Source organism: Pinus tabuliformis, chromosome 2_1, assembly GCF_031772625.1.
Source record: "Pinus tabuliformis cultivar Carrire ecotype Pingquan chromosome 2_1, CPIR1, whole genome shotgun sequence".
Taxonomy (NCBI): Eukaryota; Viridiplantae; Streptophyta; class Pinopsida; order Pinales; family Pinaceae; genus Pinus; species Pinus tabuliformis.
The window spans coordinates 473,916,035-474,060,213 of record NC_142299.1 but is presented as its reverse complement, the minus strand read 5'-3'; positions in this window follow the sequence as shown (position 1 = coordinate 474,060,213).

Genomic DNA, 144,179 nt, shown 5'->3' with positions numbered 1-144,179 from the left:
AATTTGAAGAATTCTGTAAGAAGTGTGGTATAGGACAATAGAATACTACTCCATACACACATGAGCAAAATGGAGTTGCAGAAAGAATGAACAAGACGTTGATGGAAAGGGCAAGAAGCATGCTCAGTGGTGCTGGGTTAGGACAGGAATTCTAGGCAGAGGCAATGGGGATAGCATGTTACCTGGTGTTGTGGCCACCAAAAACCCCCCTCTTTGTTTAGTATTAGCAATAACACTAAGCAAATGGGGACCCTTAATAAAAAATTGAAAAACATTTTATAAAACTTTTTGTATTATACTCCTTAAAAATATGTCGCATCGCACGAAGAAGATAACATTTCTTTACGAGCGTAATAAAAAACTGTGGAAAAAGCGACGCGAAATTTATCGCATCGCATGCATTAAGAAGCGCCCTTAAATGAAGATCTTAAGAAATCTCCGATGGCCGATATGCGACGTCGCATATCACAATATCACATAAGCAGCACACAATGATTTAACGACTCATCGTGATCCACGATCTGCGATAAACGCGATCCGCGATCTGCGATAGCCTGATCTGAAAAAATTTGTGATGACACATCTAGGTAATGCGATGACGCAATGCTGCTATCGCCCATCACAAATTTCCTCGGCTCAACATTCAAGAAAAGCTGTCTACAAACCAAAATTAGGCGCGCGCCTTAAAGGAAATTAGTGAACATATGCTAAAGTGTCAGTGAAAGACAGTTGTGTGTTTTTCAAAGAGACAGTTCACGATGGGTGTCATGATTTTATACATTCATAGAGGTTAGAGCTTTCGTATCAGTATTTATTATCATTACTCTTTTCCTTTGCGTGAACTACAGGAATGAAAAACAAGAAACAATATGAAGCAATGAGCAGGACACATCTAAGGAAAAGGGGAAAGCGTCAATGCTCGGAGAACAGAGAAGAGATGCCTTCATAAACGGATGCCACATGCAACAGAACCACAGATTCCAGAGTTTCACGTGACAGATGCTGAGGTCAATAGCTGATTCAACATTCAGGGTCAGAAAGCTCACAAAAGCAGCATGTTTACGAAAAATCCTGAAACTTCTACCCGGTGAAGGAAAAAGCGCTAAAAGCGGAAAACGCACCAGAAAAGACCGGATCAAAAAACAGAGGCAGTTTTCGAGGCGCGATCGCTAAGAAAATTGTTCAGAAAGCAAAGTCCCTAACTTGCTTAGTCATTCGCAAGTCCGGAAACCGAAATAGCAAAAGCAGAAGTAGTTTGAGAGAAATTTGGGTTGTTGCCAAGTATATACGCAGTAAATTTGCCCAACCAAAAGATGATTCTCAAAAATATCTTCTAATGTACTAAAAAGTGGTGCCAGCGCTTGCCATTTCTATTTGCGTAACTCAAACAAAAGCAAAAGTCAACCAGCCGACTCTTCCCAGGCGAATGTTGAATGCTCGCAACATTAAGGAGCAAATGCAGAAATAATTAGGAATTAGATTCAGTTTTTAGAAATAGTTTTGCTTTAGAAGAAGGGCAGTCATTTAAATTGTATCCTAAATTTATGTAATTAAGTTATTTAGTTAGCAGTATTTAAACCCTTCTCATGCATTTGGAGAAGGGTCCAGAAATTTGTCAAAAACTTGTCCTCAGAACATGCACTTTTGCACCCTCGAAGGGGGTTTTGATGAATGGATGGATCGAGGTTTATTAATGTTTGCATTTGATGTCTACTACTGATGTTGCACTAATCAAAATCTAAATACCATTCTGAGAGTAAATCGCCCTCATCAACTCCCCCGACTTCCCCAGTACGCTTAAATCCAGAGTCAGAAGTCGCTTGAGTACTAACCGCTGCTACACAACCTAATATTTCAGACCAATCTACCATTGAACCCCCTGAATTTCAAACTCTGATTCACAAACTCCAGGGATTTTCCATTTCTACTCAGAGGTCTGATAAATCTCAAAGCAGCGTGACTTCGCAGTACAACCCTGCTCATCCCCTGACCAGATTAAAGAGTGAAAAATTTGGCATCCAGCCAACTGAATTCCCTCTCCCCACTAGGAAAAGAACAAGGAAAACACCACAAGAGTCTGACAGTGAGACTCTTTCATGTACATCCTCCATTTCAACTCCCTCACCGCGAAGTTAGCCACCCACATCTTCATACCAAACCATCATCCATCTGCTTACTGGAACTCCCACAACCCCTCTTCAACCATCTACGATCATAGTGTCCTCATCTTCCCAGCCACACAGATCATCTTCTGCACTTTCATTCACTAGCAACTCAACGATGGCCCAGTCTCAATGGAACAATCCTGGGGCAGTTTTAATGCCTCCACCCTTGAGTCAAATACTAGCCCATCCTGAGAAATGGCTACCCAAATTCAATCCAGAAGCAGGCATGCTAGCAAAAGAGCACATAAACAATTTCATGCTTTTTGTCAATCTCAACGGAGTTACTAACGAAGATGTTGTTGTTTGGCTTTTTCCCTATACAATGCAAGGAACAGCCGGGTCATGGTACTTTTCATTACCCTCCGGGTCTATCACAAGTTGGGACATTTTCCAAAGTCAATTCCTTACCAAATTTGGTGATGAAAGATCAACAGCAACGTTAATCAATGACCTATCCAATCTTAAAGCCGAGGCTAGAGAACCCATCAAAGATTTCAATTTACGGTTCAATAAGATCCTCAACAAAATTCCCACTGCTTCCCAACCCAGCGAAGAAGTACGATGTGAATGGTATATTGCAGCCTTACCATCAAACTTAGCAATCTTCGTGGATAGGGAAAATAAAACAACCTTAGTTGAAAACTTGACAAAGGCAATAGCAGTAGAGAAACGCGTAATAGCCCTGGAAAAGAGATCTGCGATAGAGGAACGCAAGTCTAAAAAAGTCACCTTCAAGGAAGACTCCAAGAAGAAACAAACGAAAGACCCTTTCGATTTGGAAGGATTGCAAAAAGTATTAAAGACCATGTCCAATGAGATGATTGACATAAAAAAACAAGTAGCAGAAACTTCTTCAAAAAAGCCCTACAGAGCTTTTAAAAGAGGTCCTTCAATGGATGTGAAACCACCCAATGCTATTTCAAATGTCGAATCCAAAGAAGAGGAAGAAGAAGAGAGTACCACTGAAGGGCAGACTGATGACGAAGAAGTTGTGGAATTACAAGGAATGTGGGGTTTCATCCTCCCACAAGAAGAAGATCAAGAAGCATTTCCGGTTAGCACACGAAGCAAAAATCAACTTGATCCTCCCCAAAATACCCCTAAGCAGAAGGGCGCAAGCCCTGCAGCAAAAGATAAAGTCACAACAAAAAAAATGACCACTAAAGCGACTCAACCTAGCCTGGTCCAATCAGATCAAACAACTCCATCAAAAACACTAATAGTGTCGGATGAAATGGAATACAATATTATTGACGACATGAAAAAGACTAGGGCCAATATTACCCTTTACGAATTGAGCAAATTGAAACATCAACAAAAGATAATGATGAAAGAATTACATGTTGTGCCTATCACATCTTTGCCTACAGCTGTAGCTTCCCACAACATGGGAAGACCTCCAACCAACACGATCAATAAGATTGATCCAAATGACATCGCCTTGATTGGAGGAAGATCAAGGTCTCACACTCCCCCTTTCCTTCTCACTTATGAAATTTTCAATAAAAATGTGCACAATTGTTTGGTAGATTCTGGTGCTTCAACGAATATTTTACCCAGATCAATATGTGCCAAGTTAAATGTTCAACCACAAAAATCCGCAGTGCGCATAGTTCAGCTTGATCGATCTCAAGTCGAAGTGATTGGTGAACTTAATCAAGTAACCATAAGATTGTCATCCAACCCAAAGGTATGTCAGGTTATTGACATTCTAGTGGCTGATATCCTAGAATTATATGGCTTGATTCTTAGCAGGGATTGGTCCGAGAAACTCCATGGATACTTTTCAACCGACTGGTGACACATGTGGTTACCCTACAATGGTAAACCGAATCAAATAAAGGTTGAACGAGAGTTACACCAGAAGTACATAGTAACGGAATTGGAGGGAGAAAATGAAGCAGTAGCGTATAACAGTAGTATCATAGGAAATTACTCGGTAGATTCTTTTCTCGGCAATTTCAATGCTCATACATCACCTTACTTAGAAAATTTAGTTTTGTCCCAAGTCGAAATTTTTTCCCAAACTGATAATTCAAAGTGTGTTAATTTTGTAGATAAACCTGTAAATGCATCTTTGTTTTGGAAATTATATTTTGATGGCTCTAAATCTAACGAAGGAGAAGGAGCAGGATGTGTTCTGATTAGTCCAGAAGGAAATAAGACCATGCTTACGTGCAGACTCGAATTTGATTGCACAAACAATACAACAGAATATGAAGCCTTGGTGCAAGGCCTATACAAAGCAATCGGGTTGAATGTCAAGTATCTTCAAGTCTTCGGAGACTCTGAGATTGTCGTCAAACAGGTACGTAATACTATTCATTGCCTATCAAGTCATTTAAAACACTATCAATCTTTAGTACAAGATCTGACTGAGCATTTCATAGCATTCAATATTTCGTCAATCCCGAGACTCCAAAACGCAAGTGCAGACCTTTTGGCTAACGTAGCCTCTAGGCTTATTCCCTCCGAAGAGTTTAGTCCAGATAGATTCTCAATAGAATTAATCTTTAGACCATCCATCCCTGACAACATTACAAATTGGAGAGTATTCAACAACGATCCTGATATTGTAAATTTCCTCACTTCCGAAGGATCCTACTCCAATCAGATAATTGACGAAGACCATCACGATCGACAAATACAACAAAATGGCACTGATAATGCTATACCTAAATCGGTGGTTAAGTTAGAAGACTTATACGATTTGAAAAATCGGTTTAAAAGGTCTGCCAATTCAAAGCTCTACAGTTCAACTCTGAACTATGAATTAGTAAACCTAGGAACCGATGATAAACCACAAAACATTAATCTAGGCATCGGCTTAGCCCCTAAAGAAAAACTAGCGTATATTCGTATTTTGAGACAATATAAAAATGTCTTTGCCTGGAATTACGATGAGATGAAGACGTACGACACTTCTATCATTCAGCACACTATTCCTATGATTGACAACGAAAAACTTGTCCAACAGAAACTGAGAAAGATCCACCCCAATTTAGAAAATCAGATAAAAACCGAGCTAAATAAGTTATTAAAAGCCAGAATAATTTTCCCCGTCAGACATTCCAAATGGGTCTCCAATATGGTACCGGTTAGAAAGAAAAACGGAGATATTAGAATCTGCATCAATTTTCGGAATCTCAACAAAGTCTGTCAAAAAGACAATTTTCCTCTCCCACCTATGGAGCAGATATTACAGGCAGTAGCAGGCTCAGAACTGATGTCTTTCTTGGATGGATTTTCAGGATATAATCAAGTGCTGGTACATCCCGATGATCAGTTGAAAACCACATTCAGAACTAAATGGGGCACATACGCATATCAGAAGATGCCATTTGGTTTGATCAATGCCGGTGCTACATTTCAGAGAGCCATGGACATCGCATTCAAGGGTTTAGTCAATAAATCCGTAGTAATTTATTTGGATGATATAACAATGTACTCCAAGAAGCGAAGCGACCATCTCAGAGACTTAAAACAGATCTTTCAATGATGTTTAAGGTATGGGATTTCACTTAACCCAAAGAAATCTTTTTTCGCATTAAGTGAAGGAAAACTTATAGGATTCATAGTGTTAAAATTTGGTATTCACATTGAGCCTAAGAGAATCAAAGAAATTTCTGAAATATCCCTACCTCATAATAAAAAAGCCATGAAATCTTTCTTTGGTCAAATCAATTTTGTAAAGAGATTTGTCCTAGATTTTTCACGAATTGTGTCTCCTTTGCAAACCATGATTAAAAAGAATTCAAATTTTAAATGGGGTCAAGATGAACATGAAGCATTCAACCTGATCAAACAAGCTATCATTAATGCTCCATCTTTAGCAACCCCGAATTTTTCAGAATCTTTTATCTTATACACATTTGCCTCAGAGAAATCATATGCTGCGATTCTAACTCAAGCAAATCAAGAAAAAGCGGAAACTCCAATCACATTTTTTAGCTCAAATTTACAAGGTGCTGAACTCAACTATTAAGACGTGGAGAAACAGGCATATGCTGTTTTCAAAGCGGTCAAATATTTCAGACCTTTCTTACTTAAAACCCATACTAAGGTCATAGTACCGTTTCCAGCGGTAAGAAATCTTCTAGTACAGAAGGATGTGGGTGAGAAAAGAGCAAATTGGATCACTGCTTTACAGGAATACGACCTTGATATCAAGCCAACAAACATTGTAAGAGATCAAGGCTTCTGCAAAATGTTGGTCGGAGCATCGCAGATTTCTGAAAATTCATCTGAACAGGTACAACTGTATGAGGTAAGCCTAAATGATGCAGAATCATTATATGCTGACATCATTTATTATATTAAGAATGGATATGCTCCATCACACCTAGATCACACTAAGAAAAGAGCTCTGAGATTGAAAGCTAAACAATATCAGCTCATAAATGATGTTCTTTTTAGAAAGAATTATGATTCTGTTCTTCTTAGATGTCTTGAGAAAACTGAAGCTGAAAAAGTTTTGCAGGAACTCCACGACAGACCAGCAGGCGGACACTATGCTGGAGATGCTACTGCACATAAGATCTTACGTGCAGGATATTACTGGCCTACGCTGTTCAAAGACTCACACAGTTACGTAAGGAAATGTCAAGTCTGCCAAACAACTGCTGGAAGACAAAAGAAGCCGTCCCTGCCATTACAGCCGGTAAACATCGAGCAACCATTCAGTCAGTGGGACATAATAGGTGAGATCATTCCTCACTCTTCTAAGCAGCATAGATACATCCTCAAGGCAACAAATTATTTTACTAAATGGGTAGAAGCAGTTCCTCTCAAGACAGCTAATTCTGAAAATATTATTGAATTCATAGATCAATTTATAATCACTAGGTTTGGATTGCCAACGGCTTTAATGTTTGATAATGCATCATACTTTTCTGGAAATGCAATGATTGAGTTTGCACTTAAAAGAGGGTTCAAACTGAAATATTCAGCCAACTATTATCCGCAAGGTAATGGGTTAGCTGAGTCAACAAATAAAAACCTAATCAGGATTATTAAAAGAACAGTTGACCAGAACCAAAAGAATTGGCACAAAGTTTTGGTAAATGCTTTATGAGCAGATAGAATAACGAAGAAATCTTCAATCGGCACTTCTCCCTTTAATTTAGTTTATGGGAAGGAAGTGGTTCTTCCAACTCGCTTAGTCATCCCCTCTTTGTCTTTAGTACAATACATCAATGAAGTATCTACTTCCTCCATACAACTAAGACAAATGGAAATAATTAAATTAGAAGAACAACGAGAACAAGCTAAGAAAACCCATGCTCATCACTAAGCGCTAATAAAATCCTCTTTTGATTCAAGCATAATGACTAGAAATTTTTTTCAGGTGGGAGATTTAGTTTTGAAATGGGATAAGGCTCATGAAGAAAAGGGCAAACATACGAAATTTCAAAAGATGTTGCTTGGTCCTTTTTAAATTGTTGAAGTCATAGGTCCATCAACGTTTGTGTTGCAGGATTTAGCAGGTAGAAGGGATTCTTTGCATGTTAATGGACATATCCTTAAAATATATTTTCCATAGAAGATTATTCTTCTATTTTGTAGAATAGCTTTAGTTTTTCTTTTCTTTTTCATAATAAAACCAGTTGTAAATGGTTACTACAGGTATTCACGGAAAAGACACCAATTCTCTTTTAGATTTTGAGCTTTCGCTTGTATAAGTAGCAAAAAATTTTGAAAATCTGATTTTTATTATTGACAGATACAGTTAAAAACTTTAGCCTAGATATGATACTAGTGTCAACTTCAAAAAATTTGATGAAAGCAACCTTTAGCGAAGGAATTGTTTTATATCAGCACAATGAAAGGTATCAATAGCAAAATAAGGCTTCTCTGTAAAACTGTTGTTTTCAAACTCTATTATTGTCATCCAGAGCTTTCTTAAGGAAAAACAATGACTTCCTCCCCGCTAAAGAAAATCGCAGCATTCAGAGGAACAATCCGAGAAACACTATATCTCAAAGAATAAGAGGTCTCATCACGAGTCGGCTTATCATGATCACAGATATTATAACCTGCTGACTTTTCCAACACTGTCCACCAAAAAAGGGCAACGACTCAAGATTATTGCAATCAAAAGACAAGGGGTCTCATCACGAGCCAGCTTGTTCAGCAAAAGTGTAAATCAAGTGAATGATTGTGTCATAATTTTGGCTACCAAACCAAGACATTGTTCTTTGAGAATAAAAAAGCAAAAAGTGTCGATGTGGATTTTTCTTCGAAGGTTGTAGATAGCCTTAAGCAGTATAAAGGATCATTGCTGGGTAACAGGTAACCCTGTCGAGGCTATGGACGCCTGCTGGCAGCAGAGGCTCTACCTACAACAAATGAGCATATTTTAAAGCCAGCACACAGAGAAGACTTTATTTTATCTTTAAAAAGACCAAGTAGTGGCTGATATAAGTACAAGGACAAGCATGAGGAAGCAAACAATTAGAATAGAAAGAGGTTGAAACAAAATATCATTGATAGGATAAGGCATAATGTACTCTATCTGTCCATAACGAAGCTTAGATTTATGAAAATTTTTCTGTTTTGAAAGTTTTTACAAAAAAAAAAAAAAAATTCAATAGAAAAGCAGAGATAACTGGCTCTTCCAAGTGAATCGCCATTGTTGTGGGCACCAACAACCCCCCTCTTTGTTTAGTATTAGCAATAACACTAAGCAAATGGGGACCCTTACTAAAAAATTCAAAAACATTTTATAAAACTTTTTGTATTATACTCCTTAAAAATATGTCGCATCGCGCGAAGAAGATAAACATTTCTTTACGAGCGTAATAAAAAACTGCAGAAAAAGCGACGCGAAATCTATCGCATTGCATGCATTAAGAAGCACTCTTAAATGAAGATCTTAAGAAATCTCCGACGGCCGATATGCGATGTCGCATATCGCAATATCGCATAAGCAGCACACAATGATTTAATGACTCGTCGCGATCCGCGATCTGCGATAGCCTGATCTGAAAAAATTTGTGATGACACATCTAGGTAATGCGATGACGCGATGCTGCTATCGTCCATCGCAAATTTCCTTGGCTCAACATTCAAGAAAAGCTGTCTACAAACCAAAATTAGGCGCGCGCCTTAAAGGAAATTAATGAACATATGCCAAAGTGTCAGTGAAGGACAGTTGTGTGTTTTTCGAAGACAGTTCACGATGGGTGTCATGATTTTATACATTCATAGAGGTTAGAGCTTTCGTATTAGTATTTATTATCATTACTCTTTTCCTTCGCGTGAACTGCAGGAATGAAAAATAGGAAACAATATGAAGTAATGAGCAGGAAACATCTAAGGAAAAGGGGAAAGCGTCAATGCTCGGAGAACAGAGAAGAGATGCCTTCATAAATGGATGCCGCATGCAACAGAACCACAGATTCTAGAGTGTCACTCGACAGATGCTGAGGTCAATAGGCGATTCAACATTTAGGGTCAGAAAGCTCACAAAAGCAGCATGTTTACGAAAAATCCTGAAACTTCTACCCGGTGAAGGAAAAAGCGCTAAAAGAGGAAAACACACCAGAAAAGCCCGGATCAAAAAACAGAGGCAGTTTTCGATGCGCGATTAGCGCCTAGCGCTAATCGTGCATCGCTAAGAAAATTGTTCAGAAAGAAAAGTCCCTAACTTGCTTAGTCATTCGCAAGTCCGGAAACCGAAATAGCAAAAGCAGAAGCAGTTTGAGAGAAATTTGGGTTGTTGCCAAGTATATACGCAGTAAATTTGCCCAACCAGAAGATGATTCTCAAAAATATCTTCTAGTGTACTAAAAAGTGGTGCCAGCGCTTGCCATTTCTATTTGCGTAACTCAAACAAAAGCAGAAGGCAACCAGCCGACTCTTCCCAGGCGAATGTTGAATGCTCGCAACATTAAGGAGCAAATGCATAAATAATTAGGAATTAGATTTAGTTTTTAGAAATAGTTTTGCTTTAGAAGAAGGGCGGTCATTTAAACCGTATCCTAAATTTATGTAATTAAGTTATTTAGTTAGCAGTATTTAAACCCTTCTCATGCATTTGGAGAAGGGTCCAGAAATTTGTCAAAAACTTGTCCTCAGAACATGCACATTTGCACCCTCGGAGGGGGTTTTGATGAATGGATGGATCGAGGTTTATTAATGTTTGCATTTGATGTCTGCTACTGATGTTGCACTTTTGTACTCTTAGTAGATGTTAGAACAAGTAGAGATAAATCATTTTTGCTTGAAGCTTATGAGTAGGACCAGTCATAAATGGTACTTTTATCGCTTGACCATTTCTGCTTATATTCTTAAAGTGATATACAGTTTGTAGTTGTTTATATGTTATTGCATGAATGTGTGAGTTACCATTTGGCACTTTTGTACGGTGGAGCCATTTATTTATGTCTGATATATGAATAACTTATTATGCGATATGCTGTTCACAACTGTTTTGCCTAACTTTTTATGCAAAGTGGTTTATCTTAATTGATTTCCCTTCTTATGATAGCTGAATGATCTTTATTACCAGTTATTGTATGAAATCTTTTTAGATCGCATAATAGAAGAAATACATCCCGGGTTAGCATAGATTAGATGTGCTGTTTTTCATTAGATTACAATATCATAAAGTTAGTTTAAAAGTTTGAATTAGATTAGCTTTAGGTATATTTAGATCAGCAACATCCAATTCTGCACACACACCCTTAGATTGGGAAACTGGTCCCATTATCCCCAGTCGGAGCTGCTATACCAAACAGATAAGGAGCTGCCAACCAAGGTCTGGACCGGGTGGGTATCCCCCTTGTTGTCGACCCGATTTTCAGGGCTTCAACACCTGGTCAACAGATCACCTTCATCAGCGTTGGAGGATAAGAATCCACAAGAGGTATGGACTGGTAAGAAACCATCTCTTTCACATCTAAGGGTATTTGGATGTGATGCATATGTACATGTTCGAAAGGAGAAAAGAACCAAGTTGGATAGTAAATATGAAAAGTGCATCTTTATTGGGTATAAGGATGGTTTAAAGGGTTATAAGATTTGGAACCCAGTAACAAGGAAGGTTGTGTACAACCGAGATGTGTTGTTGAGAGAGTGAAAGATGTTATTAACATGAAGTCTAACCAAAGGAAACTGAGAAGATAGAATTTGAGCTTAATGAGGAAGAATTAGGCTCTACAGCAGAGGAGGAATCATAATATGAAGAGCCACAAACTATGGGTGTGAGAAGACCAGTTCAAGAAAGAAGGAAGCTAGAAATGTATAGTCCATCTGCTTTCTGTTCAAATTTTGCTTTATCTGTTACTGATGATGATCCTAGAACTGTGAAGGAAGCAGTCTATTCAGAGGATGGAAAACTCTGGAAAGAGTCCATGGTTGATGAAATGGCATCTTTAAAAAAAAATGAGGCTTTGGATCTAGTGGAGTTACCAGCTCGAAGGAAACCCATTGGCAGCAAATGGGTGTTCAAGAAGAAGACAAATGCAGAAGGAAAGGTGGAGAAATACAAAGCTCAGTTCGTAGCAAAAGGTTATTCCCATGTGCTGGGAATTGATTTTGGTGATATTTTTTCTCCTATTGCCAAGATAGCTTCTATTAGATTACTTTTATTTGTTGCTACAACTTTTGATTTTTAGGTAGAACAGATGGATGTGAAGACAACATTTCTTCACGGGGATCTGTAAGAGGAGATCTACATGAAGCAATCTGAAGGCTTTGCGGTGAAGGGTAAGAAAGAACTGGTATGCACGTTAAAGAAGTCTCTCTATGGGTTAAAACAGTCACCAAGGATGTGGTATCAGAAATTTGATACATTTATATGGGGACTTGGCTTCACGAGAAGTAAAGCATATCACTATGTGTATTTTAAATTAATTGGTGATCGTGTTATTTATCTAGTCTTGTATGTGGATGATATGTTGCTGGTTGGAAATGACAAAGAAATTATCCAGGATTTGAAGACCTAATTGTCCTCCAAATTCGACATGAAAGATCTTAGTGCTACAAACTATATTTTGGGGATGGAAATTAAAAGAGATCGGGCAAAGAGGAAGCTCTGGTTAAACCAGAGGAAGTATGTCGAGACAATATTGTAGAGGTTTAATATGCAAGATAGTAAACGGTGAAGGTTCCTATTCCTATTGGTGTAAGGTTATCTACTGAATAGTGTCCAAAGACACAAGAAGAGGAAGAGGACATGTCCCGTGTCCTATATGCAAGTGCAGTTGGTAGCCTAATGTATACGATGCTCTGTATTAGACCAGACATTTCACATGCAGTGGGAGTATTGAGCAGGTTTATGCCAAAACCAGGGAAGGAGCATTGGACAACAATGAAGCCGGTTTTCAGGTATTTGCGTGGCACTAGTGATTATGGCTTGTGCTACCATGGAAGACCAGGATTGGATAGAGTGTTGGATATTATTGGCTTTGTTGATGCAGACTGGTTTGGAGATCTGGATCAGAGAAGATCTAAAGTGGGTATGTGTTTAACCTATTTGGAGGTGCAGTCAGTTGTATGAGTAAGAAACAATCTGTAATAGCATTATCAACTACAGATGCTGAATACATGGCAGCCACTCATGTAATCAAGGAAGCAGTTTGGTTATAGAGATTGTGTTCAAGTATGGGGTTAGTACAGGGAGCTATAAGGATAGATTGTGACAGCCAAAGTGCAATTTTCTTGGCAAATAACCCTACTTATCATTCAAAGGCAAAGCACATTGATGCTCAGTATCACTTTGTGAGGGATATGATAGAAGACAAAAAGGTGATGTTGGTAAAGGTGGAAACTTTGAAGAATACTGCAGATGCGTTGACAAAATCTGTGAGCTCTAAGAATTTCTCTTGGTGTAGAGAAACAATGGGCGTTATAGGGCTGGAAAATTGACTAAGCTCTCCTATGGCCCCCTGTGGAAAGAAAACAACAAGTGGGAGAATGTTGGGTTGTGTTATATTATTTCCACGACTAGCCCAGCTAGTTAACCGGGGGGTTAGAGGGGGGGCAGAGCCCCCCCTTCGTTGTGCTGATTGCACAGCGGGGGTAGCAACCCCCCCTGCCCCCCTTCGTTGCACTAATTGCACAGCAGGGGTAGCAACCCCCCCCCCCCCGCCCCCCTTCGTTGCGCTGATTGCACAGCGGGGGTAGCAACCCCCCCTGCCCCCCTTCGTTGCACTGATTGCACAGCGGGGGTAGCAACCCCCCTGTCTAGGGGGTTTTAGGGGGGCAGGTAGCCCCCCTCTACAGGTTCGCCCAAGAATTTTTTTTTTGGACCCTATATTAAGTTGGGCGGACCTACCTATGGTTCTGTGCATGGTTTTCGCACATGGTTTTGGACACAATGGTTTTTGGTCCATGGTTTTTCACGCGATGGTTTTCAGTCCATGGTATTGGATTCTTCAGCATGTATAAATATGTATTGTAACATTGAAAGGAACATAATGAAAAATCAAGCTAGTAGTCCCGATTTTGGGATCCAGGGGAAAAACTCTGTGTATATGTGTTAGGCTCTCGCATTGTTTATTTTCTATGTTTTAGAATTCGTATGTAGGTAATTTCTGTACGGGGTTAAAACCTAAAAGGTGCGATGGCATGGCATCACGGATCTTGTTGTTTCTAGAAACATCTTGCTCTATGATGAAACAAAAATCAACTCCAGCAATAATTAAGACATTCATTGCAAAGCAAGAGAGCACTACGAAAGAAATTTTAACATAGACCAAAAATCACTAGGCTAAAGTGGAAGAATTCGTTGAGGAAAAAAAATTAAGAGAAGAAACAGACTCTCTCGAGAAGAAGGCAACGACTTCCACAAATGCAATTGAGCACAATAATTGGGAAAGAAGATCCTTGGAGCAGTTGAGGCATATCACTGGACAATTGAGGAAGATCACTCCACCGAAAATGAAGGAGATTGTTAAGGAATAATCACTGAGCAGCAAGAAGGGTAAATTCCAGGAAAGAGAACTAGCATAGCATCTGCGCCAAAACAAGAAACCATGAAACCCATTGTTGTGTGAGAAATAGAGTATTTCTTTTTATTCATCCTTTCTTAATCCCATGCATGAGGATCAATTTCTGCTGCAAAGTGAATGTAATTGAGTAGCATCACTATTATTTCACCGATTTACTTGAATGTTATAATACAAGTTCAGTGATAAAATCCTCATGTGGAATTGTTTGGCTTCTGTTTAGAGATGTACATTGATTGTGATTGACACCATCCACTGAGATGGGTAGTAAATTTTGTTTCTTATCTACCTATAGCATATTAGTATGCATTTGTGAAGGTTTTTCATTTTCCAGCACCCATCGATTAGTATTAAAGCAGGAAGAACCTGCAGTGAGGCAAATCCAACAAAGGAGGGAGAAAAAATTTTAGGTGTTTCTTGTCTGTCAGGAAAAACCCAACAACACTAGGGTTTGTAGGGTTTCTCTGATTGGGGAATGGGAGGGTTTAAGTTTATTGTATGTTTGCTTCTTCTGATTGATCTGTGTTCCTCCGTATTGGTTGAATAACAAACCCTTGTTTTAACTTATCACAATGGTCCCCTACTCACCAGTAGTCCTACTGTGGATGTTCATCTAATTTGGTATGACATATTTAGCCCTGCTCAGCATTCCATTGTGGCAGATTTTGTTTAGTCCTTGGAAGCCAGCAAGATCCTAGAGCCCTCTTTGTACAACTAGTGGAAAACCACTCAGAGATACCATGGTCAGTCCAACAAGGCCATCGCCATGGCAAATACAAGGCTAGGAAAGCAGAAGTTGGATGTTGGTTATTCCCTCGACATATCTCTGAAGCAGAGCCAAATTATAGCTCTAGTGGAAGGGGCAATTGATTCCAAAGCTCTGTTGGAGAATGGAAATGTCGTGTATTTGGTACTCATGTCTGATGATGTTTCTATAGAGGGCTTTTGTATTCTCCACAACTGCAATTGAGCACAATCATTGGGCAAGAAGATCCTTGGACCAATTGAGGCATATCATTGGGCAATTGAGGAAGATCACTCCACTGAAAATGAAAGAGATTGTTAAGGAATAATGACTGAGTAGCAAGAAGGGTAAACTCCTAGAAAGAGAACTAGCATTGAATCTTTGCCTAAACAAGAAACCGTGCAACCCATTGTTCTGTGAGAAACATAGTATTTCTTTTTATTTATCCTTTCACAATCCCGTGCACGAGGATCAATTTCTACTATAGAGTGAATGTAATTGAGTAGCATCACTATTATTTCACTAATTTACTTGAATGTTATAATACAAGTTTAATGATAAAATCGTCATGTGGAATTGTTTTGCCTCTGTTTAGCGAAGTACATTGATTGTGATTGACACCATCCACTGAGATGGGTAGTAAATTTTATTTCTTATCTACCTACAGTAGATTGTTGTGCATTTGTTCAGGTTTTTCATTTTCCAGCACCCATCAATTGGTATTAAAGTAGGAAGAACCTACAGTGAGGCAAATCTAACTAAGCCGATTTTTGTCTCCCTCCTTTGTTGCAAATCCAACAAAGGAGATTCAGGGGAGAGAAGAAACTCTAGGATGAGAACTGGAAAGATGATGTCCAGAAGCTAGTTGCAAAAATAGAAAAGGCATGATATGTGGAGGAGTGGAAGTGAATTGGAGAAGCATATATCGAAGAAATGCAAACATTACGAAGATGTTGAGAACAATTACTACAACACTGAAACCATAAAAATAGCCCAACTGAGAAAAATTATAGCCAAAGTAAATGATGGAAGTGAACATGAAGGGAAACAAGGAACCCTGAGAGAAGAACTAGAGGACTCTCTTTTAAAATAAAAATGTGATAGAAAACTTCAGGCTGCTAACTCCGTTGTCTATCTAGTGAAAGATCAACTGTTTATATAGATATTCTGGAAAGGCCCATCTATGTATATATATTCCATTGCGAGAGAGCTTAAAGACTAGAAATTAGAAGCTGGACATAAGAATGTCAATTGGAGCCCTATGAAGTTGGTGGGTTAATTTAGCAGCCTTCATCAAAAAATTTCTTCCACATTACAGGTCAGCACAATGGAAGGTGGAATAAAACAAAAATAACCCAAGACATATGAGGATCATTATTTGAAGGAACGATTATCTACTAACACTATGGGATCATTAGTTATGGATCTAGTGATCAGTAGAAAATCTATGTTCTAACCAATTTTACAACTCTCTTTCACTTTCTTTTTCTTGTCCATAAGTTTGTGCACAACACCACCAAGGCACTTCTTCAGATTATTCACCAAGTATTAAGTATTTTTTTTTGTATCGTCAAAAGAGCTATCATGTCTTGTTCAAATCATAGACTTGACAAACAATAATGTGAAGACAAGAAGTGCATCATGTTGTTTTGTCTGTACCTATCATCCAGGAACAACTACAGGTTTGGGAGGAAGATTTATAAAAAAAAAAGGCAGTGGAATTACTCACTATCCTTTGCAAAAATTAATCTTCAATTTAGCAACTGCTTAGATCCAATATAATAAAGGCCATCAATTATACTCATGAAGATATTATATTTTAGGGACAGGTCTGGGAGGAAGATTTATATAAAAAAAAAAGGCAGTGAAATTACACACTATCCTTTGCAAAAATTAATCTTCAATTTAGCAACTTCTTAGCTCTAATATAGTAAAGGCCATCAATTATACTCATGAAGAGATTATATTTCAGGTATGCTTATGGACAGTAATACATTTAGCAACTTCTTAGCTCCCATATAGTAAAGGCCATCAATTATACTCATGAAGAGATTATATTTTAGGTATGCTTATGGACAATAAGACAATATGCCTGCATACCCTTATGTGTGGTCTATTGTCAAACAAATTTCTTAGTAAAAGTGGATCCTGTGGTCAAGTGAAATAGTGCTAATGTCAATGATGAAGCAAGTGATCGAGTAAAATAGGAATTGAACTGTGATTGATCTTTGGTTATATGGTCGTGATATTACTTCCCTCTTCTACAACTTATTTTTGAACAATTCCAGATAGATAAGTATTCCTAAATGTATATATGAATTGTATTGAATTATTACTAATTTTTTATGGTTTATTTCATTGCTCAATTAATTTTTAAGTTGCCCTGCTTGTGTTAGCCACATTTGTGATTGATGAATTCATGATTAATGGAATGATTGTGTGTATTTAGGTTGCATAAATCTATAGTTTCATGCCTGTTAATAGTAAATAGTTAATAACAGAAACTATTCAGTTCAGTTACTTCGTAAATTTGTGTGAATTTGGGTTTAGTTTTTGTGTAAATTTGGGTGGTAAACTGAAGTACCACATCCTCAAAGTGCATAGAAGTTATTGGGTCTATTACATGCATGGACCAATACCATGTAGCTATGTTTTACATGCAGGCCCTAAAAATCTAGCTCCTATAAAATAGGAGAACTACCCACAACGAAACCCGACATGCACCTATAAATGGAACCAACATGATGGAATATGGCACATACAAATCTAGGGGTTGAAATTCCCTTAATGCACATTAGACGTCCAATGATCCAAACGACATCTGAATGCATTCACCAATTTTAAGAGCTTTAGTAGGAAGGCATGACATATGTAGAGCATCTAGCTCGGTGGGCCTAAGAGTTTGTGAGAAAGAGTGAGTAGATCGCAGAGTATTGGCTTATTTCAGTCTTTACAGAAAATTTAAGTAATTTTTAGTTATGAATCATATAAGTTGTAAAGTAACTAATTTTCATAATTTAATGGTTTATTTCAGTCTTTACAGAAAATTTAAGTAATTTTTAGTTATGAATCATACAAGTTTTAAAATAAATTCTACTAATTTTCATAATTTAAGGGCAGTTTCACTAATCTAGAAAATAGAGAATGAATAAAAAAAATAGGAGCTTATTGATGATGACATCACCACAGGGGTTCTAGAGCTTCATTTTTATTCCATTGGAGTCTAGTGAGGTTAGCCCGGGTGACCACAATGTTAGAAATTTTGAACATCTAAGCCTCTCATTTGGGTCTTCTGCCCCTACTTCTTTTTTATAACAAATGGCTTCCCAAAGTCATCAAATGCCAATGCCATCCCTGCAAATAGTAAAAAAGTGAGGCATAGAGATTAAAGCATAAACTTAAAAGCAAGGATGAAAAAAATAGTGAATTTTGAACTAGAGATCTGAGGTGTGTGTACTCCTCCATGTGTGGAAGAAGATTAAAAGTGGGGTGGAAATGCAGCAAGGTTAGAAATGAAACATACCTGGGCGCCATTAATGCATTGAAGATCCAATGGTGGGGTTCGATATCAGTCTGCTACTGGTAAAACCTTAATTCACAACTCTCTTCAATCTCGTTCTGTGAAAAGTGAAAATATGCTACTCGTAAACTTAAAAGCAAGGATGAAAAAAATAGTGAATTTTGAGCCAAAGATCTAAGGTGTGTACTCCTTTGTGTGTGGAATAAGACTAAAGTGGGATGGAAATGCAGTCAAGTTAGAAATGAAACATGAGTTGGCATTATGATACAAGTATTGTCCTTGATGGCAACTCACTCAGATGAAAGATCACAGTGCAGCATGTCAACAGCAAAGAATTACAGATCAAACTACAAAGAATGAAGAAAGAGAGGTATATGCAGGTTCACCTTGTCCAAGCTGTGTACGCACACAGGTTTACTGAACAAAAGGATCATATACATACACACACACTTTCACAGAAATAAAAGCGCATATATCTTGGAAAAACAAGGTTTTTGGTCCAAGGTATTTGACCCAAGGTAATTGGTCAAGGTATTTGGTCCAAGGTATTGGTCCTAAGCATTTTTGGTCCATGGTATTGAGAAAGGCCTTAAAATATATAAGGAGGAGAAGATCATTAGGCCAAGGTAAGAAAGTATTTTGAATATTTTATGAGGTGTTGCATCATATATGCAGGTTAATGAGCTTTTGATGGTTTTCTTGATCTGATCTAAGTATTCTCATTATGTGGTTTGATCTTGAACAGTCTAGATTTGAATACTGACGCATTTTTTTATTCTGTAAATGTGATAATCTGGGTATGACTGAAGTCTGGAATAGTTGTGATGTTTTAGTTAGCATTTACAGATCTGTACGCAGGTTCGCTTTAGTAAAAGAGCGTATGCACACTGGTTTAGCATATCAAAGTAGTGTATACATCATAAATTGGAATCTGTAGATATGTACACTAGTTCCCTTCAGTAAAAGTGCATATACATGCTGGTACAACACATGGAAGTAGCATGTACCTTATGAAGCATGATGTTTAAAGTTTCAATAGTCTCTATTTGCTGTTGCAGAGTTCCGGGTTCTGTTCTGATGACCGTATTATGGTAATAGTGTTCTGAATGATCAAATTGATTGATTGTGATTTGCTTCAATGATGATGGGTTGTCAGTGATTGATTGATTCAGTTGTGGTTGATTCAGAAAGTGATGATTGAGTTTCAGTTATTGGTTGATGAAAATGTATTTGATGGTTGTATTGCAGTTATAATGTTTTTGATGGGTCCAATATGAAAATTGGATGAAATGTGGCCTTTAGATTGTGGTGTTGTGTTCCAGGAGTATCTAGTCTGAAAATTCATGAAATGTGGTCCCCAGTAGTAGAGTGGAATTTTCTGTAGGCTGGCACCTATGTACTAGTAAACATATTGCCTACTACAAGAGCTAGGGGGTTTTAGCTCCCTTCCAGTAGTAGCTGGAGAACGAGAGAAAGTTGTAGCCTTCTGCAGGTGGGTGCCTTCGTACTGGTATGAATCTGCACCAGTACAAGATTGTAAACATATTTTCTTATTATTAAAAAAAGATAGAGACGATAGCAGAAGGTGGTTTTTACCCACATTGGGTGTCCACCTTATATCTTGGTGTTCATGTGTGTTGCTTATGTGTGATGCTTTATTCTGCTTTTACTGCACTGTATAATAAGTCTCTGATATATTGGTTAAATCCCGATACATGATAAATTGTCTAAATCAAAAGTTCTTTGCATATACACTGGTTGCTTTAAGTACAGTTGCGTGTACATGCTAGTTCACTTAGTTGAAGTAGCGTATATAAATTGTTTGGGAAATAAAATTATTGATCTGATAATAATGATTCACCCCCCTCTCAGTATTATTTCCAACAATTGGTATTAGAGCAGGTCCTTCAGAAGAAGCTTGATCGCTTGAAGGGAGCTCCATCATCATGAGTAATGAAGAAAGCATGGGATCCATCTGACCACCAATCTTTGATGGGAGAAATTTTTTTTATTGGAAAATAAGAACCACAACCTATCTACAATCACTTGGAATGGATTTCTGGGAAATTGTGGAAGGAGGATATACATTTCCAACAACAATTCCTACAGATACGGCAAGTAAAAAGCAATATGAAACCAATGCCAAAACTGTCAATACTTTATTGGGAAGTCTGTCACAATCAGAGTTTGTCAAAGTCATGTAGCTCAAATCAGCCAAAGAAATATGGGACAAAATCGTTTTGAGCTACGAAGGAGACTCTCAGGTAAAACCTTCTAAGCTTCAAACTCTCAGAATTCAATATGAAACTCTTAAAATGCACAATGATGAAAGTATAGCTAGTTACTTCTTACACATAGATGAGTTTGTTAATTGTATGAAGAATATGGGTGAAGAAATAAAGGAAGTTACCTTAGTTGAGAAAGTTTTGAGATCCTTGTCTGCTAAATTTGAATCAAAAGTGTCTACCATAAAAGAAAAACAGAATCTGCAGACTATCACTATGACACAACTTCATAGAATCTTAACTGCCTTTGAGATGAGAAAAGGAGGACCATTAGATATGAGAGAAGTTGCATTTAAAGCTTCAGCAAAAGGAAAGGAAGAACACAATGAATCAGGACATATTTCAGAAGAAGAAGATGAGGTAAACTTTGTCAAGAAGCTTCAACGAGTTTCTGGAAGATTTAGAGGTAAGCTACCCTTCAAATGCTTTGCCTGTGGCAGAGTCGATCATTATGCTGCCAAATTTCCTCATAAAGATAAATATGAAAAAGGGAAGGAATATGAAAAATGGAATAGAAAACAAGTTGTAAATAAAAGGAGTTACTATACTCATGAAGATAGCAATGGTTTATCAAATAGTGATGAAGATGAAAATAGTAATGACTATAGACTTCTAATGGCTTATGACGATGATAATTTTTGGGATGCTTTAGAAGAGGATGAACTTCATGAAGAAATATCTAAACTCAAAATCTGTTTAGAAGAAAAGAATATGATTATAGATACCTTGACATACCAACTTGCTGAAAAATAAAAACACAATGAAAAACTAGAATGTGAAGTTGTGGGTCTAAAAAAGGATCTTGAGAAAACAAAATCTCTCAATCTTAGATTTGCTAAAGGATCAGAAAATTTAAATGAAATTATCAAAGTACAGCGTTCTCCTCTGATAAAGATAGGTCTTGGATATACTGAAGAAGCATCTCAATCACAGAAGCCGTCAACCTCCACTAAAAGCTATCTTGATGCAACAAAGACCAGTGAACAGTACGACAAATGATAGCAAAGGAATAAAGAATATCACCAGGTAAATCAAACTCAATTTACTCCAAGGATGAATAGAAGCCACAACCAACCTTAGGTAAATCATACTCAATTTTCTCCAAAGATGAATATCAATAGAAACTACAATCACCAGGTCAATAGATTCGATAGTCGCAGGAACTTCTTTAATGGGCAATGCTTTTCATGTCATAATTTTGGACACAAAGCTTCTCAATGTGTTGCTTACAAAACCATCATGACTAGAGAAGCATGAAATCAAAATAATGTAATAGGGGTAAAGAAAAGTTCCTATAATAACTTTTCTCTTCTTGAAATTGAAATATAATGCTCGATCTGTAACAAATTTGGTCATGAAGAATCTGAATGCAGGAGAAAATTTCGGCAAACATCTCAAAAGGAGCAAACTCCGTTAAATCCCAAGATATGGAGAAGGAAAGAATATCAAACAGAAAGATGTGCTATAGCCTTGTATGCAGAAGGACAAGAAAATTAGTGGTACATCGACAGTGGATGCTCAAAACACATGATAGGTGACAAATAAAAACTTCACCCATATAATGCCTTATAAAAGGAAAAGAATGTCTCATTTGAAAACGAAACTCCTGCTATCATAAAAGGTAAAGGCTATGTTTTCTTGAAAGAAAAGGTTAAAGATGGAAATGTTATGTATGTAGACGGTGTTATTCTCCTATACCAATAGGTGTCATAATTCATGATTGACTTGATGAGCTCTATAATATGTTTATACCTTTTCTTATGCAAAGGATTTCCATATTTTCAAAAAATCCAAAAATTTAAAAAATGTAAAGAGGGTATACCCTAAAATAAAAATCAAATGGTAAAAAGAATAAAATGGTCAAAAAAGTAAAAGAAATGAACCTCAAACAAAGAAAGACCAGGAAAGTGTGCAAGTCTAAATGCCACTACTATTTCATTTTCTGTAAAAAGCAATTGTGTGTAGCTTGTTAAATTTATGCCACAATTGATGAAGAGTCAAACTGTTTAAACTTGGCTTATTCATCTTTCAATTTCATGTCTTAGAGATAGAGAATAAATATCTGACCAAACAGTGTAATCTTGGCAGATGAGTAGATAGGTAGAGTAAATAAAAAGGAGCTCAACAGTGTAATCTGAGCCCTTGGATGTAATAAGTGCAGATTTAGGTAGGCTTGCTATGTAAAGAAAAGAAAAGTTGATAAGGGTTTTCCAGTCTAAGTGCACCCAAATAAAGAAGAAAAAATGTCAGGCTAAAGTAGGTAGGGTAGGTAGATGGTGTTACAGAATGATACTTGTGATGAAAAATGCTTCTAAATGTGTCGATCTTTACTTTTATCACCAGTGCCAGGCATACATTACACTTGATGCAGTTCAAGCAAGGCAAGGTTAAATAACTGACTTCCATTCACATTTTTCCCTAAGATTTCGCTAATTCCCCCTAAAGTATTAAGGTCTCTGAAAGTCAAAGGGGCTTAGAGCATTTCTCTGACTTCTGGAGGGACCAGACCCTCGACCCAATGATCTAAAAGCCTAAGTACTCATAAATCATCCATCCATAATTTATTCCATTTCATAAAGTTTGCCTAAGTGAAAAACCTATTTTACTTGGGAAATGCATAATATCACTTGAAAAACCCCTTTTCCCACTTTAGCCTAAGTTTTGATGTAAACTTTTAAACATTTAACTTGGCACTTTTTATTTCACAAGTCATATTAACTTTTAACCCCTATTACATAAATCCCAGATAAACATTTACCCTTCCCCTAATATGTAATTATATTTAAAAAACCCGACATTTTATATAATTCCCGCCCCTAGTTGAATACAACCTTAATCATTGTTTAATGAAGGATTAAAAAGTTAATCTGTAATTCATTAAAGCCTTAACTCCCCGCTGCATCGTATGGGATTAATTGACCATTTTGGTTAATTAATAACCGTCCCCCGACCAATAGAAACACCCCCAATACGATTAAAACGTTGTTTATTATGCCGGGTCCGCTGCATTAAATCCCCACCATATCCAACACCCGTCAGCCATCCGATCATCGCCTTTTCATCCAACGGTTGATGGCGATATCGCGACCCCCTAGTGATCGCACTTTAACTCGTGATCACCAGGTAGTTTTCTGTCGTACCGCTGCCACACGTCGCGCTGCCAACATGCTCGCTCGCCCTCCGCCCTATACCACTTGACTCCAAAAGTGGTGCAATGCAACGTGCTTACCACCTTCCGCATAACGACAAAACGTCCCATCACGCTTACGTCATCCGCCAATAAATTCCAAAAAGTCCCGTTAACCTGAATTTCATTAAATACAACGATAAAATGTCATTTTCATTGTAATGCTCTGCAAACTATACTCCCATGAAAATAACGTCTAGTCGACTGTTCGAGCATTCAACCCACCACTTGGCCAAGAAACTCCGGCATCGCACTCTACTGCCTATCATTCAACCTACAATTACACAGTTTACCTCCTTAAACTAGGTATTTACCCAATTTACTCTGCAAACCTGTAATTTCGGTTTTTACTTAAAATTCTACCTGAGAAAGCCAAGATTCAAGTTAAAGACAGTCTGTAATTACCATAAAAGACCCCAAAACTGCTATTTGGTCCATTTTTTCCACAGAAAGCCTGAATTCCAGTTTGAATACACAAGAACCAAACATGGAAACCCCTATGGCCCTAAATATCGTGCCTATGAATGCACCCCATAAAGACTTAGATTATCTACCCCTGGCCGACAAATATTTTCAAATAAAAGATTTATCTGGTGATAGGAACCATCTTCAGGCCTTCTGCCAAGTCAGGGATAGCTATCTAAACAAGTCTGATATTTTTGGATTATGGGAATCTAACCTTCCCATGTATTTCCTTCCCTCAGTCCATGTTTTCTTAGACATCATTCATCAATGCTGTGCCAACTATGACCCTGTCCATAGAGCAGTTATGTCCCCATTACAAACTGTTCTTTTTCCCGTAATTGCTAAGTCCATTAATGAAATGATACAGTTCAACTCCACTCAGCCCCTTGCTCCTCTTTCCATGGGGTATCTACTTGAAAAAGCTTCTCAATTACCCAAGTCAGAGATAACTCGCATTTCTCAGATGTTCATGAAACCAAAGTACCAGCCTCAAGGCCCACCTCCCTATCTGCAGACCTGTTTCACTGAAACTGGAAAACTCATTGTTGACATGATATCCTTGATCATGGGATTTAAATCCAGTGAATTTTTTGATGATATCACCCTAGTTCTATTGTCAATGTTTACTCCAGGACAGCCCCCTGCTGTCAGATATGACTATGCCACTTTCATTGCCAACAAAATCCATGATCAATTCATGAATTTGGATAGGGAAGGAGTTTTCAAATACACATATTTTATATACCATCTTTTGTTATATCATCAGCCAGACAGCTTTCCTTTCCCCATCAGAAAATTGGACTCAAAAGGAAATCGAAGGTCTGTGATCTTTTGGAGTTCAATCTTCCATAATACCTATGAGTTCCCTTATACCTATAATGAATTCATTAACTTATTTGTGCATCCAACATCCACTCCGTTGATAGGAGCTCCCCCTCCTAGAATCACTGGTGACATGAAGAAGATTCTCCAACTCTCCAAGCAATACAGGATAGGTGACTGGTACCTGTACCAAAATCACACAGAAATCAGAATGTATGGATGTGAACTTTTCCCTTTCAAGTAGCCTAAATATGTGCCCATGAGATTATTTGCACTAGAGTATTTCATATGGATCATCAATGCAGACTTAGTCCATTTTTGTAATGCAAAGAGGAAGGCTCAGCTAAGAATCAAAAACCAGTGAGGCCCTTTTGTCATCAATTCTAGGGATGCATGGCAAGAAGCTAAAAATACTTTAGAAGACCACGTTAGATTGAAGAAGAGTTTTTGGTGGGTTCCATATGACCCAAATAGTTTCATATGTGATAGAAGGACAAAAAACAGGCTATCAGTTTATATACATCATAGGATCCGAGAAATTGAACAATTTGCAAATCAGGATGAATGGGTAGAAGGGACCCTAATAGAAGAGATTAGTGAGCAGGAAAAGATGGAAAATGCTATGAAAGATCTTGAAAAAACCCTTGACCTGGACTCTTTTGGACAGGTATCATTCAAGCTGCCTCAAAGATCAGAAATTGGTACATCCTCTACCGGAACTTCTTAGTAGCCTGCATAGGAAACCAGCATACCTGTTACAGGAACTTCCAAAGGCAAAGAAGTAGAGACCACAAAGTAGCCTACAATGATAGATCAACCTGGGATAGAACAGAGTCAAGTACAAATTCCTCCAGCCCAAACTAAAGCAACAGAAATTCCAGCATTACAAACTCCTCTAAATGAGGAAAGAAACATAAAGAGGGACAGAGAAACCACCACACCAATCAGTGGACCTACAGAACAACCTGGAGCAAAGAGACAAAGACTGAATCCTCTTTTAGAAGAGGAAATCATTGAAGAAACTACAGATAGCTTGAGAGCTGAGAGAACAACTAGTCAGCAAACTCCCCCACTGGGAGGAACATCCACTAGCTCACAAAGGCAAGAGCTAGAAACACAGCACAGTGTAGAAGTATCATCCACCAGGCCACAAAGAAAACAAGCCTCAGACATTAAGAAGACATTCACAGAGATAAAAGCCAGAAATGATCCTGTGAGACTTCAAATTTACGGTCAGTATTTGAAAATGGCCCCCACAAACCAGCAGAGATTAATGTCAGCCTATGACATTAAAGAAGGCAAAATGTTAATGAGTTACTTTAAGACGAAGGTACAACAACCCCAGTCAGCAGCAGAATATATCAGAACAAACTTGCAGGTTCTAGCAAAAAATATTCATCCTATGGACCAAATTGAACTTCACAAACAGGCTGGGGAAATGGTCTATTCCACACTGGCCGACAGAGCAATGCTGGCCCACAAATTACAAAATTCCTTAGACAATACAACAACTCAATTACATTTGGAGAAAGCCTCGTCTCTGGCCAAGGATAACATAATCAAATCACTAGAAGAAATCATTATTGGATTGGGACATGATCCCAAAGATGCTAAAGGTATAAAGGCACTAATCAAGAAGAATGAAGAGGACATTGTTGCCCTGAGGAAACAACTGAAGCTACCTCCTTCAACGCATCCACAGAGTGTAGAAGTTATACAACAGAAATCTGAAGAGGAGATGATGGACCTGCTCATGAAACTTAATGAAAGATTGAATGATACAGAGCAGGCATTAGAAAAATCACTGAAGGAAAAGTAGGGAGAGTCGACCTCTCAGCCTCCTGAGGTAATCCCCATAGTCTCAACTACAGTCCCCTCCACACTTGGAACAACATTAGCTCCAAATGTCCCAGCAGCCACAGCAGAGGTAATCACAGGTACATCAACAACAGGAACAACACCAGGCAGTAGTACTAATATGAGCACAGAAGAATTGATAAAGGCCATGGAAGAATTGAGATTACAAGTTACAAAGTTGAAACAGGTGAAAGAGCAATTGGCTAAGGCAGAGAGAAATTATGATATCTCCAAGATAAGTGTTGTGGAAAAAACTAGGGAGATTAAAGCCTTAGAAAGTAAAGTCAAAACATTAGAACAAGAGCTCACTTTTGATAAGCCCTTGGCAAAGATCAGGAAAATCCTTTGGGCTAATATCATTCAGTCTATAAATGAAATATGGCCATCTATCCAAGTGATCTATGAGCAGATCGACTTAGTAAAAACAACCCATGGAGCAATTCAGCAAACAAGAGCACAGTTAGGTAAAATGCCAGAGGAAGCCAATCGGCTTATACATTTTTTGAATAACAGAAACAAAGAACAACTGGAAGAACTTGGCATCTCAGACAGGATAGACACCATTTTGGAAATCAAAAGAGTTCTAACCAAGAGAACTTTGATGCAGAACTTAGAGAGAAGGTGCCAAGATATGCAAGTGGAAATCAATTCTTTTATGGAGAAGTTCACAGTTTTGCAGAGTAAAGGGCTACCAAGTCCTTTGGTCATTAATGATAGATTAATGAAACACATTGATTATGTAGATAAATTGAATAAGTATGCTAGCAATCAAGCTAGCTCATCATCAAGTGCATCAGGAGTGAAAGCACTTCCCACAGGCCGAGTTCTCTATGACAGCTTAGAGAACTTATTCTACATTGAGCATGAGGTAAAGCACCTATTCACCATCCAGCCTAACTTCTTCAGATATACAGAGACTGATGAAACTCTCAGGAAACTTCAGAAGCACAAATTGCCAGAGCAGAAATGGTGGGAAGATATGTTAGAAATTTTGTAAATTTATCTTTGGTAAAATGTAAATTTTGGGCTATTTACCATGATGAGATAAACAGAGATGAATGAGGGTCAAACAGGTCGAAGTGTATCAGAGCAGATAAAGAGTATCAGTCAAAACAGGGTAGCCAGCACGAAGTTACCATACAAGATAGCAGCAAGCCAAATTCTAGGGCCTGCCTCCAGCACACTCAGCAATAAAAGGAACAACACAACATCAGTTCACCTTTCTCCTATCTTCGAGACTAGTTGTCTCTATTTTCTTGTAAAATATGATTAGTCATCACTAGAATATATCTCACTCTGTTATGAGATATTTTGTATAAATACCCCCTCAATTGGAGTATTGAGGGTGGATTCATATACATTGTTGTAATATTGGTTTTTTGGAATAAAGTGCTGATTGGATCAAAATTTCGTGTGGCTTGCTGGATAAAGAATTGAAGCAAAGGACTTTTCACAGATATCTTGAATCAAACACCGGATCAATAAGTCATCTATACCTTGTGTTTTAAAGTTTTCTTTGTTTCTTATATCATCTATGTTCATATCTGAATGATAAATAAAAATGAGTAATTCGGAATATGCTTGATTGCACTCTGTCTTCAAAAGTTATCATTCTTTATGTTTTCATCTGAAGTAGAATAAACAGTGAAATCTTGACTGCTCCTGTTTTCTATTTCTTTCACTTTGACTATTACTTAAAGAATACTTAATTGCTCTTTAGTAGTAATCAATTCAATTCTCTTTTTCAAATAGGTTGAAGGATTCTTAACTACTCTTCACCCATTTGAAACCATTCCATTTACTCTAAGTCTCTATTTGTTCTTTGTTTGACCATCTTGCTCTGTAAAACCATCCTTTATTAAGAAACCAAGTCCAGTTAAGCCATATTCCTTGACTCCATTAGCCTAATGGCCTAAACTAGCCAGTCCTACCCCTCTGCTATTGAATCTCACCACAAAAACTTAAACAAACTCCTAAACTTCACAACTAGCCTAATATCTTTAAAAAACAAAGCTAAAACTTAAAGAGAGAGCCCTCTCTGGATGCAGATTGGCTAGAATCTGTATCTAAAAGATTGGTTTGTGGTTACCTCAACCTCCTTTCCCCTTCTTACAACTTCTGGGAAAACCTGAGTGATAAAATAGTGGCGAATCCACTGGGGACCTGAATTATTTGTTTGTTACTATCGTCTACATTCTAAGCTATAGATGAGGCCTGAAGTTAGCCAGGTAGCCTTTGAAATTCTTTTGCTTTGCAATTGCAAAAGTAAATGAATGCTGCTTCAGTCTATCTTCGGTCTAGCTTATAGAGTAGACATTTGGTTTCAAATTCTCGATCAGTCCCTATTTTCAAATAAGTCCTTAAGAAATTTCAAAACCCACATCTGAAACCTCTTAAAGAAACTGTTGAAGTTGTATTGTCCAACCTGTTTAGAGAAAAACCCAAAAAATATACCTAGAAACATGGCTTCAGAAAGGACTCATTACACCAGATCTAACCCTGATCCAAATCCACCACCTGTGTTTGAAAATCCTAATCTGATTCCTAGGATTCTTAGGAGGCAAGAGAGCCAGGACAGTTCTGCTAGTTCTCGGCCTCTATACAGATCAAGATCTTGTCCTGTGAAGTGGATTTACCTTGAGGACGAACCTTTTGATGAGTGGTTTGAAACCCATTTATTTGTAACCTTTTCAGAATCTGGGTTAGCCAACACAGTTCATGATCCAGTATTTATTGAAAATTTACAACTTGAAGTTGTTACTTCACACCTTGACAGACATTTGCATAACTCCATTCAATCAGAGCTTACCTCTGAAGGAACACCAAACCTTTCTGTGATCACTACTACTCCTCCAAGTCCATCATCAACACCTCAGACTTCCCAACCTCAAGCTACCCCTTCCACTCCTCCATCCACAACCCATATTCCCATTGTTATCCCAACCACACCAGTTGTTACATCTACTCCTGCAACCATGGCAAACAGATACACTCCCCTGAACTTACCTGCTAACTTGGGTGCTATGCCCCAAGACTATCAGAGTAAGATTACCCCTTTTGATGGCTCTGGCACTTATACAGCTCAATAGCATACCAAGAAAATGACCGATTATTTTGAAATATATGAGGTTGATGCTGATGATGTTAGAATGAGAGTATTTGTCCAAAGTTTGACTGGAGAAGTTAGAACATGGTTTAGGGCCCTCCCTGCAAACAGTATCAATGACCTACAAGCTCTTTACCAGACATTCTTGAATAGATGGGAAAAGAAGAAAGATCCTCTCCACATTTTATCAGAATATGAAAGCCTGAAAAGAGGCACCCAAGAAACTGTCCAAGATTACTGTACCAGGTTCAATAATGTTTACAATGCTATTCCTCAAAATTTAAGACCTCCTCCAGATTTGGCCTTAATCAAGTTCCCTGATGGATTTGATTCTGATATGGCATACCAACTTAGGGAAAGAGCTCCTCGAACCTTAGAAGAGATGCAAAGTATAGCTGTCAGTGTTGAAGCCAACCTGATATCTAAATGAGCTAGAGCCAGAGCTGAAAGGAGGATACCTTTCAAAGAGGAACCTTCTGCCCTTGAATAGAAATTAGATGCTATTATTAAAGGAATGGATAGGCTTGGTGATAGAGTAGAAACAATTGAGAGAAAATCCCCTTGGGATGGTCAACCAAGCAATACTGGGAGAAATCCAAATTTCAAGAAGAATCAAAACCCTAATACTGGAAAGACTGGGCCTGACCAAAACATTAGGCCCCCATTCTAGGAAAATTATGCTGAAGCCTCAACTTCTGATGAACCAACAGAAGACACTCAAATTAACTTGATGGGACTCAACAATGAACAACAAGTTTTCTTGACCCAAGAGGATCAAGAAGCTCACATGCTTAAACAATTCCATACTCAGTCAGGTGAATCATTTGACTTTAGGGAGGGATATGATACAACCATTTATGAAGTCCACAAGCAATACAATCTGAGGAGCAGAAGAATAGATGTTCCTGAAACCAACAAACAGAAAGATACCAAACAGCCCAACAAAGGTAAGATCAATACTACTCCTGTACATATTCTTTCCAGAACAAACCCTAACCCAAATAACCCAATCATTGAAGATGTATCCGATAATCAACCACATCATAGACAATCTTCCACTTCTATTCCTCCCAAAGGAAATGTAGAAGAACCTCCAGAAATTGATTTGGAAACAACTTCAGCCCATAACCCCACTCCTGAAAAGGAGAGAAACACAGATAATACAGAAAAAGAGAATCCCACTGTCTGAAATACAAGAACTCAAACTGAAAAACCTTTTAATCTTACGACTGAGGTAGGCAAATTAAAGATAGTTGTTCCATTGTCAGAATTAGCTAAACATGATGTCTACAAAGGTCAAATCAGCAGATCACTCCAAATTTCTGTGAATGAAGATTCAGTAAATGTTTTTGATGACCAGCCTGAATTGATTTTTGGCCCTAAGGTAAATGGAAAATCAGTAGATGGAGGTGTTCCTCCTTTCTATGTAAGTCTGAACATACATGATAAAATACTTCATAATGCCATGTTTGATTCTGGTGCTTCTCATAACTTAATGCCTAAATCTGTAATGGAGAAACTAGACCTAGACATTACCAGGCCATACAAAGACCTATTTTCTTTTGATTCAAGCCAGGTCAGATGTCTAGGATTGATCAAAGATTTATGTGTATCACTAGTTCAATACCCTGCCAAAACCATCTTAATGGACATAGTAGTAGCTGATATTCCACCAAAGTATGGCATGTTATTATCTAGGTCTTGGGGTGCAAAGCTTCAAGGATCTCTACAATTGGACATGTCCTACGCTACTATTTTAGTATTTGGTCAACCTAAGAAACTGTACAGAGAAACTTTAATGAAGTATGTGGTAAGTAGCCAAGAGAAACCTCAGAATTTCCCTATCTACTCAATTCACTCTGACATGGATTCTTTCATTCTCTACAATGCTGAAATTGATCCTCCAACTGAAGTAAAAGTTTTAGCAGTTGAACAAGAAGAAATTACAAATGAAAAGTCTAGTGTTCAAATTCAAGAAATTTCTGAGAACAATGATACATCAGATACTCAAGAGAAACCAGATGAAACTAAAGAACCAGATCTTCCTATTAAACAAATCCCTGAGACTCCTGATACTAACTATGAACATGAGATCCTTTGGTACTTAGAATTTGATGGTTCAGTTAATAAATTAGGAGCAGGAGCAGGAATTTGGGTGCATAATCTTGAAAATGATCATGCTGAAGGTCATGCCTATAGATTAAACTTTAGATGCACTAATAATATGGCTGAATATGAGGCTCTGTTGCTAGGTCTTAAACTGGTCAAAAGTTTAGGGGAAATTAGGGTATCAGTCCTGGGAGATTCTGATTTAATCATTCAACAGATAAAAGGGAAATTTCTCACAAATGATCCCAGATTAAGATCTTACAGAGGAACAGTGATTGAGATTCTCAATACATTTCTAGAAACTCAGCTTGCCAAAATCCCAAGAAAACATAATTTGCATGCTCATAGTTTGGCAATGTTTGCCAGCACTTGTAAATTACCATTTGAGCCCAATCATCAGTTCACAGCTGAGATTAGACACAGGCCAGCCATACCTGACAATGTAAAGAACTGGCAAGTGTTTGACAATGATATTCAGATTAACAATTTATTTTCTAGCACTAATATAGATATAGATACTGTTAGTGAGTTTAATCAAACAGATCAAATAGAAACAAACATTTCAACAGAAAATGCAACTCAAATGCTTCACCCAACAAAATTTACCAGTAAAGAAATGGACATTAATGAAATTATTGAAGGAGAATCTGAAGTTATTAATTTGAAAGATAATCAGTTGCCTAAAGGATTAACTCCTTTAGAAGATCTCTTTGATTTTAATGATATTCCAAAGAAACCCAAGATGCAACCTCTAAAAGCAGACATTGAAGACTATAACTTGGGAACTGAAGAAAATCCTAAAATGATAAAATTATCCAAATCTTTGCCCCCTTAACAAAAACTCAAATATGTTGAATTAATGAAAGAATTTCAAGATGTTTTTGCCTGGAGCTATGAAGACCTAAAATCTTATGATACCTCCATAATTCAACATACAATCCCTTTGAAAGAAAATCAAAAACCATTCAAACAAAAGCTTAGAAGAATTAATCCTGTACTGCTTCCCTTAATTGAAAAAGAAATCAAACGAATGTATGAATCAGGGATAATTGCTCCTATCAGGTTTTCTGAGTGGGTGTCTAATTTAGTACCTACTAGGAAGAAAACTAGAGAAATCAGATTATGTGTTGACTTAAGGAATGTAAACAAGGTTTCTTTAAAGGACAATTACCCTTTACCTAAGATGGATCACATTTTACAAAGGGTAGTAGGTGCCTCTAGGATTTCACTTTTGGATGGGTTCTCAGGCTACAACCAGATTCTGGTTCATCCTGATGACCAGGAAAAAACTGCTTTTACAACACCATGGGGAACATTCAAGTATGTTAAAATGCCATTTGGACTTAAGAATGCAGGGGCAACTTTTCAACGAGCAATGGACATAGCTTTTGCAAAAGAAATTCATGATTTCTTGGTTATATATCTAGATGACCTGACTGTTTTTTCCAAATCAGATCAGCAACATTTAGATCATCTAAAACAAGTGTTTTTAAAATGCAGGCAATATGGCATTTCCCTAAATCCTAAAAAGTCCCTGTTTGGTCTAGAAGAAGGCAAACTCTTGGGCCATATCATCTCCAAAGATGGCATCAGAATTGATCCTGCTAGGGTAGAAGCCATTCTGCAAATACCCCACCCCAGAAATGTCAAAGAACTTCAAGCTTTCCTAGGAAAGATTAACTTTTTAAGAAGGTTTATATCTAACTTAGCTGAATTAATTAGATTGCTTAATGATATGTTGAAAAAGGATGCAAAAGTTAAATGGACAGTAGAAGCCAAACAAGCATTTGAAGAAATTAAAATGGCTTTGACTAGAACACCGGTCCTGACAAGTCCAAAGTTTGATAGAGACTTCATAATATTTTCATTTGCATCAGAACACACCATTGTTACTGTTTTACTACAAAAAGATGATCAAGGATGTGAGAAACCCATAGCCTTTTTTAGTAAAGCACTTAGGGATGCACCATTAAAGTACAAAATCATGGAAAAACAAGCTTATTCACTTGTGAAAGCTATTAAAGACTTTAGAGTCTACATTTTGTACTCCCATGTAATAGCCTATGTACCAAATGTTGTTGTCAAAGACATCTTGACCCAAGATGGAATTGAAGGCAAGAGAGGTAAATGGATTGCTACTATATTGGAGTATGACATTGAAATAAAACCCACAAAGCTTATAAAAGGACAGGGATTGGCCAAACTCATGACTGAAACAAATTGCCAAGCCCTTGATATTAATGAACTGGATAATGAACAGGAGATGGCGACTCCACAAATCAGCCAGGCCTTCTTAGATTCACAGTGGTATGCTGATATAATTTATGTATTATTAAACCTGCAAGCTCCTCCAGGGTTATCCAGAACAAAGAAAAGGTTTTTAAAGATGAAAGCTTCAAAATTTTGTATTTTAGATAATGCTCTCTTTTGGAAAAATCATGAAGGTATTCTATTAAATTGTTTAGTAAAAGAAGAAGCTGACAAGGTTCTCAAAGAATTTCATGCAGGGGACTGTGGTGGACACCTTTACTGGAAATCAACTGCAGACAAAATCCTCAGAGCTGGATTTTACTGGCCAACCTTGTTCGCTGATGTAAAGAAATTTGTCACTGCTTGCCACAAATGTCAAATTTTTGAAGGCAAGAGGAAACTGTTACCCTTACCCCTGAGACCAATTTCCACTGAAAAGCCCTTCCAACAATGGGGTCTGGACTTCATTGGAGAAATCCACCCTCCCTCTTCTGGCCAACATAAATGGATTCTAACTGCCACAGATTATTTCACCAAATGGATAGAAGCCATTCCTTCTAGACAAGCCAATGACACAGTCATTATAGGATTCTTAGAAACCAACATACTGTCTAGATTTGGCTGTCCTGAAAAGATCATCACTGATAATGTTGTTGCCTTCAAATCCAAGAAAATGATAAGTTTTTGTAACAAATACCATATCACTTTAGGCCATTCCACAACCTATTACCCTCAAGGTAATGGTCTAGTTGAGTCTTCCAATAAAAGCCTAATTAATATCATTAAGAAATTATTGGAAGAGAACAAGAAAAATTGGCACAAGAAACTTACTAATGCATTATGGGCAGACAGACTCACTACAAAGAAATCTATTGGAACTAGTCCTTATGAATTAGTCTATGGTATCGAGGCAGTGTTTCCTTCATCTTTAGGAGTTTCAGTGATGAAACTACTTCAAGAAGCTCAAGTGGAGCCCAATGATATTCAAAGGAGAATTAACCAAACCATCCATTTGCAGTAGACTAGAGAAGAAGTGTATCAAAGATCCCAAGTAGTACAAGAGAAACTTAAGAAAATTTTTGATAAGAGAACCAAGGTAGAAGATTTCTACCTTGGAGACAAAGTTTTAAGCTGGGATTCCGGAATGGAAGATAAGGGAAAACATGGGAAGTTTGACTTCCTATGGAATGGACCTTTTATTATCCAGGCCTTACAAGGGAACAATACTTACTTTCTGAAGAACCTGGATGGTACAGAAACAGAAGAAGGGCCAGTTAATGGTCGGATGCTGAAACATTATTTTGATCCAACTTTTTGATGTATTCTTACTCTAACATGTATATACTATATCCTTGGTAATGTCATAGTTTGGATTGGATAGTAACTTGTTGAAGTTGAAACCTGAAGAGCAGGCCCTAAGCTTCACAAGTGTTACTGTCATACATACAATAAAGCAACCAATAGAAGGAGATTTCATAACACAGTCAAACTCATTCAGAAAGCCATCTGACCTGCTGTTCTTGACTTTTCACCAGGAAAAGCCATCCCCAAGTGGAGCTAGTGTTGTGCTCCTATACCAATAGGTGTCATATTTCATGATTGACTTGATGAGCTCTGTAATATGTTCATACCTTTTCTTGTTGCAAAGGTTTTTCATATTTTCAAAAAATCAAAAAAATTAAAAAATTTAAATAGGGTATACCCTAAAAGAAAAATCAAAGGGTAAAAAGAATAAAATGGCCAAAAAAGTAAAAGAAATGAACCCCAAATAAAGAAAGACCAGGAAAGTGTGTAAGTCTAAATGCCACTACTATTTCATTTTCTGTAATAAGCAATTGTGTGCAGCTTGTTAAACTTATGCCAAAATTGATGAAGAGTCAAACTGTTTAAACTTGGCTTATTCATCTTTCAATTTCATGTCTTAGAGATAGAGAATAAATATCTGACCAAACAGTGTAATCTTGGCAGATGAGTAGATAAGTAGAGTAAATAAAAAGGAGCTCAACAGTGTAATCTGAGCCCTTGGATGTAATAAGTGCAGACTTAGGTAGGCTTGCTATGTAAAGAAAAGAAAAGTTGATAAGGGTTTGCCAGTCTAAGTGCACCCAAATAAAGTAGAAAAAATGTCAGCCTAAAGTAGGTAGGGTAGGTAGATGGTGTTGTAGAAAGATACTTTTGATAAAAAAAATTCTTCTAAATGTGTCGATCTTTACTTTTATCACCAGTGCCAGGCATACATTACACTCGATGCAGTTCAAGCAAGGCAAGATTAAATAACTGACTTCCATTCACATTTTCCCTAAAGATTTCACTAATTCCCTCTAAAGTATTAAGGTCTTTGAAAGTCAAAGGGGCTCAGACCATTTCTCTGACTTCTGGAGGGACCGAACCCTCGGCCCAGTGATCTAAAAGCCTAAGTACTCATAAATCATCCATCCATCATTCATTCCATTTCATAAAGTTTTCCTAAGTGAAAAACCTCTTTTACTTAGTAAATGCATAATATCACTTGAAAAACCCCTTTTCCCACTTTAGCCTAAGTTTTGATGTAAAATTTTAAACATTTAACTTGGTGCTTTTTATTTCACAAGTCATATTAAATTTTAACCCCTATTATATAAATCCCGGATAAACATTTACCCTTCCCCTAATATGTAATTATATGTAGAAAACCCTACATTTTATATAATTCCCGCCCCGGGTTGAATACAGCGTTAATCGTCGTTTAATGAAGGATTAACAAGTTAATTCGTAATTCGTTAAAGCCTTAACTCCTCGCTGCATCATATAGGATTAATTGACCATTTGGGTTAATTAATAACTGTCCCCGACCAATAGAAATGACCCCGATACGATTAAAACGTTGTTTATTATGCCGGGTCCACTGCATTAAATCCCCGCCATATCCAACGCCCATCAGCCGTATGATCATCGCCTTTTTATCCAATGGTTGACGGCGATATCGCGACCGCCCTGGTGACCACACTTTAACTTGTGATCACCAGGCGGTTTTCCGCCGTAGCGCTGCCAACATGCTCGCTCGCCCTCCGCCCTATACCACTTGACTCCAAAAGCGATGTGATGAAAACCACTTACCACCCTTTGCGTAATGACAAAACGTCCCATCATGCTTATGTCATCCACCCAATAAATGCCAAAAAGTCCCGCCAACCTGAATTTCGTTAAATACAACGATAAAATGTCATTTTCATTGTAATGCTCTACAAACTGTACTCCCATGAAAAATAACATCCAGTCGACTATTCGAGCATTCAGTCCCCCACCCGGTCAAGAAACTCCAGCATCGCGATCCGCAGCCCGTCATTCAACCTGCAATTACACAGTTTACCTCCTTAAACCAGGTATTTACTTATTTACTCTGCAAACCTGTAATTTCGGTTTTTACTGAAAATTCTACCTGAGAAAGCCAAGATTCAAGTTAAAGACAGTCTGTAATTACCATAAAAGACCCCAAAACTACTATTTGGTCCATTTTTTCCACAGAAAGCCTGAATTCCAGTTTGAATACACAAGAACCAAACATGGAAACCCCCATAGCCCTGAATGTCGCGCCCATGAATGCACCCCATAAAGACTTAGATTATCTACCCCTAGCTGACAAAGATTTTCAAATAAAAGATTTATCTGGTGACAGGAACCATCTTCAGGCCTTCTGCCAAGTCAGGGATAGCTATCTAAACAAGTCTGATATTTTTGGATTATGGGAATCTAACCTTCCCATGTATTTCCTTCCCTCAGTCCATGTTTTCCCAGACATCATTCATCAATGCTGTGCCAACTATGACCCTGTCCATAGAGCAGTTATGTCCCCATTCCAAACTGTTCTTTTTCCCATAACTGCTAAGTCCATTAATGAAATGATACAGTTCAACTCCACTCAGCCCCTTGCTCCTCTTTCCATGGGGTATCTACTTGAAAAAGCTTCTCAATTGCCCAAGTCAGAGATAACCCGCATTGCTCAGATGTTCATGAAACCAAAGTACCAGCCTCAAGGCCCACCTCCCTATCTGCAGACCTGTTTCACTGAAACTGGAAAACTCATTGTTGACATGATATCCCTGATCATGGGATTTAAATCCAGTGAATTTGTTGATGATATCACCCTAGTTCTATTGTCAATGTTTACTCCAGGACAACCCCCTGTTGTCAGATATGACTATGCCACTTTCATTGCCAACAAAATCCATGATCAATTCATGAATTTGGATAGGGAAGGAGTTTTCAAATACACATCTTTTATATACCATCTTTTGTTATATCATCAGCCAGACAGCTTTCCTTTCCCCATCAGGAAATTGGACTCAAAAGGAAATCGAAGGTTTGTGATCTTTTGGAGTTCAATCTTCCATAATACCTATGAGTCCCCTTATACCTATAATGAATTCATTGACTTATTTGTACATCCAGCATCCACTCTGTTGATAGGAGCTCCCCCTCCTAGAATCACTGGTGACATGAAGAAGATTCTCCAACTCTCCAAGTAGTACAGGATAGGTGACTGGTACCTGTACCAAAATCACACAGAAATCAGAATGTATGGGTGTGAACTTTGCCCTTTCAAGTTGCCTAAATATGTGCCCATGAGATTATTTGCACTAGAGTATTTCAGATAGATCATCAATGCAGACTTAGTCCATTTTTGTAATGCAAAGAAGAAGGCTCAGCTAAGAATCAAAAACCAGTTAGGCCCTTTTGTCATCAATTCTAGGGATGCATGGCAAGAAGCTGAAAAGATTTTAGAAGACCACCTTAGATTGAAGAAGAGTTTTTGGTGGGTGCCATATGACCCAAATAGTTTCATATGTGACAAAAGGACAAAAAACAGGCTATCAGTTTATATACATCATAGGATCCCAGAAATTGAACAATTTGCAAATCAATATGAATGAGTAGAAGAGACCCTAATAGAAGAGATTAGTGAGCATGAAAAGATGGAAAATGCTATGAAAGATCTTGAAAAAACCCTTGACCTGGATTCTTTTGGACATGTATCATTCAAGTTGCCTCAAAGATCAGAAATTGGCACATCCTCTGCTGGAACTTCTCAACAGCCTGCATAGGAAACCAGCATACCTGTTACAGGAACTTCCAAAGGCAAAGAAGTAGAGACCACAGAGCATCCTACAATGACAGATCAGCCTGGGATAGAACAGAGTCAAGTACAAATTCCTCTAGCCCAAACTAAAGCAACAGAAATTCCAGCATTGAAAACTCCTCTAAATGAAGAAAGAAACAAAAAGAGGGACATAGAAACCACCACACCAATCAGTGGACCCGCAGAACAACCTGGAGCAAAGAGACAAAGACTAAATCATCTTTCACAAGAGGAAATCAATGAAGAAACTACAGATATCTTGAGAGCTGAGAGAACAACTAGTCAGCAAACTCCCCCACTGGGAGGAACATCCACTAGCTCACAAAGGCAAGAGCTAGAAACACATCACAGTGTAGAAGTATCATCCACTAGGCCACAAAGCAAACAAGCCTCAGACATTAAGAGGACATTCACAGAGATAAAATACAGAAATGATCCTCTGAGACTTCAAATTTACGGTCAGTATCTGAAAATGGCCCCCACAAACCAGCAGAGATTAATGTCAACCTATGACATTAAAGAAGGAAAAATGTTAATGAGTTACTTTAAGCTGAAGGTACAGCAACCCCAGTCAGCAGCAGACTATATCAGAACAAACTTGGAGGTCCTAGCTAAAGATATTCATCCTATGGACCAAATTGAAATTCACAAATAGACTGGGGAAATGGTCTATTCCACACTGGCCGACAAAGAAATGTTGGCCCACAAATTACAAAATTTCTTGGACAATACAACAGCTCAATTACATTTGGAGAAAGCCTCTTCTCTGGCCAAGGATAACATAATAAAATCACTAGAAGAAATCATTATTGGATTGGGACATGATCCCAAAGATGTTAAAGGTATAAAAGCACTGATCAAGAAGAAAGAAGAGGACATTGCTACCCTGAGGAAACAACTGAAGCTACCTCCTTCAATGCATCCACAGACTGCAAAAGTTATACAACAGAAATCTGAAGAGGAGATGATGGACCTGCTCATGAAACTTAATGAAAGATTGAATGATACAGAACAGTAATTAGAAAAATCACTTAAGGAAAATCAGGGAGAGTCAACCTCTCAGCCTCCTGAGGTAATCCCCATAGTCTCAACTGCAGTCCCCTCCACACTTGGAACAACATTAGCTCCAAATGTCCCAGCAGCCATAGCAGAGGTAATCACAGGTACATCAACAACAGGAACAACACCAGGCAGCAGTACTAATATGAGCACAGAAGAATTGATAAAGGCCATGGAAGAATTGAGATTACAAGTTACAGAGTTGAAACAGGTGAAAGAGCAATTGGCTAAGGCAGAGAGAAATTATGATATCTCCAAGATAAGTGTTGTGGAAAAAACTAGGGAGATTAAAGCCTTAGAAAGTAAAGTGAAAACATTAGAACAAGAGCTCACTTTTGATAAGCCCTTGGCAGAGATTAGGAAAATCCTTTGGGCTAATATCATTCAGTCTATAAATGAAATATGGCCATCTATCCAAGTGATCTATGAGCAGATCAACTTAGTAAAAACAGCCCATGGAGCAATTCAGCAAACAAGAGCACAGTTAGGTAAAATGCCAGAGGAAGCCAATCGGCTTATACATTTTTTGAATAACAGAAACAGAGAACAGCTGGAAGAACTTGGCATCTCAGACAGGACAGACACCATTTTGGAAATCAAAAGAGTTCTAACCAAGAGAACTTTAATGCAAAACTTAGAGAGAAGGTGCCAAGATATGCAAGTGGAAATCAATTCTTTTATGGAGAAGTTCACAGTTTTGCAGAGTAAAGGGCTACCAAGTCCTTTGGTCATTAATGATAAATTAATGAAACACATTGATTATGTAGATAAATTGAATAAGTATGCTAGCAATCAAGCTAGTTTATCATCAAGTGCATCAGGAGTGAAAGCACTCCCCACAGGCCAAGTTCTCTATGATAGCTTAGAGAACTTATTCTACATTGAGCATGAGGTAAAGCACCTATTCACCATCTAACCTAACTTCTTCAGATATACAGAGACTAATGAAACTCTCAGGAAACTTCAGAAGCACAAATTTCCAAAGCAGAAATGGTGGGAAGATATGTTAGAAATTTTGTAAATTTATCTTTGGTAAAATCTAAATTTTGGGCTATTTACCATGATAAGATAAACAGAGATGAATGAGGGTCAAGCAGGTCGAAGTGTATTAGAGAAGATAAAGAGTATCAGTCAAAATAGGGCAGCCAGCACGAAGTTACCATACAAGACAGCAGCAAGCCAAATTCTAGGGCCTGCCTCCAGCACACTCAACAATAAAAGGAACAACACAACATCAGTTCACCTTTCTCCTATCTTCGAGACTAGTTGTCTCTATTTTCTTGTAAAATATGATTAGTCATCACTAGAATATATCTCACTCTATTATGAGATATTTTGTGTAAAATATTTTGTATAAATACCCCCTCAATTGGAGTATTGAGGGTGGATTCATATACATTGCTGTAATATTGGTTTTTTGGAATAAAGTGCTGATTGGATCAAATTTTCGTATGGCTTGCTGGATAAAGAATTGAAGCAAAGGAATTTTCACAGATATCTTGAATCACACACCAGATCAATAAGTCATCTATACCTTGTGTTTTAAAGTTTTCTTTTTTTCTTATATCATCTATGTTCATATCTGAATGATAAATAAAAATGATTAATTCGGAATATGCTTGATTGCACTCTATCTTCAAAAGTTATCATTCTTTATGTTTTCATCTGAAATAGAATAAATAGTGAAACCTTGGCTGCCCTTGTTTTCTATTTCTTTCACTTTGACTATTACTTAAAAAATACTTAACTGCTCTTTAGTAGTAATCAATTCAATTCTCTTTTTCAAATAGGTTGAAGGATTCTTAACTGCTCTTCACCCATTTGAAACCATTCCATTTACTCTAAGTCTCTATTTGTTCTCTGTTTGACCATCTTGCTCTGTAAAACCATCCTTTGTTAAGAAACCAAGTCCAGTTAAGCCATCTTCCTTGACTCCATTAGCCCAATGGCCTAAACTAGCTAGTCCTACCCCTCTGCTATTGAATCTCACCACCCAAACTCAAACAAACTCCTAAACTTCACAACTAGCCTAACATCTTTAAAAAACAAAGCTAAAACTTAAAGAGAGAGCCCTCTCTGGGAGTAGATTGCCTAGAATATGTATCTAAAATATTGGTTTGTGGTTACCTCGGCCTCCTTTCCCCTTATTACAACTTTTTGGAAAGCCTGAGTGATAACAGACGGTTTAAAGCATAACCTGTTGAGTGTCAGTCAAATGTGTGGTCAAGGAAATGAAGTGGTGTTTCGATCAAACAGATGTGTTGTTTGTGAGCTTAATACATGAGAGACTGTGATCAAAGGTACAAGAACTCCAAAAAACTTATACATACTCAAAGGAGGACAACAATGGTGATATCTAAGAAAAAATGATGAAAACTGGCTGTGGCATAGAAGATTGGGACATCTAAGCTTTTCTCAAATAAGAAAAGCATGTAGATTCAAGGTTGTTCATGATCTTCCAGATATCATCATCCCTGAAAATAAAATATGCAAACCATGTCGAATCGGTAAGAAAACCAGAGCTCACTTCATTGAAAAAGAAGGGTAAGCTAGAAAACCTCTTGAACTTGTCCATACTGATTTATGTGGACCATCAAGGAAAAAGTCACCTCATGGAGAAGAATACTTTATTTTGTTCATTGATTATTTTTCTAGAATGTGTTGGAAAGGTCTTATAAAGCATAAATATGAAGCATTTGAAAAGTTCCAAGCCTTCAAAGCTTTGGTTGAAAATGAATCAGATCGAAAAATCAAATGCCTCAGATTTGATCAAGGAGGGGAATTTACCTTGGATGAATTCTTTGACTTTTATGAACAACATGGAATAAAAAGGCAATTCTCCACCGCCAGGACTCCTCAGCAAAATGGAGGGGTAGAAAGAATGAACATAACTGTTCAACAAATGGCTCAAGTTATGCTAGATGAATCTGGAACTCCTGCAACCTTCTGGGGTGAAGCTACATTCACTGCCATAACTATTCTTAACCAAGAAAATGTTCGGGTAAATAGCACTCAAACTCCACATGAACTTTGGTATGGTAAGACTCCTACTGTAAAATACTTTAAAGTTTTTGGAAGCAAATGTTATATCAAAAGGATTGATGAAAAACTTGGTAAGTTTGAGCCCAAAGCAGATGAACGTATTCTTCTTAGTTGCTCTTCCCTAAGTAAAGGATATAAATGTTATAATAAAAGACTTGGGAAAATTGTTGAAAGTATTGATGTTGTAGTTGATGAAGCATGCAAAAATCCAAAACAGATAAAAACAGAAGATTATAACAATGAAGAAGATGGGGATTATTTTCCCACATCAAATCACAATGATATTGAAGAAGAAACCAATGAAGCACCAGAAGAAGAGATAACGGTAGAAGAAAAGACTCCGTCCAGGTATGTTTAGAAAAATCATCCAGAAACTCAAATTTTAGGGGAAAAAGAGGCAAGTGTATAGACAAGAAGAACTATTACAGAAACCTCAAGCTATCTAGCATTATTATCCTCCACCGAACCTCAAAATGTAAATGAAGCATGCAAAGATGAATGTTGGGTCAAGGCCATGAATGAAGAACTTGAGCAAATTGAAAAGAATAATAATTGTGAATTAGTTCCTAGACCTCATGATAAAAATATTATAGGAACTAAATGGATATTCAAAAAAAAGCTGAATGAAAATGGAGAAGTCATTAGAAACAAGGCCAGACTTGTTTGTAAAGGGTATTCTCAACAATAAGGTATATATTTTGAAGAAACTTTTGCACCTATTGCTAGACTTGAAGCCATAAGGATGTTTCTTGTTCTTTCTAGCTTTCAGAAATTCAAAGTATACCAAATGGATGTAAAATCTACTTTCCTTAATGGAGATTTAGAAGAAGAAGTTTACATTGAACAACCAGAAGGATTCATTCTTGAAAATGATGAAAAACTTGTATGCAGACTCAAAAAGGCTCTCTATGGTCTGAAACAGGCTCCAAGGGCCTGGTATTACCACCTTGACAAATATATACACCAACAAGGTTTTACAAAAGGTTCTGAAGATAGCAATCTATATACAAAGATTGAAACTGATAAATTGCTAATTATTATTGTTTATGTTGATGATATCATTTTTGGTAGAAATGAGGAATCCATGAGTCAGAATTTTGCTTCAGTAATGCAAAAATAATTTGAAATGTCCTTGCTTAGTGAATTACCTATTTTCTTGGTCTACAAGTTCAACAAAATAAAGATGGTATTTTTCTTTCACAAACCAAATATCTCAAACAGATTTTGAAAAGGTACGGCATGGAAGATTCTAAACCTGTATGTACCCCAATGGTAACAGGATGCAGTCTCAGCTCAAATGATGAATCAGAAACAATACATCAACCAACTTATAGATCCATGATTAGCAATCTACTTTATCTAACAGGTACCTAACCTGACATCATGCATGCAGTAGGAATAGTTGAAAGATTCCAAGCAAATCCAAAGGAATCACACCTTCAGGCAGTCAAAAGGATTTTCAAATATCTTCAAGGAACTCAGAACTTTGGTTTATGGTATCCTAGAGATATAGATCTTACTCTTCATGCATATACAGATGCAGATTGGGTAGGAAGTGTTGATGACAAAAAAAGCACTAGTGGTGGTGCATTCTATATGGGTTCCAGGTTAGTGTCTTGCTTTAGCAAGAAACAAAGTTCAATTGCTTTATCTATAGCTGAAGTAGAATATGTGGTTGCTACATCTTGCTGCACACAACTAATTTGGATGATGCAAACCTTGCAAGACATTCAGATCACATGTACTCCACCCATCTCAAATCTATGTGATAATACAAGTGCCATCAGTATTTCAAAGAATCCAATCATGCAGTCCAAGACTAAGCACAGACCCATCAAATACCATTTTCTACATGAACAAGTGCTTGACCAAAAGGTCAAATTGGAGTATGTTCCCTCCAAAGAATAGGTTGTTGATATATTCACTAAATCACTGCCCAAAGAGACATTTGAATATCTCAGACAAAAGCTGGCAGTAGTTGCTACATCATCCTGCTGTTAAATCCAATTTTTCAGAGAAAGGTTATTTTATATGTGTTTCAAGAAGAATAGTCACGTACACACGTGGTTTCTTGTGGGTCACGGAGCATATATTTTTTTCAGACAAGAAAAATAGTGGGGCAGGCTCTGGTAGCATAGGTTTAGGGGGAGCATTAGCCTTCACATACATTCAGCATTGTTGGCCTTATGGCTGCTGAGTCCAGCTATGGCTTCAGATATTTATACCATTTGTTGCTTAAGTCATGCAAAAGTCTATGGTGTGATATGTCTTCTCATACATTTGAATGAGTCCTCTTGGACAAATGATGTAATATTTATTGTTTTTGTCATAAACAATTGGTATATCCCCACTTGGTTGGGTGGATGAGTCAAATTTGGTATATCCCCACTTGGTTGGGAGATGGATGTATGTATGAGTCATTGGTGATAGGAAGGTCATCCTCACATAGTTGAGTTATAGAGTCATGTTATTCTTTTAGAAAATATTTTTTTGCAGACTTTGCTTGTGCTTAGGGGGAGCATGGACAATTTTAGTGCATCTCAGCATGTACAAAAGGGGAGCTCAATCAAAGAATTCAACATGTACTCAGGGGGAGCATGAACATCATAATGTATGTCAAAAGGAGAAAATATCTTGCTCCACCCTTTGTCCTTGATATCAAAGGGGGAGAGTGACTTGGTGTTGTTGTTGCCATCAAGTCCAAAGGGGGAGATTGTTGGCATTATGATACAGGTATTGTCCTTGATGGCAACTCACTCAGATGAAAGATCATAGTGCAACATGTCAACAACAAAGAATTACATATCAGACTACAAAGGATGAGGAAAGAGAGGTATAGGCAGGTTCACCTTGTCCAAGCTATGTATACACGCACGTTTACTGAACAAAAGGAGTGTATATGTATACACACACTTTCGCAGAAAGAAAAGCGTGTATATCTTGGAAAAACAATGTTTTTGGTCCAAGGTATTTCTTGGTCCAAGGTATTTGACCCAAGGTAATTGGTCTGAGGTATTTGGTCCAAGATATTGGGCCTAAGTAGTTTTGGTCCATGGTATTGAGAAAGGCCTTAAACTATATAAGGAGGAGAAGATCATTAGGCCAAGGTAAGCAAGTATTTTGAATATCTTATGAGGTGTTGGATCATATACGTAGGTTAATGAGATTTTGATGGCTTGCTTGATCTGATCTAAGAAGGCACCTATATGGCTAATGAAGGTTGATGAACCAGGATCATAAAGGCTTAAAAGTATTCTCATTATGTGGTTTGATCTTGAACAGTCTAGATATGAATACTGACGCTTTTTTTTATTCTGTAAATGCGATAATCTGGGTATGACTGAAATTTGGAATAGTTGTGATGTTTTAAGTTAGCATTTATAGATCTGTACACAGTTTCGCTTTAGTAAAAGAGCATGTGTACTCTGATTCAACATATCAAAGTAGCATATACATCATAAATTGGAATTTGTAGATTTGTACGCTGGTTCCCTTTGGTAAAAGTGCGTATACACGCTGGTACGACACATGGAAGTAGCGTATACCTTATGAAGCATGATGTTTAAAGTTTCAGTAGTCTCTATTTTCTGTCGATGAGTTCTGGGTTCTGTTCTGATGACTGTATTTTGGTAACAGTGTTTTGAATGATCAGATTGATTGATTGTGATTTGCTTAAGTGATGATGGGTTGTCAGTGATTGATTGATTCAGTTGTGGTTGATTCAGAAAGTGATGATTGAGTTTCAGTGGTTGGTTGATGCAGATGTATTTGATGGTTGTATTGAAGTTATAATGCTGTTGATGGGTCCAGTATGAAAGTTGGATGAAATGTGGCCTTTAGATTGTGGTGTTGTGTTCCAGGAGTATCTAGTTTCAAAATTCGTGAAACGTGGTCCTTGGTAGAAGAGTGGAATTTTTTGTAGGTTGGAACCTACATACTAGTAAACATATTGGCTAGTACAAGATCTAGGGGGTTGTAGCTCCCTTCCAGTAATAGCTGGAGAATGAGAGAAGGTTGTAGCCTTCTGCAAGTGGGTGCCTACATACTGGTATGAGTCTGCACCAATACAAGATTGTAAACAGATTTTCTTATTATTAAAAGAAGACAAAGACGACAGTAGCAGGTGGTTTTTACCCACACTGGGTTTCCACCTTATATCTTGGTGTTCATGTGTGTTGCTTATGTGTGATGCTTTATTCTGCTTTTACTGCACTGTCTAATAAGTCTCTGATATATTGGTTAAAGCTCAATACATGATAAATTGTCTAAATCAAAAGTTCTCTGCATATACGCTGGTTGCTTTAACTACAGTCGCATGTACACGCTAGTTCACTTAGTTGAAGTAGCGTATATAAATTGTTTGGGAAATAAAATTATTGATCTGATAATACTGATTCACCCCCCTATCATTATTATTTCCAACAACATACCTGGGCGCCATTAATGGATTGAAGATCCAATGGTGGGGTTAGAGATCTGAGGTGTGTGTACTCCTCCTTGTGTGGAAGAAGACTAAAAGTGGGGTGGAAATGCAGTGAGGTTAGAAATGAAACATACCTGGGTGCCATTAATGGATTGAAGATCCAATGGTGGGATTCGATATCAGTCTGCTATTGGTAAAACCTTAATTCACAACTCTCTTCAATCCTGTTTTCCCTCCCACCCGTGAAAAGTGAAAATATGCTACTCGTTTTCCCTCTACCTTATGAAAAGTGAAAATTTAATTCACAACTCTCTTCAATCTCGTTTTCCCTCCCGCCCTGTGAAAAGTGAAAATATCTACTTGTTTTCCCTCCACCCTATGAAAAGTGAAAATATACTACTTGTTTTAGAACGTAAATGAAGATTGGAATTGGGAGGGCTTTGTTACATCAAAATTAAGGCTGAATTTTTTCAAAAATGTTAAAATTTCCCTCCCTAAAAAACAATAAATAAAATATTTATAGAGTATAGAGTAGATGTGTAGGTGTAATGTAAGTATGTAAACAATTCTAAATATGGGCTTAGTTAAATAATAATAGTAATAATAATAATAAAAGTCAAAAGTATGGGGATGAGTGAAAAAATCTAAATGTTGGCTCAATTAATAATAAAAATAATAAAATTCAATTTGTTATATTTTTATTTTGTTATTAATTTGTGAATAGGTTTTGTTACAATAACATGAGCCAATACCATGGCTTATCAATACCTCAAGCCCAAAAACCATAACTTATTTCACAACCAAAATATTTTATAACAATATGACAAGATTCTTAACCATGGATATTATTAACTTGTAAAATATTGGTTTTGTTATAATACCATGTGCCAATACTATGGCTTATCAATACTGTTAGTGTCATTATATGCATAATTCCATCAGGGATCAAATCTTCTCTTTGCATTTTAATTTTAAGTGTCTCATACTGAATTTTTGATCATTCCACTAGGTCATGCCAAAATGATCCACTGATGGTTGTCTTCTTCTCAGAAAATCAAATTTTCCCTCATGAGGTACATTTGCTGACCCATCTTTATGTTACATTCAGTTATGGTTTCAGTTATGTTATTTTTAGAGTCAAGGCAGTCATGTTTCCATTAGGTCTTAGGGTTCATTTCCAAGGTCAAAAGCATAGTTCCAGTGTAAACAAAGGGCAACAAAGGTATGAGGAAGACCAATAAACAAAGAGTGATTGGTAGCAAGTCATGGTTATTGTACAAAGTTCTTATTTCACTGATGTAATTTTAATCTCAAAAACATGTTTTTGAGATGAAAACAAAGTATTTTAGTTTGTTCATATTTTTTATGTAATTCAAGTCATTTTATGTAATAATTGTTCCCATAAGCTGCCCAGGGGACTTCTCCTTGTTGCAAGAGAGGAATCATTGAAGGATCAGCTCAATCAAAGCATCATCCACCTGAAAAGAGACAAAGAAAGAGAAGTATCAGACAGAGATTTGAAAACAAAATAAAAAGTTCCAAACAAACATTATAAAGTGGGGTTTTCTAAGAAAAAATCAAACTCATCCTCTATATAAGATTTCAAAAGCATCTTTCAAACTTGATTTGTTCTTTTGCACCCTAAGCTCTCCTTGGCAAAGAGGAAATTGAGTGAAGGTTTGAAAAAATCAGGAAGGCGTTGCGCATTTCACTTGGACACTGCACACTAGGTAGAGTCGTTGCGCACTTGTGCAGTGAAGGGTGCATTTTCCCGACCGAGCCAGAGAAAATTTCAACGGCTCTGCGCGGTTGTGCGCTGAAGGGCGCGTTTGCTGAGGACGCTGTGCACTGGCACTTGGTGCTGCACGTTTGGCTAGAGGAGCTTGAAAAACCCTAGGAGTGCCAAAACATCACTTTCCTTCATTTTCTCAAGCCACAAAAGCTTCAATTACCTGCATACAACAAGTAAGTGGCCCAATATCTCTTTTTCTCCATCAATTAAGCAAATTGGCACCCTAAATTTTGAAACCCTGGCAAAGCTCTCTTGTATGTTTCCAAAATCACCTATTTGATCAGAGTTACAACACTTCATAGACTTTGTCACCTTCCAATCATCCTAACTGTATTTCACTCCACCTCCTCACTGTTTCACTCACCTTGACATATATATTAGTCCCTCAAGTTTTCACCTAAAAACCATGGTAGAAGACAGTAATTCAGAAGAAGGGGAAAGACAACCAAGGAGGCCAACCAAGAAAGGAGGGAGAATTATCAGATTTGAACCCATTGATACTATAAAACTTATGGCATCACCACTTGCAGTATCATGTTTTAAGTACATGGGTTGTTTTGAGTTTTGCCAAAGGGTTGAAAGGGTGAATTTTCATCAGCAGTTAACCAAGCAGTTCATCCTCAATTCGCAAAACAACCAGGTCACTTTAGTCGGGGTCACATTCACTATATCTCCTGCCATCATATCACAGGCCACTGGAATTCCAAATGTAGGAGAGAAATGGTTCAAGCAAAGAAATCTGCATCACAGTTTTTATGAGCCATATCTTAAGACAAGGTTCAAAAATGATAAGAAAAGAATTTTCCCTTTCTCTTATCTTTTGGACAAGTATGTGCCATTAATGAAGATCATCATGAGGTATTTCACATGTGAGGGCAAGTTTTCCAGACTATACTCATATCATATCAGGCTTCTCATGCACTTTACCAGGGTAAGAATGCTCAGTTTGCCATATTACCTTTTCAGAAGTATTAAAAAGATGACATATATTGCTCAGAAAATGGATCCAGCTCATCAGATGCATAGTATTTTCCATCATTCTCTTATCAAAATGATAGTCCTCCATCACTTAGATCAACTAAGCATTGCTTGGGATACCTTCATAGCTAATGAAATATTCAATGAACCACCTACTCAGCCAACTCCCCGCATTCCTCCATCATCCTCCACTCATCCATCTACTTCTTCTCATTCACCACAAATTACTTATCACTCATCCTCAACAAATCATTCTTCACCAGATACCTCCACACCATCTACATCACCATTTCATGTAGCCATTCATTCACCTAATGGAGATGATGAAAATGATGAGGAACATGATGAGCATGATGGCAATGAGGGACATGATGTACACACTGAGAATGGTCAGAGTAGTATACCATAGAGGAACAATTTGCAGCCATTTTCTTTCACCTATCAGAGGGGAAAGAGGTAGGTGTTTACCCCACGGAAAGTGGGAGGGGCCTTGCCTTCATCATCAGCATTACAAGTTAAAGGAAAGGAGAAAATGGTAGAGGAAGCAGAGGTCAAACATCAACATGAAGAACATGACATTGAAAAGGAGTTTCTCCTTGTGGACACTAGTGATGAGGAGGGAAACAAATCTTCTCAAGATGCCTTGAGAGCAAAGAATGCCAAAATCAGGGAGCTTGAGTTCAGTTTACAAAGAGCCCGATATGTTATCTCCTTTTATGAGCAAGAGAACAAGCAGCTAGAGGTTAAGCAGGAGTTGATGAACCAAGTACATCAAGGCAAAGAGGGATGTTGAGAAAGCCAAGTTTCAGCTTGATGAGGCTTATGGAGATTATGGAGAGTTGGATGATGAATAGGGACAAAGAAAAAGGCCAAGAACAAGAGGATTGAAAAAATCCTTAGAGCTTGAAAGACAAAATGAGGCAGAATTGGAGGAGCAGCTCACTCTAGATGAGAAATTGGTCAAGGACATAGCTGAGAATAGAGAGTCTTGGCTTGAGAAATTGAACACACACTTGGAGACCCTCTTGGAAAAAGAAAATAGAGATGTTGAGTTACAAAGGAAGATGGCCAAGTATTATGCAAGGAGAAACCAAGTGGCAAGGAGTAAGCTCAAAAGAGCTCATGAGAAAATTGACAAATTGACCAAGCAAGAGGAGAAGAGGAGACTTGACATACTTGCTGAGGCATCCCTACATGCCTCTAACCTTTGATCAGTCATAAAAACACATTTTTAGGCATGTTGGACCATTTTTGAGCTTGAAGGAAGTTGTTGTGTTTTTCAGTTTAGTTTTTGCATAGTCATGGAAGGCAAACACGCAACACCTTGGGCTCTGCACTCCTTTTTGAGGTATCTAATCAGAGAAATGTCAACATTTTGGGTTTCTAGTGATGAGTACATACATCCTATACTTTTTCTAAGGATTTGGAGGAGAACTGGTTGGTCAAAAGGTCAAAAACCACCCAAAAAATGACCTTTCTGCCCTCTTTTTGCCCTGGGCGCTGTGCGCTGAGCAGTGTTGGGAGATATGGTTTTTGACTGGGAAAATGACATCCAAATTTAGAAATTCAAGTTGTTCTGGAAAGTAGATAGGCATAGCTTTCCAACAAGCTATTGGGGGCCCAATTTGGACATCAGGAAAGCCTCGACAAGTGCAGCTGAAGTTGAAGGGTGCACCTGCACTTAGCGCTGCGTGCTGGCACTTGGCACTGCGTGTTTGACACTTTGCCCAGAATTCTGCAAATTCGACCCAGTTTTCACTTCTACCATTGCAAATGATTTTTTTACCCTTTTAATTGATAAGTTAAATGTAATTATGATGCTTCTAGAGTTTACTACGGTAGATTCATTAGGTAAAACAAATTTATGAGGTGTAATGTATAAGTTTGTTTGGATTAGGGATGAGTCACTTTGACCATGTTGAAAAATGTGCAACAAGAAATGTTAAATTTAGAATGTGCTAAAAATAGACCTGCTAAAATAGCATGTCTAAAAATAGCAATTTGGCTAGTGAGGTCATTGGCCACATTGGGTGAGAGGTGAAACTCCTAAAAATAGAAAGTTCTGAAAATAGCATTTCTGGGTCCCTTCCTATTTATAGTAGTCCCTAGTCTATCTATAGGAAGTAAAATTAATTTTGGTCTTAACAGTAGTTGGAAATATTAATTAATTGATTCTATTGAGTTAATTAGTTAAGGAAATTCGAATTTGAAATCTTTGTGAGCATGCACATGAGTTGTCCCACTGATTGAGGAATTTATCCTTAATTTCCTCCACTGATTGAGGGAATAAGTATGAGTTCTATAATGAAAGAATCAGTTGACTTAATTCTAACTAGTCAAGTCGAGTTAGATTATTTTAAGAAGTTGTTAAAATAATAAAATATAGTTTGTTAATGCTTGCATGCATGTGACAACTATTATTTTAGATAACTGAGAATTCACTCATGGATAACTGTTGCATGTTAGTTCTGTCAGAGACCCAGTTGAGATCAGATGTGGAACAATGTACTATCAAATGCTTGACTATTTCTAGTAAGTAGTTTTTGCATGGTTGAGGAACGAGTGTCCTCAAGGATTGCGTAGTTGGACCATTGGTTAACTTGGTATGTTTGGAATTAATTGCATATGCTTTTTCTATTATTTCCTAAGCAAACTATGCAAGGAAATAGGGATTGGACCATAGGTAAAGCCTTTATATATAGGGCTTGGTTGGTTCATGAGACATATCTTCATATCTTCATAGTTCATTGAGAACTGGATAGCTTGAGAGCTGATTCTTTTTGTATTGTGAAGAGGATTTCCACTTCATTGATAATACATGGTTGGGGTTTTATGCTAGTGCTTTCCCCTGGATATATCTTGTGTTATATGTGATTATTTCTCTTGATCAGTTATGCATGTTTCTACTTGATGTTGCTCATGAATCCGATTATGCTTCCGCTTAATGTTTTGTAGAAGTAGAACAAGTATTATGCTTTAGGACATTGCATATATCGATTTGTTCTACAGGTGAATTTCTACAGACCACCCTATTTTCTTGTTAGCAGTTCAGATTTTGTTGGAAACAAATCCTCCTCTCATAGATTCAATTCCCTGAGCTTAGGATGAGTTGTTTGGGGTCTATATGATGCTTTTCCTTAGTCATTGTAATGGTTGGATTCAGTGGGATTGCTTAGGCTTTGATAGACATCATTTTGTATCAGTTACAATAGGAGATTAATGAAAATTTGTAGCTATTTCTTTGGGATCCATGTGGTATGATGCTCAGTTCAGTTTTTCTTATGTTTTCATGTGTTAAAATGTATTTTTGACTCCATTTCATCATTTCATACTCTTTATGTGAATGTATACAAGTCTAAAAGGCAGAATCCATAACTTTTATGATCTATTTTGGGTATACATTTCACAGTCTGTGTTTTCTTTAGTTTAGGAAGAATCCATGAGGTTTACATGCTCTTCCTAGCTTCTCACCTATATTTTCACCTCATCTGTCAAACCCTAAGGTTCTAATCATTGTGCCTACCTTGCCCCATCGAACACCCTACAGTTTTGACCTAATTTCCTTGCCCTAACTATTTGGCTCCTCCTGATCCAGCAAAACCCTTCAAAATAAAATCAAACCTTGTGCTACTATACCTAGCCTAATATCAACTTCTAGATCTAGTCAATTTGGCTAAGATCCTTACAGAGAGAGCCCTCTCTTGGCCTAGTAGGGCTAGCTACTTGGCTAAGTGTGGTTTGTGGTTACCCTGGCATTGCCTTCCTTCAGCATGAGGTTCAATCCAGGTGCTAACAAATACCACATGCTCTAAAACCATGGGCCAATACTATGGTTTATCAATATCACATGCCCAAAAAACATAACTTATTTCAAAATCAAAATATTTTATAATAATATGATAGGATTCTTAATCATGGATATTCACCCCCGCTTTGTCATTGATATTATGAACTTGTGAATTGGCTTTGTTACAATAGCATGGGCTAATACCATGGCTTATCAATACCACATGCCAAAAAATCATATCTTATTTCACAATCTAAATATTTTATAACAATATGACAAGATTCTTAACCATCGATATTCACCCCCACTTTCCCATGGATAGTATTAACTTGTAAATAGGCTTTGTTACAATACCATGGCATATCAATACCACATGCCCAAAAACCATAACTTATTTCACAATAAAAATATTTTAATTTAATTTGATTTTATAACATTTTTTATTTGAAGCTAATAGGAAAAGGGTTGTAATTAGTTTTGAGATATATATAATCCCTCTATCCTCAAGACTACTAAAATTATTCCCATATAAATTAAATTAAGGTTTTAATTAAATTAAAAATGAGAATACTTTTGTATTTAAAGATGTGAAATTTATATAATACAAATATTAGTAAGAACCAACATAGATCTATCTTAACTAAGGATCCAAGTGATGATAGCAAGAAAAGTGAAGGGAAGAGAGGGGAGGGAGATAGTGACAAAGATGGAGGGTGGGGAGAGAGAGAGAGAGAGAGAGAGAGAGAAAGAAAGAGTGAGAGAGTGATGGGGGGAGACATAGAGAAGGAGGTAGGAAGAGAGAGAGGGGAGAGAGAGAATAAGAGAGGGGGTGGAGAGAGATATGGAGTTGGAGGGGGAGAGAGAGAAGAAGAGAGGGGGGAAGAGAGAGATATGGAGTTGGAGGGGAGAGAGGGAGGAAAGAACTAAGGCATAGGGAGATAGAGGTGGAGAGAGAGAGGGAGTGACAAGGGATAGATGGATAGAGAGAGAGGGAGAGAAGAGAGGAGGGAAGAGAGAGAATAGGTGGGGATAAAGATAGGGAGAGAAGGGAAAGAGACAGAGAGGGAGGCATAGAGATGGAGGGGGGAGAGAGAGAGAGAGTGATGGGGGGGGGACAGAGGGAGGTGAGAGAGAAAGGGAGAGAGGACTAAGAGAGAGGTGAGAGAGATGAAGTTGGAGGGGGAGAAGAATGACATAAAGGGAAAAACGTAAATAGAGAGAGGGAGTGACAAGGGAGATATGGAGAGAGGAGAGATAGAGGGAAGAGAGAGAGGCAGAGAGGAAGAGGGAGGGAGAGAGAGTGTGTATGTTTGGGGGGTGAGATAGAGAGAGGGAATAAGAAAGAGACACATAGATACAAATATAGATATTATATAGTATTATATAGCCAGCCTAGATCCATCTTAACTTGTATCTATCAAGCGCCAAAAAAGAGGTTTGCACATCGCGAAATTGGATCCCTCTCAGTGCTTGATAGATCCGGGCTAAGATGGATCTAGGTTGGCTTAATAAGTTTGTAGTTGTATTTGATAAACTAACACTTTTTTTATGATTGTGTTTGAAAACATTTTTTCCATATTTGGTGTATTTATCATAATAATAATAATCTAATTTTAATTTAATTTTAAGCTTATTTTTTTATGCCATGATTTTGTTGTTAGTTTATACAGATAGACATGTTATAATTTTGGAATTTGAAAAGGAAACACGTGCTCTTAACTTGGTTGTATTGAAAAAATTTAAGTGTGTTAGCTACCTATACCAATAGGTTTCATTTTTCATGATTGGCAGGGGAAGTGCCAATATGATCTACTTTGGTGATGCAAAGATCTCATATTCTTGTGGAACACATATATCTACAGATGGTGGATGATGTCCTACTTTTGAATGGGTGATCCAACAGTCTAAGCTGGGTCATGCCATGTTTCAATTTCTTGTTGTAGATTAGAGAAAGAAATCTGTCCAAACTGTTCAATCTTGGCAGATAAAGTAGTTAGGTAGAGAATGAAGGTTCCCAACTGTTTAATCTGGGGCCTTGGAAGTGATAAGGCTAGCCTTAGATAGAAAACCAAAAGAAAAAGCCAAAGGAAAAGAAAAGGCACATAAGGGTTTGCAAGTCCAAATGCACCCTCCTTGAAGTAACAAAAAATGCTAGGCAATAGAGTGGGTAGGTAGATGGGGTTGCAGAAGCATGATTTATGACTGTTCACTGGCCTAAGCAAAGGAAAAACATGGTGTCAGTGCAGCTCTTCCTTTTTCAGCAATATTGTAGCAGCAAGATGAAGCATGTCTAACTTCCCAATCATCCCCCATCACATTCCTTGCTAACATCCCAAGACCACCTATGTTCATGAAAGAAGTCAAACTCTTTTGTTAATTCTTGTTGCATTAAGAGCCACATTTCTTGTGTAAAATTCTTTTCATTTTGATCTACTTCCTAACTAAGTTTGTTTCTTTAAAACTTAGTATCTATCACTTCCCATTCCTATTCCCCTCCAATACTAACTACTAACTCTATCTACACTTAATTCCCTATGTTTCCCTTTCCCTATTACTATAACACCATGGTGTATAAAACCCCAACAATATGTATATTCCCTCCCCCTTGGCATTATAGCCATATGTCCAAATATTGGACAACCATACAGAATCCAAGTCTGAAACAAGATGCTTTGTTCAAAATCAGGGATTAAACTGACCCCACGTTGGTTTAATAACCTAAGCCCTACCCCTTCTTCCCTTTACAAACCTTTGAAATGATTTACCCACTTTACTTACATAAAGCCTTGTAAAAACCCACTATTACCCCTAACCCGCGCTATTTGCAATAAGCACTAAAAACCCATTTTTCCGCTTTGTCCAAAGTTTATTTGCAATGCGCATTTTTTACAAAAAACATTGAAAAAACCCGCAAAACCGCCAAAGCTTAAAGTTCCGCCTGGGCGCGCATTTCAAGGAATACAATAAAATATCCCCCGCCCGCTGCCGTATCGTACTTCCATCTTATCGACCCGTCGACCGTCGGATCTGGGCTTTCCCATCCGACGGCCCATATCAATATCGGGCGGCCCCCGATGACCGGACGTTACCTCCCGAAAAGTGTCAGAGGATGACGTCAGGCCTCTGCCACGCGTCGCTCCCAAATCTTATCGGGAGGCCACCTGCCAATACCACCACCGTACCATAAGCGGTCCGATGGAACCGCTTACCGCCCTTCCTATACCTCTTGCCCACGTCACCGCTACGTCACACCCGCGTCATGTCAACTCAGCACCGCGTCAGCGCCAGGCCTGCCACTGCTCCGACCTGTCCGCCACCTCACCAGTCTTCGTGGACCACTCACATGCTGCCATGTCACCCTTCCGTACCCGACCCCACCCGATGACGTCATGCTGATGTCATCCAAAAAAAGCACCAATAACCCAAAAAGTCCATATTTTCGCCAAAATTCATGGTTTTTGTCACTTTTTCCATAAGAACTGTTTTTGCTCTCCTGCATGCACATTACGACCATTTCGCCGCCAACCTGCAGAATTCGACTTAAAGACCGTGGGCGCCTGCAAATTCACCTGCATTGATCACCATTGCCAAATTTTTACCAGGTATTTATCCGAGTTTCCCCTCCGCGCCTGGTTTTGAATATAATTTACCAAGCAAGCATAAAAAGAGTGAAAATCACGGTAATTACCAACAATTCTCCAGTGACCAGCATTCATCTTCAGTTATAAGGGTGAAATTCACCTACAGAAACCCGCATTGAGCCAAGTTTCCATCAATTAACAGTTAGTTCGCGCATTCGTGGACTTAAACCTTGCTGCACTAATTCATCGTGAAAACAGTCTTACTAGTCCCGGCATTTGCTCTTTCAACTCCCTTGGGGAGCATTTCAATTGTTCTCACCACAATTTACCCTGTTTTCCCCTGAAATTTGCCTTACTTTTGCAAAAATACCCCTCTGCGTTGCTCTGCCTAGTAACACAAGTTCTAGTACAAACCAGAGTCCTAATTAGCCATGGAAACACCGGTGGCTTTGAATGTTGCCCCTTTAAATGCCCCGCACAGGGAGCTGGAATGGCAGGCCCTGGGTGATAGGGATTACCAGATGACAGAGACACTCTCAATGAACACCAAATATAATATCCATGTACTCAATGAGCTGAAGGCCCAGCACCTCAGTGGAACTGATATTCTAGGGATTTGGGACTCCAATTTGCCCATTTATAACCTCCCCCAAGTCAATGTCCTTCCAGACTTGATCCATCGATGTTGTTCTAGCTATGACCCATGTCAAAGAGCTGTTCTAAGTCCCTCAGGTTCATTTTTGTTCCATATCACTCCTGAGGCCATAAATCAGATGCTGAACTTTCACTCTACAAAGCCATTGACTCCTCTCTCCATGAGGGACTTACTAAAGAAAGGAGGCAAGCTGTCTAGTGCCCAAATCTTAAAGATAAATCAGCTATTCATTGAATCAGGCTCTGAAACTCTGAGGACCCCTCCTATAGGAAATGTATATTTCAATGAGTTGGGCAGGTTGCTTGTGGATTTGATCAGTTATGTCCTGGGTTACAAATCAGTTGAGGATGTTGATGAAACCATACTAGCAATGATGTCTATCTTCTCCCCTGGTATGCCTCCTGCTGTGCACTATGATTATGTTGCATACATTGCCAACAAGATTCATGAACAATTGATGAATCTAGAGAGGGAAAAGGTGTTCAGATACACCTCATACATCTATCATTTGTTTCTATTCTATCAACCTGATGGCTTCCCTATTCCTCTCAAGAAGCTTGATGCTCAGGGAAACCCAAGGTATGTGGTATTTTGGACTTCAGTCTTTCACCACACCTCTTACTCACCATACAGCTACTGTGAGTTCATAGACCTCTTCATCCATCCAGCTATGACATTGTTATTGGGCACCCCCCCTCCAAGATTGACAGATGAGATGCAGAGGATACTCCAGCTCTCAAAGGCCTACAGCATTGGGGATTGGTACTTCTACGAAAACCATACAGTAATTAGAATATATGGCTGTGAGTTGGCCCCATATAGGCTGCCAAGATATGTCCCTATGAGACTCTTTGACTTAGAGTATTTCAGGTAGTTTGGAAATGCAGACCAAGTCCATTTCCACAGCAAAAACAAGAAGGTACAGCTTAAAATCAGAAACCAGCTAGGGCCTTTCCTGTATAACAAAAGGGAAGAAGGATGGAAAGAAGCAGATAACATCCTAGAGGGTCTCCAATTGCAAACTAGTTTCCTCTGGTCACCCTATGACCCCAATCACTTCATTAGTCTTAGAAGGGTCAAATATAAGATGGATAGTAATGATCATGTCAGGTTGCCTCATATTGAAAAATATGCAAACCAGTTAAGATGGAAAGAGGGCACTCTAGAAGAGGCAAGTATTAGAGAGGAAATACTACAAAGAGAGGCAAAGAAACTTGAGAAAGAATCTGACTTGGAAACTTGTGGGCAGGTTTCCTCTTCCTATCAAAGGCAACTTGGAGCAGCTATCTCATCCTCTACATCCCACCAGCAAGCAGCTAAAACTGTTCATCAGGTGTCAAGCAAGGGTAAAGAAAAGGAGATGGAGCAGGAACAACCACCTCCTACAACAGAACAACAAAAGGAGCAGCCAAAGAAGCAAGAAGAAATAGCTGAGGCCCCAAAATCCAAAGAGCAGCAGGCTCAAGAAACTGTGCCTCCTAGGCAAGAAACGACAATGGAGGCCTCAGTGCTCCAGACTCCACAGAATGAGGAAAAAAGCAGGAAGAGGGATAGAGAGCAAGAAACTCCCCTCACCACATCCACAAATCAAGGGGAGAAAAGGCAGAGACTAAATCCCCTTTCTAAAGAAGAAATTCCTATTGGGAAATCCTTGGGCATGGGCCCACCAAGCATGGAGGCATCTGCCAGTTCCTTTCAGCAGGAACAAGAAAGAACCCTTGGAGGAGAGGTCAGCTCCTCAAGTCAGCAAAGGAGAGCTAAATCAGGCATTAAACAACAATTCATTGACATCAAGAACACAAATGAGCCAGGCAGGCTCTAGCTCTATAATCACTTGCTTAAGATGGCCCCTACCAACTAGCAAAGGCTTATGTCAGCTTATGACATAACAGAGGGGAAAATGACCATGAGTCATTTCATACCCACCATGCTGCAGCCACAGTCAGTTGTAGACTATATAAGAACCAACCTTGAGGTTCTTGCAAAAGACATCCACCCTATGGACCAGATAGAACTTCACAAGCAAACGGGTGAGATGGTCTACTCGACACTTGCAGACAAGACCTTCTTGGCACATAAGTTGGAAAATAGCCTGAACAATACAACTGCCCAACTTGAGTTGGAGAAGGCATCCTCTCAGGCCAAAGACAACAGGATCAGGTCTTTGGAGGATATAATCATAGAGCTTGGGCATGACCCAAAGGATCCCAAAGCTATACAAGCGCTGCTAAAAGAAAGAGATGCAGATATTGCAGCCTTAAGAAAGATGGTGAAGCTCCCAGCAACCCTTCACCCTCAAACAGAAGACATTGCCCAGCAAAGGAAGGACCAGGATGTAGCAGCCATGCTGCTATCACTGCATAAGCAACTGGTACAGACAGAGGGAAAATTGGTAGAGACAGAGGCTGCATTACAGGCAGCCCTACAGCAGAAAGAAGGAGGCCAAACATCTCAGCCCCCTCAACAAGTAATCAACCTTGAGGATCCCCCTCAAATTGTCACTCCTCCCACAGGGCAGACAGTGGAGACAGCTCCATCAACACCAGCACCAACATCAGAGCAGGCTCCAAGCCTTGATATGCAGAAGTTGATGAATGAGATTCAAGTCCTAGAAGCCCAGATGGCAGAGCTGAATGAAGCCAAGGAGAAATTAGCTACTCTTAATGAAAAATATGACAAGTCTAAGCAAAGTGTAGCTGAAAAGGGGAGAGAAGTGAAGGCCCTTAAGGAGAAGATAAAGGAGCTGGAGAAAGAGCTCACCCTTGACAAGGTGGTGGCTGAGGTCAAGAAAGTTTTATGGGCCAACATTGGCCAATCAATAACAAATCAATGACAGTATATAGAGACTATTCATGAGCACATAGAGCTCATAGGCAGGGCACACAAGGAAAGCCAAAGAGCAAGGGCATCTCTAGGCACTATGCCTGAGATAGCCAATAGAATGATCAATGTCCTAAATAACCACACAGGTCCTTAGCTAGCAGCAATAGGAATCCCCAATAGAACTGAAACCATCCTGATGATAAAGAGGGTCCTTACATTGAGAAATATGGTGCAGACATTAGATAGAAGGTGCCAGGAGATGAAAACAGAAGTAAACAAATTCACTGTTAAGTTCACAGCATTGCACACCCGAGGCCTTCCCAGCTTATTGAACAGTGCAGGAAGGCTACTATCACATGAGAACTATGCAAAAAGGGTAAACACATTTGCCACCAATCAGATCACTGAAGGATCAAGCACTCCAGAGGAAGCAGGGCCTGCATCTGGGCAGAGCCTTTATGAAAAAGTAGAAAATTTGTTTTTTATTATGAATGAAATCAGGCATCTGTTTGAAGTGCCTCCTACTTACTTCAAATACACTGAGGCAGATGAAACACTAGGCACAATTTTGAGGCATCAATTGCCTACACAGGAGTGGTGGACCAGCATGATACAGTTATTACTGTAACAAGAGGCTTTCATCAAGTTTGTTAATCAAAATATAAGTCAACATGTTCAGAAAATTTGATGCATTCAGTATGACTGGAGAAGAATGGATTGAGCCAACTTAGCAAACCAATTCGCCACTAAAGCAACACTGACAGCTACAGAAGACAGTGTTATAGACATTTTTGTGCCTCACAGCATGGAGCATGAAATGTCAATAATCTGAGGGATCCAAAGTCCCCAAACATGTTGTTCTTACCCTTAGAGGAACAAGGTCAGCAAACCACAGCTCTGCAAATCAGTCTTCCACTGAAAAAACACTCAAAACATGTCAATTTTGGATCAAAGCAACTGCTCCAAAGGGTACCTGCGTTGCATAGCAGGTGCAACAAAGGCTACCTACGTTGCAAAGCAGGTAGGACAAAGGCTACCTGCGTTGGGCGTAACTGGACATGTGGAGGAATCTTTTTCTCAAAGTGCCAGTGCCCAGGAAGCTTCCAGAAAGGCATGTGATCAAAAGATTCGCCTAATAATGAGTTAAGAGCTTCTAGAACTCCAAGTGGAAGGTAGGAACTCCGAGTGAAGGACTGAAGTACAACCGGAGTTGAAGAGCACAGCAAGTCACACATCAACATGACTTGCCTTCACTCCAAAACTCTATATAAGGATCTCATCCCATGGGATCTGGAGGCCGGAATTTAGCGCAAAGAATTGCTGTTGGTTTACAGTTGTGAGCATTGGGTGATTGCTTGAGGGAGGTGAAGAAGAGATTTCTCTCCGTCGGGAAGGTGATGCTGGATTGGACCTCGCATGGTTGTATCACCGCCTAAACCTTACTTCCATATATTAATAAAGCATTTGAGGTTCTTCTATTCGCATGTGTTTCAATGATGTATTGTCTTACTTGCGTCTTTGATTTATGCTAATCCTTGAATCATTTATACATGCATGCTTCTTGTAGTTTCCTTTTCTTGTCTTATTTGCAGGATCTCGTGTAGCTGGGCCCGTTAAAAGACTTGGAGCTGGGAGCAAGCGGCAAACAAAGGAGACAGGATCGACCATTTGCGCAAGACATCGGTAAGTGGATCTATCCTTTTTATCTCTTGCATGTCATAAAGAAGAAACTTTAGATAGCTTTTCTTTCAGCTGTTGCTAAGGAACTATCACCCTTAGAGTGGGTTAGGGTCATTCCGAGTTGGATACTTTCCCCCACAATAGACTGGCGACTCCGTTGGGGAGCGTGTCTTGTTGGTAGCTTGTGTTTCTTGCTATTCATTTCTTAAACAAAAGAGTACCGAATCGAACTGCATGCGAGTTCTTCGAATGCAAAGTAGAGGGCAGCTACTCTAGCCCAGTGCTGGGCATGTTTATGATTTGAAGAGCTGATCCACAAGGACTCTTTTTAGCTCTTTGTGATAGTGTTCATCTTCCTTTAATCATCCTCTAGAGTATACTTGACTAATAACAACTGATTTGGCCAAAAACCGTTGATTTTTGAGCAAACTGTGACCCGGAATCTGGGAAGGAGGAGAGTTGTCTCGTTCAGTGCAGCTGCAACAAAGGCTACCTGCACTGCAACGCAGGTCCCGAAGGGGCTACCTACACTGCATCCCTGTTTGACAGTGCAGTACCTGCGCTGATCTAGTTTTGCCTTGTGCAACTGGGATTCCCCACTGTATGTTGCCCAGTTTTCACTATTGTTTTTGCAGCCTGCTGTCAACCTGTATACCCAGCTGAAACCACTTCTCTTTGCCTTCATTCCGCCTCAGTTGTATGAAGAAACCGTGATTTTTCTTATTGTATTTCTTGCTTTCATTCACAGTTTCCCATACCGAAAGTGAGCTAGTCTTGCTGTGACCTCTTAGATCTAGACCTTTGAGAAAGTGTCGTTGTGATCCTAAGAGCTAGTTTATTGCTGTTCATAGCTGCTTGAGCATTTGCTTTCGTTTTCTGGTTCGAATTTCAGTATTTCTTGTGTAGAAACGAGTAAATCTTAAGGTGTTCTTTTGATTGTTGGACAATACTCGTGTGCTTTCACTTGAAATTGAATTCGAAATCGTACAACAGCTTTCTTTTTGTCATACACAACATTAAGAAAGAAGAAAAGAAATACTTGCATTGTGCATGTGCATTTTGACAGTTTGCATGTCGATTTAGGGAAAGTGCATTAGTGTGTGCTCCATGATCTGTTTGAAAAGATGATGTCTTTCTTTTCCTTCAGTAGTTAAGGTTTTCATAAGTTGAAAGAATTGAAAAAATCTTGCTTATCATTCTTAGACTGCATTTAGGAGTTGTCTCATACATCACGTGGTGATCCTTAAAGGCAAACTGCTAAACAAGATCAACCTAAAAAGAACTGAATTTATCTAACAACGCTTTGAACATAACGAAACACAGTAGAGGTCTAGGTAGAGACGTGAACCGGCATTGTTAAACATAGTGACTGTCGATCTCTATGAAGGTGGGTGATTCCTCCTGAGGGACGATAGCACTAATACGGACTTGTGCCCCCGCATACCGTCGCGTATATTGGGGGACCCCTATAGGAACAAAGCCTTTATCCATAGGAAGCTGTGTCGGCCGCCCTACTGATCGCGATGCAGTGAACACAGCATTCACGAAGATCGACCACTCGTACGATAAAACGTATTCTGTGGTTTCGCGAAAGGTTTGGCACACCCTTGCCTAGAACTCCAGAGTAGTTTCTTTTGGCCTTTTTCAAACTCTATAACTGAAAAAGTCCATCTGAGCATTTGTCACTTCGGGCTCGTTAATACATCGAAGGAGACTAGAGTCATCTTTAGCTTTTTCTCGACTCTTAAAACATGAAAAAGCAAGTTGTGTCTTAAAAGTGTCTAAAATTAATTCAATTCGAAAACACATTTTACCCTGTGCATAATTGGTTGATCAAGTAATCCGCAACCGTGGAAGAAAGTCAATCGATGAACCGTCGTTCGCAGAGGCGTACGAGTAAACCTTCTTTGTCTCCGGATTCGAAAACAACCCGGGCAAAGTGATCTCGTTCAACTGGTTCCAAATCTCCTGTCAAAGTTAGAACAAGTGTTCCGACGACATCTGAGGTTCCGGTTACGCCAAACATTTCTGGAAACCCTACCCCTATTGAAGAAGTTCAACAGCCCCAGAAGGATAGTAATACTGATCCTAGTCTGAGAGCAAATACTTGTGCTACTGGATCAATTCCATCAGTGATCGGTTCAGAGAGTCTTGCTCCTCAAACAACTGTCGCTGTCGAAACAACCCCTTCTTCGGCACCAGAAATATTCTACGGACCTGACGGTCTTCCTCTTCCACCCGGTCTGATTGCAATAGAAGAAATTGTAGAAGATCCGCAAGCAACTTCTCCAACACATTTTGGAGCAGGGATCACTCTACTTCCTACTGCATCAGAAGCTAGCCTATCACCCAGAGAAGTTCCTGAAGAATCACTAGGCAATCTACTGGATAGACTAAAAATGTCTGAACAACCGTCGACATCTAGGACTGTGCCAAACGACACAGCAACAGCAGAACTCCCTGCAGTCATTCCGACAATGTTCGCCGGCGTACCATCTGTCCCTAACTCTCAACAGATGGAGAGGGTCCCTCCAGGGGCCGTCACGAAATAATGGTCTGTTCCTGTTTGTTCTCCCGGGATAATACCCGGTAACTCCTATGTTGGAACTCAACAGATTGATCCTTTCGGAAATCCGCTTGGGCAATCCGGTCCTCGAGGTGTAATAAATCCTCTCGGCTCCGGACCACCGCCGTATGGGGGGCAATATGCCTTCTCACTACCCCCTCCGGGAGGTTACCCATATGGGAGTTCACAACCATACCCAAGTTATACTGGAATAACTACCAGTGGTTGGATACCTATGCTACCCCAGCAACCAAGAGTTGTGTATTCTATGCAACAACAGATGCCTGTGACGAACATCCCGACGACAACAGCAAATGTGACTGTGTCGCAAGTTCAAACGATACCTGTTACATGTCAACCTCAGTTTTCTCAGGTTGTAATGCAATAACCCGTTGACCCTGCAACCCAACCGCAATCGCCGGCTAGCGAGGCGTCACAAACACAAACGGGTACCCTTACCCCTCATCTTGGCCCAGTGGTAAGCATCGCACAACAACCAATGGTATCACAACCATGGTTGGTGCAGTATCAACAACCGCAGTTCCAGCAACTGTACCAAGGTACCGAGCAGCAAATTTTTGCGAATAATGGACAACCGTACCTACAATACGGCCAAAACCAACCACTCTATGGTGGAGTAGTCCATCAACCGTATCAATCATATCATCATCAATTACATTATGCTGGTATGCAAAGACCAACTGCTCAGGCGATTCCATCGTATCCTGGGTACGCTTCACCTAACTTGAGTCAGCAGCTGCCATTCGTGGCAACTCTGGAGTTACCCGATCTACATCGGTTGACAAACGATCCTATCGCCTACGCCCCTTGGTGGCCCGCGATTCCTCACAAACTTCCCTCGGACATTCCTAAATTCAATGGAAATCCGAGCAAAGACCCGTTGAATCACGTCATGACCTTTCATCTGTGGTGTTCATCGAACACTCTGAACGATGATTCGATAAGACTTCGCTTCTTCCAGAGGACATTGACAGGTCCGGCGGCTAAATGGTATATAGAATTTCCAAGAGCCTCCTTCGACAATTTCAGCTCCTTAGCCACGAATTTCTTAACACATTTTCAATTACCTATCAGGTATGAAACAGGAACTGAAATACTGACCAACTTCAAACAGACGACAGCTACTCACATATCGGATCATATACATGAGTGGCGTCGTCGACGTAGGATGGTGAAGACATACGTTCCTGATCACCTATTAGCTGAGTGGTTTATAAAGTCATTACTTCCGGCTATAACGGAAGATGTGGCCAAGGGGGGGGTCGTAACAGAGGAGCAAGTCATCGCTCGTGCTCAATATTTAGACTTAGTATATACTCAGTCTGGCACGCTCTACGACAAAATACCTGACGCCCCGAGACCTGAATTTTCAATTCCTCCCCCTCCTAAATCGAATATTGACTCTCATGCCGGAGGTGGCGTGATTGGCACTGCGAGCGCGACGTCGAGAAAGGCTTCACCTCAGAAGGCCCGTAAGACTTCAGATCGAAATGCCCATGACGAGATTCTTGCTTCGGAAGTAAATGCCATATCGACAGATAAAGGCAAAGAAACCAATCAACCAGGAAGCAAGAAGAAACAAAACAAAGGGAAGAAGAAGCAACAGAATGATCCGTCACCTGAAAAAGCTTCTTCAAGCTCTCCTAGGAAAGGGAAACAGAAAGAAAAGTCACCTGGTCCATGTTCTATATGTGACGAGGATCATAGGACACAAGATTGTCCGTACAAAGCTGAGCTCAAGAGATTCTTTAAAAGTCCAAAGAACCCAGTTGTGTTGGCTGACCCGTTTCCCAACCCAGGTAAAAATATGGTTGATAGTGGAAATGCTTCCCCGTCGCAAGTGCTGATGTTATCGATCTCTAAGCACCAAAATGATGCTTTGATTTCGACAAGGAGCACAGATTATGGGAATCCGCAACTGTCAAACGAAAAAGGTAAAGATCAACCTAGTAGTTCGACAACAACTTCGACAGAAGTTGTCCCACCCATAATGCCAGAATTAACAATAAAGCCACCTAAGGGTGTAGTACACAAGTCGACTTTTAATCCTCGTGCCAGAGCGGCGCAGCATTATAACATAGTAGAAGATTTGGCTCAATCGCCATCGGATATGTCGACCCTAGAAGTACTACAAAATTGTCCATCCCAAAGGCAGGCATTGTTATCGGCAATAGGGGGGTTGATCTTAAGGATTCCAATCTTGTGTCCTTTGATCACAAAGGGTATGACCCTCAGTTACCAGCTCAATTAGCTTTCCTTATTCAGGTAAAAACCCTCAACAAGACTGTTCACAGAACAATTATTGACGAGGGGGCATCGACATGTATTATGTCGATGAGCTGCTGGAAAACACTAGGGTCACCAAACTTGTCGAGATCTTCGACAACACTAAAAGCTTTCGACGGTAGGACATATACCCCTTACGGTATCCTAAGTAACTTGAAAGTTGAACTAGGAGGAAAAACAGTAGAGATTGATGTTGAAGTCATAGATGGAAATCTGGATTACAACATCCTACTGGGAAGACCGTGGATATATGCCATGGCAGCTGTCGTGTCGACTTATTTTAGGAAGATCGCATTCCCGTTCAAAGGAGGGATTACGGTCATCGACCAACAGAACTTCCTCCTGAATGGTTCACAAGTTACGGGAAGCATTCCCATGATCCATGAAAGCGACCATCAAATTCAAGATATAGGAGTAGGCCTGTTGAAAGACCCCACGATGATGGGAACTTTCTCGCTACCAAATCATACGTACATAGTAAATGTACCATTGGTAGCTACCTGAAACATGATATCTTCCACGAAGGTCGCAAAAGACAAAGTCATCATGGATCGGGCAATGGTTTTGCACCCAAGCCCGATTGAAATATTGTAGCAATCAATATTTCAGGCATGGGAGGCGAGCCCCAATCAACGCTCGTCAAGCGTTTGGGTAGATAGGTCAGGAGAATGTGGAACCCCTTTGGATCCTTGGTCACGAGTGCATGCAAGTGACGAAGGAATCCTGCAATCCATGATGATTGGGGGGGCACCATGGGATGATAACCACCATCGTTCCCTTCCTCAGGAAGATACTCAAGGCGACCTGTATCACCCTTCAGTATTTGAATTCCTAACAAATACTGTAAATACGGTGGACTCCGAGAGAAACCTATCCAATATAGAAGAGACTATAGCCATAGATATCTCGACAAAAACAGACGTTGTAGAGAATATTTATGTCGGCAAAGGTTGTTCCCCTTCAGAACAAGAAATATATAAAGCTCTTTTCCGCGAATTTAGAGATGTCTTTGCTTGGTCATATGATGAAATGCCAGGCATTGACTCGAGCATCGTTGAACATGAAATTAAGATGTATCCTGATGTCAAACCAGTAAGACAATGGCTTCGACAGGTACACCCCAAGAAAGCCGCTGCCATTAAGGCGGAAGTTGAAAAGCTCCTCCATGCTGGTTTCATCTACCCGGTTCCTCTAACCGATTGGGTATCAAATATTGTCCATGTTATGAAGAAACAAGGAACAATACGAGTGTGTGTCGATTATAGGGATGTAAATCAAGCTTGTCCAAAGGACAACTACCCTACACCCTTCATCGACCAGATAATTGATGAATGCCCCGGATGTGAAATTTTTTCGTTTATGGACGGATTTTCCGGGTATAATCATATTAATATCCGCCCACAGGACCAGTCAAAGACTGCATTTATCTGTCCGTGGGGCACATTCACTTATCGAAAATTACCCTTTGGTTTAAAGAACGCAGGGGCGACGTTTCAGAGAGCAATGAATTATGCTTTCCATGACATCAAGAACATCGTTCAACCTTATCTCGACGATCTTCCGGCTCATTCGCAAAAGCGGACTGATCACCCGCATCATTTAAGAGCAATATTTCTACGTTGCCGACACTACAAAATAAGACTCAATCCACACAAATGTGTGTTTTGCATCGGTTCTGGTCGTCTACTTGGATTTATAGTCTCCAAGGATGGGATTCGTCTCGACCCTTGCAAGGTGCAGGCAATCATTAATTTGCCTCCACCTTCAAACTTGCTTCAGATTCAGAAACTCCAAGGGAAAGCAAAATTTCTGAGGAGGTTCATTCCAAATTACGCAGAACTTGCTAAAGGTTATACCCGTCTCTTGAAAAAGGATGTACCTTTCGTCTGGGACCAGGTTGCACAAGCTTCCTTTGATGCTTTGAAAGAAGCGCTAATCAAGGCATCATTAATGTACGCCCCAGACTATCGTAGGGATTTTAACCTGTATCTGGCTGCAGCAGATACGACCATTGCAATGGTTTTAGTTCAAGAAGTCGATGGAATAGAACACCCTATATATTATTTAAGTAAAAACTTAAGTGATACAGAAAGAAAATATTCTCATGTTGAAAAGCTAGCATTGGCAGCTGTTCAAGCAATACAAAGATTTCAGCATTATGTCCTCTTTAGGAAGACCACTGTATTGTCAGATTGCAACCCCATGACTTATATACTGTCGTGACAGTTGCTTGGGGGCAAATATTCAAAGTGGATAGCTATCCTTCAAGAGTTTGATCTGGAATTTGTTAAATCCAAATCAAAGAAAGCTTTAGTTTTCGCAGAATTATTATGCGATCTCCCATCATCGTACAACGATGAAACGTCCAAAGAATCAATCGTGGACGAGAGCTTGTTTCTGATATCAACAAGTGACGAGTGGTATGGAGATATAATAGTTTATCTCCAAACCCAAAAATTTCGGCCAAACACCTCACACTCAGAACAAAAACGCATTCGATACCAAGCAAAAGACTACATGATCGTCGGTGATACACTTTACCGTCGTGGTGTCGATACGGTTCTGAGAAGGTGTCTAACCCTTGAGGAAGCCGAAAAAGCCCTGAATGAATGTCATTCAGGCACCTGTGGGGGGCATCAATCTGGATATGCTACAGCACAAAGAATCTTACGAGCAGGATACTTCTGGCCAACCATGTTCAAAGATTGCATAACCGCAGTCAGAAGTTGCCATGCATGTCAGATTTTTGATAGCAAAACCAGAAGACCCCCCACTCCTTTACAGCCAATAATAGCTGTGGGGCCGTTCGCCAAGTGGGGCATCGATTTCATGCAATGTAACCCCACCTCGACCGGGGGGCATGGGTATATTATAGTCGCAGTTGACTATTTTACCAAATGGGCCGAGGCGATGCCTACATTGGATAACACTAGTGAAACAACAGCCCTATTCTTTTTTAATCATGTAGTCGCCAGATTCGGTGTACCACAGGCCATAGTAACAGATCATGGGTCGCATTTTCGCAATCACATGATGGTTGAATTAACTGCCAAACTAGGATTGTCTCACGACAGCTCTACCCCGTACTATCCGCAAGCTAACGGACAAGTTGAAGCAATCAACAAGGTCCTGAAGCGCATGCTGCAAAGGATGGTTGGGGTTCACAAAAGAAGATGGAATTTGATCCTGTACTCGGCTTTGTGGGCCTACCGAACATCGGTAATGAATGCCACTGGGTTCACACCGTTTCAACTAGTGTATGGCCTAGAAGTAATCCTACCAATCCGGTGTGAAATTTCGTCCCTTAAACTCGCAATTGATCTCCTCCCCGGAACCTCAGAAGAAGAAGCTCGTTTCTTGGAGTTAATCCAGTTGGATGAAACTCGTCGTGATGTCGCCTTGGCCAACGAAGCACATAAGAAACGAGTTAAAGCGCAGTTCGACAAGAATGTCAAACCCCGTGTCTTCTCGGAAGGTGATTTGGTTTTGCTTTATGACCAAGAATCCGATAAATTGGGAGCTGGAAAATTCAATTCCTTATGGATGGGCCCTTATATTGTTAAAAATGTGGTAGCAAAAGGTGCCTACGAGTTGGTAGATTATGACGGAATCCCACTGGTGCAACCCCGTAACGGGTTGTACCTTAAGCGTTACTATGCCTAATAGTAACCTGTATGCTTTTGTTACATTTTTGTTTTCGCTAAAGCGTTTTCCAGTTTAAGTAATCCGCTTTTTACACTTATTGCAGATGTCGAATCCATTGGAACCGTGGGTTGGATATGCTGACGGAGTGAGTTGTAGTTCGAGGAACCTATCCTCTGCAGCATGGGCCATTTTTAACCCAAGCGGCGAGTCAGTGAGTTTCAGGGGGGTATGTATTGGTCAATCAACAAATAAATATCGCTGAGTATAGCGCATTGATAGAACTCCTCTCTGATGCCATCACACGTGGCATACGCCGGCTAGTCGTCAGGCTAGACTCACAGCTCGTTGTACTACAGCTCAAAGGTACCTACTCTGTCCGAAATCCAGCTATTTATCGCAAGTTCCTAAGAGTTAAAACCTTGGAAAGACAGTTTGATTTTATCCAATATCAACACATTTCCAGAAACTTAAACACATTAACCGACTCATTAGCAAACTATGTGTTAGATAGACATTTGCAAAGTTGATAGAAAGAGAAGCATCATCAATGTTTCATACATGGATCACATAAAAACTGGAATAAACCCCGAAAATCAAAAATATATATAACTGTTTACGGTTTACATGCAATGTTCTGTAACCAAGACAAAATCGGTCAAATGACCCCAAAACTCAAAAATGGCTGGGGGGCACCCTAGCCTAGTGATGCTCATGATAACATGCCACGGCCTGTGCAATCATGCACAGAAGACGAGACCATCGTCTAGGAACACCAGCAGTATGTCGCTGCAATCGCAGAGGCAGCTCATCGATCCGTACATCCGGAATCCCGAAGGTAAGACCGTCGACCTATTCCTGCACAGCTGTAAGAGTCTCAGCCAAGTCAAGGTCACAGAGAATAGCTCTCCCAGGAGCCTCCCCTATAGGGGCAACAGCGGGAACTCTCGGACGAACTGCTGGACGGATGGGACCAACATCTGCATGCACACATGAGTTTGATTAGCGTCTTGATAGAGAAAAGCACAAGAACATTACAAATAAAAACGGTAAAACAGTGATAAGGTCAAGATTTTACCGAGATCACCCCACTGCTCGCCATCCGGTAATACCAAATCCGGATCACCTCGGAAATCCATGCCAATATATGGATACTCGGAAAAAGCCATATCCTGCCGTTCGAACCACCTAAAGAAGGCATCAGTAAAAGTAATCTGAGATTGACCTGCATGTCTAGCCATGTGGTCAACCCACCTCTGCATGCGTGGCTCAGTAGGGGATGGCAAGTCGAGAATGATATACTGAGGTTGCATCAAGGGTATCTTCTCCAAAGCGAAGGCAGTCAAAACTGAACCGAAGCCAAAATTCTTCAGTTTCCCGTCCTTGACTTTGGTCAACTGGTTTTTCATCTGAACCAGTACTACATCACACCAGTTAAAAATTTTCGGTTGGAGACACTCAAGAGCGTGCTGCACATAAGACCTGTTGGCAACATGAGGGGATGCGCTACCGGCCATCCTACAAATCGTGTACAGAATGGACCTGAGGGACCTGTCAGTGACATCACGGATAGAAACCTTGCCGTCTCTGCTCGGCTGGGATCCCTCCTTGCAATACTGACGGACATAATCTTTCACGGAATCACTCCCTCGGGCCGAACCAGATAAGGAAATGGGGGCACCCCGCCTTGACAACCCAGTCAAGAAGTAAATGTCCACTATGGTCAAAGGGATGGACTTGCCCCTAATCTAGAACACTTGGTTAACAGGATCCCAAGCATCAAGTAGGTACTACAGTAAATGTATCTGTGCCCTCATGCTAGATATACGAAAGAATTTTAGCAAGCCACAGTTCCACAACACACTCACGGTAACAGGATCATGGAGGGCAATCATGTCCTCCTCTTCATGCTCTCGTTCTCGCCACGTAAGAGTCATTCTGCTCCAATAAACTCTGCAAAACAAACAAGAGGAGGAGTAAGATCCCTGACTCAGTGAAGAAAATGGCAAAAATCTCATGAAAAACAATGCAACCAACAAGTTTTCTGCGCCCAACGCAAGTGGAGAAGGGTCTACCAGCGTTGGGGCATAAAATGCCCTTGAAAATGCAGCCCCCAACGCAGGTTTCGATATGGGGCACCTGCGTTGATGGCAGAGCGCCCTAGAGAAACCCCAGGGGCTCATGGGGGCAGGAAAACAAGCATGAAACTGAGGAATAAGACCATGAAATGATAGAGCTAGGGTTTAGCTCCTACCTGGTGGAAACGGCGCTGAAAATCGTCCGCAGAATCTCCCGGAATCAGCTGGTGAAAATCAAGGGTAAAAGGCACCTCCAAAGCTCCAACAAACCAAATGCACATGAAATGGTAAAATGAGAGGTAAAAACATCTTTTAAATTGCTTTTTACGTAGTTCAAAGTAAAATATTAGTATTTTTTCTTCATGGTATCCACTTCTAACAAGTTTGTTGCAGCAATTGATGAAAACAGTACTATCTCTGAAAAGGAAAAGCTGGTCATGGTAAAATATGAATTAGACCTTATCAATCGGGCAGTTTTAGCATAAAGTTCATGCTCGTTAAAAAATAAACGCAAGATCCGAGTAGTTTTAATGCGGACTTCATGCTCGTTAAAAAATAAACATAAGCTCGTGAGCAGGCTTCCCCCAGAGTTCAAGCTCATTTAGAAAAAATGAACCGGTAAATAACCATTTGAGACCGTAAATTCATCAGCCATAAAAGCCTTGGTCGTGTTTGTGCACCTGCCACCTCCACTTTCATTTGGCCGATCGTTCACCTCCATATGATCGTTTACCCATTTTGAGGAACAGCTGCGAAGAGTGATTTCACCTAGCCATCCTTGTGACACTGCCGTGATTGGAAAATTCCAACCTGTACCTGGAATCAGCTGCTATCCCTGTTCATCACTCGTTCCTCAAAAGACGAGTCTTCTTTAAAGCTCTTTTCAACTGACTCGTAAAATATGAAAAGATTGCCGAGTTTTGGCCTTCCAGCTCGTTAAAAAGACCGGAAGAGCTATCCCTCCTCTAGATTTTAATCTTTTTGGACCTGAGGGATTATTGCACAAAAGGATCGAGCGCTTGTCTAGTTCGGCTCGATAAAACTATCGAACATTCATCCCTTATGTATTGTTTTATACTTTTTCGGACTTAAGGGATTAGATGACGAAAAAGGACCTCTGGAGTCTACTTTATGTACACTTTTCAGACTCTCTAAAAATGAAAAGGACCGAGTTGTCTTTGTCGCTGGACTCGTTAAAAATATTAGATAGCGACAAACTTGTCTTTAGACAAAAACGAGTTTCCCTATCGCTAAGCTCATTAAAAACATAGCGATGGGCTTGCCCGAAGGGCAGGTTATAGATCAATCATATGTTATCCTCCTCAAGCTTGTCAAAAATTAAAGAGGTACTGGTCAGAAATGACTGGGGAAAAATTGGGAAGAACCTCAAAGCTTAATGGTAGCAGGTCGCTCTTGAACATGACACTTTTGCCTCCGTAAATATCGGGTTGGGTTATTATCATTCACCGGTCCCTTCACCATGGTCTCGCCATACCATCCATACATGGGGTAATGCTACCGATCCATCACATCAGTGTCGTTATATGTTCAAGAGATGTCATTCAGAAAGTGTCAACCGGGTCCCATCCACTACCATACATCATCTTTCATCCTTCCATGACCGCCACCCTGAATCATATTTCACAGATCATTTTCACCATCATCACTAGCTTCGTTCCGTGTCACTGATGTGGGATTCATTAAGGCCCTCCTTTGACGGATCGCTTCTTGTCGACATCAGCTCACTATCCAAGAAGTTGATCTAGGAACACCCCCTCAGTACTTTGAAGCTTGCATGCCTCAATGGCAAGTTTCTCACTTCCGGCGATAGGTATACATTAATGACCTTCGACTGGGGGACTTTGCGTGGTGTTCGACGTCAGATCCTATATTCACACCACGTGAATTGTGCTGCAGTACCTTGAGGGTCATCATCATTATCGGTGATTCCTCTCGCGCTTGTTAACAGTTTACATTATTGACTGGTAATCAAGCGATGTCTTTCCATGTTCGACTTCAAGAAATTCTCACATGGATTGACTTGTACCTAGTGTGAAGATCGGAAGTTTGAAGACCCCGGATCTAGTTTCATCCATCCGGGCTGTGATATATATTCAGGAGATAAAAACATAGACATGTGCAACAGATGATCATCCTACTAAAAGGATGATAATTAAAAAAGCAGAGAATTATCAGTCTATTATCAGACGATCGTCTGTTTATGTACAGCAAATGTATTTATAAAGCTGAGCATGGGAAATGCCCGCCTCAGCTAGATCATGAAAAGAAAAGTATGAAAAATGATGTATTGTATTGTATTTTGTTACAGGTCACCTCCCGACGATTGAATGAACTTCGGATCCTCCTAATAAAGCATTTCACCCGATAAACGACCTCATACTTTAGGGGGCAACTGTTATAGACATTTTTGTGCCTCACAGCATGGACCATGAAATGTCAATAATCTGAGGGATCCAAAGTCCCCAAACATGTTGTTCTTACCCTTAGAGGAACAAGGTCAGCAAACCACAGCTCTGCAAATCAGTCTTCCACTGAAAAAACACTCAAAACAGGTCAATTTTGGATCAAAGCAGCTGCTCCAAAGGGTACTTGAGTTGCATAGCAGGTGCAACAAAGGCTACATGTGTTGCAAAGCAGGTAGGACAAAGGCTACCTGCGTTGGGCGTAACTGGACATGTGGAGGAATCTTTTTCTCAAAGTGCCAGTGCCCAGGAAGCTTCCAGAAAGGCATGTGATCAAAAGATTCGCCTAATAATGAGTTAAGAGCTTCTAGAACTCCAAGTGGAAGGTAGAAACTCCGAGTGAAGGACTGAAGAACAACCGGAGTTGAAGAGCACAGCAAGTCACACATCAACATGACTTTCCTTCACTCCAAAACTCTATATAAGGATCTCATCCCATGGGATCTGGAGGCCAGAATTTAGCGCAAAGAATTGCTGTTGGTTTACAGTTGTGAGCATTGGGTGATTGCTTGAGGGAGGTGAAGAAGAGATTTCTCTCCGTCGGGAAGGTGATGCTGGATTGGACCTCGCATGGTTGTATCACTGCCTGAACCTTACTTCCATATATTAATAAAGCATTTGAGGTTCTTCTATTCGCATGTGTTTCAATGATGTATTGTCTTACTTGCGTCTTTGATTTATGCTAATCCTTGAATCATTTATACATGCATGCTTCTTGTAGTTTCCTTTTCTTGTCTTATTTGCAGGATCTCGTGTAGCTGGGCCCGTGAAAAGACTTGGAGCTGGGAGCAAGCGGCAAACAAAGGAGACAAGATCGACCATTTGCGCAAGACATCGGTAAGTGGATCTATCCTTTTTATCTCTTGCATGTCATAAAGAAGAAACTTTAGATAGCTTTGCTTTCAGCTGTTGCTAAGGAACTGTCACCCTTAGAGTGGGTTAGGGTCATTCCGAGTTGGATACTTTCCCCCACAATGGACAGGGCCGAGAAAGCTACAGCACGACAACGCCATAAAGACATATCATTCAGCATTAATGCAGAAATGCTCAACCGACTCAGTGGCTTCCAAAGGTCGAAAAGACTTCTGACAGAACTAAAGAGTATTTATTTTGTATTTAGAGTAGCAATAACTTCTTTATCTGCTTTTCTGAAAGTTGGTGGACGTATTTATTAATCAAATGACTCAGCGGTTCAGATATTTTTGTAAAACCGATTGTATATATTCCCCCTTGCATAAGCTTGCAGGGGTTGTTGATTTTCTCTTCAATACATCCTATGCTGTAAATGTTCAAAGTTTAATACAAAGAGCTGATGGAATTTCTAAAGTTCGGTGTTGTTTGATGCGTTGTGGTGTGTTTGTTGAATGCTACAGGATTCCTGTATATTTCATGACACAATAAGTTTCTTTAACCTCTTCGTTATGTATTTCATTCTTTCATAATCCATTCATGTTCTATGTTTCACAGTTTGATAGCAAAGAAAAAGAATAGCTTCAAGATTTATTCATGGAATACCCTGAACTCAATCTATGTTGTTATGAATTTTTTCCTCAGTTATAGTTATGATAGTGTAATTCTTAATTGCTGCACCTTCAGACTATAATTTTCACATTGATTATTGTTCAGGAATTCAAGCCTGCTCCTGGGAAATATATCTCATTCTCACACCACCAGTTTAGTGGAAAGCTCTTAATTGCCTTCCACTGGCTAATCATATTTCATCATCACAATTTCAAGTTTGTTTCATGGAATGTCTAAATGGACATGCAGTTTAAACAATCCCACTCAACATTTCAAAGAACCTATAACCACAGACTCCATTGCCCAATGGACTAAACTGTCTAAAGACCTCATCTTAGGTATTGAAAGACATCACTCAACCAAAATTTTAAACCAAACCCTCACCACGTAACTAGCCTAAGATCCTCAAGAACAAAGTTAAAAAATTTTAAAGAGAGAGCCCTCTCAGATTACAAGTTGGCTAGAACCTGTAATCCAAAGCTTGGTTAGTGGTTACCCCGGCCGTATTCCCTCAGGAGTCAAAGGGAACAACCTGGGTGTTAACAAAGTGTAAGAAAAAAACATTCCCTCTTAACTTGGTTGTATTAAAAACATAAGTGTTCTTGTATACGAGGTGGGTGCAAACAAGAGAGAGTATATGGTAAGTGGATTAAATAGTTAAAAAAAATGTTAGTTAAGGAGAAAGTTACAAAAATCTAATAAATAGGCTAGGTTTAGGATATTACTGTTTTGGGACATCTAAAGTTGAAGGTACATTTTCTGGAGGTGCAGTCTAAGCCCTTGGGTGTAGGGCACATATTATGGGTATCTTGGACTTTTGGTGTGTGTTAGTGGTGTCAACTAGTGGTGGAGAGTCCAACCAATGAGTAGGCAAAGTTTTTCATTTACAAGGTTGGCATCAATCAAGTATTCTCCCTCTCTACCCAACTTTAACATGAGGAGTGTGCATAATGGACTTATTATTGTAACAAATTGAAAATATATGATTATCTTTAAGTTCAAGGGCTTGAAGTGGTTGCCTCAACCTACAAATCTTTAAAGGAACTGTGTTTTTCAATTAAAACCTTGTGGTCAAGGAGCTACAAAAGAGGAAGGCCTTATGGCTATTTTTAAGGGGTTGTAATGACCCTCGTCTTGTGGTAAATATGTAGATATGATGCTAATGGTCCTGATCTTAGTACATTCACGTATATAATGTAAATATTTTCCTATCACCTTTAATTGTATAAATATGATAAATATTTTGTGGTTACCCTCATGTAAATGTTGAAGTTCCACTTGCATGATTATGGGAAACACTTCTCAGTTACCCTTGTGTACATGGGGAAGATCATAATTACTCTATGCCCACAAATATAATAGTGAATAGTGTCTAACTGAATCAAAACCCTAACCATTGACCCAATCTCCATTGATGAGGCTTCAACCAATGGTCCTTCCTTAAGGTAACCACTTATAATTATTGATGGCACATTTTTCTAACTCAATGAACCTTGTATTAAATAGGGGGAGTTAGATGGAACCTCAATGACTTCAAGGTGAGGGTAATAACAGAAGTTAAACATATACCATAATAACCTATACATATGTCTTTATACCAGTGGCATGATACAAGTATAAGGAACTCTATTAATAGGGGGTGAAAGAGCATATAGCTCGACTCATATAGTTTAAAGAGTAAAAATAATTCGACCCAAGACCTAAGAAGAGGCTCACAGACACTCACATGCATAATATTTACAGGCCTTGATGCAGTCAATGAGGGCGGGGAGATATTTTACAACCTATTAGCACACATGAATGGATTTTTCTCCTCCCTCACACCTTGTCAATTCTAGAACAGACCTAGGAAGAGGGAAAATGACAGATGGGGAGAAAATGGGAGGCCAAATGGTAGGAAAGGGAAAATCTAGTTAGCCAAGCCCTAAATAACTAGAAGGATGGAGTGAGAAGTAGAAAGAGAATATAAATTGGGATAAGGAGAATAGGAAGCAAAAGAGCACAGTGAGAGGAGAGTAAGGGAGAAGGAACTAAGAGTGAACAAGATGAGGAGAGGGCAATCAAAGGCAAGGAAGTCACTAGGTAACTACTCAAAGGGTGTTGTTGCAAGGAGGGTGTCACACTTGGACATCATGGGGTTTGTGCCATGAAGATAACAAACTAAATTATGATGTCAGAGGTAAGCCTCCATCATGTTGTTGAACTATACATTTGACATTTACGACATCAAACTACCACTTCTCTGCATCTAATTAACAATCGAGTTCTCAGGTCTAGCGCAATGGAAAAATCACTACCATGAATCTCTTTAGAGAACTATAATTTCCCAAAGATCTTATAGTCATATATTTGTTGGTTAGTTTTACAATCCAAGATTTAGGAACCTTACTGTCATGCTTGTGGCTTAGCCACCTTCCAAGTAATGCGATAAAAACACCTAGTAATATTTTCACACTGAACACTATACAATAAACTTAACCCTAATATCTTAGTGAAGAACAAGTAACTAGCTAGACTCTGGAAGGGTTTTTGGATTGACTGTTAGTGAAACTCATTGCAGTTAGGTGTGCCAATGTGTGATGAGTGTTAGCAAGTGCTAGGGAAACACAAGGGAGCACTAGGTCAAAATGCATGGAAATGAATGAATAAGAGTGTGTGACATGGAGTGTCAATGAGTTCCAGGTGTGGTAAGAGGGGAGTGACATGGTATGCTAAGCAGCACTAAGTCATTCTAGCGTGCTAGAGCGACATGCAACCAATATGTGCTAGGTCCCAAGGTGTGCCAAATAGTGCTAGGAGGTGTTAGGGAGTGCTAGGGAAACACAAGGGAGCACTAGGTGAAAATAATGCATGCAAATGAATGATTAAGAGTTTGTGACAAGAAGTGTCTGTTAGTGTTAGTATTTGCATACTTCCATCAGGGATCAAATTTGTTCTTTGCATTTTCATTTTAGGGGTCCCATACTGAAATTTTTACATCATTTCATTAGGTCATGTCAAACTGATCCACTGATGGTTGTCATATCTTCAAAAAATCTAATTTCTCCCTCATAAAGTATACTTGCTGACCCTTCTTCAGGTTGTCTTTAGTCATGGTTTCATGGTCAATTGGCAATCATGTTTTCATTAGGTCATAGGGAATATTTTCATTAGGTCTTAGGGTTTCATTTCCAAGGTCAAGGGCATGATTTAGAGCTGTAAATAAAGGGCAGCAAGGGTATGAGGATGATAAATAAATCCAGCATGATGGCTTGTAAGTCATATTCACTATATAATTATCTTTTTAACTAATGTAATTTTCACCTCAAAAAACATGTTTTTGAGGTGAAAACAGAGTATTTTGAGTTAATTTGTATTTCTTATGTAATTTTAAGTCACTTTATGTAATAAATGATCCCAGATGCACCAATGCATCTCTCCTTGCTACAAGACAAAGAAACACTGCAAAAACAATTCAAGTTGAGCATCATTCACCTGAAAAGAAACAAAGAAGGGAAGGCATTAAAAAAAGATATTTGAAAAAGGCCAAGAAACATTAGAAAGTGGGTTTTATTGGTAAAAAATCAAAATCTACTCCTATATAAGGTGTCACATTTCATTTTCAAGTTCATCATTCTCATTTGGAAAAGAAGGAGTCAAAAAGTGAAGAAAATAGGAGCGGTTGAGTGAGTTTTGGGCCAAGGAGAAGTGGAGCTACACTTTTGGAATTTGGCGCTGCGCATTTCAGGCAGTGGAAGTGGTGTTGCACTTCTGGAGTTTGGCGTTGCATGTTTCAGGCAGTGGAGGTGGCATTGTGTGTTTAGGGATTGGCGCTGCACATACAAGCTAAGCACTGTGCGTAGGGTGTTTTCGACAGTGCAAATTAACACTGTGTTGCACGTTCAGGAGGGCATTGCACGCATGTAGCATGGCACTGCACGTTGAGCAGCAAAGACCAGAAAGGCCTCAAACTTCATAAAAACTTCCCAAGCCACCCTCTCATCTCTCAAACGAGTAAGTGCCCTCACGCCTGTAGCATGGCACTGTGCGTTGAGCAGTAAAGACCAAAAAGGCCTCAAACTTCATAAAAAATTCCCAAGGCACCCTCTCATCTCTCAAACGAGTAAGTGCCCTCCCTATACCTCATCATTGAAGTTGCAATTGAAATGTTTGAAGGAATTTACCATGACAAATGTCAAACCCTAGTTTCTCCCTCAATTACATTCTAGAAACCCTAATCCCCTCTATTTCTCCCACCACCTATCACTAAAACCCTAAACCCCTTCCCTATATCACTTCATAACATTCAATACCCCCTCATCCTTCATCCCACAAGTTATGTTTCAAAAAGACCCAAACCCCTCTCCCTCATTTTCATGATTCATACCCTCCCCTTCATTTTCTAGCCCACCAAAATACCTCACAAGGTCATTTCCCATTCCCCCACTCCTAAATCACTCTCACTCACTCCCTTCATCCCTTTTCTAGGAGTGCACAGCCTCAAAATTTGCAAACATGGACAGAGAAGACAGAGACTATGAGGAGGAGGAAAACACCGGCAATGACAGTTTGACAGATAAACCTCGACATCAGAGAAAACCACACAAGGGAGGTAGAATTATCAAGGAAGATCCATCAAACCTCAGAGAGTTGCAGGCCTCTTAGTTGGTTGTCACTTGTTTCAGACATCTAGGGTGCTATGAATTTTGTGAGCAGGTAGAGAGAGTTCAACACCATCCTAAGCTCACAAGGATTTTTGTAGCCCATCTTCAGGACAACAAGGTGACTCTTGTTGGGGTGACACTTACAGTTTCACCTTCCATTATTGCAGATGTAACCAGGATTCCGAATGTAGGGGAGAAGTGGTACAAGGAAAAGGACTTGGATGAACACTATTATGAGCCTTATATCAAACCCAGGTATAGAAATGAGGTGAAAAGACTTTTTCCTTTCAGATTCCTTGAAGGCGAGTATGCCCCTATGATGAAAATCATCATGAAATATTTCACTTGTGAGGGAAAATTTTCCAGGCTGTACACCTATCACATCAGGCTTCTCATGAATTTTACCAGGGTGAGGATGTTAAACCTCCCTTATTTCTTGTTAAGGAATATTGAGAATATGGCCCATTTTGTGCAGAAAAAGCCATACCCTCAGTAGATGAGCAGTCTCTATCATTATTCCTTGATCAAGATGATTTCGCTTCCTCATCTTAGCCTCCTCAACATCTCTTGGGAGACATTTATTGTTCATGACATCTTCAGGGGTCCTCAAATTCCTCCACCAGTCTGTCAAGAATCAGGGGGACCTTCTAGCAGTGCTCAGGTGAAAACAGATGAGAAGGCCAAAGAGACTAGAGCTATTGAGGTGCCCGGGACCTACATGACATATCATAGGGGCACAAGGAGATTGTTTGCAGCTGATAGGTAAGTGTTTGCTCCACAGGATGTGGAAGGGACCTTGCCTTCTTCATCAACTCATAGGCAAATGTTAGCTCCACAGGATGTGGAAGGGGCTTTGCTTTCTTCATCAACACAACAGGTACAGGTGCAGCAGCTGCAAAAAGGGAAAGAAAAGATGCCGAAGGAAGTTTTGATGATGAGGAGGAAGAGAGAGATTTTGATTTGACAGAGCATGATGAGCCTGAGCAACATTATACTCAAACAATTGACTTAGAGGCTCAAGATAAAGAAACAATAAAGGACATCATCATACGGGAAAAGGAGGCTCAATTCCAAGCATTGATGGACAATTTGGAGAGAGCCAAGTATGTCATCACATATTTGGAACAAGAGAACAAGCAATTGAGTGACAAGCAGGTCTTCATGGAGCTGGAACTTCTCAAGGTAAAATGACAAAGTGACAAGGAGGCACTAGTCACTTTGTCTCCTATTGAAAAGGAAATTGAGGATGATAGAGAGACTTGGCTTGAGAGTGTAAATTTTCACCTATAGAAGCTATTGCAGAAGGCCAATAGGGACAATCAGATGATCAGGCACATAGCCTACCATTACAAGACCCAAAACAAAATTTGCAACATGAAGATCAAAAAGATGAAAGCTAGGCTAAGGCAAGATCTAAAGGGAAAAAAAGAGGAGGATAGGCTTATTTTTCTTGCTGAAGCTTCCTTGGCTCATCAAGATGCTTGATGGTGGTGCTGCTCACCAATTTTGGTCAGGTTTGGAGGAGATTTTGCTTTTTGCAAATTTTGGAAATTGCACACACAGAAAATCTAGCTCAATGCGCAGCGCCAGGGGCATCCAATGGACAAATGGCTTGCATTTTTGGATTCATAGTGATGATTACATGCATCCTATGTATTTTCTAAGCTTTTGGGGCAGAATTGGTCCACCAAAAGGTCAAAAAACACCCTAAAAATGACTTTTTTGCCACTTTTTGGACACACAAACGTAGTGTTGGGAGAATCAACTTTTGAGGGGTCAAATTAGCTTAAAATGAAGAAATTCTAGGTGTTTTGGAAAGTAGACTTGAATACCTTTCCAATGAGCTATCATGAGCTCAATTTGGATGCCAGGAAGGCTTCCAAAAAGGACCTGAAAGTGGTGCTGCATGTAGGGCAAAGTTTGCACAGGATGGCTATTTTTCTATGTTTTGACTGTGTTCGTGGATTTTATCTCATGGAGGATGTTTTACTGATGTAAATGATGACTTGGCTTGTAAATATGATATATAATTAGTAGTATAGGGCATATTCATTACATTAAAAGTCAATTTGAGCTCAAATGAATTAGTTTTTCACTTTTAGAGGCAAGTTGTTAAGATGCCTATATTCCTGTTTCTTGTTCAGTGTTGGTTAGATTAGCTCCTCATCTTAGGGATTCGACCCCTAAGGATGGGAAGAGGTTGAAAAAATTCCTATATCTTCTTCTTCTTTCTCATTGTAGAGGGTTGGACTCAGCTGAATGCTCATACCTTGATTGTACATCATTTTGTAGCAGTTTAGCAGGAGATTAATAAGAATTGCAGCTATTTTTCTGGGATCCATTTGGTATGGAGTTTTAGTATAGTTTCTTCTCTTGTGATCATATGTTAGTATGTTTTTTGTATTTAGTTAATCATTTCATTGCTTCTAAGTGAATGTTTTCAAGTTGATAGCCAGAATCCATTACATCACTGCTCTGCTTTGGGGAAATATTCACCATTATATGTTTTCTACAGTTTGGGAAGGATCCATGGTAATCACATGCTCTTCCTAGCCTCTCACCAGTCTTAAAACATCTCATCCATCAAGCCCTAAAGTGTTAAACCTTATATCTACCTTACCCCATTGAACACCCTGCAATTTTGACCTAATTCCCTAGCCCTAAATTGTCCAGCTCCTCCTGATCCAACAAAACCCCTTCAAAATCCAATCAAAACTTTGTGCTACTATACCTAGCCTAAAATCCTTTTCCTGATCCAGTCATCTTGGCTAAGATCCTTACGAAGAGAGCCCTCTCTCAGCCTAGTAGGGCTAGCTACTTGGCTAAGCATGGTTTGTGGTTACCCTGGCATTGCCTTCCTTCAACCTGAGCTTCAATCCAGGTGATAACATAGTGGTGACCATACTGGGGAACTCTGAAATATTAATAACCTCGGTAATACCTTTCATTTGAATGCTTAAACTTGTGGATGATGAGTTTTAGAATTTACTAGGCTGAATCAAAAAGTTGTAAAGAAATATATAATCCTCCAACCAATGTCAGTCATCCTCACAAAATTGGGTGGAAATCTAAGAAAGCTACAGAGAAATTCAGTGTAGCAGAAGAACAATCAAGTGAAGTTTTCATTCCTCGTGTTCATTCACTCCCGGAAAGGTTAGACACTTTGCAAGATATTGAGTTTGATATTCATTTTGAGCAAAGTCTATTTCACAGTAAGTCTTTGAGTTGGATTGATCAAATAGTTATTGATTCTTCTATATCTCTTGATAACCCTGTTGAAGACTTGTTTACCCAAAGTAAATCAGGGTCACAGCTTATTCATGCTCTCGATCAGTTACATAACCTTACTTCAAACGTAGACACTTGGGTGAAAAATAGGCCATCTTTTGATTTTCGAAGTATCTCTTTTACATCTACTGCAACTCAAACAATCCATTACCCACTTCTTTCATCTTTACATATTGTTCATACTACTCCAGTTATTGTTAATTCCCCTTTGAATATACTGAGTACCCCAATCCTTGCTTTAAATCCACCTCTCCCACCTCGAGTTATGGCTGCATGGTATGCACCCCTTGTTTTACCTCAGAATCTTGGTGCCATGCCCGCTGATTATCAAACCAAAATACCTTTCTTTGATGCCACTCAAACCATTACAACTCAGCAACATGTAGATAAAATGAATGATTTCTTTGACCTCCATGAAGTAGAAATTGAAGATGTGACGATGAGGTTGTTTGTGCAAAGCTTTGGAGGTGAAGTTCGGAAATGGTTTAGAGCCTTACCAAAAGCCTCTATCACCACTTTACCAATCCTCCATAGGAAGTTCCTAGATCGATGGGAGGTGAAGAAGAATCCACTTTAGATTTTTTCTGAGTATGAGAACATCAAAAGGAATGTTGGCGAGAGTGTGCAAGACTATTGTGTGAGGTTTAATGCAGTATACAATGCTATTCCTGCAAACAATAAACCACCGGAGGGATTAGCTTTGCTCAAGTTTCCAAACGGCTTCGATGCTGATATGGCATATCAGTTGTGGGAACGTGATCCTACAACACTAGAAGACATGCAAAAGAATGCTATGAGCGTAGAAGCAAACTTGTTGGCCAAAAGAGCAAGAATGAGATCTGAGAAAAGGGTGACCATGAAAGAAGAAGCATCTACTTCGGATGCAAAGATGGATACATTGATTCGAACAGTGGAAAGGATGGTTGACCAATTATCCATCACAGATAGACCTGAACCACAAATCCAGAATCCAAATTTTAGAGGACAAAAGCAGTCCCAATTCCAAATCAAACAAAGAGAATAAAAAGCACTAGAGAAACTAGCACAACAACAACAGATCAGAACTCCCTTACAGCAGAATTATGTTCAGGGAATGGAAGAAGAAGAGGAGGATGATCCGGTAATTGAAACAAATCACTTTTTCACTGCTGATGGTATGCCCATATTTCTGACCGAATATGAAGAATACACAAAAGTTCTAGACATTCAAAGGGATGAGGATTAGATCTTAGCTAATGATGTGGTTTTGGAGGCTGAATCTGATGATTATCAGCGTGGTTATATGAATGCTTTGACTACACAACAGAGGCAGTACTCTTTAAGGAGCAGAGATGTACCAGTCAATCCCATTCAAAGAGTGATTCCTCAAACATTCAGAAGAAAGGCAAAGAGCTTGCTGATCCGAATCCCAGTAAGGTACCATCAACAAGTGTTGCTGCAAATGAGAAGAACAATCAGCAAAAAGATAGTGCAACGAAAGAGCAAATATATAAGAAGGACATTGGTGTCAAAGAGGTAGAAAAAGTTTCATCCTTTAATTTAGAAAGTGAAATTGCTAAATTAAAAGTGTCCATTCCTTTGACTGAGCTTGTTAAGAATAGTAATTATAAACACCATGTATCTATAATATTGCAAATAGATCCTTTGTCCGACATGGTGAATGTCGAGGATGATCATCTTGAGCTCATTTTTAGTCCAGCCATAGAAGGTCAGCTTGAAAATAGCGAAGTCCCTCCCTTTTATCTGAGTCTTAGACTGCATGAGTATGTTCTCCATAATGCCATGTTATATTCCAGAGATTCCCATAATTTGATGCCCAAAGCCATTATGGAAACATTGGGCCTAGATATCACCTGGAAATATCATGATTTGTACTCATTTGACTCTGGTAGAGTTCATTGCATTGGTCTCATAAAAGATTTGGTGGTTTCTTTAGATCAAATCCCAACCAAAAATGTCTTGATGGATGTGGTGGTTGTTGATATACCACCTCGGTTTGGTATGCTCTTATCTAGATCTGTTATAGACATTTTTGTGCCTTACAGCTATAAGCATGAAATGTCCATAATTCAAGGGATCCAAAGTCCCTAAAGATGTTGTTACAGCTCCTAAAGGAACAAGGTCAACCAATGACAACTTCTCCCAGAAGTTCTCCACCAAAAACCACTCAGAAATAGTCAATTCAGGATCAATTCAGAGGCTCCACTAGCTGCCTGCGTTGAAATGCATAGACTACACTGGCTAGGTGCACTGCAACGCAAGTGGAAGCACTACCAGGGTGCGCTGAGAGGGAAATGACAAATGGCAAGTTCATTCAACGAGGTGGAAAGACCCTGGAAGCTTCCAGAATCTTCTCCAATGACACTTGCCTCAATGAATTCGACTAGTGATGAGTAAGAGGTTCTCAACCTCCAAGTGGAAGAAAGAACTAACACAGAGAAGCCACAAGTCGAAACATAAGCTGACTCATCCTCTCTGCTTACATCTATATATGGATCTCTCACCCAGAGGTTCAGGGGGCTGGAATTTTGTACTTTGCAGAGAATTGCTATTGGTTTGAGATTGAGATTAGTACATTGGGTGATTTATGCTTTGGTGGAGGAGAGGAAGGGATTCCTTTGCTGGGAGGTAGATGCTGGATCAAAACTCACTTGGTTGTATCTCCTCTTGGACTTTTCTTATTCTATCAATAAACTATTTGAGTTTCTCCTACATGTTGTGTACTAATGATGTTTTGTTATGCTTACATGTTTAGCTTAATCTGATCTTGAGCTTTTTATGAATGTATATCTGTATCTTTGTGTAGCTTCTCTCTCTTGTGATCTTGCAGGAATTCGGTGAGGCTGGGCCAGTGAAGGAGCAAGAAGTTGGGAGCTACTGAAGAGAGGAGTGATCTGGATCGACAAACTAGCGGAAGACACAGGTTAGTTAGATCCTTCTTCCTCATTTACATTTCATAAAGAAGAATACTCAATTAGTTTACCTCATTTGTTGCTAAGGCACTATCACACCTTAGAGTGGGATAGGGGCATTCCGTATTGGATACTTTTCCCAACAACAAATTGGCGACTCCGCTGGGGAGAGTATCTTGTTAGTCTATTTGTGTTTCTATTGTTGTTCTTCTCATAAACTCAGGAGTGCCGAATCGAAATGCATTTTCCATTTTCAAATGCGAAGTAGAGATCTGTTACTCTAGTCCATTCACTGGGCCCGTTTTTATGATCTGAACAAACTGATCCACAAGTGCTCTAATAGCCCTTTGTGATAGATCTTAGTCCTCCTTTAAATCATCCTCCTAATTGTACCTAATTGATAGCTTTGATCCGGCCAAAAACTGTAGATTTAACTGCAAACCGTGACCCAGAACCCAGAAACAACTCTCGTTTCTACTTCAGCGCAGACTCTGTGAAGAGGTTCTGCATTTCAATGCAGGTCCCGTGAAGGATACCTGCGCCAAAGTTCAGTTTCTCTGTGCTGAGGGTGCGCTGATCAGCTTTTGCCTTGTGCAGCTGTGGTTCCCTGCTTCCTTTTGCTCAGTTTATCTCTGTTTTTTGCAGCCTGTTATCAATCAGTGTACCTATCTGAAACCCCTTTTCTTTGCCTCAATTCCGCCTCAGTTGTATAAAGAAACTGTATTTGTTATTTGTGTATTTGTTATATCATTTGCAGTTTCCCATTACAAAAGTAAACTAGTCATACTGTCGCCCTTAGATCTAGACCTATCGTAAGTGTCATTTTGATCTTAGGAGTGAGTTTGTTTGTTGTTCACAGTTGATTGAGCTTTTAATTTTGTCGTTTGGTTTGAATTTATGCATTTCTAGTGTCGAAACAAGTAAATCATAAAGTGTCGTAATTGTCTTTTTGATTTTGAAAAAGGAACTTGTTTATGTTTTCACTTGAAATCGAATTCAAATTTGTACAACAACTTTCTTTTTAGGCATCAATATTAAGAAAGTGAAAACAAATACATGCATATGTGCATTTGCATTTTGATAGTTTGCATGCTTTGATTTAGGAAAAGTGCATTTACAGTGTGCTCTATGCTCTTTGAGAAAAGTTTGTGTCTTCCTTTTCCCCTTGTAGCTAGGATTTTCATTGTTGAAAAGATATAAAAGCTTGCTTATCATCTTTAGACTGCATTTAGGAATTGTATCATACATCTCGTGGTGATCCAAAAAGGAAAACTTCTAAGAAAGATCAACCTAAAATAAATTGAATGAACTTAACAACGCTTTGCAACTTAACGCACAACATAGAGGTCTAGGCTAGAGACGTGTTCCGGCGTCGTAAAACCTGGTGACTGTCGATCTCGCTGATGGTTGTGTGATTCCTCCTGAGAGACGATAGCGCCAGTACGGATTGTGCTCCCACGTACCGTCAAGTATATATTGGGAGACCCCTATAGGAATAAAACCTTTATCCTTAGGAAGCCGTGTCGGCCGCCCTACTGATCGCAATGCACTGAACACAGCATTTGGGAAGATTGACTGCCCGTACCTTAAAAAGTATTCTGCAGTTTTGTGAAAAGTTTGGCACAGCCTCTACCTAGACCTCCAGAGTAGTTCCTTTTGGCCTTTTTCAGACTCTATAACGGAAAAAGTCCATCCGAGCATTTGTCACTTCGGGCTCGTTAAAACATCGAAGGAGACTAGAGTCATCTTTAGCTTTTTCTCGACTCTTTAAAACTGAAAAAGCAAGTTGTGTCTAAAGTGTCGTTAAAATTTATTTTAAATGGAACAATCACCCCTTTTTCCTGCGTTGATCTTTACGTTGAGAAAATGGAACCCACCAACCAAGGAATTCCCCTTGGTGGAAATCCTAGTCCCTTCTCCTCTTGGGGAGATGTTGGTGTGCCCCATATGGCCACATTGTCACTTCAAGGACTGACAATTGGCTTGCCGGTCTGGCTCTTCTCAACCAATTTCGTTCAGAACACCACTATTCCTGAACAGTCGAATCAACAGTTAGACCAGTCCAGAGTTACCCACCAGCCTTCTACTTCCTCTAATTCTTCCTCTCCTCCTTCCTCTTTGCTTGACAGAACTGGTAAGACAAAAAACCAAGTTCCTAAGGAGAAGAAGGAAAAGAAGAAGAAAGAGAAGAAGAAGAAGGAGCCAAAAGCGACTGGGGGCAAACAAGTGTCGTCTGACAAAAATCCACACACAACACTAACCAGGCCTAAATCGCCATGTGTCATATGCAAGGGAGACCACTTCCACAGAGATTGTCCCTGCATCCCTCGGATACTAAGGGACTGGTCTCCCCGTTTGCACAATCTGGTGGCATCAACCTCTGATAGCCATGTTGAATGCATACCGTCAACTAGCGAAAGTGAAGTCCTTGGACAAAAAGGGAGAGCTAGATCCCCCTGTAGACTGTGCGAAGGAAATCATGCCATCCACCGTTGTCCCTTCTTAGACGAAGCGAAAAGAGTTTTGGATGATCGTCCGGTTTCACCGTTACGACTCCCTCCTGGATATAAAAAACTCTTGCCGAGTCCTTCGTTAGTTGAAAATCCAGCTAGCCCGCTCAAGTGGTCAGCTGAAGCGCCGGTCATTGAAGATGAACCAGCTGAATCCATACCCGACGAAAGTCAAAAGGTCGAGGCGGTAGTTGACCCGGTCTTGCCTTCAGAGGATTTATCTTCGAATGATACAGTCACTGAAGAGGATAAAGATGACACCATCCAAATTCTCTTCATCAGCACAGACTTCGACCAGCACGGGGACACTCCCCCCATTCCTTTATCGCAGGAAGGAAGTTCGACAGAGCGATACCCGACCGTTTACTCAGTCCCACCACCAAGCAACCTAGTTGTCTCCTTCGACTGGAACCAACTAGGTAGACCCCGTTTGCCAGCAAGCATACCATTCAGAATTATCGTCCAAATATACAGAATGGTCATGGATGGCACCATCATTGATGAGGGGGCATCTGTGAGTATCCTTTCCTCTATTGCTTGGAAATCGCTTGGTTCGCCAGCGCTTTTGCCTGAAATGAGAAATCTGACAGGCTTTGATAAAGGAACCAGTCGACCTTTAGGGATCCTCCCCAATGTGCCCATAACATTGAAAGGGAAGACCGTTCAAATGAATGTGATGGTTGTTCAAGGACCCTTGGATTATAACCTAGTCCTTGGACGAGACTATATATATTGCATGGGAGCCATCGTCTCCTCACTCTTTAGAGTAATGTGTTTTCCGCACGAAGGAAGAGTGGTCAATCTCGTGGACCAGCTTTCATTTCCTGGATCACGCATCGCAAATAGTCATATACCTTCCCTAAATGGTCTCTTCACGCAATAAATGTCTCAAACCACGGTCCATCCTCCCGATGAGCGCGAGTAATTCGGAGGGATATGACTAGAACCCAGGGGGCATGCGTCCTGGTCTGCTTCGGCAGGAAAACTTTGGGTATAGGGTAGGTTTCCGCGAGAGAATATGACTAGTCCATACCCCATCCGTGATTGAGATAGGGGTTGTTCTAGAATAAGATTCTTTTGTCAAAGTTATGTGATTTGGCAGGCCTCGTCGCTCACCTTTGTTTATCTCGGTAGACATCGCCGAAGAAGTGTTTTGTTTGAAAGATTAACGGAACAATCTTTGGGTAACCTAAAAGAGGTAGGCCTCTCTCGGTAAAACAATTGCTTTGGCAGAAGTGAAGTAGAGGTAACCTTGAAACTCTGTTTTATACCTGGGGGCATGCAAACCTTTTGGAGTGCAAGCAAGGGGCGGCTATTTATTTTGTAAATTTTTAGGTCCTCCCTTTAAACCCGTAGGTCTAACCCTTTAAACTCGTAGGATTAGTCATTTCTGAACTTGCATAACGAAAGGATGTGGGGCATAGATTTGTAAGGCGCAAGATCCATAAAAAATGTAATCTTACATGAGACATTCTTATCATATGACTGGATAATCGAGCAGTTTTAGCACATAGTTCATGCTCGTTAAAAAATAAACATAAGACCGAGCAGTGTTTTTCCGCGTTTAAGCTCGTTAAAAAATGAACTACTCTCTGGTAAATAACCACCGTGAATGTAACATTATCAGCCACTAAAGCCTTGGTCGTGTTTGCACCGTCACCTCCACTTTTCCATTGGCCGATCATTCACCTCCATTTGATTCTTTACCCATTTTGAGGAACAGCTGCGAAGAGTGATTTCACTAGCCATCCTTGTGACACTGCCGTGATTGGAAAATTCCAACCCTTACCTGGAATCAGCTGCTAACCCATTTTATCACTCATTCCTCAAAAGACGAGTCTTCTTTAAGCTCTTTTCATCTGACTCGTAAAATATGAAAAGATTGCTGAGTTTTGGCCTTCCATCTCGTTAAAGTGACCGGAAGTGCTATCCCTCCTCTAGATTTTAATATTTTTTGGACCTGAGGGATTATTGCACAAAAAGATCGAGCGCTTGTTTTGTTCGGCTCGTAAAAACTATCAAAAATTCATCCCTTCTGTATTGTTTTATACTTTTTCAGACTTAAGGGATTAGATGACGAAAAATGACTTTCGGAGTTGACTTTACGTACCTTTTCAGACTCTCTAAAAATGAAAAGGACCGAGTTATCTTTGTCGTTAGACTCGTTAAAAACATTAATAGCGACAAACTTGTCTTTAGACGAGAACGAGTTTCACTATCGCTAGGCTCGTTAAAACATAGCGATGGGTTTGCCCGAAGGGAAAATTATAGAATAAGCATATGTTATCCTCCTCAAGCTTAACAAAAATAAAGAGGTACTGGTCAACAATGATTGGGGAAAAATTGGTAAGAAACTCAAAGAACTTTATTGGTAGCAAGTCGCTCTTGAACATGACACTTCCACTCCGTGCGAGAGTCGGGTTGGGTTGTTTCATTCACCGGTCACATCACCATGGTCTCGCCATACCATCCACCTTTGGGGTAAATGCTACCAATCCATCACACAAGTGTCGCCGATATGTTCAAGAGAAGTCATCCAGAGAAGTTAACCGTGTCCCATCCACTACCATACATTATCCTTCATTCTTTCATGACCGCCACCCTGAACCATATATCATCAGATCATTTTCACCTCCATCAAAATCATTTGCTCCGTTCCGTGTCACTGATGTGGGATACATTAAGCCCCTCCTTTGACGGATCGCTTCTTGTCGACATCAGCTCATTATCCAAGAAGTTGATCTAGGGACACCCCCTTCAGTACTTTGAAGCTTGCATGCCTCAATGGCAAGTTTCTCACTTCCGGCGACAGGTATACATCAATGACCTTCGACCGAAAGATTTTGCGTGGTGTTCGATGCCAAGTCCTTTATTCACACCATGTGAATTGTACTGCAGTACCTTTAGGGTTATTATCATTATCGGTGATTCCTCTCGCGCTTGTTAACGGTTTACCTCATTGACTGGTAATCAAGCGATGTCTTTCCATGTTCGACTTTAGAACATTTCTCACATGGATCGACTTGTACTTAGAGTGAAGATCGAATGAGTTTGAAGACCCCGGATCTAGTTTCATCCATCCGGGCTGCGATATATATTCAGCAAAAATAAAGACATTGACATGTATAGCATTGCAGCACAGACAATCATCCTACCAAAGGATGATGATTTCAGCAGGATCATCAGTCTATCATCAGACAATTGTTTGTCCTATGTACTAAAAATGAATTTATGAAGCTGAGCATGGGAATGCCTGCCTTAGCTAGATCATGAAAACAATATGAAAAATAATGTATTTTATTGTATCTTGTTACAGGTCTCCTCCCAGCATTGAATGAACTTCGGATCCTCCTAATAAAGCATTTCACCCGATAAACGGCCTCATACTTTAGGGGGCAACTGTTATAGACATTTTTGTGCCTTACAGCTATAAGCATGAAATGTCCATAATTCAAGGGATCCAAAGTCCCTAAAGATGTTGTTACAGCTCCTAAAGGAACAAGGTCAACCAATGACAGCTTCTCCCAGAAGTTCTCCACCAAAAACCACTCAGAAATAGTCAATTCAGGATCAATTCAGAGGCTCCACTAGCTGCCTGCGTTGAAATGCAGAGACTACACTGGCTAGGTGCACTGCAACGCAGGTGGAAGCACTACTAGGGTGCGCTGAGCGGGAAATGAAAAATGGCAAGTTCATTCAACGAGGTGGAAAGACCCTGGAAGCTTCCAGAATATTCTCCAATGACACTTGCCTCAATGAATTCGACTAGTGATGAGTAAGAGGTTCTCAACCTCCAAGTGGAAGCAAGAATTGACAGAGAGAAGCCACAAGTCAAAACATAAGCTGACTCATCCTCTCTGCTTACATCTATATATGGATCTCTCACCCAGAGGTTCAGGGGGCTGGAATTTTTTACTTTGCAGAGAATTGTTGTTGGTTTGAGATTGAGATTAGTACATTGGGTGATTTATGCTTTGGTGGAGGAGAGGAAGGGATTCCTTTGCTGGGAGGTAGATGCTGGATCGGAACTCACTTGGTTGTATCTCCTCTTGGACTTTTCTTATTCTATCAATAAACTATTTGAGTTTCTCCTACATGCTGTGTACCAATGATGTTTTGTTATGCTTACATGTTTAGCTTAATCTGATCTTGAGCTTTTTATGAATGTATATTTGTATCTTTGTGTAGTTTCTCTCTCTTGTGATCTTGCAGGAATTCGGTGAAGCTGGGAGCTACTGAAGAGAGGAGTGATTTGGATCGACAAACTAGCGGAAGACACAGGTTAGTTAGATCCTTCTTCCTCATTTACATTTCATAAAGAAGAATACTCAATTAGTTTACCTCGTTTGTTGCTAAGGCACTATCACACCTTAGAGTGGGATAGGGGCATTCCGAATTGGATACTTTTCCCAACAACAAGATCATGGAGTGCTAAACTCAAAGGCACTTTACAAATTGACTTCTCTTATGCTACCATCCTTGTTTTCGGTCAATTGAGGAAGTTGTACCAGGAAAAGAAAATGAAGTATATGATCACTAGTAAAGAGAAGCCTATGAATCATTCAATAAATGTTGTACATATTGATTTAGAGTCTTTTGTTTTGTACTCTGATAGTGGATTGAATGATGTAGATATTCAGCTTGTAGAGGTAGATGAAGTACCAAAATTTTTTGAGAATTTTAGGGCAATTCTTAATCAGGAAAAAGAAAAAATAGAAATTTCTTCTGAGCAGCTTACACAATAGCAAAAGATCAGTGAAGAGAAAAAAAATGAAGTAATAAGCGAAGGTAAGGTTGAGAAAGAAACAGAATTCCAGCATCTAAAAGATGAAGCCGGCCTTTGGAGCATGGACTTCGATGGTGCTGTGGATAAAGACGGTGTTGGTATTGGAATTTAGATTCAAAGCCCTGCTTTGCAGCATTCCAGAGTCACAAGTAATGTTAGAGTATGTTCCTACAAATTAGCTTTTGATTGCTCTAATAATTAAGCAGAGTATGAGGTGTTGATTATATGTCTGAAAATTTTGAAGAAACTAGGCGCGAAAAGAATTTATGTTTATGGTGATTCAGAGCTAGTGATTAAACAAGTAAAAGGAGAATATCAAGCAAAGCATCTGCGGATGAGAGCCTACAAAAATGTAGTTCTAGATATTTTGAAGATGTTTTCAAAATACACCTTGACCGCGGTACCCCGGACTCAAAACATCATTGTAGATTCACTTGCCACTGCGGCCAGCAATTTGAAGATGCCAATGAATTCTAGCAACAAATTTGAAATTCATGTCAAACATAGGCTTGTTTTTCCTGATAATTTGAGGTATTGGCAAGTTTTTTGGGATGACAATGAAATTAATTCCTTTTTGCAGAATGAAGGAAAGTTTAATAATGCTTTCATTGATGATGTTTGTGATTCTGATGAACAAGATATTGAGGTAAATCAGATGGAGGTTTTACAACTAAAGGATAATATTATTCCTAGAGGTATCATACCTTTAGAGGAGCTCTTTGATCAGGATGATGTGGCGAGAAAACCGACCTTGGTTCCTACGGACAAAGGAGTTGAAGATGTAAATCTTGGAACAGCTGATCAGATCAAGCTTGTGAAGTTATCAAAAACATTGTCTCCCGAAACAAAGGCTAAGTATGTTAAGTTACTCTCTGAATTTTCTATTGTTTTTGCGTGGGATTATTCAGATTTGAAAGTGTATGACAAGAATATCATTCAACATACTATTCCTATCAAGCCAGATCAAAAACCTTTTAGATAGAAGTTGAGAAGAATCAATCCAAAGCTGCTGCCATCCATCGAGAAAGAGGTAAATAGATTGTTTAAAGATGGCATTATTGTTCCAATTAGATTTTCTGATTGGATTTCAAATTTGGTCCTGGTATGAAAGAAGACTGGAGAAATAAGGTTGTGCATAGATTTCTGGAACCTCAACAAAGTGTCCTTAAAGGATAATTACCCTCTTCCTAAGATGGACCATATTCTGCAAAGAGTAGTTGGAGCATCATGGATGTCACTACTGGATGGCTACTCAGGCTATAATTAGATCTTGGTGCATGAAAGAGACCAAGACAAAACTGCCTTCACAACACCATGGGGAACTTTTCAGTATGCCAAAATTCCATTCAGGTTGAAGAATGCCAGAGCCACTTTTCAGCGTACAATGGACATAGCTTTTGCTAATGAGAAGGATGTTTTCTTGGTAGTCTATTTAGATTATTTGACGGTATTTTCTAGTTTTGATGATGAGCATTTGCACCACTTAAGGATTGTCTTTCAGAACTGTAGGAAGTTCGAGATTTCTCTAAACTCGAAAAAGAGTCTTTTTTCCATGGACGAAGGTAAACTCCTTGGTCATATAATTTCTAAAGATGGTACTCGCATTGATCCTTCAAGGGTGGAAGCAATCCAGCAACTAGACTTTCCGTGCAACAAAAAAGAGATTCAAGCTTTCAATGGTAAGATGAATTTGTTATGCAGATTTATACCAAATTTGGCTGAGCATTTACGTGAATTAACTAATATGTTGAAAAAGGGCAACACTGTGAAATGGACCAAGGATGCCATGAAATCGTTCAACTTGGAAAAGATTTCTTTGACCATAGCCCCAGTTTTGATCAGTCCTGATTATACTCATGATTTTATTATATTTTCATTTGCGTATGAGCATACTATGGTTGCGGTGTTGATGCAAAAGAGGTATCAGGTGGAGCAACCCATTGCTTTTTTCAGTAGGACTATTAAAGACGCTGCTTTGTGTTACAATATCATTGAAAAACAAGCTCTGGCTCTTATTAAAGCATTGAAGGATTTCAGAGTATACATTTTGCATTCACATACCATAACATATGTTCCTAACGCAACTGTCAAGGATGTTCTCATGCAAACTGATCTGGAGGGAAGAAGAGGTAAGTGGATAGCAGCAATGTTGGAGTATGATCTTAAGATTAAGCCTACCAAACTGATCAAAGGAAAAGGCTTGGCAAAACTAATGGCTGAATCAAATTTGCATGCTCTAGACATAAATCTCATTGCAACAATGTCAGATGACGAAGATGTTGGCTCACTCATTCAAGTATCAGAAATTTTTCTCAAATTGCCTTGGTATTCCGATATAGTTTATGTTCTTCAGCGTCCTTCGCCACCTCCTAGAATGTCAAGAAGTAAAGGTAGACTAAAACTAAAGTCTACAAAATTCTGCATTTTAAATAGTGCTCTCTATTGGAAAGATCCGGGAGGAGTTCTTCTTAATTGTTTGGTTGAAGATGAATCTCAATAGGTAATGAATGATTTTCATAGAGGTGATTGTGGTGGTCATTTTTTTTGGAAAACAATAGCTAACAAAGTGTTTAGAGCAGGATATTATTGGCCAACTTTGTTTTCAGATTTATATAAGATGGTTATGAGCTACCATGAATGCCAAGTTTTTCAAGGAAAAAGGAAGTTGCTCCCTCTTCCTCTGAAGCCAGTTGAAGTAAATGCACCTTTCCAGCAGTGGGGACTTGAATTCATAGGAGAAATCCATCCTACATCATCAACACAAAAAAAATGGATTTTGATAGCTACCGGTTACTTCACCAAGTGGATTGAGGCCATTCTGACAAGGCAGGCCATGGACACGCTAATTATCCTGTTTTTAGAATCTAATATCTTGTCTCGTTTTGGTTGCCCTCACAAGATTATAACAGATAATGCGGCAGCATTTAAGTCAAAAAGGATGGTCGAGTTTTGCAACAAGTACAATATTACATTGGGTCACTCCATGACATACTACTCGTAGGGCAATGGATTGGTTGAGTCATCAAATAAATCCTTGGTGAACATTATCAAAAAAATGTTGGAGGCAAGCAAGAAGAATTGGCATCGAAAGCTTGTTAATGCTTTGTGGGTCGACAGAGTGAGCAACAAGAAATCAATAGGTATGTCACCTTTTGAGTTGGTTTATGGTACTGATACAGTATTTCCCACATCACTTGCAGTCTTGGTCATGAGATTATTACAGGAAGCTGGCAACGAAGAGGATGATATTTAGCACAGAATTAATCAAATGATTCACCTTCAGCAAATAAGGGAAGAGGTTTTCCAAAACACTTTCCAGTTGCAGGAGAAGATAAAGAAAATTTATGACTGCAAAACCAAAGCAGAAAAGTTTCAGCTGGAAGATGTAGTGCTGCAGTGGGATGCACGGAATGAAGAAAAATGGAAGCATGGTATGTTTGAAAATCTATGGAAAGGACCGTATAAGATCTTAGCATATCGAGGACAGAATGCATTTTTTATAAAGGAAATGGATGGTCAAGAGTGCTCAAGAGGACTAGTGAATGGTAGGCTCCTGAAACACTACTACTTTTGAGGTTGTTCCCTGAAGTTACTTCACCTTCATTGTATATACCGGTTTACTTTTCCTTGCAAGATTTCAAGTACACTGTCATCTGAGCTTGGGGCCCAAAGTAAAGGCTATAAATCTTGAATGTTTTGTGTCGAGTTTGGTTGGTTTGGTTTATAGTCAAGATTAGAGTTGGTTGTGAGTCAGTTTTCAGTTTGTATTGAGTCATTTTTCTTTAAAATTGTAAAAAAAGGGGTTTTCCTTGCTTTAGTCTTCTGTTTATTTGACCGTATTGGCCCAATCAGCTAGGCACTTGGTCTACGGTGTTCTTGACACCTCCAAGGAGCTGCCATCCCCAATAAGGCCAATGTTAGTGTCAGTATTTGCATACTTCCATTAGGGATCAAATTTTCTCTTTGCATTTTCCTTTTAGGGGTCCCATACTGAAATTTTTACATCATTTCATTAGGTCATGTCAAACTGATCCACTGATGGTTGTCTTCTTTTCAAAAAATCTAATTTCTCCCTCATAAAGTATACTTGCTGACCCTTCTTCACGTTGTCTTCAGTCATGGTTTCATGGTCAATTGGCAATCATGTTTTCATTAGGTCATAGGGCATATTTTCATTAGGTCATAGGCTTTCATTTCCAAGGTCAAGGGCATGATTTAGAGATGTAAATAAAGGGCAGCAAGGGTATGAGGATGATAAATAAATCTAGCATGATGGCTTGTAAGTCATATTCACTATATAATTATCTTTTTAACTAATGTAATTTTCACCTCAAAAAACATGTTTTTGAGGTGAAAACAAAGTATTTTGAGTTAACTTGTATTTCTTATGTTATTTTAAGTCACTTTATGTAATAAATGATCCCGGATGCACCAATGCATCTCTCCTTGCTAAAAGACAAAGAAACACTGCAAAAAATAGTTCAAGTTGAGCATCATCCACCTGAAAAGGAACAAAGAAGGGAAGGCATTAAAAACAGAGATTTGAAAAAGGCCAAGAAACATTAGAAAGTGGGTTTTTCTAGTAAAAAATCAAAATCTATTCCTATATAAGGTGTCACATTTCATTTTCAAGTTCATCATTCTCATTTGGCAAAGAAGAAGTCAAAAAGTGAAGAAAAGAGGAGCGGTTGAGTGAGTTTTGGGCCAAGGAGAAGTGGTGCTACACTTCTAGAGTTTGGCGCTGCACGTTTCAGGCAGTGGAAGTGGCGCTGCACTTCTGGAGTTTGGCGCTACGCATTTCAGGTAGTGGAGGTGGAGCTGCGCGTTTAGGGACTGGTGCCGCGTGTAGGGCGTTTTCGAAAATGCAAATTAACACTGCGTTGCACGTTCAGGAGGGTGTTGCATGGCGCTACGCGTTGAGCAGCAAAGACCAGAAAGGCCTCAAACTTCATAAAAACTTCCCAAGGCACCCTCTCATCTCTCAAACGAGTAAGTTCCCTCCCTATACCTCATCATTGAAGTTGCAATTGAAATGTTTGAAGGAATTTACCATGACAAATTTCAAACCCTAGTTTCTCCCTCAATTACATTCTAAAAACCCTAATACCCTCTATTTCTCCCACCACCTATCACTAAAACCCTAAACCCCTTCCATATATCACTTCATAACATTCAATACCCCCTCATCCTTCATCCCACAATTTATGTTTCAAAAAGACCCAAACCCCTCTCCCTCATTTTCATGATTCATACCCTCCCCTTCATTTTCTAGCCCACCAAAATAACTCACAAGGTCATTTCCCATTCCCCCACTCATGAATCACTCTCACTCACTCCCTTCATCCCTTTTCTAGGAGTGCACAACCTCAAACTTTGCAAACATGGACAGAGAAGACAGAGACTATGAGGAGGAGGAAAACACCGGCAATGACAGTTCGATAGATAAACCTCGACATAAGAGAAAACCACACAAGGGAGGCAGAATTATCAGGGAAGAGCCATCAAACCCCAGAGAGTTGCAGGCCTCTCAATTTGTTGTCACTTGTTTCAGACATCTAGGGTGCTATGAGTTCTATGAGCAAGTAGAGAGAGTTCAACACCATCCTGAGCTTACCAAGCTTTTTGTAGCCCATATTCAAGACAACAAGGTGACTCTTGCTGGGGTGACATTTACAGTTTCACCTTCCATTATTGTGGATGCAACCAAGATTCTGAATGTAGGGGAGAAGTGGTACAAGGCATATGACCTCGATGAACACTATTATGAGCCTTATATCAAACGCAGGTATAGAAATTAGGTGAAAAGACTTTTTCCTTTCAGATTCCTTGAAGACAAGTATGCCCCCATGATGAAAATCATCATGAAATATTTCACTTGTGCGGGTAGATTTTCTAGGCTCTACACCTATCACATTGGGCTTCTCATGCATTTTAGCAGGGTGAGGATGTTAAACCTCCCTTATTTCTTGTTCAATAATATTGAGAAGATGGCCCATTTTGTGCAGAAAAAGCCATACCCTCAGCAGATGAGCAATCTCTATCATTATTCCCTGATCAAGATGATTGTGCTTCATCATATTAGCCTGCTCAACATCTCTTGGGAGACATTTATTGCTCATGAAATCTTCAAGGGTCCTCAAATTCCTCCACCAGTGTCTCAAGAATCAGGGGGACGTTCTAGCAGTTCTCAGGTGAAAACATATGAGAAGGCTAAAGAGACTAGAGCTATTGAGGTGCATGGGACCTACATGACTGTTGGCTTATTGGGGCTTGACCCAGGTTTAGAAGTGTTTTAGCCAAACAAATCCTGCTCTACCGGCCCTTTCGGCAACAGTCCATGGAGTGCGGGCTGAGGTCTCACCCGAGGTAGTATGGGAGGGTGTTGGAACCAGGTTTCCACACCCTTGGGATGTCTTGATGGGTCTTGGAAGGCTTGCGGTCCCACTCTACGCGTTGCGCTACTTCCGTGCAGCTGTCTGTCCAGTGCAATTACCTGCACACGGCTTAAATGGAGGGCGCAAATGTTCTTTACCCTTTACTGAGCTTATTATTATTATAGATCTTGAACTAAATTAAGAGGGCTCAACACTTTCATTTACCATTCAACATAAACAGACATGCGCACAATCATAAACTGTAACCAGATGCATAAACAGAAATATAGAAATAGATACGTGATGTTTTGAAACCAACTTATCTTTATTAATGATTTTTCTAGTTACAATCCACTTCCTACCCTGCGCACACAGCTGCAGGGGTCCGCGCACATAGCTGCGGACTCTACCAAGCCTCTGCGCACACAGCTGTAGAGCCTACTCTTACTACTACCAACCACGACCCGGACTTACAGACTCAAAGCGAATATCACATTCAAGAACCCATAACACTTTAGATCAGAATAAAGCTACCTCTACACTTAGAGCCTCACTCTATTTATACATTCCCATGGTTCACGGACCATGGGTAGGCCGACACATTCTATATTAAATTACAATATTTTAGGTGGACAACCCTTTGAATTGAATCATTACAATTCGTGCTTCGTGCACTTCGTGGAGCCTTTACAATACCATTACCCAAAATTGTGGGCTTTAAGCCCCAAAACCATTACACGGGGGATCCACTGCCCAACAGGCCCCTAACACAATCATCGTGACTTGTCCCGAGTCACGCCGTTAGTGTGGTGAGTTGTGCTGCCAAGGCTTCACAGTCTACCATCCCTATGAGTGAAGCACTACAATATGTTGCTACATCATTGCCTCCTGCAACGCTTCTTCAAGCTCCTGCTCCATTGCCCCTACTAATTTACTTAATTGATGATGCTCATTCTACTCTACTAGGTTAACAAAAAGCGACCCCTCATAGGATTTTAGCTCTAGCTGAGATGTCAAATGCATGAACTTTTTGTGCAAGAGCAGCAAGCTTGCGATCTCTGGGTTAGTATACTCAATGTCTGCTGAAGCTTGTGTTTTGCAAGAGAGTTTTTGTTGTCCGCGAGGTCCCAATCTTCAAGTCTCGTCGTGGACACGTGGCCCAAAGATGAACTTCCATCTTTTGTCTCAAGATTCACCGTCTTGCCCTTATCTTTCATAGATCGCTTAATAGACCGTGGTGTTTGCAGCGACATCTGGACCAATCCTGCTACCTGTTTGGGAATTTCTGGTACATCTCCCACCATTGGCATTGGGCTCAGCATGACATCCTTGGCCATCGACATTACACTGTCCAGAAGGTCCTGCATCTCTTTTGGCAATGTTGCAAATACGAGGTTTATGCTCAAAGCGTCGACGTTCGACGAGTCCATACCTATTGGAGAGCGCAATAACTTAATTCTCAAGATGCCACAGTTTGTTCGATGGATGCCCAGCTATGATTTATAGGCCTGTTGAAGTTCAAATTTAACCATTCCCCCCTTTTCTAGCTCATTAATGCTATATTGGTGGCAGATCGTTTCAAATCTAGTTCTGACTCCGTGTCTTAATTTCCCACCGCCTGCTCCTTTTCGTCATAACTCGGACATCTTGTCATGAACAGTGACAGCAACGGTCATTTCCTTGTTTATCCATGCAGCAGTGCAGCCCCTTCTGTGCGACTGCGATCTCTATGACATACCGACCCTGCACACACCCCCGTTGTCGCGCAACTCCCTCACAGACTTTTTATAGTCCCGCACTCTCTTTCAACTGTCTGGAGCAGTGATACTATGCTTTGGGTGGTTAGTCAGACAGCCAGCCCACCCATGTAGGGCTTCAGGCGACTGCCATTTATTCTTCTTGGGAAGGGCTCTCCATTCAATTTGACGAGCTAGACCGCGCCTCCGTCTGTGACCTCTTTTACCACATATGGTCCCAACCAATGCATTCAGAATTTTCCAGGGAATTTTTCGAACTTGCTGTCATACAAAAATACTAAATCGTTTACCTTGAATGTGCGCAACTTGATATGGTGATCGTGCCAAGCTTTCTCGCACTGTTTCTGTACCTGCTGATGGAATCCCACCAGAAACCGTTCTTCCTCCAGTTCTTCCAATTGCATGAGCCTCTCTTCCAAGGCTTCGCGGTCTGCCATGCCTGTCATTGCTGCGATCCGTAGACTGGGTACAATGTATTCCATTGGCATGACTGCTTCCGTGCCATAGACTAACCTGAAAGGTGTTTGACCCGTCAATTTTTTGCAGGTGGTTTGGATGCCCATAATACAATAGGTATGCGCAAGTCCTAGTCCGTTCGCTGCACATTACATACTTTGGTCAATGCAGTCTCCAGAATCTTATTGAATGCTTCCACTGTCCCATTAGCTTGTGGATGGTACGACATACTTTGTTGATGATACACCTAGAACTCTTCGGTGAGTGTGCTGATAGTTTCATTTAGGAAGTGCGTTCCGCAGTCACTCATTAGAATTTTTGGGCATCCAAACTGTGTCAACACGTTGTCGAACAAAAATTTTGCAGTCGTGGCAATCATGCAGTCCTTAACCAGTTGTGCTTCCGCCCATCGAGTCAGGTACTCTGTCACGGTGATGATGTAGTGTGCACCCATGTTCCCTTGAGGTTTGATCGGCCCCATAAAGTCTATTACCCATTTTTCGAATGGTTGCAACGTCATCTGTGGATTGAGTGGCATCTCATCCTTTCACGATGGTTTCCCAGTCTGTTGACATACGTCACAGGCCCGACAGTATGCTTTCGAATCTTGATGTAGGGTTGGCCACCATAGTCCAACGTGAAGAATCTTTTGTGTCATCACCCATCCCGCATAGTGTCCTCCTACAGCCTCCCCGTGTGCTTTTGTGAGGATCTGTCCTCGTTTAAATTTAGGTACATATCTTCGTAATATCTTGTCAGTTCCCATTTTGTAGAGGTGCCCGGCGATGACAGAAAAATCTGTCGCGCGTACCACCAATTATTTCTTCTGCTGGACTGAATATCCCTATGGCACGGTCCCTGTGGTTAAGAAATGGATGATATCTTCAAAGTGGCCGTCTGCGACACACACTGCATAGAGCTGTGCATCAGGTAGTCCTTCATCAAAATTTGTTGGCTCCTCATCATTCTCAATTCGTGATAGGTGATCTAGTCCTGCATTTAAGCATCCCAGCTTTATGATGACCTCGAAGTCATACTCTTGAAACAGTAACAACCATCTACATATGTTCCCCCCCAACACAGGCTTGTTCACCAAGTATTTCAACGTGGAATGATCGGTATACATCTTAAAGTTCCCACCAAGTAGATAGTGGCGGTATTTCTGGAGCATGTATACCATCACCAATCCTTCGCGCTCAGTAGTAGAATAGTTCTTTTTGGCTTTGGACAACTGCCGACTTGCAAACGCGATCAGGTGATCGATTCCTTCCACACCTTCCTGCGTCAGTACAGCGCCCAACGCAATACACAACGCATCAACATGTACATGAAATTTGATGCCCCATGTTGGAAAGACCAAAATGGGGACGAATGCCATTTTTTCCTTGATAACCTCCATAATTTTCTTACAATCATCATTCCAACAATATGTAGTGTCTTTTTTCAACAACTGTTCCATTGGCGCCATGATTTGTGCATAGCTATTAATAAACTTTCGATCATAACCAGTGTGCCCCAATGTGGCGCGTAGTTGTTTGACACTTCGCGGTGCTTCCAAATTGAGAATAATAGCAATCTTCATAGGATCCACCATCAGGCCTTGTTTGCAGACCACATAGCTAAGCAAATTTCGAAAGGGGATGAAGAAGGTGCACTTCATAAGATTTAGAGCAATCTGGTGTCATCGCCAAGTATCTAGCATTAACTGTAAACTCGCTATATGGTTTTTAACTAACCCAAATATAGTCCAATCATCGAAATAGACATCCAAAAACTTGTGGATGAATTCCTTCAACGCAGTCACCACTACGCGCGAAAATATCACTGGCGTGTTATTTAGTCCAAAAGGCATAACAGTGTATTGAAAACAACCCCATTTGGTTGCGAAGGTTGTCTTGCTCATATCTTCCGGCACGATCTTGATCTGATGGTACCCTGAGAAACCATCCGTGAATGAGTAAGCTTCCTGTTCGCCAACATTTTCCATTACTTCATGTGTAAACGACATCGGGAATGGGTCGTGAACACATGTGTCATTGAGCTTCCTGAGGTCCACGCAAATTTGAATTTCGCCCTTCTATTTTTTCTCCTCTACTACCATAGGACTCACCCAGTCGGATTCTTCCACTGGTTCGATTATTCCTGATGCAAGAATCTTGTCCAACTCTTCACAGACCTTTTCTTTATACTTCGGATTCAACTAGTAAGGTCGCTTCTTAACTAGCTTCGCATCTGGTTTCAGAGTAATCTTCATCATCCCTAAATTGCCAATGATCCCCTTTAAATCCGTGATTTTGGTTGGGAACAAATCCTGATATTTGCGGAGTAACTCGGCGACCTTATCCACCATAGCATCATCCCAATAATCCCCAAGCATCGCATACTTCGGCTCAGCATCAATACCAATGTTTACCTGCTTTGTCTTCAGTGGCGTAGTGATGTCGGGGTCCTCAATTGGTGGTCCTTGAACTTCGCAGCTCCCTTCAGTTTCTGGAATATTAATGTTTCGGGGGTCGTCATCATCCTCCTCTACCTGTACGTTATAACATTCTAGGGCATGACTTAATTGGGTTGACCATACTGGTTGAACTACTTCCCGTGGTTCCTGTGGTATTTTGAAGATGGTGGCTTTCACGGCTTTCAGCACGTCGTCAACAGTATCCGACCATGGGTCTTCAAAGGTGAATGTTAACAAAAATCCCTGCGCAAGACATCCCATTCGCCCATACCATGTTGGAGTTCTGTCTCAGTGTACTAGTTCCTCAGTATGAAATCCAAGGTATGGTAGAATAGGTGTACCCATTCAGGATGAGGTTCTTCTCCATAGGCCTTGGTCCATTTTGTGAGGTGTGTGCATGGGTCATCGCATCCATCGTATTTATCTGCTATTCATAGTTCCGGTTCCCCAAACCGTAGATGCATCATCCTCCTACAGCCGCGCCAGTTTTCAAAAGTTCCTTGATGTGTTCCCTGCCAACGTGCAGGTGTCACACGCAGTGCCCACTTCAATGCATCGAACCACTGGTGCTCCAGTACTACGCTCTCAAACTTGCTCAAGAATTCATCCACCACTGTCAATCCATCGTATGTCGGTAGATCTCGGGCTTGGGTTGTCACACAACACAGTGAGTTAATCATCATGTTGCAATTCAGCGTTGTCACATCATTCCCATGAGATTCTTCCATCTGCAATCGGGTTCACCCATTCCTGATCTTGCGCAGTTATCTTGTGGATACAATCTAGCTCATCGTCACCTCCATCGTCGCGTATAGGTTCAGTGTAGCACGCTCCTTCGGCTGGATCCAGCGGAACTATTATGCATAGAGACTTTTTCTCAAATATCATCTTTCACTTCTTCAGGTTGATGACTCCATTCATATCCGTGGCCCAATCTATTTCTAGCAACGTAGGGTAAGGGTTGTTGTCATCAACAATCTCTATTACCTCAAAGTCCGTCTGCATGCTCGCGCCTTCGATGTCCACTGTTACCCCTTGCAACCTTCCCATGGGCAAGATCTTTTGTTGGTTTGCCATCTGTAATTGAATAGGAGACCATTGTAACGCAGGCTTGCCCATGCGTTCCCACGTCTGCTTTGGTAACACATTCGCATCCAAACCCAAGTCCAGGATTACCTGATCCATCTCATACTCACCAATCTGCACCGTTAATCTCATTTCCCTCCCGGTGTGCAATGCATGCTTTCCCAGTTTCCGGACTACGCACGGTTCACGCAACCCTGCACACCTAGTGATCAACTCTTGTAGTCCTTTAACTACCTTAATGTCATGCAACAACGTCATGCATGTTTCTAAAAAGGTAGTAAGCATAGAAGGATCCTTCCTTGGCTCTAGTTGATCCTTACTACCTGAAGTAAAGGCCTTTGTGAAGCTCTTCTTAGCTTCCATAAACGTCTCCTTTGCACATTCCAAGTCAAACTTAGGTTCCATTGTAGGAGCCTTGCAAACCTATGTATCTTCTTTGGACTGCTTCCCGCTATCTTCCCCTGTAGTTGCACCTCTTCTAAGCATCATGTTCACATTGGGGTCTTCTTCGTGAGGTTCAGACCTCAACATTTGGATGTTATGGGTCGGAGTAGGCTGTAGTACCCCTTTCTCGTGCATCTGTGCGATCAACATAGGACAATCTACCATTTCATGATCAAACTACTCACAGTACGAACAAGATATTCTTGTTGGGTTGGTACAATCACGAGCATAGTGCCCTGGTCCTCCACAATTGTAACAGATTAACTGCTTGCAACCCCTTCCTATCCCCATTCCTCCTCGTCCTCGACCTCACCCTTGAAATCTCTCATGCGCCATCCCCGCGGCTGGGTCAAGGCCTCGTGTTTTCATCTACATTCTATATGCTGGGGTCTGCTCTATCATTAACTCATAGCTACGACACGTATGCTCATCATGGCCCACCGATCTACAAAAGTTGCAAAACAGCTGCTGGGGAGTCTATGTATACTTCTGCAACAAATGACAGTTGTCCATCATGTGCTTTCCTCCCACCTGATAGATCACGCACCACTGTGCGAGTGACACACTTGACCCTGCCTGTGCCTCTGGTCTCAACGACATTGGTCCCCCTCCTACCAAATAGTTTGCGAATACCAGGCATTGATCCTTATCGTGGCCCTGGACTTTACATTTTATGTAGCACACTTCTTCGTGCGCTTCTGGCCGGGGCGCCCTATCCTACTTCAAGCTCTCCATCTCCAAGCATAGGTTTTGTAGTTGCACATGGATCTATTGGACTCCCAACCTAGGATCCTGTATTGGGGTTTCATGCAACCTCATCGCCTTTTCCAATGCTTCTACCTGGGTTGAAAGCTTCTATTGTGACAGCGCCGTCCTCAGGTGTGGTGTCAAATATGCCACAAACCACACACGGTGTTGCACATCTGTCAACATCATATTGGCTTCTCGGATCATACTTTTCAGCCTCTGATCCAGATCCCAGGGGGTTTCACCTGGAAGCATCATAATTTCCTTAAACCCAATGATTGACTATGTCTCTGACTTTGGTCGGTTAAACTCTTTGTTCAACACATTCTGGATCTCCGCTATTCCTTCATTTGGGTGATCATTCGAGTGCTTGATATACCATGTCAGTGCGCAATCCTGCAGTGCGCTCACCAACATGGTCTTCTTAATGTTTTCATCTGCAACCTTGTGTGCTTCCCACATTGCTCTTACCACGAACCAAAACTGATCTGGGTCCTCATTCCCTACTCCTCTGAATACGGGTAGCTTGGTCGCGCTCGCCATGCTGAACTGCAGGTTTGGTGGGGGTGGGGTGGTCGAAGATGGAGGTGAAGTAGGTGAAGTGGGTGATGGTGTAAGTGGAGGTGATAAATGTGGGATGCACTGCCTTATCAAACTAATTGCACTTCTTGGAGAAACCCGAGCGCGCTCTTCCTTGCTTTCTCACGAAGGTGAAACTAAAGGACTGTTCCCTAACCCTTCGATCCCTTTGTAGATTTTTCTGCACTGCATCATTCCACTCATTAATGTATTCACATAACCCGCTTTTCACATAACAACATCTTAATCTAGGTATTCAGGGATTTGATGTACCTACCTCGTGGTCCCTTGAGAAAATGCCGCTCTGCTTCGCTATAGCTCATGGTTGTGTCTATTGTGAACTCAATGATAAACCCTCCTATTATCCGGTCGAGCCAATGGTCCATGGCCCACGCAATCTTATCTTTTGATGCCTCTAGTCTACGTACTAGCTTCGGAGTCCACACTATCGGTTGATCGAGCTTATACCTTCCTTGGCTGTCGACTAACCTCATGATCCAATCATACAGCTCTGAAGAGAAGGTCGCAAAGAAGATCTCGTGGATTTCCGTATATACGTAGCGATCCAGCCACCTCTTCTCGGATATTTGCGGAGTTTTGTTTTCTTGTACCACAAACTCGTGAAGCTTTTGATCCAACCACTCTTCAATTTCCTTCTTTGTGGGGTTCCAGTGTTCTGACATCAGACATCCCTTAGGCAGATCCTGGTCTCAGCAACGAAACCATTTGTTGGCTTATTGGGGCCTGACCGAGGTTTAGAAGTGTTTTAGCCAAACAAATCCCACACTACCGGCCCTTTCGGCAACAGTCCATGGAGTGTGGGCTGAGGTCTCACCCGAGGTAGCATGGGAGGGTGTTGGAACCAGGTTTCCGCAGCCTTGCGATGTCTTGATGTGTCTTGGAAGGCTCGCGGTCCCACTCTATGCGCTGTGCTACTTCTGCGCAGCTGTCTGTCTAGTGCAATTACCTGCGCGCAGCTTAAATGGAGGGCACAAATGTTCTTTACCCTTTACTGAGCTTATTATTATTATAGATCTTGAACTAAATTAAGAGGGCTCAATACTTTCATTTACCATTCAACATAAATAGACATGCGTGCAACCATAAACTGTAACCAGATGCATAAACAGAAATATAGAAATAGATATGCGATGTTCTAAAACCAACTTATCTTTATTAATGCTTTTTCCAGTTACAATCCACTTCCTACCTTGCGGACATAGCTGCAAGGGTCCACACACACAGCTGTGGACTCTACCAGGCCTCTGCGCACACAGCTGCAGAGCCTACTCTTACTACTACCAACCACGACCCGGACTTACAGACTCAGAGTGAATATCGCATTCAAGAACCCATAACACTTTAGATCAGAATAAAGCTACCTCTACACTTAGAGCCTCGCTCTATTTATACATTCCCATGGTCCGCGGACCATGGGTAGGCCGACACATTCTATATTAAATTACAATATTTTAGGCAGACAACCCTTTGACTTGACTCATTACAATTCGCGCTTCGCGCACTTCACGGAGCCTTTACAATACCATTACCCAAAATTGTGGGCTTTAAGCCCCAAAACCGTTACACGGGGGATCTGCTGCCCAACAATGACATATCAGAGGGGCACAAGGAGATTGTTTGCAGCTGATAGGCAAGTGTTTGCTCCATAGGATGTGGAAGGGACCTTTCCTTCTTCATCAACTCATAGGAAAATTCTAGCTCCACAGGATGTGGAAGGGGCTTTGCTTTCTTCATCAACACAACAGGTATAGGTGTAGTAGCTACACAAAGGGAAAGAAAAGATGCCAAAGGAAATTTTTGATGATGAGGAGGAAGAGAGAGATTTTGATTTGACAGAGCATGATGAGCCTGAGTAGCATTATACTCAAAAAATTGACTTAGAGGCTCAGGATGAAGAAACAATAAAGGACATCATCATATGGGAAAAGGAGGCTCAAGTCCAAGCATTGATGGACAATTTGGAGAGATCCAAGTATGTCATCACATATTTGGAACAAGAGAACAAGTAGTTGAGTGACAACCATGTCTTCATGGAGCTAGAATTTCTCAAGATAAAATGACAAAGTGACTAGGAGGCATCGGTCACTTTGTCTCCTACTGAAAAGGAAATTGAGGATGATCAAGAGACTTGGCTTGAGAGAGTCAATTTGCACCTAGAGAAGCCATTACAAAAGGCCAATAGGGACAATCAGATGATCAGGCACATAACCTACCATTACAGGACCCGAAACAAAATTTGCAACATGAGGGTCAAAAAGATGAAAGCTAGGCTAAGGCGAACTCTAAAGGGAAAAAAAGAGGAGGATAGGCTTAGGTTACTTGCTGAAGCTTCCTTGGATCATCAAGATGATTTATGGTGGTTCTGCTCACCAATTTTGGTCAGGTTTGGAGGAGATTTTTCTTTTTGCAAATTTTGGAAATTGCACACACAGAAAATCTAGCTCAACGCGCAGCGCCACTGGCGCTGTGCTTTTCCTAGGTGCATCCAATGGACAAAAGGCTTGTATTTTTGGATTCGGAGTGATGATTACATGCACATTATAGATTTTCTAAGTTTTTTGGGTAGAACTGGTCCACCAAAGGGTCGAAAAACACCCTAAAAATGACCCTTTTGCCACTTTTTGGACACACAGAAGCAGTCTTGGAAGAATCAACTTTTGAGGGGTTAAATGAGCTTAAAGTGAAGCGATTCCAAGTGTTTTGGAAATTTGACTTGAAGACCTTTCCAATGAGCTATCATGAGCTCAATTTGGATGCTGGTAAGGCTTCCAAAAAGGACCTAACTATGGCGCTGCGCGTTGGGCCAGTGGCGTTCCACGTAGGACAAATTTTGCATAGGATGACTATTTTTCTATCTTTTGATTGTGTTCGTGGCTTTTCTCTCATAGACGATGTTTTAATAATGTAGATTATGACTTGGCTTGTAAATATGATAGATAATTAGTAGTAGAGGGTAGATTCATTACATTAAAAGTCAATTTGAGCTCAAATGAATCAGTTTTTCACTTTTAGAGGCAAGTTGTTAAGATGCCTATATTCATGTTTCTTGTTCAGTGTTGGTTAGATTAGCTCCTCATCTTAGGGATTCGACCCCTAAGGATGGGAAGAGGTTGAAACAATGCCTATATCTTCTTCTTCTTTCTCATTGTAGAGGGTTGGACTCAGCTGGATGCTCATACCTTGATTATACATCATTTTGTAGCAGTTTAGCAGGAGATTAATAAGAATTGTAGCTATTTTTCTAGGATCCATGTGGTATGGAATTTTAGTATAGTTTCTTCTCTTTCGATCATATATTAGTATGTTTTGTGTATTTCGTTAATCATTTCATTGCTTCTAAGTGAATGTTTTCAAGTTGATAGGCAAAATTCATTACATCATTACTCTGCTTTGGGAAAATATTCACCATTATATGTTTTCTACAGTTTGGTAAGGATCCATGGTAATCACATGCTCTTCCTAGCCTCTCACCAGTCTTAAAACATCTCACCCATCAAGCCCTAAAGTGCTAAACCTTATACCTACCTTGCCCCATTGAACACCCTACAATTTTGACCTAATTCCTTGGCCCTAAACTGTCCATCTCCTCCTGATCTAGCAAAACCCCTTCAAAATCAAATCAAAACTTTGTGCTACTATACCTAGACTAAAATCCTTTTCTTGATCCAGTCATATTGGTTGAGATCCTTACGGAGAGAGCCCTCTCCCGGCCTAGTAGGGATAGCTACTTAGCTAAGCGTGGTTTGTGGTTACCCTGGCATTGCCTTCCTTCAGCCTGAGGTTCAATCTAGGTGATAACAACGTCAGTGATTTTAGGGTGTGCTAAGGAGGGAGCAAAAAGATATGTTAGGCAATGCTAAGGCATTCTAGAGGCCAGGGAAACATGACAAGATGTGTTAGGTGCTAAGGAGTGCCAATGCATGCTAGCGAGAGTTATGGAGTGTCAAGGAAAAACAAGGGAGCACTAGTTTCAAATGCATGGAAATGAATGAATAAGAGTGCGTGACAGGGATTGTTAGTGAATTCTAGGTGTGCTAAGGAGGGAGTGACAAGGTATACTAGGTAGTTCCAATGAATGCTAGAGTGCCAGGGCGACATGCTAAGATGTGCGAAGTCCTAGGGCATGCCAATGTGTGTCAGTGAATACCACAAGAACACAAGGGAGAACTATTTCAAATTGCGTGGAGATGAATCGATAAGAGTGTGTGATAGGGAGTGTCAGCAAGTTCTAATTGTGTTAAGGAGGGAGTGAAAAGGGTATATTCTAGGTAGTTCCAAGGCATGCTAGAGTGTTAGGGCATGTTAGGGAGTGGTAGGGTCTGTTAGGGAGTGGAAAATCATGCCAAGGAATGCAGGGGATGATAATGTGTGCCATGTAGTGCCAATGTATTGTTATACGTGACAAATGTTATGGCATGTGAAGATGTAAACTATGTTTCTTAGTTGTTTTATGGGCACAGTTGGATGTGAGCCTTGACTTGGTAACTTGTTAAGTGGGACGAATTAAGATTGGACATGAGAAGCTTAAGATGATTTATAGTCCATTAGGGGAACAAGGCATAGTCTAGTTGTAGTAAATGTAACTTGGTAAAGTTGTTTTAGTTGAGGTAGGACTTGTTTGGGTTCCTAAGTCTAAAAGAATATAAGGGTATTTATGAGGGCATGATAATTAAGAAGTGCCATGGCGTGCCAAGGAATTAAAAAGCATGCTGACATATTCTAGAGAGTGTCAATGCATGTCAAGGAGTGTTTGGGAGTGTCAGGGAATCACAAGGGAGAGCTAGATCAAAGTTCATGGAAATGAATGAATAAGAGATTATGCCAGGGAGTGTCAGTGAATTCTAGGTGTCCCATGGAAGAAGTGTGTTAGGAGAATTTCATATTAGGACTTGTAGGAGGAAATCCTATGATTGTGATAAGAGGATGGAAAAATTAGTTTGAGACAAAGGGAGACTTTGGTCTAGGCACAACACTATTTTTTCAATGACTTGGTTGGGTTCCCAAGTCACAAAAAAAGTAAGGTTATTTATGAGGGCATGAAAACTAGGGAGTGCCAAGGTGTGCAAGGAATTTCAAGAAGTGATAAAACATGTTAGAAAGTTCCAAGGACTGTTAGGCATGTCAAGACATGCCAAGTGCTAAGGTATGCCAATGTGTGCTAGGTTCTAGGATGTGGCTCCAACACATACTAGGATTGCCAATGAAACACAAGGGAGGACTCATTTCAATTACATGTAAATGAATGAATGTGTGTGTGTGATAGGGAGTGTTAACAAGTTATAGGTGTGCTAAGGAGGGAGTGAAAACGTATGATAAATAGTTCCAATAGACAATAGAGTGCTAGGAAAGCCTACTAAGATGTGACAAGTGTCATGGTGTGCCAATGTGTGCCAAGGAGTGTTAGGGAGTGCTAGGGAAACACAAGGGAGCACTAGGTCATAATGCATGGAAATGAAGGAATAAGAGTGTGTGGCATGGGGTGTCAGTGAGTTCCAAGTGTGTTAAGGAGGAGTTACAAGGCATGCTTGGCAATGCTAAGGAATGCAAGAGTTCTAGGGTGACATGCAGCCAAGGTGTGCCAATGCATGCAAGGAAGTGTTAGCTGAGAGTGCCAGGGAAACACAAGGGAGAAATATGTCAAAATGAATGGAAATGAACAAATAAGAGTTTGTGATTAGAAGTTTCATTGAGTTCTAGGTGTGCTAAGGAAAAATTGACAAGGTATGCTAGGCAGTGTTAAGGCATGCTAGAGGCTAGGGCAACATGCCAAGATGTCATACGTGTTAGGGTGTAATGACACGTGTCAAGGAGTGATAAGGAGTGCTAGGGAAACACAAGGGAGCACTAGGTAAAAATGCATGGAAATGAATGAATAAGACTTTGTGACCAAGAGTGTCAACAATCTCTAGGTGTGCTAAGGAGAGAGTGACAAGTTATACTATGTAGTGCCAAGGAATGCTAGAGTGTTAAGGTGGTAGGCCAAGATGTGTCAGGTGCTAGGGTGAGCTAGGGAGTGTTAAGGGGTGTCAGGGAAACATAAGGAAAAACAAGGGAACACTAGGTGAAAATAATGCATGCAAATGAACGATTAAGAGTTTGTGACAGAAGTGTCAGTGATTTCAAGGTATAAATGCATGGAAATGAATGAATAAGAGTGTGTGAGCGGGAGTTTCAATGATTTCTAGGTGTGTTAAGGAGGGAGTGACAAGGTTATATGCTAGGCAATGCCAAGGTATGCTAAACTACCAAGGCATGTCAGGAAGTGCCACAATGTGCTAGGGAGTGTCAAAGCATGCCAAGGAATGTAGGGGATGTTAACGCATGCCACATAGTGCCAAGGAATTCTAAGGCATGTCAGGTGTTATGGCATGTGATGATCCTTGTCTTGGTAACTTGTTAAGTGGGATGAGTTGAGATTATACATGAGTACCCTAATATGAGTTACAAGTAGTTCTTAGGTGAACAAGGCATATGTTGAATTTCCATGACACATGAGAATCCAGGTTTGGCCTTAGAATTTTTTATGCAAACACACTCAAGTGCCACAACACATCTACTATGCAGAACAAAATCTATAATGAAAGAAAAAGTAATGGATTGAATGCACAAATTTTAGGGTCTACCACATCTTCATATGTTAATGCTTATTATTGTGATATACAATAGCCATTTATATGTCTGGTGTAAGACTCCTCTAGAGATTTCTATCCAACAAAAACATCTCTATGGTAAAAGGTGTACTGACAGAGGTTGCTCCATCAAAAATAGCAACCAAAAGGGACCTTACTATGCACACAAATGAAGAATTAAGAAGATTATTATCTATGAGTGCTGATGTGGAGGTATGGGACAAAATTACACAGGCAACGAACCTTTTTGTTTAACCAATCAAGATATAAAAAGGAAAAAGTGTGATTATATATACATGTGTGATAGTATTTGGAGAAATGCCAACCTAACCCACAAATGTTTTGACATTTTGCTGGATCTGACCTATAATTTTTCCTAAAGTTAATAAACAAGTAAAATAGGACTGAAATTTCAATACAAAATATAAAATTGATAAGAACAGAGCCAAATTGTGAAAGTGTAAAAATTGCTATGGTTTAAAGGGACTGATCCCTTTGAAGAGTCTTAAATGTGACAATGAAGGTTGAGCCTCATTCTAGAACCCCTTTGGGCATCCATCTTAGGAATTAGTGTAGGATGCAACACTTCAGAATAATTTTTGTAGCAGTGATGTCAACACTTGTATGGTGACATGGGGTTGGAGTTGGCCTATCAAAGCTCATTGGTCTACTTTGGAGCTTCTCTAGGGTGATGCCTTTGATGCTTTGGAGTACGAGGGCATGATTTGATATTCAGTTTGCATTAAAGAAGCTTTGGAGGCTAGATACTATAGAAAAACCCCTTGTTCTAAATAGGGAAGCACATTCCACTGAAGAAAGTAACAGCAAGTACACATATTTGAAAATCAAATCACATCACTATTTATTACTCTTTGAAACAGGAAATAACTAAAAATTTCAAACACTACCATTAAATTTTCCTTTAGTCTAGAAGGTACAATGAATCTGGAAACTTGTACAACAATGTCTCAACTTTCTTAACTCCTAATCCTAATGCACCTATAGACAAGACAATTAAAGTCTACCTCTACTGAATATGATATGAGATATGCAAACATGCTTCCTTAGCTAAGGCTGAGAATTAATAACTAGGGAAGTGCTCCTTTTAACTGTGCATGCAAAAACTAAATAAAGCAAAGAGTTTTTCTACTCCAGGTGCCAAAAACAAATCCACTGCCTAAGGTAAGTGCTTTGCCCAAAACAAGATATTAAGGACTCATAAAATTTTTTGCTTCCTTCAAGAGAGGTGTATGCCAAACAGAACTAAGCTATCTTGCACTATCCTCCAAATTCATTCACCTTTAACAGAAATCTTGTGCCCAGAAAAAGACAAGAGACCAATATCCAACAGAATTCGCTGACCAGCCAGAGACCCTAGTGCCCAAATAGAGAGATAATAAGGGAATGTCAACTAGGGTGGAATATTTCACCACCGAAATTAACAAGAGATAGAAGGGGTCAAAAACTATCAGACCTAATGCTCAAGAACAAATGAATTAATCCACACTTGGTGATCCAAAATGAATTAAATCCTTCTTTATTTATAGATTTTCCAGAGGGGTTTCATATTCTTAAGTGATTGAGGAAACCTTACTCCAAACCCCAAATTTGGGTTTTCTAAGCCCAGTTTCCCCAAAAATTGCCCAACAATGGGTATTTTGTGGTTTTCTCCCCTTTATGGAGGACTATAGCCTACGGGGATGGATAGGATATTACGTCCCATTTGTACTCAATTTGTAGAGGACGTTACATGGCACCTAATAAAAGTAACAATGCTTTAGTTTAGGAGGTAATAACTAAATGATTATTTCTTTCCACACGGGACATACATCTTGAAAAAATGATCTTGGAGTACAAATACTACAAAAGTCCTAAATATTACTAGCATTGTCATAGTCCAAGAATAAAAACCTTTCACATGAAACAAGGTCAGTACCACATAATACAAGCACAAATGAAAAATTCAAAAACAATATACTTATTCAATGAAAGAATGATGAATCCTATTAGTGAACTTTAAATTGAATAGCTCTTGAGTTGCATTGTCAATCAAAATTCTCAGGTTGGATCATCATTAAGTACTCAATGTTGTTTTGGGTCCAATTTGGGGAAAAGGAGGAGCTCTTAGTGACAATGGAATGATCAGGCTTTTCAGAAGGGAGCTCTGCTATACTTTTCAACATACAAGCCATTCATTCTAGTGGAGGACATATCGAGAAGCCTTTAATAAGGACCTTTCTAAGATCAATTTGGAGGAAAATCCATTTTCAAAAATTAAACATAGTTCTAGATTCAAACAAGAGTAGTCATTTTTGAGAATAATTATTAACTCCCTAGAAATTGGAGCCAAGCTGACATGTTGACCATTTATTCTTCTATTGGAAAAGGAATCATTTATGAAAAGTCCTTGGCCCTTTGATCCAATATTTGATGTAAATCTCTTGATTAGAAATGTAATAAGAGATGCAGTTTATATTAAGAAAAAGGGAAAGGTAGAAGGCCAGTTAATAATTATCTCTAAAAAACTCTCAATAGAATCTTAGCATATTTGAAATGGCAAAGGTTAACTCCATGCTTATTTTTTTCTTTAGAAACTTTGCGAATTTCCATGATTGAATCATGTATTCATTCCTTGAAAGAAGCTCACAAATGCTTTTGATATTGGTTGAAGAAAAGAAAATGTGCAAAGTTACACCCACATAGAGGTATGAAAAAAAAGTATGTGGAGCTTGTTGTCCCAGACTCCACACAAATAATGGAAAAAAGATGAAAAAGCCAAGTCAAAAGGTATGTGTAGCTTTTGTCATGCAGAGGTAGGTGTTAACTCCACACTCTATAGCAAAGGCTTTGCGACGCAAGTGACACAAAGGTTTGCATGTAAAACTTTGGATTAAAAGGAGTGGAGCTTGATGCTACATGTACACTATTACCCCACTTTCTGTATGAGTTATAGGAGATAAAAATAATGAGATATGGGAGATACAAAGTAGATACTATTGTTATTCAAATTTAATAAAAAATATTACTATGTCTTCCTCGACATAAAACAAACATCTTCCATAAAATATTTTCTCCATGAACCTGATTTAAAATGAATCTCTTACATTGACGTGCCCAGTCACAAATAGAAACGATGCCGATGGGCCAATTTCAGTTTAGAAAATTCACAATTAGGTTCAATTGTAAGATCTCCTATTTTCAGTTCAGATTTCAGTTACAAGCAGTGAAACAGGACTCACTGATCAATCGTGATTAATCACGAGTCGGAATCTGCTCGCTCTCTGAACGATCCGACCCAAATCTTCGCGAGTCAAACTCATGTTGACCAAGTTTAACTCGTGGTAAATGCAAGTTTGAATTGCAACTTTCCGATTAAAGAATATTCCTACGATTGATTATGATTTATTTGATTTTCGGCCTTGACTCGATGAGCACGAGTTTTTCAAGTTTAGGTATGCTGCATTGCTAAAAACTAAACGTCGGTCATTCCAAAATTTATTTCTCATTTCTCAAGCCCACAACTCATATGTCAAGACCTTCAATAATCAATCACTACTCACTATTACATAGTCCAGACTCCATATCGGGGAACCACCAACGTGAGCGTAAGTCGAGACTCCATATTAGACAGTCATGAGCATGTGCTTTATCCATACTCCATATCGACCCTCAGGCAGTCGCGCGTCACCTTTAGCATGTGTTACCTTCAGGCTTAGCCACTTCACTATTCAACAATCGAGGTACATTGGCACTTGGCTTAAATAATAGGTATATTACTATATTGAAGTTTCAATGTCTTTTTCAATGGCAAGTTTCAAGTTTCAATGTTCAGAAATTGAATGTTCGGCGTATTCCTTTGGTTATGACTTTTTAACCCTATAAATGGGGCTTAAATAGATTTAAAAAATGCACTAAGAAATGGTTTCATACCAACCACCGGCCAAGTCATCAAGCATTCCTTCCTTGGTCGATGTATTATCGACTCCAATGGCTTTAACCATGCATTCACAACTTTGGGTATTTTTGTTCTTCCAAAATCTGTTATTGATGTATTGGTTCAGTTGTCTTATGCTAAATGAACTTGAAAATTCAAGATTACAATGCAATATATGTTGATAATATTTCCATTAGGTAGAATTTCCTCATATATACCTAATTGTGTTTCAAGGTCATAATGATATATTAGGTCGAAATGTGCTTGTGTTGTTGGACATACTCCTCTTTGATCCTTAACAAAACCTCATATCCTTTAAAACCAACCCTCTTTTTTGCGAAGTTATATATGGCATGTTTAATTTTAATTTTTTATTGTCTTTTACAAGAGCCAAATTAAATAGAAGGCACAACTCCAAATCTAAATAGAAGCCACAATTTAAACACAAGTCCAAAACAACAACAATGCCGAGGGAGAAGGACTTTTCTTGGGCTTATTGTGACAAGATTCTTGGAGACCCCAAGCTCCTTTGTAAATTTTGCAAAGCGAAATGTAGTGGAGGCATTTATAGATTCAAGTACCACCTTGCACAAATACCCAGCCATGATATAGGTCTTTGCAAAAACGTTGATGAAAATTCCAAGCACCAAGCAACCTTGGCCATTGATATGTTGATCCAGCATAATGCAAAGAAAGAAAAGCAGAAAAAAGAAATAGGAACTCCTGGAGTTGACAATTTTTCTTCCACTACCCCATTGTCATCTCCCTCTGTTGAATCCTCAATGTAGTTCCAAAGTTTCCCACACATGCCTCCAAGTCCAAGTCAAACTCAATTCCAAATGAATCCTCCTGCATTCAACATTAGAGGTGGAAACATAAACACCTTTTTTTCTCCCTGCAAAAAACCCAGTTCCCAACCTACCTTAGATACCACTGGTTGGAAAAAAAATATCCATAGTGAGGCAATTAGGAAGACCATTGCTAACTTTTGGTACTATTCTGACATACCTTTCCACTGTGCCATAAGTCCTTATTGGCAAGCTATGATTGATGCAGTTGTTGTTGCAGGTCCAAGGTTCAAATCCCCTTCATCAGAGAGCATTATGAAAAATTTGCTATTAGAAAGTGTTGAATATGTCATGCTTGTGCTATCTGAGTTTCGTTCATCATGGGTAGAAACAGGGTGCACCATCATGAGTGATGGATGGATAGATCAGAGGAATAGAACTTTAATAAATCTCCTTGTATCTTGTCCAGTAGGTACAATGTTTCTCAAATCATTGGATGCCTGAGATAAGGTTAAGACTACAAAACTTATTTGTGAAATGATAGAGGAAGTCGTTCAAGAAGTGGTAGAAGAACATGTTGTACAAATTGTCACCAACAATGCAACTAATTATATGGTTGCTAGTAGACTTTTTGAGATTAGGCACCCCACTATTTTTTGGACCTATTGTGTTGCCCATTGAATAGATTTAATTCTTGAGGACAATGGTAAGCTTCATTGGACACATGAGGTTGTGGAGATGGAAAAATCCATAACCAAATACCTATACAACCACACTATTGTCCTAAACACCATGATAAAATACATTGAAGGTAAAGAAATTGTTCAATCTGCAGTGACTAGATTTGCAACAAATTTCATATCTTTGTAATTTGTGGTTGAGAAAAAGATAAATATGAAGAGGATGTTCTTGGGACCTGAGTGGATGGTATCTAAACATTCCAAGACCCTTGAAGGCATTGAAGTTGTTTCACTTGTGTTTAATGATGGTTTTTGGAAAGATGCCTAAGAGATTATTACTACGATGGAGTCCCTTGTAAGAGTTCTCTGGTACTTCAATTCTTTTAACTTTTTCATGTTTTAAATTTCATTTCAAGCTTATTTTTATTTTCAATGTTTCATATTTATTTAAATTTGAAAGCTTGAACTTTCAGGATGGTTGATGGTGACAAACCCACTATGGATTACATTTATGAGGCGATGGATCTTGCAAAGGAGGTCATCAAAAGAAGATATGGGGATGAGGAGGCAAAGTATATGCCTCTTTGGGACATTATTGATGCACGTTGGGATAGGAAATTGCATTCCCCCTTACATGCTGCTAGGTACTTCTTAAACCCACAGTATTTTTATGATAAGAGAAAATTTAATGAGGATGGGGAGGTTCACAGAGGACTTATGACATGCATGGAAAGGTGCTTCCCTGATCCAGAATTTCAAATTCATGTATTTTCCCAACTATAGGATTACAGAGCACCAGCTAAATTATTTGCCTATACCAGTGTTATACGCGAAAGGTGTAAGATGTTGCTAGGTACCCTTTGAGGCTTGAAGGCTTCATCAATTCATTAAATTTGTTTAAATTTTATTTTGTATGTTAAATGTTTTATTAAATTTTGTTGTATTTTTAAGCTTTTACTATTTAGTATTTAGTACGTCTACTCACAAACCCTTGCCACTTTCTAGGTCATTGGTGGCAATACTTTTGTAGTGATACACCAGATTTGAAGAGATTCACCATTCGAATATTAAACCAAACATGCAGTGCTTCAGGTTGTGAGTGAAATTGGAGCATGTTTGAGAGAATACATTCTAAGAAGCACAACCGATTGACACAAAAGTGCTTAAATGACCTTGTATTTTTCCATTACAATCTACGACTTCGCAAGAAGAAAATACTAGGTGAGAGCATGAATTTGCAGGTTTCATAGTCTGATTTTCAATTTAAATTTTAAACTTTAAAGTTCAAAGTAAAACTTAAATTCACATTTCAATGTCCCATGATAATGATCGGTTTGGATCATTCACCAATAGACCTTGAAGAGATAGATTTGAAAACTACAAATGCAGCAGATTGGGTCCAATTAGAGGAGGCTCCTCTTTTAAGCCTACACGACTTGAAGAACTTTGAGAGTCAAGCAAGCGAAGGAGTGGGAGGAATCACTTCTAGTTCTCACTCTTAAGAGTCTTAGACTCTTAGTTACTATTTTTTTTTTAATTAGTATGTAGTTTTTTGTAAAGTTTTAGAAGCAGTTGCTTCTAGTTCTATGTAGTCACTAGTTAGGAGTCATGAATTAGTACTTTGGATTATGTTTGGACTCATAACATATATGAGATGCTTATTCATTCATGATATTTTGGACATCTATTGATATTATTAATTGTTTGGACATGGATTTACTGAATATCAATTAAAAATGTTTTTTTTTTTTAATTCAATATATGTGTATATTTTTATTTATTGAATTCAATGATTTTTTCCCGATTTTTCCCGAATTTTTGACAATTTTTCCCCAATCCAATTAAAACTCTTAGCTCTTTTGCCTCGTCGATTTATTGTCTATTCCGAGTTTGGTAACATTGGTTACAAGTTTCATTATTCACTTATGAGTGCTAAGGTGTGCTAGAGAGTGCTAATGCATGCTGAGGAGTGTTAGGGAGTACTAGGACAACGCAAGGGAGAACTAGGTCAAAATGCATGGAAGTGAATGAATATGAGGGTGTGTCGGGGTGTGTCAATCAGTGCTAGTTTTCATGCTAAGGAGGGGTAAGGCATGCTAGGGAATATCAGGGAATATCAAGAAGTGCTAGAGTGTGGTAGGTAGTTCCGGGGTGTGCTAACATGTGCCAAATAGTGCCAAGGCATGCCAAGTGCTAAGACATGCTAGGATGTGCAGGGTGCGAGAGTATGCTAATATGTGTCAAGGAGTTTTAAGGAAACAAAAGGAATAACCAAGATAAAATGCAAGGAAATGAACACATAAGAGGGTTAATAAGTCGGGACTTTATCTTTTTCAAAAGGGGCATGCTAGGCATACTAATAATATGTTCCAATACATGCCAATCTATGCCAAGTGCTAATGTTTGTCTAGGAAATATTATTCCAAGGATTTCCAGGGCATGCTAGGGACTATAGGGAATGCCAACACATGATAGGGGAGTGTTATTCTATGCTATGGCATGCCAACATGTGCTTGGATGTCCTACTCATGGCATGATGTTCTAGGTACAAAGATGTTCCAAGTACAAAGATGTTCCAAGACATGTGAGGTGCCAAGGAATGTTAGTGTACTATTCGAAAGCATGTTAACGTGTGCCATGAGTGTTGAGGAGTGCTAGGTCTCTCTCATTAATAGAATTGACAGAGCTTGATTATGTATTAAATAATATAGTTCCTAAGCACACTAATGGAACTTTATTTAATGAAAATTTGCTAGATAATAAACCTAATAGAGATTAATCATGTGCTGACTCATAGGAAGACTATATTCTTATGACTTGAGGGAAATGATACACACTAATTACTTCTTAACAAATTGATTAACTATTATAACCACTATGACCTTGGACACATAATGAAAAAGACTCCACAAAAATGGCCTTAAATCATTATATTTTGACAAAAAATATAGTAACAGGTACATAGCATCATCAAAAACTCATTGGGATGATCAATGATGACGAACATTTTTTGACCGTCACCAAAAGTAACCAAAAATATCATTGGTGAGGGTCAATAAAATATCATCATTAGAATTGTCACCAAAGAGAGAATTAGTGATGGGCCTTTAATGACCCTCACCAAAAGTGTCACCAAAGAGAGAATTAGTGACGAGCCATTAACGACCCTCACCAAAAGTGTCATTGAAAATGGCTTTGGTGACAAACCTTAAAGGACCATCACTATATAAACTTACAACAATGATTTTTTAAAGATTGTCACCATATGCGACATTGGTGATGGACCTTAAAGGTCTATCATAGGCATGAAGCATCATCAAAAACTCATTGGAATGATCAATGATGACGAACATTTATTGACCGTCACCAAAAGTAACCAAAAATATCATTAGTGACAGTCAATAAAATATAGTCACTAGAAGTGTCACCAAAGAGAGAATTAGTGATGGTCCTTTAACGACCCTCACCAAAAGTGTCACCAAAGAGAGAATTAGTGATGGGCCTTTAACGACCCTCACCAAAAGTGTGATTGAAAATGGCTTTAGTGACAAACCTTAAAGGACCATCACTATATACACTTACAACAACGCTTTTTTAAATACCGTCACCATATGCGACATTGGTGACGGACCTTAAAGGTCCGTCACAGGCATGACCCTCACCAATGACCTTTTTTCTTGTAGTGATTTCGAAGTTTTGAGTTTTGGGTTACAGGTGAAATATGAATTTGCAATACATACTTCAGTATTGACATATGGCGTTCTACGATTTGCGACTCGAGTATGCCTTGGAAGGTGATGAGGCTCATCAATGGGTAAATTATATGGACCTTAATGCACCTCCAACTTACAAAAATCAACTTTTCTCATCATTCTTTACATGTTTTAATTATGTTTTGCTTAAAGAGGATAGTAAAGATGAGATGTCATGTCTAGTGATCTAATGTGCATTGATTGCAGGTTTTGGAGCAAATTTAGGCTAATTAAAGTGCAGGAACTCAAATGGAGACAAGAAAGAGGGATTTTGGGAGATAAGATCTCCCTCCTTAACTCCTCACTTACTCAAATATTCCTCAATCAAATCTCATTAGCTCGAAGTTGCAAGCAGCCGAGTCATGAAGTTCGTTGGCAGCCAAGCCAATGACAGTTGAAGACCAGTTGATCTTGAGATTGGATCCAAGCCTCCTTAAATTTAAGGAAGTTGTTGGTAACTTCAGTTGTATAAATCAAGGGGCCTAGGGCCTCATTAGAATTCAGATTTTGTTGTTCATGATAGCTGAGCAATTTTCGAGTTGAAGCATTGTAACTAAGAACTCTTACGTATTTCTAATTTCTTTAATGAAAATGAGAATCATTCCCTTGATACAACATTGAGTTGACTCAGAGGGGTGAATCTCTTGGGTTAGGGCCCAACCCTATCAGTATAGGTTCCTCTTATTGTATATGTATGCTTAGGTTATCTCATAGTTAGTTATTAAACTGATTTTGGTATTGTTAATTTGCAAGTATTGCTAGATTTGATTAGTTTTCTTCCATTTGTGAATAGTTCTAATAATAGCATTGTAGTGATAAGAATATATTCCAAAAAGGCTGAAAACAAGTGGTTTTCACCTCATTCCTCCCTTTCAGAGATCATGGTTTGAGGGATACTTCTCATGCAGCCCAAAAAGACATAATTCTAGCTTTTTGTGTCATTTAGGGTTTTCTTGCTAATTAGGTCATTATCTTGCAGTTTTGTAGATAAGTTGCAATTGGTATTTTATGATCTCTTAATTTTTTCACTGATCTCATCTCACTTTCATATTGGTTCCAAGCATTTCCATGCATGATCTTAGAAAAGTAAATGGTGATAACTCTGTTTTCTTTTACTCAAATATACCTTTCTTGTTTTTGATGAGTTCATACATGAATGCCAAGAATGATGTTTTTTGATTGCAGGAGTTTCTAAATTGTAGGGAGACCTCATCTCATCAGCCCCATCCAAGCCATATCCACCCATGATTTCCAAAAGTCACTAAGGTCTCAATTCGAATTCTTTTCTTATGAGGAAAACTAGCCATCTCTGTTGAGAAAATCCAACCATCTTAAAGATTTGGCTTGAGTTCTGAGTAAGTGCCTATCACTCCCATGCCTTATTCCCTCCTTATTCACCTTTTCCAAGCTCCACCCCACCTTCTAGACCACTACCTAAGCTTTCGGCCTGTTCCTGTAGTAAAACAGGGGATCCCGTAGGTGAACTAGTACTTCCTGTAGACAGCCTGTAGGAAAACCTGTAGCAGCCTATTTTGAGCCTGAATGGAGAAAATTCATCACTAAAAGCCTGGATTAGGTCCTTACTTTCCCTTCAAGTCATTTGAACCATTGTCCTCCTTTTCCTTCACACCTGTCTCTCCTGCCAAGAAACCAAGCAAGATTAGCATTTGCATTTTTCAAGCAAAAAGATAAAAAGAAAAAGAGTTCTTTTACATTTGTTCTTGCACACAACAGTTAGCACTCTTTAGATCAAATTTCATGCTTAGACTAGTTAAAACCTCACATGTGTTAAAATAGGGTTCTTCTGCAAGCAAAGTAGATTAGCAAGTAGATTAAGGATTTTATGTTGGTTTGCAAGCATTTCTTTCAGTCTTTCCTTCATGCAATAGACAACATTTATTTTCTTCCAATTAGGATAAATTTCCCTTCTCCAAATTGGTAATCAGACTTCTTCTAGTCAATAGAAGGCTAGTTTGAGAAACCCTAGCAGTCTATTGCCCCAGCTCAGCAGTGAAAATGAGTAGACCAATTACATCTATTTGTGTATATAGCACTGTCACCTCCAAGTTTGTACGAACCTCGGGTTGATGAAGTAAAGTCGGTAGCCTCAAGAGTTGCAGCATTCTTGATGCAATACTGGTGTCCATCAATATTTGGCGTCGTTTCCTGGGAGGTGTCTGAGTAGATGTGATTTCTACTTTCTTTCTTCCTTTTCTTATCTCTTTCATTCTGCAATTAGTTCCATTCAGTAATTAGTTGCAATTCAGTTTTGTTTCCTTTCAATTCTTCAAGTAGTTCAAAACTCAAAAAGGAAAAGAACACTCCTTTCATGCCTTGTAGGAATAGGGATAACTTAGGAAAATTTCTACCAAATACCCCCACCACTTCAAACAACCAACCTTCCCTCTTCTTCAGTGGTTGTGAATTAGAGGAACCCTTAGGTGAACAACCAAAGATTTTTGAAGAGCCTATAGGGGAAGAAGAAGACACCATTCCAACTGACATAATAGCTGAAAATAGAAATGAAAGGGGAGATAGGGAAAGAATTGAGGGTGCTTTCCCCATAAGAGAAACTAATGAGGATGCCAAGATGAAAAACATAAGCCCCTCTGCTCTTCTTCATTTCCATGGCCTGACCTCAAAAGATCCAGATACTTTTTTGTTCGAATTTGTTGTCATATGCAGAACTTATGATTACACCTCTGATGATCAGAAGTTGAAATTATTCCCATCCACTCTCAAGGATGTATCCCTACACTGGTTCATGGTTTTACTTGGGGATAGTATCACCACTTGGGCTTAGATGCAACAAGCTTTCAACAACAAGTATAGGGACTACTCCAGGTCCAAAGATACCAAAGAGGAAATTTTAGAATGACCTTGGGACAAGATGAGTCCTTAGAGGATTATGAAGAAAGATTCCAGCTAAGCTATAAAAGGGCCAGGTGCACACTTGATCTTGATTCACTTAATTTAGTCCTTCTCAGGGGGATCAGGGAAGATCTTCTAGAAACCCTCAACCTACTGTCAGGAGGGAACATCTACTAGTTACCCTATGATGATATCAAGACAATTTTTAAGAATCATCCTAGGGAAGCTAGAAATAAGGGTAGGGCTAGCCAAGCAGTGGCTAGTCCACCCTCTTCCAACACATCCATAACAAGTGAAATTGGGAACATGTTGGAATACTTTAAGAGTGAAATGTTGCAAACCCTTTCTCTGCAAATAGACACTATGAAAATCAAACAGAAGTAGGAGGAAGCAGAGAGAGCAGTAGCCATCTTCTACCCTAAATGCACAATGAGGCACCATAGGAATGAATGTCCATTGAACCTTATAGAAATATGCTCAGTTTGTGAGGAAAATCACTCCATAGACAAGTTCTCTTCTCTGATCGGATTAAAATTTGTGTTTCAGGGAACCGAAGGGGTGAATGAACAACTCTGCTATATTAATCAAAGAAGGCCTCATGGACCTCGACCATACCAGCAGGGCCTGCAAGGGTCATCCTATTCATTTTATAACCCTAATCAAAACACATCCATTCCCCCTTGGTGCCCCCCAGCTCATCCTTCCTGGTCTACACCTTTTCCCTGTTCTTTTTCACCTCAATACCATTCCCAGTCAACCAACCAACCATTTCAGCCATATAATCCTCCACAACCTCAATGGACTGCACTAACCCAGGGATGGAGGCCCCCATACAACCAAGCTCCAACTTTATTGCCTTCACCTCCATCTCAACCATAGCTCCTACACCTTGCTCCACCTAAACAAACTCATATTCCTACCCAACCAAACCCAAACCCAAACAACAGACAGACACAACAGGTTTACAGTGGAGAAACATCCTACCCTGCCTATGTTGTGGAAATTCATGAAATTAACCTTATATTTGGGAGAGTTCTCCTGGATAACCAACCTCCATCTCCACATAGGGAGAGTGAGGAGGAAAGAGAGGAAAGTGTGCCTAGAATGAATCCACCCCCCTTTCTTGAAAGGTTAACCCATCTAGTCCAACACACCCTAGAAGAAACTGAACTTCTGGGTGAGTTGAAAAATTTGTGTGTTAAAATTCTCCTTCTCCAAGCTATCAAAGATGTCCCCATTTAAAACAAGTTGATCAAAGAGAAGTTTTTCAAACATCCAAGGAGGCGAAAAAGAGACACCCCTACCATTAATGTCATTAGACAGTTGTCTAACTTAATGTTGGGGCAGGTAATTTGCCCAAAGTATTTAGATCCTGTGAGCCTTGTAGTATATGTACACATCGATGGCACCATTGTCCCCCATACCTTGATTGATCTTGGCGATTCCATCAATGTAATGAATAAGGACACTATGCTCAAGCTGAATCTCCAAGGATCATTAAGGAAGACCACAACAGTCTTGAAACTTTTAGACCGATCCACAGTAGCCCCTGAGGGGATTCTTGAGGATGTGATGTTCCCCATTGATTCCTAGGAATACCCTGTGAACTTCTTAGTTCTCTAGCCTAAGACTAAATTTAATGGTTATCCTCTCATCCTTTGGAGGCCTTGGTTAGCCACTGTCGATGCCTACATAAGTTGCAGGGTTGGAAATATGACTATAAAAAATGGGCATCTATCCAAGAAGTTAGTCTTGTACCCTCCTGCTCAACCATCTCTAGAACATGAATTACCTTTATGGCTAGAAGAGGAGGAAGAATATGAAGTCTACTCCTCCCAAATCTATACCAATTTCCATAGGAGGAGGACAGCCTGATGGAGATGATTTGATTGAACACATCCTCCAAAATCAAACTCCCAACACCATGTCTCTGGAGGAAGTAGTGACAGAGACCAAGGACAACCATTGGATTGATCTATGCTTAGTTGAATCAAACCCTACTCGTGTCAAGACAATAGAATTCGGCCCTAAAAGAGCATTGAAAATCAACCCCTCTCTCTTCGTACACCAAGAAGAAGAATTATGTAATATGCTAGGAGAGAATTTGGATGCCTTTGCTTGGAATTACAAAAAAATGAAGGGAGTGCACCCCTCGGTGTGTACTCACCATATTTACATCAAGGAAGGTTGAAAACCAGTCCAACAACTCCAAAGGAGAATGAATCCATCTCTCAAAGATATAGTCAAAGAAGAGTTGTAGAGGCTGCTGGATTCAGAATTCATTTACCCTATCTCGAACAGTGAGTGGGTGTCTCCTCTGGTGCTGGTTTGAAAGAAAAATGGAAAGTGGAATATTTGTGTCGATTACCGAGAGCTAAACAAAGCCACAAAGAAGGAACATTTTCCTCTACCTTTCATTGACCAAGTGTTAGATGGTCTGGCATGAAAGAAGTTCTTCTCTTTCTTGGATGGATTCAGTGGGTACAATCAAATCCAGATCAGCCCAGAGGACCAGGATAAAACCACCTTCACCTGTCCTTGGGGTAATTTCACTTATAGGGTCCTTCCTTTTAGTCTATGTAATGCCCCTGCCACTTTCTAGAGAGAAGTCTTGACTATCTTTGCAGAGCTAGTCCATGATCCAATAGAAATTTATATGGATGACTTCACACCCTATGGGTGTGATTTCCAGGAGGCTCTCTCTAACCTGGGAAAGGTGTTAAACAAATGCATTGAAATGAACTTATCCCTTAGTCCTGAAAAATGTGAGTTCTTGATGACTGCAAGGACTGTTCTAGGTCACTCAATATCCCAGGAAGGACTGCATGTAGACCAAAATAAGATAGCCATCATCAAAAGGGTCCTGACTCCACAGAAGTAGAGGGATGTCAGAATATTTTTAGGTTTAGCCAGATACTATAGAATATTTATAAAATATTTCAGGAAGTTAGCTTCTCCCTTATTTGGGTTATTGGTTAAAGACTCCAAATTGTTATGGTCAGAAAGCTGCCAAGAAGCCCTAGACACCCTAAAGGACAAGTTGACTAATGCACCTATTCTCTGAGGCCCAAATTGGGCTCTTCCTTTTCATATTCATGTCAATGCCTCTCACAAAGCTATAGGAGCAGCTCTAGGCCAGATATATGACAAGCTACCTTATGCCATTTACTTCATCAGTAAAAATCTCTCGAAAGGCAAGTTAAACTACATAGTAATTGAAAAAGAGCTCCTAGTTGTTGTGCATTCATTGAATAAATTTAGACATTACATTATTGGTTACTAGAAATTTGTACATATTGACCATGTTGCAATTAAATACTTGATGAACAAACCTGATGTAAATGCCCAGATTATTAGATGGTTACTTTTATTGCAACAATTTGATTTAACTATTATTGATAAGCCTTGCAAGGAGAATGTAGTTGCAGATTTTTTATCCATATTCACTTTGCCTACAGGGGAGGAAGGAATGGTTGATGATCATCTACCAGATGAACATTTATTCACCATTTTAGTTCTCTCTCCATGGTTTGCTGACATAGAAAACTACTTGGTACCTGCATATTTCCCTCCAAATTTGTCCTCCCAGAAAAAGAGCAGAATCATAAGAAAAAGCACCCCATTCACTTGGATTAGGGGCAATCTCTTCAAGCTAGGTCCAGATCAAATTCTGAGAAGATATGTCAAGGAGGAGGAAGTCTTCGACATCCTTCTGGCCTGTCATGATGGGCCTTGTGGAAGTCACTTTGTAGCCAAAAGAACAACATTCAAGGTACTACAAGCTGGATATTATTGGCCCACTCTTCACCAATATGTAAGAAGTTATACCAACCAGTTTGATCGGTGCAAAAGGATGGGAAAGACTACCCCCAGGTACGAAATGCCCCTACAACCTCAAGTGACTTTCGAGCCATTTGACAAGTGGGGCATGGATTTCATTAGGTCCATTGAGCCTCCATCTAGATAGAAGAAGTACATCATTTGGTGCATCGACTACTTAACAAAAATGGGCTGAAGCCAAAGCTATCAAGGTAGCAAAAGAAGAAAAGGTGGCTAAATTCTTGAGGGAAAATGTATTTTATAAGTTTGGATACCCTAGAGAGTTGTTCACTGATCAAGTCAATCAATTTACATCTCACATGATTGAAAATCTGTTAAGACAACACAAGATCAAGCACAAAAAATCAACCCCTTACCACCCATAGGCTAATGAGAAAGTGGAAGTAACCAACCGAGAACTAGAAGGAATTTTAACCAAGGTGATTAGCAGCAGCAGGAAATATTGGGTAGATAGATTAGTTGAGGCCACTTGGGCCTACAATACCACCTGGAAGACCACCACTTGCTTCACTACTTATGAGCTGGCCTATGGGAAGAAAGCCCTATTGTCCATTGAATTTGAATACAACACCTTAAGGATGGAAACACAACTAGATCTAGATATCACAAGGGAACAACATGAAAGATTGCTCCAGCTGAATGGGTTAGATGAATTTAGGATGCAGGCCCTCCTACACATAGAAGTGACTCAAGTACAAAGGAAAATTTGGCATGATAGAAATATCAAGGACAAACTGTTTCAAGAAGGCGACTGGGCCTTGTTGTATGACTCCCAGTACAAAGATTTCAAAGGAAAGTTAATGACCAGATGGTTGGGACCATATGTGATAGAAAAGTTCCATGACAATGGCACTGTTCAGATAAGAGCCATCGATGCAGAAGGTATCCCTTTGCTTGTCAATGGGTACAAGTTAAAGGTATATAAGAAGCCCTTATCAAAGCAGGAATTCATCAGGAGCATCAGCAAGGTAGTGATGGTGATTGGAGAAGTCTCATCTTCCACCTCACCAAGTTCTTAGAAAAGGAAAAAAAAATAAAAAAATAAAGGGACCTAGGTGAAAACCTCCATGAGGCACTTGAGTCCAATTGTTGGGTTGAAAACCTCCTCTGAGGCAGCCCAAGAGTATTAAAAAAAAAGAGAAAAAAAATAAAAGAACTCTGGGTGAAAACCTCTTTTGAGGCGCCCAGGGAAGGAAACAAGGATGAAAACCTCCTCTGAGGTAGCCTAGTTGTCTTTTAAAAAAAACAAAAAAAACAAGAAGAAAAAAATGAAAAAAGATAAAAACATACAAAAGAATAACAATTCTGTTTTTGTAGGTTTGTAAGAGGATGGTGTGCACAGGCTACAGAGGGTAGCAGGCCCTACCACAAGCCATGTTTTCCTTCATCCATCTCATCTCCTCCATATTCCCCATGCTCTTCCATCCATACTCCACTCCTGATGCCAATTCCAAGAAACTCTGTGTTTTCTACAGGATTCCCTGTAATACTACAGGAGTTTCCTGTAGGATTTACAAGAGGCCTTTAAAAAGTTTAGGGAAGGTAGTCCATTGGAAAAATGGGGACACAAGCCTATTTTGGTTTATAAAACAAGCCATTGACCTCACCATACCTCAACCTACACCCTCCATGACCATGTCACCACTACACCCATCAAAGAAATCAAGTAAAAAAAAACAACATAAAAAATATACATGCCACAACAACATACCTCATCTTCCACTCATTACCACATCCTCCACTCATTACAATGCCCATTAAACCTCAGAAGCAGAGAAGAGATGCAAAATTTTAAGAAAAAGGCAGCTACAGGACATCCTGTAGACATCCTATAGGAATTCTTGTAGCAGCCTATTCCACAAAAAAAACCACAACTACACCAATCCACCTTCAGCACAAGGATCACAGTGATGAGGAAGCTCCTCCAAAGCTTAGCAGCAACAACAACTAGCACCTGTACATCATCAAGGGAGAAGCTCATCAACAAAATAAGAAGAAAAAAAACACAATGAAGAATATGCAGCAAGGTCAAAGAACAATGAATTAGCACCATTCTCCAGCATGCATCAGTGAAGCAAAGGACCAATAGGTATGTCATCTCACCAATATTCCCTCATAGGTACGAATATGATTAAACTATAGGAATGAGGCAGGAAGTTGGTTTTATAGGCGAAGGTGTCTAGTTAACTTGGCCACCCTCGATCAGATAACGAGAAGAAAAAGGGTTAGTAAACTCCACACGTGGCAAGGTCACATCAAAACAAGGGGAATAAATCAAAAAGTGGTTAATTTACAAAGAATGAAGTGGGAGATGATTACGAGGCAAGGTGATGTGATGAACCGGTAGTGGGACCAATAGTCTGAAAGTAGGTATTTTTACTTGGCCAACCAGCACACCACCCAACGAAATCATCCACAAATGGAAATAATCATTGACTCCCATGTGAAGTATTAGTATTTCGAAAAGCTGAAGGCAGAGGAAACTTTGAGGAGTCATTAAAAAGAAGAAAAAAGAAAAAGTTCTCTCGGCATCCCTACAGTGGCAACCTACAGGAAACAGTCAACATTTGCATCAAACAAGAGAACCTACAGGAAACTACAGGAAGGCTACAGGATACACAGGGAATTACCACACAGAGTTGCAAGAGGACACTGAGGAGCATTGATTCAAGAGTTCTCACCACCAGAGCATAGGAAAAGGAGGTAGGTGCCATACCTTCTATGTTTTCATCTAAAATGAAGAAATCCTCATTTCTTCTGAGTATTTTCTATATGCATAGAGAAAATTCTGTGAAGGTTAGTGAAGAATAAAGGCTGGAACCTCATCACCTACCAGAACTCCTAAACTATAGCCACCCAAACCTCACCCAAACAAGAATTTCTAGAAATTATGACAGGAGTTTTCAACAAAAGAGAGCCCACCAACACAGCTAGAATACACCAACATCCTGTTGTGGTAGAAATCTTTACAAGGCATCAATGGATGGGGTTCTTTGAGCTAATAAGGGGATATGATGATGATGTGGCAAGAGAGTTTGCAATGTCACTCATATCTCTTTCTAGAGCCAGTGCCACTGTTGTAGTGAAGGGTTTGTTAGTAGCAATTACCCCTTAGATTATTAGTAGAATAACTACACTCCCCCTAGGTTTGCAATGGAGAAAAGAGGAAAAGACTAACATCACTCTTGCAAAGAAATCTTTTTTCTTGGAGGGAGAAGAACTAATTGAAGACAAAAATGGGGTTAGAAGGGAAAACACTCCATATCCCTAGAATGAGGTGAGTTACCACATCATCAAGTATATTTCCTGTGAAGGTAGATACAATGTAGTGTATGGATACCACTTTATACTCCTCCACGAGCTAAGATTTGGAGAAGAGACACCTCCTCATAGCAGAATTAGTATACCATATTTTCTATTACAATCCATGATAAACATGAGCATCAAGGTACAGGAAGGAAAACATTAGCAGCTAGCCCATCATGGGTTGATCAAACTCATCCTTGAAGATGCTCTACACAATTTAAGAATCCCTATTACATGGTAAACATTTGCAAACATGAAGGAAGAAGGAGTAATTTGAGCCATTGAGTATGACAGAAGCCCTACTACTAGTGAGGGAGAAGAAGAAACAGAGGATGGCAAGGGAGAAGAAGAAATAGAAGATGACAATGAGGAGGAAACAGAGAATGGAAAAGAAGAAAACATAGAGGATGAGAAGAAGATGAAAAAGAGGATGAAGTACAAAAATATGAACAAAATTATGAAACACAGATCAGGGAAAAAGAAGAATCACCAAGGGTGTCCCTAGAGCCTACAGAGAAGGAGGCATCAGCTGTTCTAATTGCCCTAAGTACACCTGTCAAATCAATGGGAAAGAGGCAAGGAAAATTATTCTTTACTTCAGGACAAGGAAGAGCACCAGGATTAGACAAGGGAGACCTCGAAACCCTACCAAAACTCCAATTGTCATAGAGGACTCACCAAAACAAGAAGAGAAAATAGTCCCTCTAGGGAAGAAGGAAGGGGAAGGAACATCAAAACAAGCCTCTCCCAAGTCTCTAGTCACCTGTTTTAGGAGGCCTGTCACCAGACCAGCCTCAACAAAAGGAAAAGGTCTCCTACAAGAGACATGAGAAAACCTACAAGAAGCAGAAACAATCCTACAGGAAACACAAAAAAGAGACCAGGAAGGAATTACTCAAGAAAGAAATAGAGGAAGAGGCTTATGAACTGAAGGAACCTAACCCACAGCCAAACCTCAGCTCGTACTACAGATTCATTAAAGGAGGTAGGGTGATACCACAAAAATTTTTCATTCCTCTATTCTTGAACTTGAAAAAGAGAGGGAAAGGACACATAGGTGGATGCAAATTGCTAGATCAAAAGGTGTAGAGGATGTAGGCCACATGGAAGAGAAATTGCAAGAAATGGGTAGAGAACTAAGTAGCATAAGAGATAGGGAAACAATAATGAAATCTTAGTTAGAGGCTGAGAACACATGGCTAAGGAAGCAACTACAAGAAAAGGAAGGCCAATTCGCAACTATGGCAAGTTTATCCATGGAGGCACTTCAATGCAGGATGCCAACAAAGTCATATGCCTTATACCTCAAAGAACAATGACTGCGGTTTCATACAAAAACCCTAGCACAAAGAGGAACTATGCCTTTCCAAGACTACAGGAAATTCATTGACCTCTGTGATCAAAGCACCCTGGAGGATAGAGAAAATATATCTGAGTTCTACCTACACAATTTAGCTTTGACAGATTTAAATGTGTGGGACCCAAATCCAAAGCTAGGGGACTTACAACTAATGGCCTTGGTATATTGGATGAGTAATGAGGAGGCCAAAGCTACATAAATGAAAAAGGTATTGGCAAAATAAGAAGCAGAACACCTTATGATCAGAGAAGAACAATCTAACCCAATGGATGTCATCAACACTCACAACCTCATTGCAAATGATCCCAAGATTGCACCAAGATACCTTACTGTACAAGAACAGGAAGTCACTCATTTTGAAGATATGCTAAGATTGTTAGGAGATGACAGCCAGCAAGCCTGTCAAAAGAGATGGAACACCATACCCTACAGCCTAAAGATCAAAGAATATCATTCTCTTGATAGGATGAGGGATGCACTAGAGAGAGTCCCAATGTATAAGCAAACATTACAGAGACTCAAGGTAAACTGGATTGGATTAAAACTTAGCCCACCATTGCTTTTAGGTATATTATAGGGGAAAAAGGAAGAAGAAGAAAGAAAGAAGTGGGAATAAATAGAGAGGAATGCAGGGTTTTATCCACAAGAGGAGGAGACTTCAGCAGAAGCCTAGAATGTTAGGGAGGCCACCAAAGCAATGAAAGACATGGACATAAATTGAGTTGCTCGGAGGATGAGCAACATTTTCAGTAGGGGGGTGATGATGAGGCTCATTAATGGGTACATTATATGGACATTAATGCACCTCCATATTACTAAAATCAAATTTTCTCATCATTATTTACATGTTTTAATTATGTTTTGCTTAATGAGGAGAATAAAGATGAGATGTCATGTCTAGTGGTCTAATGTGCATTGGCTTGAAGTTTTGGAGCAAATTTTGGCTAATGAAAGTGCGAGAACTCGAATGGAGACAAGTAAGAGGGATTCTAGGAGATAGGATCTCCCTCCTTAACTCCTCATTCACTCAAAGATTCCTTAATAAAATATCATCAGCTCAGAGTTGCAAGCATCCGAGTCATGAACTTCATTGGCAACCAAGCCAGTGACAGTTGAAGACCAATTGATCTCGAGATTGGAGCCAAGCCTCCCTAAATTGAAGGAAGTTGTTGGTAACTTCAGCTATATAAGTCAAGAGGCATAGGGCCTCATTAGGATTCAGATTTTTTGTTCAAGATAGCTAAGCAGTTTTCGAGTTGAAGCATTGTAACCAAGCACTCTTATGTATTTTTTATTTCTTTAATGAAAATGAGAAGGATTCCCTTGATCTAGCACTCAATTGACTCAGAGGGCTGAAGATCTTGGGTTAGGGCCCAACCCTAGCAACAGAGGTTCCTCTTATTATATATGTATGCTTAGGTTATCTCATAGTTAGTTGTTAAACTGATTTTGGTATTGTTAATTTGCAAGTATTGGTAGATTTGATTAGTTTGCTTCCATTTGTGAATAGTTCTAATAATAGCATTGAGGTGATAAGAATATATTCCAAAAATGATGACAACAAGTGGTTTTCACTTCATTCCTCAGGATCATGGTTTAAGGAATACTTCTCATGCAACCCAGAAAGACAGAATTCTAGATTTTTGTGTCATTTAGGGTTTTCTTGCTAATTAGGTCATTATCTTGTAATTTCATAGATAATTTGCAATTGGTATTTTCTAATCTCTTAAGTTTTGCACTGATCTCATCTTGCTTTCATATTGGTTCCAAGAATTTCTATGCATGATCTTAGCAAAGTAAATGGTGATAACTCTGTTTTCTTTTACTCAAATGCACCTTTCTTGTTTTTTTTTAGTTCATGCATGAGTGCCAAGAATGATGTTTGTTGATTGCAAGAATTTCCTAATTGTAGGGAGACCTCATCTCGTCAGCCTTAGCCAAGCCATATCCACCCATGATTGACAAAATTCACTAAGATCTCAATTCAAAGTCTTGTCTTATGAGGAAAACTAGCCATCTCTGTTGAGAAGAACCAACCATATTAAAGCTTTCGGCTTGAGTTCTAAGTAAGTGCCTATCACTCCCATGCGTTAATCCCTCCTTATTCACCTTTTCCAAGCTCCACCCCACCTTCTAGACCACTCCCTAAGCTTTCGGCCTATTCCTATAGTAAAACAGAGGATCCCATAGGTGAACTAGTACTTCCTGTAGAATCCTATAGGAAAACCTGTAGTGCCTGTTTTGAGCCCGACTAGAGAAAATTCATCACTAAAAGCCTGGATTAGTTCCTTACTTTCCCTCCAAGTCATCTGAACCATTTTCCTCCTTTTCCTTAACACCTGTATCTCCTACCAAAGAACCAAGAAATATTAGCATTTGCATTTTTCAAGTAGAAAGATAAAAAGAAAAAGAGTTCTTTTACATTTGTTCTTACACACAGTAGTTAGCACTCTTTAGATCAGATTTCATGCTTAGACTAGTTAAAACCTCACATGTTAAAATAGGGTTCTTCTGCAAGAAAATTATATTAGCAAGTAGATTAAGGATTTCATGTTGGTTTGAAAGCATTTCTTTCAATATTTCCTTCATGCAATAGACATCATTTATTTTCTTCCAATTAGGATAAATTTCCATTCTCCAAATTGGTAATCAGACTTCTTCTAGTCAATAGAAGGTTGGTTTGAGAAACCCTAGTGGTCTATGACCCCAACTCAACAGTGACAACGAGTAGACCAATTACATCTATTTGTGTATACAACACTCTCACCTCCAAGTTTGTACGAACCCCAGGTTGATGAATTAAAGTTGGTAGCCTCAGGAGTTGCAGCATCATTATTGCAATATTGGTGCCCATCAGAAGGTAGCTCAAATTTAATGGCCTAGAGGGACAGAATTAAGGTTTTTCTAGAGGATAATTTCTTAAAGGAATTCGTTGATCAAGAAATTCCAAAGCCAGTAACATCAGATGCATAGAATTTGGCCAAATGGAAGAAGTGTGTGGTGAAGGTGAGGCGGATAATCCTTGAGGGAGTTCGAGACCACATTGTCTTGAGTCTCCATGGAAGGGAAAATTTGTATGCTATGTGGAGAGCATTGACTGACTTGCATCAGACCAATAGTTACCAAAGGAAGTTGGCACTAAAGGACAAACTTCGAAAAATAAAAATGGAGAAAGGTGAGACTATTCCAAAATAATTGACCAACTTCACTCAATGTCATGATGAACTTGGAAGTGTTGGAATCATGGTTGTCAAGGATGATATGGCAAGTCTTGTTCTTATAGGACTCCCAAAGAGTTGGCGTAGTTATCAGGACTTTGTCAATGGTCGGCAGAAGCTACCAAATTGGGAACGACTGTGGTCAGATTTGATGCAAGAGGAGATTAGTAGGAACACCAAGGATGGCTCTTCATCAAAGATCGATGATGGAGAGAATTGTGCCTTATAGATTAAGGCGAAGAATGGGAAAGGGAAATATTCCCATTCCAAATCATATGATTATCATGAAGGTAAGAAGAAAGGCATGACGAAAGTTAGGTGCTTTCATTTTCATGAGCTGATCCATTTTGCTACAAATTTTCCACTCAAGAAGTCCAAGAAGAAGTCCCGAGGAGGAGTGGTGGGTGAGGCTTTGGCCTCTCAATTCGAGTTGGACTTTTCCCTCATTGCATGTATGGTGTCATCAATGATGGGAAGTGTATGCTACTTAGACAGTGGAGCTTCATTCCACATGACTAGAGACAAAGAGTTATTCAATGACCTAGAGGAGAAGGATCTCCAGTTGAATATCGAGATGGATGACGATGGGAAGTATAGTGTTACTGGATTGCGCACAATTACTTTTCAGAGGTAGCATGGGGATCCACTCACCTTGAAGAATGTTATGTATGTTCTCGGGCTAAAGAAGAACTTGGTATCCATTTCCATGCTTGAGGATAGAGGCTATGATGTGATCTTCTCGAAAGGAAAGGTGTTCCTTTGACACATAGCCACGAGTCAAGTAAAGAATATATGGATCTAGGTGAAGAATCTCTATAAGCTGGAGGTAGAGGAGTGTGATGCTTTGAGCACAAAACTAGAAATGGTGTAGATCCGAGACATTGGCGAGTTGTGGCATAGGGGATTGGGCCACTTGCATCATGGGGCTTTGAAGATATTGCAACAGATCTCTATTGGTCTTCCCAAAGGTACGCTTGAGCAAGTTGATACATGCAAGGGGTGTACTTTGGGAAAATACACCAAGTCTTCCTTTCATGACAGAGACAGTCAAGCAGAGGATATTCTAGAGTGAGTCCATTCAGATGTGTGTGGACCATTCTCGACAACATCCACAACCAAAAATAGGTATTATGTTATATTTGTTGATGATTGTTCTCGTAAATGATGGATTTTTTCATGCAGAAAAAGGATCAAACTTTAAAAAAAAATTGTGAGTTGAAAGCATTGGTGGAGAAAGAGTCGAGCAAGAAGGTTAACACTCTATGGATTGTTAACGGTGGTGAGTACATCTCAAATGAGTTTAAGAACTTATGTGTAGTGGAAGGGATTAAATGGGAGTTGATGGCACCCCATAACCCTCAGCAGAATGGGGTGGCCGAGAGGAAGAACAAAAGCATAGTAGGGGTAGCGAGGGCGATGTTGCATGATCAGGTCCTACCACTACACTTGTGGGTTGAAGCATGCAACATAGCAGTTTATGGTCAAAACTGTAACCCACATCAGATACCTAAGATGAAGACACAAGAGGAGGCTTATTCTGGTAAGAGGCCAGTTGTTGGTCACTTCAGGATTTTCGGGTCATCGGTATATTTCCATGTGACCAAAGATACATGGAAGAAGCTTGAGCTAACAATAGAGTTGGGGATATTTGTGGGGTAAATTGATAGACCTAACAAATATCAGGTGTACTTTACAACTAGCAAAATGACAGTGATTTGTAGCAATGTCAAATTCGATGAGGAGAAGGCCATGTGAGTTTCCCTTGAGAGGGAGTTTGAGCTACATGTGGATGAGGAGCTTTTAGCTTCTAAGGTTGTGGAGCCGCAGGTTGATGTGGAGTAGCCACATGCAGAGGATCTGGGAGTGGAGACATCCACTCGAGAAGAGTCTTCCAGAGAGGGAAGAAAGCACACCAAAGAGGCTCACAAAGTGTTGGATGATGCACGAGAGAATGTGGGAGCACCCAATTCTCAGTGCAAGTAGAGGAGGTCACTTAAGAGGTACACTGGATACATGGCTTTTATGGGAGCCATCTTCCTTTAAGGAAGCAGTGCAGCAACCAGTTTGGGTTAATGTCATGGTGGAGGAGTATGACTCCAAACTTTATAACAGTGTTTGGGATGTGGTCCCGAGATAGGAGGATAAGTCAGTGGTAAGCTCTCGTTGGCTTTACAAGGTAAAGAAAGTTGCAGATGGTAGTGTGGAGAATCATAAGGCTAGATTTGTGGCCCGTGGCTTTTCACATGTATAGGGGATTGACTATGATGATACCTTTTCTCCTGTCGCAAGGTACTCATCAATCAGATCTATATTGGCACTATCATCACAGATGGGTTGGAAGATACATCAGATGGATATGAAGACAACCTTCCTTAATGGCATGATTGTGGAAGAGGTGTACATAGAGTAACCTAAAGGTTTTGAGACCTTTGATCGTGAGGCCTCTGGCAGTCTAGTAGCCCAGTCCCACTGATGTGTTGAGACTGTCTTGGTCATAATTGCTTTGATGACCTTATTGGTGCTTTCAACCTACCCATTCATCTTTAGGTGATATAGGGAAGTGATTTTATGTGTAATGTAATGGTTTCTGAGGGTGGCTATAATCTTGTGTCCTATAAATTGCCCTCCTCCATCTGTTATCACTTCCCGAGGTAAGCCATACCGCACAAATAGCCCAAAAAAGAAATTAATTACAACTTCTTCTGTGGCTCTTGGAAAATCTATTGTTTCTACCCACTTCGTCACATAATCTGTGGCAACCAATATGTAGGCCTTTTGGTTTGATGGCGGATGGAATGGGCCAACAAAGTCTAATGCCCATCGTTCGAAAGGTTCTATTACCAATTGGGGCTACGACGACATTTCATCAGATTGACCAGGCCAACCCATCCTTTGGCAGCTATCACAAGCTTGGGCATATTTCATAGCATATTTAAAAATGGTGGGCCAATAATAGCCCATCTATAGTACCTTATGCCCTGTCCTACGATCTGCGAAGTGTCCCCTGCACGGCTCGTCATGGCAAATCTTCAGGATGTCATAACTCTCAACCTCGTGAATGCATCTGTGTATACACATATCAGACCCTATGTGAAAAAGATATCCACCAATCCAAGAGAATCGGGTGCTACACTGGACAATTTGTTTCCTTTCCCTTGTTGTCAAATGCCTGGGAAGCTTTCCCACTGCCAGATAGTTTGCTACATCTGCATACCATGGCATTTTAATAGCCACGAAAAACAAATGTTCATTTGGAAATTGGTCATCCACTGCCAATGGATCATTTATCTTTGGAACTCGAGACAGAAAATCAGCAACTGGGTTTTCCTTCCCAGATGATCTTTGATGGTGATATCAAACTCTTGCAAAAGCAATAGCCAATGAGTCACTCGACCATTTGTAATAGGTTTGTTAGATAAATACCTAATGGTAAAGTGATCAGTATACAGAAAAACTTGTTAGCTAGTTATATAATGTCCAAATTTGTTTATGGCATAAATGACAACTAAGAATTCCTTTTTTGTTATTGTATAATTAAGTTCAGTAGCAGTAAGATTTTTTCTGATATAATATATAGCATAAGGTTTTTTGTCCTCCTCCTGGCCGAGGACAATGCTTATTTATGCATTTGATGCGTCCGTGGAGATATGAAAAGGCAGCTCCCAGTTAGGTCCACGTAATACTAGTGTCGTCGAAACTAGTTTCTTTAAGTCTATAAAAGATGTTTCACATTTATTAGACC